The sequence below is a fragment of the Saccoglossus kowalevskii genome, chromosome 18, assembly GCF_978046115.1.
Source record: "Saccoglossus kowalevskii chromosome 18, keSacKowa6.1, whole genome shotgun sequence".
In the NCBI taxonomy this organism is placed as follows: Eukaryota; Metazoa; Hemichordata; class Enteropneusta; family Harrimaniidae; genus Saccoglossus; species Saccoglossus kowalevskii.
In genome coordinates this window covers 4,613,177-4,757,355 of record NC_140658.1, presented here as the reverse complement: position 1 = coordinate 4,757,355, position 144,179 = coordinate 4,613,177, and the positions used below count along the sequence as shown (strand labels likewise).

Here is a 144,179-nt window from a genome sequence, read left to right as displayed (position 1 = left end):
AGAATACTTATTAGTTGCATACCCAATTAGAATACTTATTAGTTGCATACATAATTAGAATACTTATTAGTTGCATACATAATTAGAATGCTTATTAGTTGCATACATAATTAGAATACTTATTAGTTGCATACCCAATTAGAATACTTATTAGTTGCATACATAATTAGAATACTTATTAGTTGCATACATAATTAGAATACTTATTAGTTGCATACATAATTAGAATACTTATTAGTTGCATACATAATTAGTGGAATTCTGGTTAACTGTGGGTTATATAATTAGAATACTTATTAGTTGCATACATAATTAGAATACTTATTAGTTGCATACATAATTAGAATACTTATTAGTTGCATACATAATTAGAATACTTATTAGTTGCATACATAATTAGTGGAATTCTGGTTAGCTGTGGGTTATATAATTAGAATACTTATTAGTTGCATACATAATTAGAGTACTTATTAGTTGCATACATAATTAGAATACTTATTAGTTGCATACCCAATTAGAATACTTATTAGTTGCATACATAATTAGAATACTTATTAGTTGCATACATAATTAGAATACTTATTAGTTGCATACATAATTAGAATACTTATTAGTTGCATACATAATTAGAATACTTATTAGTTGCATACATAATTAGAATACTTATTAGTTGCATTCATAATTAGAATACTTATTAGTTGCATACATAATTAGAATACTTATTAGTTTCATACATAATTAGAATACTTATTAGTTTCATACATAATTAGAATGCTTATTAGTTGCATACATAATTAGAATACTTATTAGTTGCATACATAATTCGAATACTTATTAGTTGCATTCATAATTCGAATACTTATTAGTTGCATACATAATTAGAATACTTATTAGTTGCATACATAATTAGAATACTTATTAGTTTCATACATAATTAGAATACTTATTAGTTTCATACATAATTAGAATACTTATTAGTGGCATACATAATTAGAATACTTATTAGTTGCATACATAATTAGAATACTTATTAGTGGCATACATAATTAGAATACTTATTAGTTGCATACATAATTAGAATACTTATTAGTTGCATACATAATTAGAATACTTATTAGTTGCATTCATAATTAGAATAATTATTAGTTGCATACATAATTAGAATACTTATTAGTTGCATACATAATTAGAATACTTATTAGTTGCATACATAATTAGTGGAATTCTGGTTAGCTGTGGGTTATATAATTAGAATACTTATTAGTTGCATACACAATTAGAGTACTTATTAGTTGCATACATAATTAGAATACTTATTAGTTGCATACATAATTAGAATACTTATTAGTTGCATACATAATTAGAATACTTATTAGTTGCATTCATAATTAGAATACTTATTAGTTGCATACATAATTAGAGTACTTATTAGTTGCATACATAATTAGAGTACTTATTAGTTGCATTCATAATTAGAATACTTATTAGTTGCATACATAATTAGAATACTTATTAGTTTCATACATAATTAGAATACTTATTAGTTTCATACATAATTAGAATACTTATTAGTTGCATACATAATTAGAATACTTATTAGTGGCATACATAATTAGAATACTTATTAGTGGCATACATAATTAGAATACTTATTACTTGCATACATAATTAGAATACTTATTAGTTGCATTCATAATTAGAATACTTATTAGTTGCATTCATAATTAGAATACTTATTAGTTGCATACGTAATTAGAATACTTATTAGTTGCATACATAATTAGAATACTTATTAGTGGCATACATAATTAGAATACTTATTAGTGGCATACATAATTAGAATACTTATTAGTTGCATTCATAATTAGAATACTTATTAGTTGCATTCATAATTAGAATACTTATTAGTTGCATACGTAATTAGAATACTTATTAGTTGCATACATAATTAGAATACTTATTAGTTGCATACATAATTAGTGGAATTCTGATTAGCTGCGGGTTATATAATTAGAATACTTATTAGTTGCATACATAATTAGAGTACTTATTAGTTGCATACATAATTAGAATACTTATTAGTTGCATACCCAATTAGAATACTTATTAGTTGCATACATAATTAGAATACTTATTAGTTGCATACATAATTAGAATACTTATTAGTTGCATACCCAATTAGAATACTTATTAGTTGCATACATAATTAGAATACTTATTATTTGCATACATAATTAGAATACTTATTAGTTGCATACATAATTAGAATACTTATTAGTTGCATACATAATTAGAATACTTATTAGTTGCATACCCAATTAGAATAATTATTAGTTGCATACATAATTAGAATACCTATTAGTTGCATACATAATTAGAATACTTATTAGTTGCATACATAATTAGAATACTTATTAGTTGCATACATAATTAGAATACTTATTAGTTGCATTCATAATTAGAATACTTATTAGTTGCATACATAATTAGAATACTTATTAGTTGCATACATAATTAGAATACTTATTAGTAGCATACATAATTAGAATACTTATTAGTTGCATACATAATTAGTGTAATTCTGATTAGCTGTGGGTTATATAATTAGAATACTTATTAGTTGCATATATAATTAGAATACTTATTAGTTGCATACATAATTAGAATACTTATTAGTTGAATGCATAATTAGAATTCTTATTAGTTGCATTCATAATTAGAATACTTATTAGTTGCATACATAATTAGAATACTTATTAGTTGCATACATAATTAGTGGAATTCTGGTTAGCTGTGGGTTATATAATTAGAATACTTATTAGTTGCATACATAATTAGAATACTTATTAGTTGCATACCCAATTAGAATACTTATTAGTTGCATACATAATTAGAATATTTATTAGTTGCATACATAATTAGAATACTTATTAGTTGCATTCATAATTAGAATACTTATTAGTTGCATACATAATTAGAATACTTATTAGTTGCATACATAATTAGTGGAATTCTGGTTAGCTGTGGGCTATATAATTAGAATACTTATTAGTTGCATACATAATTAGAATACTTATTAGTTGCATACCCAATTAGAATACTTATTAGTTGCATACATAATTAGAATACTTATTAGTTGCATACATAATTAGAATACTTATTAGTTGCATACATAATTAGAATACTTATTAGTTGCATACATAATTAGAATACTTATTAGTTGCATTCATAATTAGAATACTTATTAGTTGCATACATAATTAGAATACTTATTAGTTGCATACATAATTAGTGGAATTCTGGTTAGCTGTGGGTTATATATTTAGAATACTTATTAGTTGCATACATAATTAGAATACTTATTAGTTGCATACCCAATTAGAATACTTATTAGTTGCATACATAATTAGAATACTTATTAGTTGCATACATAATTAGTGGAATTCTGGTTAGCTGTGGGTTATATAATTAGAATACTTATTAGTTGCATACATAATTAGAATACTTATTAGTTGAATGCATAATTAGAATTCTTATTAGTTGCATTCATAATTAGAATACTTATTAGTTGCATACATAATTAGAATACTTATTAGTTGCATACATAATTAGTGGAATTCTGGTTAGCTGTGGGTTATATAATTAGAATACTTATTAGTTGCATACATAATTAGAATACTTATTAGTTGCATACCCAATTAGAATACTTATTAGTTGCATACATAATTAGAATATTTATTAGTTGCATACATAATTAGAATACTTATTAGTTGCATTCATAATTAGAATACTTATTAGTTGCATACATAATTAGAATACTTATTAGTTGCATACATAATTAGTGGAATTCTGGTTAGCTGTGGGCTATATAATTAGAATACTTATTAGTTGCATACATAATTAGAATACTTATTAGTTGCATACCCAATTAGAATACTTATTAGTTGCATACATAATTAGAATACTTATTAGTTGCATACATAATTAGAATACTTATTAGTTGCATACATAATTAGAATACTTATTAGTTGCATACATAATTAGAATACTTATTAGTTGCATTCATAATTAGAATACTTATTAGTTGCATACATAATTAGAATACTTATTAGTTGCATACATAATTAGTGGAATTCTGGTTAGCTGTGGGTTATATATTTAGAATACTTATTAGTTGCATACATAATTAGAATACTTATTAGTTGCATACCCAATTAGAATACTTATTAGTTGCATACATAATTAGAATACTTATTAGTTGCATACATAATTAGTGGAATTCTGGTTAGCTGTGGGTTATATAATTAGAATACTTATTAGTTGCATACATAATTAGAATACTTATTAGTTGCATACCCAATTAGAATACTTATTAGTTGCATACATAATTAGAATACTTATTAGTTGCATACATAATTAGAATACTTATTAGTTGCATACATAATTAGAATACTTATTAGTTGCATACATAATTAGAATACTTATTAGTTTCATACATAATTAGAATGCTTATTAGTTTCATACATAATTAGAATGCTTATTAGTTGCATACATAATTAGAATACTTATTAGTTGCATACATAATTCGAATACTTATTAGTTGCATTCATAATTCGAATACTTATTAGTTGCATACATAATTAGAATACTTATTAGTTGCATACATAGTTAGAATACTTATTAGTTTCATACATAATTAGAATACTTATTAGTTTCATACATAATTAGAATACTTATTAGTTTCATACATAATTAGAATACTTATTAGTTTCATACATAATTAGAATACTTATTAGTGGCATACATAATTAGAATACTTATTAGTGGCATACATAATTAGAATACTTATTAGTGGCATACATAATTAGAATACTTATTAGTTGCATACATAATTAGAATACTTATTAGTTGCATTCATAATTAGAATACTTATTAGTTGCATACATAATTAGAATACTTATTAGTTGCATACATAATTAGAATACTTATTAGTTGCATACATAATTAGTGGAATTCTGGTTAGCTGTGGGTTATATAATTAGAATACTTATTAGTTGCATACACAATTAGAGTACTTATTAGTTGCATACATAATTAGAATACTTATTAGTTGCATACCCAATTAGAATACTTATTAGTTGCATACCCAATTAGAATACTTATTAGTTGCATACATAATTAGAATACTTATTAGTTGCATACATAATTAGAATACTTATTAGTTGCATACATAATTAGAATATTTATTAGTTGCATACATAATTAGAATACTTATTAGTTGCATTCATAATTAGAATACTTATTAGTTGCATACATAATTAGAATACTTATTAGTTTCATACATAATTAGAATACTTATTAGTTTCATACATAATTAGAATACTTATTAGTTGCATACATAATTAGAATACTTATTAGTGGCATACATAATTAGAATACTTATTAGTGGCATACATAATTAGAATACTTATTACTTGCATACATAATTAGAATACTTATTAGTTGCATTCATAATTAGAATACTTATTAGTTGCATACATAATTAGAATACTTATTAGTTGCATACATAATTAGAATACTTATTAGTTGCATACATAACTAGTGGAATTCTGGTTAGCTGCGGGTTATATAATTAGAATACTTATTAGTTGCATACATAATTAGAGTACTTATTAATTGCATACATAATTAGAATACTTATTAGTTGCATACCCAATTAGAATACTTATTAGTTGCATACATAATTAGAATACTTATTAGTTGCATACATAATTAGAATACTTATTAGTTGCATACCCAATTAGAATACTTATTAGTTGCATACATAATTAGAATACTTATTAGTTGCATACATAATTAGAATACTTATTAGTTGCATACATAATTAGAATGCTTATTAGTTGCATACATAATTAGAATACTTATTAGTTGCATACCCAATTAGAATACTTATTAGTTGCATACATAATTAGAATACTTATTAGTTGCATACATAATTAGAATACTTATTAGTTGCATACATAATTAGAATACTTATTAGTTGCATACATAATTAGTGGAATTCTGGTTAACTGTGGGTTATATAATTATAATACTTATTAGTTGCATACATAATTAGAATACTTATTAGTTGCATACATAATTAGAATACTTATTAGTTGCATACATAATTAGAATACTTATTAGTTGCATACATAATTAGTGGAATTCTGGTTAGCTGTGGGTTATATAATTAGAATACTTATTAGTTGCATACATAATTAGAGTACTTATTAGTTGCATACATAATTAGAATACTTATTAGTTGCATACCCAATTAGAATACTTATTAGTTGCATACATAATTAGAATACTTATTAGTTGCATACATAATTAGAATACTTATTAGTTGCATACATAATTAGAATACTTATTAGTTGCATACATAATTAGAATACTTATTAGTTGCATACATAATTAGAATACTTATTAGTTGCATTCATAATTAGAATACTTATTAGTTGCATACATAATTAGAATACTTATTAGTTTCATACATAATTAGAATACTTATTAGTTTCATACATAATTAGAATGCTTATTAGTTGCATACATAATTAGAATACTTATTAGTTGCATACATAATTCGAATACTTATTAGTTGCATTCATAATTCGAATACTTATTAGTTGCATACATAATTAGAATACTTATTAGTTGCATACATAATTAGAATACTTATTAGTTTCATACATAATTAGAATACTTATTAGTTTCATACATAATTAGAATACTTATTAGTTGCATACATAATTAGTGGAATTCTGGTTAGCTGCGGGTTATATAATTAGAATACTTATTAGTTGCATACATAATTAGAGTACTTATTAGTTGCATACATAATTAGAATACTTATTAGTTGCATACCCAATTAGAATACTTATTAGTTGCATACATAATTAGAATACTTATTAGTTGCATACATAATTAGAATACTTATTAGTTGCATACATAATTAGAATACTTATTAGTTGCATACCCAATTAGAATACTTATTAGTTGCATACATAATTAGAATACTTATTAGTTGCATACATAATTAGAATACTTATTAGTTGCATACATAATTAGAATGCTTATTAGTTGCATACATAATTAGAATACTTATTAGTTGCATACCCAATTAGAATACTTATTAGTTGCATACATAATTAGAATACTTATTAGTTGCATACATAATTAGTGGAATTCTGGTTAACTGTGGGTTATATAATTATAATACTTATTAGTTGCATACATAATTAGAATACTTATTAGTTGCATACATAATTAGAATACTTATTAGTTGCATACATAATTAGAATACTTATTAGTTGCATACATAATTAGTGGAATTCTGGTTAGCTGTGGGTTATATAATTAGAATACTTATTAGTTGCATACATAATTAGAGTACTTATTAGTTGCATACATAATTAGAATACTTATTAGTTGCATACCCAATTAGAATACTTATTAGTTGCATACATAATTAGAATACTTATTAGTTGCATACATAATTAGAATACTTATTAGTTGCATACATAATTAGAATACTTATTAGTTGCATACATAATTAGAATACTTATTAGTTGCATACATAATTAGAATACTTATTAGTTGCATTCATAATTAGAATACTTATTAGTTGCATACATAATTAGAATACTTATTAGTTTCATACATAATTAGAATACTTATTAGTTTCATACATAATTAGAATGCTTATTAGTTGCATACATAATTAGAATACTTATTAGTTGCATACATAATTCGAATACTTATTAGTTGCATTCATAATTCGAATACTTATTAGTTGCATACATAATTAGAATACTTATTAGTTGCATACATAATTAGAATACTTATTAGTTTCATACATAATTAGAATACTTATTAGTTTCATACATAATTAGAATACTTATTAGTTGCATACATAATTAGTGGAATTCTGGTTAGCTGCGGGTTATATAATTAGAATACTTATTAGTTGCATACATAATTAGAGTACTTATTAGTTGCATACATAATTAGAATACTTATTAGTTGCATACCCAATTAGAATACTTATTAGTTGCATACATAATTAGAATACTTATTAGTTGCATACATAATTAGAATACTTATTAGTTGCATACATAATTAGAATACTTATTAGTTGCATACCCAATTAGAATACTTATTAGTTGCATACATAATTAGAATACTTATTAGTTGCATACATAATTAGAATACTTATTAGTTGCATACATAATTAGAATGCTTATTAGTTGCATACATAATTAGAATACTTATTAGTTGCATACCCAATTAGAATACTTATTAGTTGCATACATAATTAGAATACTTATTAGTTGCATACATAATTAGAATACTTATTAGTTGCATACATAATTAGAATACTTATTAGTTGCATACATAATTAGTGGAATTCTGGTTAACTGTGGGTTATATAATCAGAATACTTATTAGTTGCATACATAATTAGAATACTTATTAGTTGCATACATAATTAGAATACTTATTAGTTGCATACATAATTAGAATACTTATAAGTTGCATACATAATTAGTGGAATTCTGGTTAGCTGTGGGTTATATAATTAGAATACTTATTAGTTGCATACATAATTAGAGTACTTATTAGTTGCATACATAATTAGAATACTTATTAGTTGCATACCCAATTAGAATACTTATTAGTTGCATACATAATTAGAATACTTATTAGTTGCATACATAATTAGAATACTTATTAGTTGCATACATAATTAGAATACTTATTAGTTGCATACATAATTAGAATACTTATTAGTTGCATACATAATTAGAATACTTATTAGTTGCATACATAATTAGAATACTTATTAGTTGCATTCATAATTAGAATACTTATTAGTTGCATACATAATTAGAATACTTATTAGTTTCATACATAATTAGAATACTTATTAGTTTCATACATAATTAGAATGCTTATTAGTTGCATACATAATTAGAATACTTATTAGTTGCATACATAATTCGAATACTTATTAGTTGCATTCATAATTCGAATACTTATTAGTTGCATACATAATTAGAATACTTATTAGTTGCATACATAATTAGAATACTTATTAGTTTCATACATAATTAGAATACTTATTAGTTTCATACATAATTAGAATACTTATTAGTGGCATACATAATTAGAATACTTATTAGTTGCATACATAATTAGAATACTTATTAGTGGCATACATAATTAGAATACTTATTAGTTGCATACATAATTAGAATACTTATTAGTTGCATACATAATTAGAATACTTATTAGTTGCATTCATAATTAGAATACTTATTAGTTGCATACATAATTAGAATACTTATTAGTTGCATACATAATTAGAATACTTATTAGTTGCATACATAATTAGTGGAATTCTGGTTAGCTGTGGGTTATATAATTAGAATACTTATTAGTTGCATACACAATTAGAGTACTTATTAGTTGCATACATAATTAGAATACTTATTAGTTGCATACATAATTAGAATACTTATTAGTTGCATACATAATTAGAATACTTATTAGTTGCATTCATAATTAGAATACTTATTAGTTGCATACATAATTAGAGTACTTATTAGTTGCATACATAATTAGAGTACTTATTAGTTGCATTCATAATTAGAATACTTATTAGTTGCATACATAATTAGAATACTTATTAGTTTCATACATAATTAGAATACTTATTAGTTGCATACATAATTAGAATACTTATTAGTGGCATACATAATTAGAATACTTATTAGTGGCATACATAATTAGAATACTTATTACTTGCATACATAATTAGAATACTTATTAGTTGCATTCATAATTAGAATACTTATTAGTTGCATACATAATTAGAATACTTATTAGTTGCATACATAATTAGAATACTTATTAGTTGCATACATAATTAGTGGAATTCTGGTTAGCTGCGGGTTATATAATTAGAATACTTATTAGTTGCATACATAATGAGAGTACTTATTAGTTGCATACATAATTAGAATACTTATTAGTTGCATACCCAATTAGAATACTTATTAGTTGCATACATAATTAGAATACTTATTAGTTGCACACATAATTAGAATACTTATTAGTTGCATACATAATTAGAATACTTATTAGTTGCATACCCAATTAGAATACTTATTAGTTGCATACATAATTAGAATACTTATTAGTTGCATACATAATTAGAATACTTATTAGTTGCATACATAATTAGAATACTTATTAGTTGCATACATAATTAGAATACTTATTAGTTGCATACCCAATTAGAATACTTATTAGTTGCATACATAATTAGAATACTTATTAGTTGCATACATAATTAGAATACTTATTAGTTGCATACATAATTAGAATACTTATTAGTTGCATACATAATTAGTGGAATTCTGGTTAACTGTGGGTTATATAATTAGAATACTTATTAGTTGCATACATAATTAGAATACTTATTAGTTGCATACATAATTAGAATACTTATTAGTTGCATACATAATTAGTGGAATTCTGGTTAGCTGTGGGTTATAAAATTAGAATACTTATTAGTTGCATACATAGAGTACTTATTAGTTGCATACATAATTAGAATACTTATTAGTTGCATACCCAATTAGAATACTTATTAGTTGCATACATAATTATTATACTTATTAGTTTCATACATAATTAGAATACTTATTAGTTGCATACATAATCAGAATACTTATTAGTTGCATACATAATTAGAATACTTATTAGTTTCATACATAATTAGAATACTTATTAGTTGCATACATAATTAGAATACTTATTAGTGGCATACATAATTAGAATACTTATTAGTGGCATACATAATTAGAATACTTATTAGTTGCATTCATAATTAGAATACTTATTAGTTGCATTCATAATTAGAATACCTATTAGTTGCATACGTAATTAGAATACTTATTAGTTGCATACATAATTAGAATACTTATTAGTTGCATACATAATTAGTGGAATTCTGATTAGCTGCGGGTTATATAATTAGAATACTTATTAGTTACATACATAATTAGAGTACTTATTAGTTGCATACATAATTAGAATACTTATTAGTTGCATACCCAATTAGAATACTTATTAGTTGCATACATAATTAGAATACTTATTAGTTGCATACATAATTAGAATACTTATTAGTTGCATACCCAATTAGAATACTTATTAGTTGCATACATAATTAGAATACTTATTATTTGCATACATAATTAGAATACTTATTAGTTGCATACATAATTAGAATACTTATTAGTTGCATACATAATTAGAATACTTATTAGTTGCATACCCAATTAGAATACTTATTAGTTGCATACATAATTAGAATACCTATTAGTTGCATACATAATTAGAATACTTATTAGTTGCATACATAATTAGAATACTTATTAGTTGCATTCATAATTAGAATACTTATTAGTTGCATACATAATTAGAATACTTATTAGTTGCATACATAATTAGTGGAATTCTGGTTAGCTGTGGGTTATATAATTAGAATACTTATTAGTTGCACACATAATTAGAATACGTATTAGTTGCATACCCATTTAGAATACTTATTAGTTGCATACATAATTAGAATACTTATTAGTGGCATACATAATTAGAATACTTATTAGTTGCATACATAATTAGAATACTTATTAGTGGCATACATAATTAGAATACTTATTAGTGGCAAACATAATTAGAATACTTATTAGTTGCATACATAATTAGAATACTTATTAGTAGCATACATAATTAGAATACTTATTAGTTGAATACATAATTAGTGTAATTCTGATTAGCTGTGGGTTATATAATTAGAATACTTATTAGTTGCATATATAATTAGAATACTTATTAGTTGCATACATAATTAGAATACTTATTAGTTGAATGCATAATTAGAATTCTTATTAGTTGCATTCATAATTAGAATACTTATTAGTTGCATACATAATTAGAATACTTATTAGTTGCATACATAATTAGTGGAATTCTGGTTAGCTGTGGGTTATATAATTAGAATACTTATTAGTTGCATACATAATTAGAATACTTATTAGTTGCATACCCAATTAGAATACTTATTAGTTGCATACATAATTAGAATACTTATTAGTTGCATACATAATTAGAATACTTATTAGTTGCATTCATAATTAGAATACTTATTAGTTGCATACATAATTAGAATACTTATTAGTTGCATACATAATTAGAATACTTATTAGTTGCATACATAATTAGTGGAATTCTGGTTAGCTGTGGGTTATATAATTAGAATACTTATTAGTTGCATACATAATTAGAATACTTATTAGTTGCATACCCAATTAGAATACTTATTAGTTGCATACATAATTAGAATACTTATTAGTTGCATACATAATTAGAATACTTATTAGTTGCATACATAATTAGAATACTTATTAGTTGCATACATAATTAGAATACTTATTAGTTGCATTCATAATTAGAATACTTATTAGTTGCATACATAATTAGAATACTTATTAGTTGCATACATAATTAGTGGAATTCTGGTTAGCTGTGGGTTATATAATTAGAATACTTATTAGTTGCATACATAATGAGAATACTTATTAGTTGCATACCCAATTAGAATACTTATTAGTTGCATACATAATTAGAATACTTATTAGTTGCATACATAATTAGAATACTTATTAGTTTCATACATAATTAGAATACTTATTAGTTTCATACATAATTAGAATACTTATTAGTTGCATACATAATTAGAATACTTATTAGTGGCATACATAATTAGAATACTTATTAGTGGCATACATAATTAGAATACTTATTAGTTGCATACATAATTAGAATACTTATTAGTTGCATACATAATTAGAATACTTATTAGTTGCATTCATAATTAGAATACTTATTAGTTGCATACATAATTAGAATACTTATTAGTTGCATACATAATTAGAATACTTATTAGTTGCATACATAATTAGTGGAATTCTGGTTAGCTGTGGGTTATATAATTAGAATACTTATTAGTTGCATACACAATTAGAGTACTTATTAGTTGCATACATAATTAGAATACTTATTAGTTGCATACCCAATTAGAATACTTATTAGTTGCATACCCAATTAGAATACTTATTAGTTGCATACATAATTAGAATACTTATTAGTTGCATTCATAATTAGAATACTTATTAGTTGCATACATAATTAGAATACTTATTAGTTGCATACATAATTAGAATACTTATTAGTTGCATACATAATTAGTGGAATTCTGGTTAGCTGTGGGTTATATAATTAGAATACTTATTAGTTGCATACATAATTAGAATACTTATTAGTTGCATACCCAATTAGAATACTTATTAGTTGCATACATAATTAGAATACTTATTAGTTGCATACATAATTAGAATACTTATTAGTTGCATACATAATTAGAATACTTATTAGTTGCATACATAATTAGAATACTTATTAGTTGCATTCATAATTAGAATACTTATTAGTTGCATACATAATTAGAATACTTATTAGTTGCATACATAATTAGTGGAATTCTGGTTAGCTGTGGGTTATATAATTAGAATACTTATTAGTTGCATACATAATGAGAATACTTATTAGTTGCATACCCAATTAGAATACTTATTAGTTGCATACATAATTAGAATACTTATTAGTTTCATACATAATTAGAATACTTATTAGTTTCATACATAATTAGAATACTTATTAGTTGCATACATAATTAGAATACTTATTAGTGGCATACATAATTAGAATACTTATTAGTGGCATACATAATTAGAATACTTATTAGTTGCATACATAATTAGAATACTTATTAGTTGCATACATAATTAGAATACTTATTAGTTGCATTCATAATTAGAATACTTATTAGTTGCATACATAATTAGAATACTTATTAGTTGCATACATAATTAGAATACTTATTAGTTGCATACATAATTAGTGGAATTCTGGTTAGCTGTGGGTTATATAATTAGAATACTTATTAGTTGCATACACAATTAGAGTACTTATTAGTTGCATACATAATTAGAATACTTATTAGTTGCATACCCAATTAGAATACTTATTAGTTGCATACCCAATTAGAATACTTATTAGTTGCATACATAATTAGAATACTTATTAGTTGCATACATAATTAGAATACTTATTAGTTGCATACATAATTAGAATACTTATTAGTTGCATACATAATTAGAATACTTATTAGTTGCATTCATAATTAGAATACTTATTAGTTTCATACATAATTAGAATGCTTATTAGTTGCATACATAATTAGAATACTTATTAGTTGCATACATAATTCGAATACTTATTAGTTGCATTCATAATTCGAATACTTATTAGTTGCATACATAATTAGAATACTTATTAGTTGCATACATAATTAGAATACTTATTAGTTTCATACATAATTAGAATACTTATTAGTTTCATACATAATTAGAATACTTATTAGTGGCATACATAATTAGAATACTTATTAGTTGCATACATAATTAGAATACTTATTAGTGGCATACATAATTAGAATACTTATTAGTTGCATACATAATTAGAATACTTATTAGTTGCATACATAATTAGAATACTTATTAGTTGCATTCATAATTAGAATACTTATTAGTTGCATACATAATTAGAATACTTATTAGTTGCATACATAATTAGAATACTTATTAGTTGCATACATAATTAGTGGAATTCTGCTTAGCTGTGGGTTATATAATTAGAATACTTATTAGTTGCATACACAATTAGAGTACTTATTAGTTGCATACATAATTAGAATACTTATTAGTTGCATACATAATTAGAATACTTATTAGTTGCATACATAATTAGAATACTTATTAGTTGCATTCATAATTAGAATACTTATTAGTTGCATACATAATTAGTGGAATTCTGGTTAGCTGTGGGTTATATAATTAGAATACTTATTAGTTGCATACATAATTAGAATACTTATTAGTTGCATACCCAATTAGAATACTTATTAGTTGCATACATAATTAGAATACTTATTAGTTGCATACATAATTAGAATACTTATTAGTTTCATACATAATTAGAATACTTATTAGTTTCATACATAATTAGAATACTTATTAGTTGCATACATAATTAGAATACTTATTAGTGGCATACATAATTAGAATACTTATTAGTGGCATACATAATTAGAATACTTATTAGTTGCATACATAATTAGAATACTTATTAGTTGCATACATAATTAGAATACTTATTAGTTGCATACATAATTAGAATACTTATTAGTTGCATACATAATTAGAATACTTATTAGTTGCATACATAATTAGTGGAATTCTGGTTAGCTGTGGGTTATATAATTAGAATACTTATTAGTTGCATACACAATTAGAGTACTTATTAGTTGCATACATAATTAGAATACTTATTAGTTGCATACCCAATTAGAATACTTATTAGTTGCATACCCAATTAGAATACTTATTAGTTGCATACATAATTAGAATACTTATTAGTTGCATACATAATTAGAATACTTATTAGTTGCATACATAATTAGAATACTTATTAGTTGCATACATAATTAGAATACTTATTAGTTGCATTCATAATTAGAATACTTATTAGTTTCATACATAATTAGAATGCTTATTAGTTGCATACATAATTAGAATACTTATTAGTTGCATACATAATTCGAATACTTATTAGTTGCATTCATAATTCGAATACTTATTAGTTGCATACATAATTAGAATACTTATTAGTTGCATACATAATTAGAATACTTATTAGTTTCATACATAATTAGAATACTTATTAGTTTCATACATAATTCGAATACTTATTAGTTGCATTCATAATTCGAATACTTATTAGTTGCATACATAATTAGAATACTTATTAGTTGCATACATAATTAGAATACTTATTAGTTGCATACATAATTAGTGGAATTCTGGTTAGCTGTGGGTTATATAATTAGAATACTTATTAGTTGCATACACAATTAGAGTACTTATTAGTTGCATACATAATTAGAATACTTATTAGTTGCATACATAATTAGAATACTTATTAGTTGCATACATAATTAGAATACTTATTAGTTGCATTCATAATTAGAATACTTATTAGTTGCATACATAATTAGAATACTTATTAGTTTCATACATAATTAGAATACTTATTAGTTTCATACATAATTAGAATACTTATTAGTTGCATACATAATTAGAATACTTATTAGTGGCATACATAATTAGAATACTTATTACTTGCATACATAATTAGAATACTTATTAGTTGCATTCATAATTAGAATACTTATTAGTTGCATACATAATTAGAATACTTATTAGTTGCATACATAATTAGAATACTTATTAGTTGCATACATAATTAGTGGAATTCTGGTTAGCTGCGGGTAATATAATTAGAATACTTATTAGTTGCATACATAATGAGAGTACTTATTAGTTGCATACATAATTAGAATACTTATTAGTTGCATACCCAATTAGAATACTTATTAGTTGCATACATAATTAGAATACTTATTAGTTGCATACATAATTAGAATACTTATTAGTTGCATACATAATTAGAATACTTATTAGTTGCATACCCAATTAGAATACTTATTAGTTGCATACATAATTAGAATACTTATTAGTTGCATACATAATTAGAATACTTATTAGTTGCATACATAATTAGAATACTTATTAGTTGCATACATAATTAGAATACTTATTAGTTGCATACCCAATTAGAATACTTATTAGTTGCATACATAATTAGAATACTTATTAGTTGCATACATAATTAGAATACTTATTAGTTGCATACATAATTAGAATACTTATTAGTTGCATACATAATTAGTGGAATTCTGGTTAACTGTGGGTTATATAATTAGAATACTTATTAGTTGCATACATAATTAGAATACTTATTAGTTGCATACATAATTAGAATACTTATTAGTTGCATACATAATTAGTGGAATTCTGGTTAGCTGTGGGTTATAAAATTAGAATACTTATTAGTTGCATACATAGAGTACTTATTAGTTGCATACATAATTAGAATACTTATTAGTTGCATACCCAATTAGAATACTTATTAGTTGCATACATAATTATTATACTTATTAGTTTCATACATAATTAGAATACTTATTAGTTGCATACATAATTAGAATACTTATTAGTTTCATACATAATTAGAATACTTATTAGTTGCATACATAATTAGAATACTTATTAGTGGCATACATAATTAGAATACTTATTAGTGGCATACATAATTAGAATACTTATTAGTTGCATTCATAATTAGGATACTTATTAGTTGCATTCATAATTAGAATACCTATTAGTTGCATACGTAATTAGAATACTTATTAGTTGCATACATAATTAGAATACTTATTAGTTGCATACATAATTAGTGGAATTCTGATTAGCTGCGGGTTATATAATTAGAATACTTATTAGTTACATACATAATTAGAGTACTTATTAGTTGCATACATAATTAGAATACTTATTAGTTGCATACCCAATTAGAATACTTATTAGTTGCATACATAATTAGAATACTTATTTGTTGCATACATAATTAGAATACTTATTAGTTGCATACCCAATTAGAATACTTATTAGTTGCATACATAATTAGAATACTTATTATTTGGATACATAATTAGAATACTTATTAGTTGCATACATAATTAGAATACTTATTAGTTGCATACATAATTAGAATACTTATTAGTTGCATACCCAATTAGAATACTTATTAGTTGCATACATAATTAGAATACCTATTAGTTGCATACATAATTAGAATACTTATTAGTTGCATACATAATTAGAATACTTATTAGTTGCATTCATAATTAGAATACTTATTAGTTGCATACATAATTAGAATACTTATTAGTTGCATACATAATTAGTGGAATTCTGGTTAGCTGTGGGTTATATAATTAGAATACTTATTAGTTGCACACATAATTAGAATACGTATTAGTTGCATACCCATTTAGAATACTTATTAGTTGCATACATAATTAGAATACTTATTATTTGCATACATAATTAGAATACTTATTAGTTGCATACATAATTAGAATACTTATTAGTGGCATACATAATTAGAATACTTATTAGTGGCAAACATAATTAGAATACTTATTAGTTGCATACATAATTAGAATACTTATTAGTAGCATACATAATTAGAATACTTATTAGTTGCATACATAATTAGTGTAATTCTGATTAGCTGTGGGTTATATAATTAGAATACTTATTAGTTGCATATATAATTAGAATACTTATTAGTTGCATACATAATTAGAATACTTATTAGTTGAATGCATAATTAGAATTCTTATTAGTTGCATTCATAATTAGAATACTTATTAGTTGCATACATAATTAGAATACTTATTAGTTGCATACATAATTAGTGGAATTCTGGTTAGCTGTGGGTTATATAATTAGAATACTTATTAGTTGCATACATAATTAGAATACTTATTAGTTGCATACCCAATTAGAATACTTATTAGTTGCATACATAATTAGAATACTTATTAGTTGCATACATAATTAGAATACTTATTAGTTGCATTCATAATTAGAATACTTATTAGTTGCATACATAATTAGAATACTTATTAGTTGCATACATAATTAGAATACTTATTAGTTGCATACATAATTAGTGGAATTCTGGTTAGCTGTGGGTTATATAATTAGAATACTTATTAGTTGCATACATAATTAGAATACTTATTAGTTGCATACCCAATTAGAATACTTATTAGTTGCATACATAATTAGAATACTTATTAGTTGCATACATAATTAGTGGAATTCTGGTTAGCTGTGGGTTATATAATCAGAATACTTATTAGTTGCATACATAATTAGAATACTTATTAGTTGCATACATAATTAGTGGAATTCTGGTTAGCTGTGGGTTATATAATTAGAATACTTATTAGTTGCATACATAATTAGAATACTTATTAGTTGCATACATAATTAGTGGAATTCTGGTTAGCTGTGGGTTATATAATTTGAATACTTATTAGTTGCATACATAATTAGAATACTTATTAGTTGCATACATAATTAGTGGAATTCTGGTTAGCTGTGGGTTATATAATTAGAATACTTATTAGTTGCATACATAATTAGAATACTTATTAGTTGCATACATAATTAGAATACTTATTAGTTGCATACATAATTAGAATACTTATTAGTTGCATACATAATTAGAATACTTATTAGTGGCATACATAATTAGAATACTTATTAGTGGCATACATAATTAGAATACTTATTAGTGGCATACATAATTAGAATACTTATTAGTTGCATAGATAATTAGAATACTTATTAGTTGCATAGATAATTAGAATACTTATTAGTTGAATGCATAATTAGAATACTTATTAGTTGCATATATAATTAGAATACTTATTAGTTGCATACATAATTAGTGGAATTCTGGTTAGCTGTGGGTTATATAATTAGAATACTTATTAGTTGCATACATAATTAGAATACTTATTAGTTGCATACATAATTAGAATACTTATTAGTTGCATACATAATTAGTGGAATTCTGGTTAGCTGTGGGTTATATAATTAGAATACTTATTAGTTGCATAGATAATTAGAATACTTATTAGTTGCATAGATAATTAGAATACTTATTAGTTGCATAGATAATTAGAATACTTATTAGTTGCATACATAATTAGAATACGTATTAGTTGCATACCCAATTAGAATACTTATTAGTTGCATACATAATTAGTGTACTTCTGGTGAGCTGTGGGTTATATAATTAGAATACTTATTTAGTTGCATACACAACTAGGCAACAATGAGTTGGGTGGCGTCCAATGAAACCCCCACCTCGAGTGGATAATACAGACATCAATAGAAATTGGAAATAATTGTGTCTGGGGGACCTAGTGCCCATGTAATTATGTATTAATGCTTGTTTCAAACTTGGAACAACAGAACAGAATAGTACAGAATACATCCCTGACACCTCTATATAAAACATATATATGTATTTTCAGAGGCATTACAAAATCACACATCAAATAAAATTGTAAAGATGAATGAACAAGGTTCGGTATGCATTATTGACTACATCAAATGATACTCCAGTGCAGTATCCCTGTATGCATTACCGCCAAACTGTGTCAACAAAGGTTTAGTTTAGCTGTGTTGTATTTTGCAGCTGTACAAGAGTAAACATTACAACTGAAAGTGGAAAATTATTTCCACAAAGGCTCTAGCAGTCTACATTACACCAATACAATAACACAAAATTACACTGCATCTGTACATGTTATGCTAAAAAATATTGTATCTTTACACAATAACCCATTACATGCTACATCTGTATGTGTAACAGTATGCGATCTACAAATGGACATATTGCACCAGTCCAGACCATAACAATATAGACATGGTATTCACTACACCAGTACAGACCATTACAATATAGACATGGTATACATTGCACCAGTCCAGACCATTACATTATAGACATGGTATACACTGCACCAGTACAGACCATTACAATATAGACATGGTATACACTGCACCAGTACAGACCATTACAACATAGACATTGTATACACTGCACCAGTACAGACCATTACAATATAGACATGGTATACACTACACCAGTACAGACCATTACAATATAGACATGGTATACACTACACCAGTACAGACCATTACAATATAGACAATGGTATACACTTCGCCAGTACAGACCATTACAATATAGACATGTTATACACTACACCAGTACAGACCATTACAATATAGACATGGTATACACTTCGCCAGTACAGACCATTACAATATAGACATGTTATACACTACACCAGTACAGGCCATTACAATATAGACATAGTATACACTAGATATATGTAACTTGTCATTCCCAAGGTACCAATATGCGTGCAATTTGACCACATGCAGGTTATAATAAACATGGAGCTTCTGATAAAGTATTCACAATTGTTACCAGTTAAAATTCACCAAAAAAAATAATTTTCAGATAACATACACGTGACAACCCAAGTGACAACACTCATAATTCTGAAACTAATCAAGTATGCACTTATATTTTTTCAAATGTTTATTCAGTTCAATCCCATATACATATAATAATATCATAGCTTGCTAAACCTAGGACCAAGTGATATGCGTGCAATTGGTGCCGTGACTATGTGACTATGATAATTACTCAAAAGCCTTTAATCAGGTATCCACAAATCTCTTTTTAAACTTAATCAAATTTTTGTATGTGTAACATTTTCTTTAGGCATACTAAAGTTATGTCATTCCTTTTCAGGCTACAGACTGGGATATTGGCTGAAGGGTCACTGATGGGTTTCATTCATGGTAAATACTACAATAGGTGTGTACGGATCCATGATATCCTGGCTCTTGCCATGGAGCACAAGATTTCTGACAGCTTCAAGTCAACTCTTACAGAAGAAAGACAGGATGCTGTCAATTATCGGCTTGCAAATTTTTCCCAAGATGTCAATGCCCAGGAACAGTTCCTCCATGCACATCCACTTGTCCAAGACCATATGGAGCAGTATGACCTGTTCTTCAAGGACATGATGAATAGAAAACTTGGCCCAACTGCCCAATACTGGAGCATGTATGTCTTCATGATTAATCGAGTTCACAGAGACCTCGTGGGTGCACTCGGCATGAACAATGTTGACGACTACATCCCCACACTGCCAGCTATAATTGACATCTTTTTTGGTTCAAATCGGCCCAACTATGCTCGTTGGAGTGTGCTCTTTCTCAATCAGCTCATGAATGCAGCACCACAGAGTAGAATGGTTCTACAATCTGGAACTTTTTCCATTAGACGAACTGGAAAAGATTTTGCCAGATCAGCCATTGACTTGATGCTGGAACAGACCATAAATAGAGATGCGGCATCACCCATGATAGGAATTGTAGGGTTCCATTATTCACACAATGCAATAAGAAGATGGTGCATCACATCAACTCATCAGGGCATGTCTGTGACAGAGCTGCGAAGTATGGCAGGACTAGAGGCAGTGGAGCAGCCTGCAACTCAGTTACGGACCAGCAGAATTGAGAAGGACAGTCGCCATAGGGATGCCTTGATCAATGCAATCACTGAATCGTGTGACCCTTTCTCTTCATCAGCATCAACGTCAGCTTGCCTCGTGAACATAGCTACAGGCAAAGCAGCATCTGAGGAAACACAAGAGTATTTTATTGGAAACCTGGTTGCTGGCCATACACTTCGTGTGAAGTTTCAAGAGAAATGTGCAGCAGATGAGCAAAGATTCCTGCAGCTCATCAAAAGACAAAAGTGTCAAATTTTGCACAGGAAAACGTGAAGAAGAGGTGTCGTATTGCCAACGGAAAATCTCTGAAAAGCTGAGAGTCTGAGAGATGTCTTCATTCACATACTTCAGAGAAGATGAACTTCAACCTCACACACGTCACGACCTTTCCAATTGCAGAGTACCCACTGTCTATCACACACTCGGATGGGTCAGGCCTTAAGACAGACAAGAGCAAGTTGCTCAGGAAACTGGAGCAGCTACAGGGCGGTTTTACAGAAACACCACTCCCACCCATCGATGTGACATTGATTGATGGTGGACTGTCGATCTACTGCTTCTTATCTGCCATTGGAAACATCACATCATATGGACACCTTGCCATTGCTATTTCAGCATATGTTTGTTCCAGCCGCGGAAATGAGATTCATGTATTGTTTGATACTTATCGGCCCATGTCCCTGAAGGAGAGTGAGAGGAAACTACGTGGAGCAGATGATTGCAATTTCGTCATTACTGGTCCAGAGCAAGCACCCAGACAGAGCTGTCAGAAGTTATTACAAAACGGGATGTTCAAAGATCAGTTGGCTATGTTTCTTATCAAAGACTGGCAAAAAGACCAGTATGGACCAATCCTAGCCAAGAATCGTCTCACATGGTGGCAACTGTGTCAGTTTTGCTTTCAATGAGCTTGATTTCAAGATGACAGTTGGGCATCCAGTCCATCTCCAAGGGAGTCATGAGGATGCTGACACTTTCCTCGCCTTCCATGCAGTGAATGCTACTGGAAATGTAGTGGTCAGAGTCTCCGATACTGATGTCATTGTTATTCTCATTGGAATGCTAGGAAGGCACCTAGAAAGTCACAGGGAAACATCATACAATCGTATTATTATGGAATGTGGATCAGGAAATAACCGTCGACATATTGATGTCAGCAGTATTGCCACTGCCCTAGAGTCAATGCAGAATGGACCAGCTGCAGCAATGCCAGGTCTTCACGCATTTACAGGCTGTGACTTCACCGCATCATTCTACAGAAAAGGTAAAGTGAAGCCACTAGAAGTTCTTCAGAAAAACACTACAGGAACGCTCACTCAATTCTTCAGCAAGCTGTCTTCTGAAGATGCACCAGACCAGCGTAAAGCAGAAGAGTTCATTTTTCTTTGTATGGAATGAAGGGTAATGTCAAAGATGTCAATGAAGCAAGATACGCAAAACTGCTTCAGATGACTGGTAACAAGAATCAGGTAACTGGTATCTTTAGGATGGTGGCTATTTTATATTGTTGTCTGGGTGGGTTCAATCAATATAACCACATACACTTATGCAGATGTGCTAATCAAAACAGGTTTTGGAGATGTAACCTTTTCCAGCACCAATTTGATAGATGGGGACATCAGACATGAACAAGTAAGAGTGACGATGGATACTCATAAACTATCAAGATCGAATAGCCAATCAGAACATAAAAATGTGTACTAAAATGTCTAATTGCACTCACCGTGGTGCACACAATGTCTTGCCATGCATGCCTGTAGCTTTGGGTTGATTCATATTTCGTTCACGGGAAAGTACTTTATAACTGCCCAGCAGCGATATTTTAGACCATTGAGCCTCAACATCTAAATTAGGTTACTAATAGCATACCATTGGTTTTCTTGTATTTAATAAAACTTTGTCAACGACAACTCAGTTATTAACCAATAATTAAATCCCTCATCTGTAAATTGATTTTAATCCATACCTACATCTTATTTCAGGAAGCCTCAATGACCAATGTGAAGAAGGTTGACTGCGCTCTCCTGCCACCCTGTGCAAAGACTGTGCACAACAAATTGCAACGGGCCCACTTCATAAGCATTCTGTTGGGGAAATGCTAACTCACCACATCCAGGACATGGTTTGGTCCCTCTTAGGTATGGGTGGAAGGACAAGAATGCCATCCCACATGATCTTTTCAAGGCCGTTGAACGAACGAATGGATGACAATGTGGAAGATCGTCAGAGTGACCAACAAGATGTAGCGACAGAGTATGATGATGCTGATGATTTAAGTTCTGAACTACCTTGGAGTGATGACTCAGAAAGTGAAACAGAAATCTGAGCATCCAACAAACTTTAAGGATTATATTCATAGACAAAAGTTCAAGTTTTGTGTGTACTTACAGATGTTTGTTGACCAGCTTTTCCTTAGCTAAGCCATTTATTTATTTATTCTTACAGTTCAAATTATTTTATTTTATCTTGTTAGGTGTGTATTTATATGTAAGGCAATAAATTGTTATTATCATTATTAAAAAGCTGTACATCACGTGTTTAAATGCAAGTCAATTTTGAGATACCCAATGGGGGGATTACATGTATGCAGCGGCCAATTTGTGCTGCAGTAACATTTCAGACACAGATACAATAGTTGGTTTTACATGGTACCTCTAATGTGTGATGTAGATCAAATTTTGAGATCCCATTGGGGGATATAGTGGTATTTTCCATATTTACTCAATCAGTAGTAAGATAGCAGGCATAGGGGGCCACATTTTGAGAATGTCTGGCAGGCTCTATGCAGCAAATAATTTGTTTTGCAGAGACCATTCTGAGCTCTGTGGGATGTACTCATTCTTTTAAAATTGGTTTCATGTGGTACCTCCAATGTTTGATCTAGCCCAAATATTGGAGGGGTTCTTTTTGGGCGTCTGTCGGGCCTGATGCAGCAGAAAATTTGTCTGGCAGGAGCCATTTTATATACTGTATGATGTACTTGTTCATTTCAAATTGGTTTGGGGTTACTAAGTGGACATGTGCAATCTATGACAGTTTAGAAAATTGTGGCAATGGTCACTGGAATGTCATATCTGGTAAGAGGAAACATATTTGTGTATGTATTGCATGGGTATGTATAATTGATGATGTGGGTGTACAGGAAATTGAAGCTGAAATATGAAGTTGTGTCACTATTACCAGAATACATTTTTGCATTATTTTGTTTACTGTACATGTGACTGAATTGAGAATGACAATCAACATGTGATTTGAGATGACTCTGACCTGTCCTTGCAGATATTTGGAAGGTGTTTTCGCCCCCCCCCCCCCCATCCTCACTGTTCAGTATCACCAATATAGAAGCAGCAGAATTATAAACCTTGAATTGACCTTGAAATGATCTTGACCTGAACTTGAGCATTTCTGGAAAACAGTGGCCCATCCAATTCATTTTCCAAGACAATGTGTACTGAGAAAGCCAAGGTTTCTACTAGAGTCTATGCATAATATAACGTATAGGAAAGTGAAAAAATCCAAAAGAAAATAACAAACACAAAAATGGAGATACCTTCACCAATTCAAAGTTATGAATGCTGGTTGTAAATTTGAGAAAAGTTTGTAAAAAAAAATTGGTTGGGAAGTTAATAAAAAAATACGTTTAGAATGTTGTTAAATTTGGTTCTCAATTAAAAAATTTGGTTGAAATGAAAGTCAACATGTATGGTTATAAAGTCGTAAACATTGTTTTTATTTGCGGGGGGGGGGGGGGGGGGGAGGAGAAGTTAAACTGGCTTTGAAATGAGTGAAAATGGCCGCCAGTTGACAATATACAAGGCTTGTCTTGATCTCAAACTAATTGACAAAGATAATACATTACATTTGTTCCTTCTATTCCAACTTGGAAAGTTATATTTATAATATATTTATTTACAGATGTGAAACCAGAGTTTGTGTAGTCAATGAGATTTCCAAATAAACATTTCCATTGAACATGATCATGTCACGACATACACTCCATATCAAATCACACGAGTACACTATTTTGGCTGTAACACATTGATATATTTTATTTATATGGTGTAATTATGAACATCCACTTTTCAATAACACATGTACATATCTTACTTTACACAACTACTCTAGTAGAATGTCCCTGCGTCAAATACATAAAATCTAAAATGTTACAACCTTTGACCTCAAGTCAGCCATAATTAACCAAGATATTCAGCCAGAAATTGTTGATTTCAGTTGGAAAATTTAACATATTTTTGAAAGTTTTGTGAAAGTAAAATGCTTCAAAGAAAGCTGACTTTAAGAAATATGTATCAACAGGTTTCACTGCTATTTGATCATAAGTAAAATCTCTAACAAAGAAACTGTCAGCAGTCAAAGACCACATATTTAAATCTACAACACTGTCACACCTCAATACAATGTACCATTTGTAGACAATTACTGTACATACACCATTACTAAACCTCTGTATGCCATGAATAAACTTTGCAGCAATGCTCATCAGTTATACTGTCTTACCATGCTGTGTTTGATACACATCAAATGTATACAATGCATATCATATTATGTTATGTACAATTGGGATGTGCACTGCATGAGTAAACTATACAGCTGTTTCTATGGTTACACTATTTTTATAATTATGTATACAATGCATATCATATGTAAAATTGGAATGTGCACTGCATGAGTAAACTATACAGCTGTTTCTATGGTTACAATAATATTTTTATGATTGTTTATATATTGTTAGTTTATATGCACTTCTGATAGAGCAAATACCATATATTGATTAGGTAATGACATCTATGGAGAGTGGCGACTCGTGATTTGATGTAAATATTTTTAATGCAAATGATTTATGAATATTAAATATAAATTACTCATAAACTACTAAATTATAGACAGAATGGTGCAATCAGGTCATTGTTAACAGTCTAGTGGTATCAGAGGTGGAACAGTGTTGGCTAGTCTATTAATTGTACAAGAGCTTGTAACGACATATATTGCACATTGCAGTCAATCCCTGATAAGTTAATAAATTAACATGTAATTAAATTTAAAAATACATTCAAGTAGATGTGTTTGTTTACAACACCAAAGAAATACATTGCCTTAAACCTATGTGTGTTTTAACATTCACAATCATAATGTATTTACTGTGCACATGTTAAAATTTTCAAATTTTGTTTTCACTTTTTCACTGTCAATTTTCACAAGTTCCAGAATTGTTAAGATTTAAAAAAAATAAGTTAAGATCAACAAGTCATTGAAAATGACACAGTCCCCGTTAAATTTTAGAAAGTTCCCTTTGTGCTTGTCATATTAAAGCGGAGGGTTGTCGCGAGCGTGTCCTTGAAACTTGAGTTCCAAATGGCATATACAACAGATTGTTTATTTACATCTGTTTTTCAAAACACGTGTTTCGTGTAGTAGTAATATGGCCAAAAATAAAAACAGCCATTATTCGGCCATCTTTGATCTGATTATGAAACACACTGATATGTATGATGTATGTGCCAAATACGAATGAAAATGGCACATAAACTGTGGAAATATAGTAGTAAGGCCAAAAAGTCAGATAGCTGTCAATCGGCCATCCTTGAACAGATTTTGAAACAGATTGTCATGGACATGCATCCAAACATGTATAATCTATGTACCAAGTTTGAATGAAAACTGACAAAGCATGTCCAAAATACAACTTTTTCAAAAAACAAGATGGCTGCCAGTCGGGCATTTTGAAACGAATCGCTAAACCACTGCCTATCAATATGTCCCACATAAGGTACTAGGCACATGCAAAGAATGAACGGAATCGGTCCAAAGGATTCTGAGATATGACTCTGGACAGACTGACGCACGGACGGACGGACACATGGTCGGACGGACGGACTGACTCAGGAACTCACAGACGGTCAGGGACATGTATCCTAACATGTATGATATATGTACTAAATTTGAATGAAAACTAACAAAGCATGTCCAAAATACGACATTTTCAAAAAACAAGATGGCTGCCAGTCGGCCATCTTTGAGCCAATTGTAAAATAAATCGTCATGGACATGTATCTTAACATGTATAATCTATGTACCAAGTTTGAATGGGAACTGACAAAGCATGTCCAAAATACAACATTTTCAAAAAACAAGATGGATGCCAGTCATTTTGAATCGAATCACTAAACCACTGCATGTGCATATGTCCCATGCAAGGGATTCTGAGATATGACTCTGGACGGAAGCACAGACGCACAGAGACCGAATTATAAGTCCCCGTTTTCGGACTTCGTCATAAACAGTACTTATATTTTTTACCAATGCTAAAAGTAACATTTAAAGAGCGGTAGTTGTCGCGCCAGCATGCATGAGATATATGGGTCTCATATAAACAAAGACAGCGACTTTGACTGTAGCGCAGATCAACAAGTACAACTGAGACATTACCAAGCTTTGATTAGGTATTTTTGTAGATGATTGGAAGGTATTGAAGAAGTTACCAGTGGTAATTAGTGCAGGTTGTGCCCAGCTCAAACCTCCTACTTGTGATTTCCACTAGAAGAGTGCATTGGATTGTGGGAAAATCTATGTTTATCAACACAAATGTAGCACAAGTACAGTGTGACCACTACTGTCCTTTAAGTTCTCTCAATATTGGCAAGTTAAAAACATGTTTCAGCCAATCGCTATTGTCTGTCAGCATGGAGGTAGTAAAACAAGCAGCCTCTCGGCTGAGATAGCTCCGCTGTTAGCAATGCACATTTCAATTAAAGAACAGAATATATCATTAGAAAATGAACAATATGTATAGTATCAAAGCAATGGGACTTGCTGTTTTCAACAAGAATTCAAAAATATCATCAAATGTTATCGTGCTCAGGTATACATTTTATATATGTTGTAAATGATCATAATGAAAAAGTAGAATCGCATCAACAAATGTTACTGTGCCAAGGTACACATGTTATATATGTTGTAAATGATCATAATGAAAAAGTAGACGCACATCAACAAATGTAACTGTGCCAAGGTACACATGTTATATATGTTGTAAATGATCATAATGAAAAAGTAGACGCACATCTATAAATGTTACCGTGCCATAGTACACATATTATATATGTTGTAAATGATCATAATGAAAAAGTAGACGCACATCAACAAATGTTACCGTGCCAAGGTACACATGTTATATATGTTGTAAATGATCATAATGAAAAAGTAGACGCACATCAACAAATGTTACCGTGCCATAGTACACATGTTATATATGTTGTAAATGATCATAATGAACAAGTAGACGCACATCAACAAATGTTACCGTGCCAAGGTACACATGTTATATATGTTGTAAATGATCATAATAAAAAAGTAGACGCACATCAACAAATGTTACCGTGCCATAGTACACATGTTATATATGTTGTAAATGATCATAATGAACAAGTAGACACACATCAACAAATGTTACCGTGCCATAGTACACATGTTATATATGTTGTAAATGATCATAATGAAAAAGTAGACGCACATCAACAAATGTTACCGTGCCATAGTACACATGTTATATATGTTGTAAATGATCATAATGAACAAGTAGACACACATCAACAAATGTTACCGTGCCATAGTACACATGTTATATATGTTGTAAATGATCATAATGAAAAAGTAGACGCACATCAACAAATGTTACCGTGCCAGATACACATGTTATATATGTTGTAAATGATCATAATGAAAAAGTAGACGCACATCAACAAATGTTAACATGCCAAGGTACACATGTTATATATGTTGTAAATGATCATAATGAAAAAGTAGACGCACATCAACAAATGTTAACGTGCCAAGGTACACATGTTATATATGTTGTAAATGATCATAATGAAAAAGTAGACACACATCAACAAATGTTACTGTGCCAAGGTACACATGTTATATATGTTGTAAATGATCATAATGAAAAAGTAGACGCACATCAACAAATGTTAACGTGCCAAGGTACACATGTTATATATGTTGTAAATGATCATAATGAAAAAGTAGACACACATCAACAAATGTTAATGTGCCAAGGTACACATGTTATATATGTTGTAAATGATCATAATGAAAAAGTAGAATCGCATCAACAAATGTTACTGTGCCAAGGTACACATGTTATATATGTTGTAAATGATCATAATGAAAAAGTAGACGCACATCAACAAATGTAACCGTGCCAAGGTACACATGTTATATATGTTGTAAATGATCATAATAAAAAAGTAGACGCACATCAACAAATGTTACCGTGCCATAGTACACATGTTATATATGTTGTAAATGATCATAATGAACAAGTAGACACACATCAACAAATGTTACCGTGCCATAGTACACATGTTATATATGTTGAAAATGATCATAATGAAAAAGTAGACGCACATCAACAAATGTTACCGTGCCATAGTACACATGTTATATATGTTGTAAATGATCATAATGAACAAGTAGACACACATCAACAAATGTTACCGTGCCATAGTACACATGTTATATATGTTGTAAATGATCATAATGAAAAAGTAGACGCACATCAACAAATGTTACCGTGCCAGATACACATGTTATATATGTTGTAAATGATCATAATGAAAAAGTAGACGCACATCAACAAATGTTAACATGCCAAGGTACACATGTTATATATGTTGTAAATGATCATAATGAAAAAGTAGACGCACATCAACAAATGTTAACGTGCCAAGGTACACATGTTATATATGTTGTAAATGATCATAATGAAAAAGTAGACGCACATCAACAAATGTTACTGTGCCAAGGTACACATGTTATATATGTTGTAAATGATCATAATGAAAAAGTAGACGCACATCAACAAATGTTAACGTGCCAAGGTACACATGTTATATATGTTGTAAATGATCATAATGAAAAAGTAGACGCACATCAACAAATGTTAACGTGCCAAGGTACACATGTTATATATGTTGTAAATGATCATAATGAAAAAGTAGAATCGCATCAACAAATGTTACTGTGCCAAGGTACACATGTTATATATGTTGTAAATGATCATAATGAAAAAGTAGACGCACATCAACAAATGTAACTGTGCCAAGGTACACATGTTATATATGTTGAAAATGATCATAATGAAAAAGTAGACGCACATCAACAAATGTTAACGTGCCAAGGTACACATGTTATATATGTTGTAAATGATCATAATGAAAAAGTAGACACACATCAACAAATGTTAATGTGCCAAGGTACACATGTTATATATGTTGTAAATGATCATAATGAAAAAGTAGAATCGCATCAACAAATGTTACTGTGCCAAGGTACACATGTTATATATGTTGTAAATGATCATAATGAAAAAGTAGACGCACATCAACAAATGTTAACGTGCCAAGGTACACATGTTATATATGTTGTAAATGATCATAATGAAAAAGTAGACGCACATCAACAAATGTTAACGTGCCAAGGTACACATGTTATATATGTTGTAAATGATCATAATGAAAAAGTAGAATCGCATCAACAAATGTTACTGTGCCAAGGTACACATGTTATATATGTTGTAAATGATCATAATGAAAAAGTAGACGCACATCAACAAATGTAACTGTGCCAAGGTACACATGTTATATATGTTGTAAATGATCATAATGAAAAAGTAGACGCACATCAACAATTGTTAACGTGCCAAGGTACACATGTTATATATGTTGTAAATGATCATAATAAAAAAGTAGACGCACATCAACAAATGTAACTGTGCCAAGGTACACATGTTATATATGTTGTAAATGATCATAATAAAAAAGTAGACGCACATCAACAATTGTTAACGTGCCAAGGTACACATGTTATATATGTTGTCAATCATCATAATGAAAAAGTAGAATCGCATCAACAAATGTTACTGTGCCAAGGTACACATGTTATATATGTTGTAAATGATCATAATGAAAAAGTAGACGCATGTCAACAAATGTTACTGTGCCAAGGTACACATGTTATATATGTTGTAAATGATCATAATGAAAAAGTAGACGCACATCAACAAATGTTAACGTGCCAAGGTACACATGTTATATATGTTGTAAATGATCATAATGAAAAAGTAGACGCACATCAATAAATTTTAACGTGCCAAGGTACACATGTTATATATGTTGTAAATGATCATAATAAAAAAGTAGACGCACATCAACAAATGTTACCGTGCCAAGGTATACATGTTATATATGTTGTAAATAATCATAATGAAAATGTAGACGCATATCAACAAATGTTAATGTGCCAAGGTACACATGTTATATATGTTGCTTAGGATTATAGGAGAATTTACAAAGGAATTTTAATATAAGCATTGGTTGCTCTCAGATTTTAATATTTTAAAGACAAGCAATATTCATTGATGCTTGTCAGGCTACCCAAATTAAAAATCTTTAAAAAAAAATATACAGGGGTTTTTCTAGAAAAAAACTGCAAGAGGGAGCAGTGCAATTCAGCGGTGCCACCAAGTTGGGGAGATAGGGTTCTCCCTACCAGGGTGTAGAGTTTTTGATAAGTCTAAGTTAAAATGGAGCATTATATGGCTTCCTTAGGGCCAAAATTACACAGTTGAAGACTGTGGCCACATGTGATCCCTGGTCATTCAGAATTTTATGGTGGCCAGAGGATCTGCTCCCCAGGGTAAGGAGGAGCATGGCCATGGCATGAGGGCGCTGCGCCCCTGTTCCCTTGTTTAAAAAAAATCTCTGAATATAGTATTTCCACATAATTTGTCTCATAAACAATAATTGCTAATTCAGAGGAATTTTTACGCTGTGAGTTGGAAACATTGGTGTTCGGTGCACTGTGACTCTGCACCTTTGGAACATGCAATATCTGTCCTGCCTTCCAGTTTGTTGATCCCAGGTTACGCAATATGCGCAAGCACACAAACTATGAATGCACACAAATGCTATCAATTCGTTAACCGAGAACTACCAATACAATTTTTTTGAAAATTTAGTTTAGTTTCAACATATACAACAAGGATAAGTAGCTTTGTAACTATCCCTTTGTTATGCAGTTTATCATCACTCCAAAATACTAGTAGTCTGGAATTTCTGTAATAATTTCTGTGGTTGCTCGGCAACAGCAACACTGACTGGCTGACAAATATAGCATGCTGTTAATTAAAATAAGCCATTTTTTATCAATAGATAGTTGCCATGACAATACAAGTGTGACAGCTCCATTATTCATAACAATGCAAATGAATTTACATAGATAATAAGCAACATTTTAGCAGATTTCTATAGACTATAATAAAGAGGGTAGATGATGTGTGACTTTGTAGTTGGTATTTTGTCACCAGGACAGACAGAATCCCCAAAATGCAGCAAATATGTATTTAACTTTTTTTTCCATATACTTTATATTTTTTTATTATTTTCTGGAAGTTTCATAAAGTTTGATAATCATAAACGCCGAAACTAAGATCTACAAATTTAAACAGATTGATTGTAATTCATTTTTATTTGTTCCATACATACTTTCCTTTTATCCATGCTTGACTTTTGGTTTCATCCACGAATTGCACATGAACTTTTCCTTCTTTGAAAAGACATTTTGGGTTGGATGGCTACAAATTAATCCAGGCCACCATGGATATCCATCTAATTTTGTCCAAACAATAACACCAATTTTATGTTTACATGCTGCAAAATAAAACAATGTGGTAGTGATTTCGCAAGAATGAATTATGTAAAATTTGTACTATTAAACCAACTGAGACATAAAAATAATTTTAAACCCAAAACCATGTACAAATGTAATACAGCATTCAAAACATTCTACTGGCAACCATGGTTAAATAAATAGACCCTGGAACTAGCATAAAGCAATTACATTGAGGAGTAGTGTCAATTTGGAGTTGAAAGGTTTATTCATGGCATTTTTTTTATTAGCGACAATGTTGATATTTAAAACCGTGTTAATTAAGTGTGGAGATAGCCAAAAAATAGTTTTGTGTTTGTTGAATCCAATGCAATATTTTGACAGCACTGCAACCTATGTTTGTCCTGCTTTTATGTTTGATTTCATGCATAACGCAGAATCTGGCAGTGCATGCGTGATAATGATATATTAAATTTTGATGGTTGACAACACTTTTAGGTTCACAAGCGAGCCCCTGAACATGGCAACCATTTTATTGGCGTTGTTTACATAATTCTGAAAAAATTAATTTACTCATGCATCCAAAATACCCGTGGGTCGCAATGTATTGTGGTATATGTTCATCCATGCTAAAATCTTCCAACTTTGGGGCATAGATGTATAGGGCTACTGGGAATCTAGATCTATGTTAACATATATTCGTCCAAGATGTTTATTTACCCGCAACCAGCATTGGGCCAATAGACTGCGAAGCGTTTCCATACCGGGGATAGAAGGATAGTGGGCTGATACATCTTTCCGACATTGAATCTCATGTATGTATACTCGGGTTTACAATGCCCTTTGGCGCGAATGTGATTGTTATTAGAAAATGTTTGTTTTTCACTCACGTGGTGTTAGACTTCAAATGAAAATGGCTTTATAATCGAACGGGTGTTCTGGTCTCAGCTTGTGTAAATACAACAAACCTGAATACAATGCTAAAACAGTTCTAAAACGTTAAAAAAAACTATGCCAAATAATTAATAACAATATGGCCAACACTGGAAAAAATAAAACAAATTCCCGTTGTTCAAGCTTTCACTTTCCATAGCATAAAAATGGTGTTAACCCACGCTTATTTTGACACCCTCAAAAGCGAGTCATTTCCATTCCCCTAAACAATGGCGTGCATTAAATTACGTTTTTTGTCGCATGCCATAAATTACGTTGTAGAGTCACACCAGAGATAACCAGTTGAAACGTTCGTCGTGAAATTCACGTGCTTCAAATTGTTTAAAAACATTTTTGGAATCTCTCAAATTTGTTTTTGATCTTTGTCACCTGTTCCCCCACCAGGGTGAATTACATCACTAATATTTGTTCCTCAGGAATCTATAATCAAATAATACAAACGGTTACACTATGCAATTTTCGAAATGCATTTATTTCTGGTGTGACTTTACATTTTTATGAAACATTTATGTATGTCCCCCTAGAAAGTAACCATTATTTCTGTTTTCAACGAAAGAATTACATAGGTAGATAAAACATACAACAAATTTCACTACCATAAATTTATAATACCCCATGGGCCCGAAAACTCGCAAAGACGGGAAATAAAATGTCGACTCGTGGGACGAATGTGATTTGGTACGAATCGACCGTCCCCGTTTATTTATCCTTGACTATTCCCTAGTGAATTACATCACAAATGTTTGTTCCCTGGGAGTCTGTAATAAAACTGAATTCGCGCCCTAAATTCATAAAGGTGTGTGTCATTTAGGGCCTCACTGGTCACTGCGCTGATTTAAGAATGGTTCACATTTGATACCATGGTGATATGCAAGAACTGATTTGATGCATACAATTGTAATGGAAATACTAGTGTTAAACTCCACACGATGTCAGGATATGAGATCGAACCATTACATGTTAATTTGTCTTAGGACACATTTGATCAACAAGGAATCGCAACAATAATCAGGATGGTGCACAAGTCACTGTACCTCAACTGAAATGAGCATGATGACGCAATTTAGTATGACAGCGATATATATGATATTGACATATCAATGGCATATCACCGATGTAATTTCTAGACATTCAAAGAATTAATGTGCATTAGTTTTAGCACATGGCAATAGCAGCACCTACCAACTCACGATTGACATTTACTTCCAATGTACGTATATCTTTTGATTCAAGATATTTGTGGCGGACATTCATAGAAATTTGTCACTATATTATTGTTTCAATTTCGTTTTATATCTTTATGTATTATTCTTGACAATTCGGATCTAAAGTTTTGCTTTGTTGTTTATTATGAACTCGGCTCCAAAGATTACAAATACTGCTCTCAACCGGGGTTCTAGGAATGTGTAACGTCTACTTTCAATTTTAGAGGGTGATCAATAAATGTATTGATACTTTGACTAAATTATATTGCACAAGTGTATATTTATCCTAATTGCATACAAGTAATAATATAATAAGTTTATTCTCCTTATTATAACCAATACAATGAAAAGAAAAAATAGAATTAAAAACTAAATACAATGCAAGAACATAAGTGAGAATAGGATCGGAAAATAGCAGTCAGGTAACTGCTAATCTAGTCCGTTTCCACATTCTTAAATTGTCGCATACGACTTATTTACCACTTCCGTGTTACTGAGAATGTTCTAGAACCGTACTGTGTCTGGGTGGAATATTCTAGATTTTGTTTAGAAACTGGTTGAATAGGTAATAGAACACTGTAGGAGGCAATAGAAGGTAATGGAACATTCTAGAAATTTATAGTAAATTCCAGACTCATTATGTATGCTGATGTAATGGTCTATTTATAGACAGTGTGGGTATATATAGGGGAGTTGTTCAGATCTCGTTGAATTGTATTGGAGTTTAAGTATCTAGTTATTGGAGTAGTGGAGTTTTACCGCGTTATTGTACTTGATATTTGCAGAGTATAATAATACCAGTACCAGTTGAAACCTAATCTGTTGGCTCCGTGTTCGTATTTTATCATCGCCGCCAGGGAAGTCTTTCTGTTACTGTTGCCATTTTGGTATTTGAACCATCACACCTGTACTATACCAATGACGGTAATACTACGTTGCGTGTGACATAAATATAGAAGCATAATAATTAATAAGGCTTGTCAATGAAATAGCCAAAAAAATATAAATATGTATATACATTTTTATGTACAAGAAAACACTGAGTTAACTATGAATGCAAATAATTTTTTTTGTATTCTTTTTTAAATATGTTTGACTGTATAGATCTAATATGAGTCGGAATTGTATTCCATATTTTCGGGCCAATATATTTTATAGAATATTGACCACATCATTTCTTAACTTTGGGAAGGGAAAAATTACATTTGTAGTTTTTTTCTTGTGTTATACTTGCATTCAATCTGCGAGAAGTAGTTGTGGAAAATTTGTAGTAATCTATCATAAATTGCATCATGCACTAAGGTTCCAATTTGTAGAGAATGTTGTTTATAAATATCTAAAATGCCTAATCGTTTAAACAAAGGTGCTGAGGGTGTATTGTAATTTTTGACGTCACAGTAGTAATTAAAAACAAGCCATAATGGTACTGGCCATAATGCCCCGAACTTTAAATCAGTTGGGCCTGGAAATTATAGTTGTGTTGTTGAGGAAGATTTAGTTCAAGCAGTGAAGGGGTAAAGAATGTCAACGGATAGTTGATATAAAAGAAAAACATTGTTGATACGGAAATTGCGACATTAAAATAAACGGAAGCAGCAATTGGGCACACAAATGACGTCACAAATTGTTTCAGACTACCCTCACAAAACATCACTCTGTCCTGTGGTATGTATACACATGTCATATTAACTGCACCGGGTATTGGCTTACGTTTTGAGTCATTATGGACAGAGAATGGTAGTAGTTATGTTTCACTGTCTAGTCATCTGAATGACCAATTCGAAAAAAAAAAACTGAAACAGCACACAGTGACAACAAATCACGTGATATAAGTTTATTACGTGAATACTATAAAGTATGCTGAAAAAGACCAACAGATAGCGGAGATTAACGGCGTACTGCCCCTGAGTGCAGGAGTAATCGTAATTAGCATATTAGAATACATCTCCCATTCCAACTACCTGACGTGAAAAGCCTAGAACTGCTGAGCAAAATTGTGACAACTATTGAATCTTATTCCCTATGAACTTCTTTTTTGAAAACGTCTGATATCTTGGAAAAAGTGCGTAATATTTTCATATTTGGAATTCGCATTTCCTATTCAGGTAGAATGAAGATATCAATACGGTGAAACATAATTATGGCATGCTGTTACTTATAGAGATAACACCACGACTGATAAATAATAATGGTCTTTACTCAGAAAACATTATTCCGTTACGAGTCATCGTGTGTGCGTCCGTTGGAAATTGCAGTCGCAATAATATTTAGGTTTTGTTAGACAAATACAATTCCTAGAAAAAAACGAAGTCAACATCAAAAAATCTAGGAGGTTTGACAAGAAATCACTAAGTTCATTTTCAGGAATGACAATCAATTATAAATAAACACAATAAAGAAGATGATGAGAAGATATTTATTACATATATCGTAAATAGGAAGAATAAATTAAAACATTTGCTATTACTATGTTACGACGCAAATATGAAGTCAAGCAATTCATGCATATGTCAGATATCCAATAAGTACGGCAAGAGTTTCCGTATATTTAATATTCGAACTATACTTTTCGTCCATGCATTGATCGAAACTATACAAGCACTATGTTATTCACACAAGGCGTCTGTAACAAGAGCAGAATGTATTCGATTACTAAGCGAGTTTATATCAAATGATTGTACACACGACACAAGACATTTTACATTACCGTATGTTATGGTTTCAGAGAACGAAGAGCAATAAGATTATAATTCTTTTATATTTTGAAAACATTATATTTTTCTCAACCGTTCATGATCAGTCTGGAATTATTCATTGAAATATAATATGCTGATAACAAGACCTGTTATTATCGCTCATATGTATGTGCATGTTACATATAAATAATAATGGCCACACTTACTGTATTCACAGATGTATCCTTTGTTGCTGGTACAATAAGCATCATACCATTGAAATGCACGTTTCTTCCTACAATGAAATTAATCAATATGTCAAAATTAAATTTCGATTTTAAATTCACTAAATTTGTGCCAGATTTAATGCTTGACTGTCGAGTAAACAGATTTATTTCTACTCACCACAAATGAACACAGTGTTGGCGATCAGATTTGTTGTTTGGTTCACCACCTCCCCAGTTGTTGTACACACCAGCTTCTAGAACTGACCCGTCCAACCAACTAAACGTCCCTTCATTGTCAATATCGTTCAACCCAATCCAGAAGCCACCTCTGACCTCGTCATCTAGATTATTGTACTTTATGTAGTTCGCAACATATGTATTTGATGTCTCTGTGTCTAGCTTTGCCAGTTTTCCACCACGCTCTTCGCAGCTAGCATTTGCCGTAGTCCAGTCCACTTCATCAGTGTTAACTTCAAAATATCGTGAGCCATCACATATAGTATTGGTGACTGTCAAAGCACAATATAATTATGTTACAATGAGAAGTACTGACAAGTCATGTAATTAGTTCAATAAGCTGGCATAGAAATTTGATAAGCCCACGTGATCCATATGTCGATCTGTTGTTTTAATTCAATTACCAAATACGATAATACGAATACTATGATATACGTACTTTTACAACAACACGGAATATCCATGGGTAATACCTCACTAAACTTTAAATCAGAAAAGAGAATATCTATTAACACAGCACAGTACACATTTAGTTTTTTTTCTTTAAAATTGAAATAGTTAGGGTTTAAACGAGGCTTATGCTGGAAATAACGCGTAGTATTGCGAAAACCATTTATAGCGACGGAAACACAGATATCTACTTGTTATGGAATTTATGCAAATCAACGATTTGATTTGAGGAATTACTGATTCAAAATACAACCTAAATTAGTAAGGGTTTAATATTGTCAGATTTTTGGTGAAGTACCGAGGAAATTAGCAATTGTTCCAATTACACAATTGGAATTACACGAGCCTGTTTTCATAGGAAGTTCTAAAAATAACAATATATAATATCGCGTGGCGTGAATCGAATAGTGTAGCTAAAACAGTAAATTTTTTGCCCAACTATCTCCAAAGACATTAACATTTGTAACCTGGTACGAATATAAATCACTTCTATAACTTACATATTTTTCATAAGAGTAAATGCACATAGAAATCCCTATCGTAGTTGTAATATACTGTGAAGAAAAAACTGTATACAAACGACTGTAATATACATGTTTATCACATCCCACTGCTGTTACGCATGCTGTGATTGGTTGAGACTCAGTCACATGACATAGAATAAAAATGGATATTACATCGTATGTTACATGGGTATATTACATGGATGACGTCACTGAAACTACTGTGCAACGATACTGCACATAACAAATTGTCGTTCGCTGCACTGGTGCTGCCCAGACGCTGTAGTTTTCGGTGTTGCTTTCAAGGTTTAGAAGGAACTTTACCCATCCGAAATAGACAGTGAACACGCCAGAATGGCTATTAAGTAGTATACTCTGTTTTGATGTTTAGGATATTTTTATATGAAGTAAAAATGTACGGCAAAGCCGAGGTCACAGTGGCGCGTTCTACGCTGTGAGCATTTCTTCAAGTTCCATGCCGATGCTAACCGAAAACTGTGTGAAAGCTGTGTGACTTGTGTATAGAAGGTGTGGTACTTTGGTGCGAAAGTAATTTCAGTCACTTCCACGGCACTCTGCAGGGGCGGATCTAGGATTCTGGAATAGTGGGGGCCTAAGGCCAAGTTCGCGCACGCCGATGGCGCGAAGCCCTGTCGGTTGTTAAAAATAGGGGGGCGCGGCTTAAAAATAACCACCTCACAATGTTTCAACTTTTAAATTGACAGTTAACAAGGTCATTCATAGTAGCATTTTATGGGATTGACGTACTAGAATGAATGGGTTCAATTATCAGTGTTCACGGATGACATCATTGAACTGGCCCTCTAGAGGCGAAATTACGCCAGGAAAAGCAGATGTTTGTCGTCTGCTTCACAGCCCGTTTTATACCTGATATTCAGGGCATTTCGCAGCACATGCAAGTTGTTTTCATCGACAGAATTCATTCATAGATCTCAAATTTCATGTACAGAGTGTCAAAAGCCAGACCTCTGCTCCCCTTTAACATGGGCGATTTTGATCAAATGATTTGTTTTGAGGAGATAATCTTGAGCTGACTGATCTCAACTTGGATACCACTGATTCATTCTGAAACAATATCTGATGACCTTTTCTAGGGCTTTGGTCTTGATATTTGCAGAATGTTGATTTCAAAATAAAATGTCATAAAATTGCTTTATAAGCTTTGAATGAAACCATGGGTCAGAAAATGCATTCCAATGTAAGTGAATGTCTATTTCACTTATGTATTCAGTGAAAGTGGATGTAACCAATCAAATAACTACCCATAAATCATTTAAGAAAAAAATGTGTAAAAGAGACAATCAATTTTATTAACAAAGTATTTTTAAATGAATAAAAATTACCTGCCATATCACCATCTATGTTTTTATCAAGTGGGGAAATATATTCCTCCATCACACGATTACAGGAACAACTGTAAAGCCATAAACAATCACCTTGAACACATACTGGTCTCTTTTTTAATCTATTCAGTTCATAATAGTTCCAGGCAAATAAAAGGAAAAAGAAAAAAGCACAATAATTATTAAACAATATAACCACAAAACATAGTAACTAAAGGACTGACCATGACTCATGACACAAATTTCACTGAAAAATCAGTATATTGTAAACGCATTAATCTTCAATTTTTGTTGATCAGTAAATTTTGCTAAAACAAACATTCTGTGAACATAAAACAGTTAAATTTGCTCAAATTATCAAAATAGTGACATTAAGTGCCAGTGATATAAATAAATAAATAATGAATATGAAAACCCCAAATGTGAAAGTCATCAACTCACATGTAAACACTTTTTCATGAAATTGAAATCTGGTAGTACAAATACACGAAGGCTGGGGTGGCATGGTGTTATACACAGTATCTTAGGAGCAGTTCTCTCAAAATTCATTGTCAGTAGTAAGGTTCACAGAGACAGATTGTGAAAAACTCCCACGGATTTCATCATTGTCCTGTACATGGGGCTATTTTGCGACACTGAGCTCGTTAACACCACACAAATTTGAAAACGATACTTTCTTAACCAATATTCCAGCATCATATGCACAAAGTGTGCTTACTCCAAATTAATGTGAATTAGACCAAATTTGACAGAGCTGAAAAGATGCACTAAAATCGCCGTCACCTTCCCTGTGACTCCACCTTCGGCGACAAACAATACAATAATTAAATCAAAGCCATGTGAAATATAAACAAATTTGTCATTATGCAAATTGGTGTCAAATATAAACTTGTTTTTGATTAGATAACAGTTGGTAAATTTACCTACAAAAATCAGTTTAACTTGTATATGGCAATAAGGATGACAATTTCCTAAATATCTAATGGCATCGTTTTTTGATATTTTCACATTATATTAAGAATTATACACATTCAGCAGGTGAAACCCTGTCAAAGGTGGTGCTTGTTTTAATAATTTCATCTGATGAAATAAAATTAACAATAATAGTTTCGTCATAATCTCCTAAAATCAAGCACAGTTTTGATGGTGACAGTAACAGATTTAATGTTTACCCCCAATATACATTAAAATGAATGAATAAGAGTTTTTTTTCTTGTACACAGATGCAACAAAAATTGTGTTGTATATTTATTTGGATTGAACTAAATGGCTGCTCATCTGTATATAAATGTAGTATATTATGTAATAATTTAAAATGAAAAGCTCTCGACATTGAGTTACGAAAGCCTCGATTTACAGAAATGACAACGGCCATATTTTAGAATCTAAAGTTTTAGAATTTTGGAGTCATATGTGAATGACATGACACTGCATAATCAATTTACTAATATGCATGATTACATTTTGAATGTATCCAAGGTTTGGAAGTTGATGATTGACATCGAAATACTATCAGATTAATAAATAATATTTTTTTCAATTTTGAGCTTGAAATTGTGAGTTCGAACAAAAGCACTGATCTGGCATTTAGTACAGTACTCAGACGCAAGTCTCAAAGCGCGGTGGTCGTCGTTGAATTTCATGTAAATAAACCATGTATTTTACACATGTTGTACACGTCGCTATGAGTCCCATATTGAACATGACGCGGCCCGATAACTGCCGCCCTGGTTTTGTCTGGAACATCCACAAAACAGAATGGAATACTGTGAAAAGAAGCTTTCAGTGGTAAACAAAATATATATACAAACAAGGTGGAACATCATGCGCAAAGTCTCAAAGTAGTTTTATAGACGTGAAAATTGCCTGAACATGCAAAAATAATTTAGCAAGATAGAATACTCATTCGCAAAGTATCTCATTGATAGGAAATGTGTCTAGAACATCCACAAAATAGATTCGGAAGATGTAATATTTGTGTGTAAAGTCTATTTTCGATCCAAAAAATACACAAAAATAGTATGAAATTATAAAAAATTTAAATTTATCTAGAAATTCTAAAAATAGTTTCAAAGGACAGAAAGTATAGATAGTTTATTCTAAAGAGACTAACTTTTTAATGATATGTGAGAAAGTTGTTGGGAAATGTCTTCTTAAATTTAGATGAGAAGTTTATTTGTAAGGCAAGAAAGTTGTCTTGAAGTTTATCTAGAAAGTTAGGGAAGTAGTTCACTCTAACTAAGAGTCCGGATAGCAGTCTCTTGGAACGCAGGAAAGCTTTCAGAAATATCAGTAGCTCTCATGACAATATTCCACAATAGTGTGGTTCATGCAACATTAAACTACGATCATGACGTCACACTATTGTATTGTGTGCGCTAATTATTTGGGCGAATCAGCACCAACTCAGGCCAGCAGACTCAGAGGGAATTCTAGTACTTCTGGTATTTACACTGAAATTTCATTTTTTCCTTGAAGATATTTAAAAAATTTTTCTAGTGGCAAATCATCTATGGAGTGACCACTCTACTAACAGAAAGAATTAGGCAAGTGTCGAAAGCATATAACGAGTGGTCATGATCACACATGCATGTATATATGTATTAGTTTTCTGCTCATCACTCTTTGTTTTTCTACACAATAAGAAATTGCAAAACACACTCATGCAGCAATGTTCAGCCAGACAATATTTACACTTAAACAGCAGCTGGTACTGAAATGGACTATGGAATTCTAGAAATTGCAAAGAGTCAATTCTAATCCAACAACTTCTTGGTGGTTCTCCATTTACATTATTTTACCCACATTGATGTGTGGTCTACCCACAACCTATAATAACATATGCATACAACATTATATATTATTTTCAAATAATAAATTTATTTAATAAATTTAGTGTTGTTATAGCAAGTAATATAGTTGACATCTTCACAGGAGAGAGGACGTTGACTTCAACTCAGATGGATCTTCTCTCCATCACTGACGGTATATTTGTATATCATACATGCAGCCATCTTTGAAAGATCTGCAAAAAAAAAATCAATAATAATGATACCAAACTGGTAATTAAACATTGCAAAAATGGGTTTGTAGAAGACAAAATATTCAGATTTATTATTTTAACAAGTTTATTATGACAATACCACAAAGTATGCACGAAGTACAGTGAGTACAGCGAGAGTATCGACCAAGTACTGTCTGAGTGTAAACTTTGCGATACCCTCAAACTAACCTTATTATTATACATGTTTTCCTCCCAATGATACATCATGTTTTTTTTTTGTGAATGAAATGTGCAAGTGAAACTTTAAATAAAGTACCCTGGGAGCTACCATGTTTGTTTTTATTATTAGACTATGCTTATGCGTGTAATTTGGAATTCGCATTTCTTAATATGGTAACACCACAAAATTATGGCACATGGTAAATTATGGCATTACGTTGACAGATGCATAATTATTGTTATACAACTGTCACTGTAACGTAATTTTTTGGTATTTTATGGGGCATTTTCATCCTACCATATAAGGAAATGTTAATTCCAAATATGGAATGATTACGTGCATAATCTAGGAATAATAAAAACAAACATGGCTGACACCAGGGTTTGACCAGACTCCACAAAAAGAAGTTCGCTGATTCTGTTCTAAACTTTTTAGATTTTGGCATTCCCATGATGTATCCTTAGAAGGAAAAGATGTACAATAATGAGGTTATCACGAGGATACCGCAAAGTATGCACTCAGTACGCCATCGCATCCACCTCTCCTGTGCGTTGGTCGCTACTTCCGGTGTACTGTCTTTGTGCATACTTTGAGGTATGCTCGTAATAACCTCATATTATTATTACATGTATCATTATCATGTTCACTTGATTTGATTTGATTTGATGTTCAGTTGATCATTAACCCACAATCACTAAGAACAGTATACAGTTCAGTTAAGTATTCAACTTCAGAGCAGATATAAGAATCAAATGGCTTATTATAATGTTATATTCAAACTTATTAGTGATGCCAATATTTACCCCCTAGAGTGTTCTCCTTTGACTCCATATCAAGCACCACAGCTAATTTGCATAACATATCTAATTTGCATAATTTTATTTGCATAATAATCTGTTGCCCCAACAACATTGTGATACAATAACTGTTGTTCTTATAAAAACAAGTCATTGAAAATGACACAGTCCCCATTAAATTTTTGAAAGTTCTCTTTGTGCTCGTCATATTAAAGCAGAGGGGTTGTCGCGAGCGTGTCCTTGAAACTTGAGTTCCAAGTGGCGTATACAACAGATTGTTTATTTACATCAAAATATGTGTTCGGTGTAGTAGTAATATGGCCAAAAATAAAAACAGCCATTATTCGACCATCTTTGATCTGATTACTAAACACACTGATATGTATGATGTATGTGCCAAATACAAATAAAAATGGTACATAAATTGTGGAAATATAGTAGTAAGGCCAAAAAGTCAGATGGCTGTTAATCGGCCATCCTTGACCAGACTTTGAAACTAATTGTCATGGACATGCATCCTAACATGTATAAAGTACATGTATGTGCCAAATTTGAATGAAAACTGACAGAGCACGTCCAGAATACCGCATAAAAAAACAAAACAAGATGCCTGCAAGTCAACCATCTTTGATCCAATTGCGAAATAAATCGTCATGGACATGTATCCTAACATCTATAATCTATGTACCAAGTTTGAATGACAACTGACAAAGCATGTCCAAAATACAACATTTTCAAAAAACAAGATGGCTGCCAGTCGGCCATTTTGAATCGAATCGCTAAACCACTGCATGTGCATATGTCCCACATAAAGTACTAGGCACATGCAAAGAATGAACGGAATCGGTCCAAGGGATTCTGAGATATGACTACGGACGTACACATGGATGCACAGACGCACGGAGACCTAATTATAAGTCCCCGTTTTCGGACTTCATCCGAACGGAGACTAATTAGTCAACCTATCTACAATTAATTTAAGACCAGATATTTTGATATCTGATATATTTTATATCATTTTGCTCCATTGTATTTTATGGGTGTATCAAATACTAGTAGTTTGAAATAGAACAGCAAAATAAAATAGAAAGACTTATTTGATAGCCAGTCGGTAAATATATTGTTATCCATGGAAGTAACTAGTTCATCATTATTTTGTGTACAACAAGTACAGTCAGTTTTAGTGTCCATGTCACTGTCAGTTCATATGACGTCAGAGAAAACATTTTTCTGTGCTAAATTTGTAAAGTCTGTGAGAGTTATCAAAATATGATGAAATTAATAAATCAATAATGACAACATTTTTTCTGCTACAACATTTTAGCACTAAAGTCAGCGACTTTTCATTGACCTATACCTTGTGTTTAATGTTAAGATCATTGTTATATTTGTAAACAAAGCAATAAGCATCATTTGTGAGTGACCAAGCATCACAGACCAATGGTAAGCATCATGGCCGAGTGTCTAAGTGTCATGGTATTGTGATGCTTCAGAGGCCTGGGGAGAACACTGCCCTAACTATTTGTCTACATGATGGTACATTAGGAGTAAATACTCACTTGCATTTATTCCAGCTTTGACTTTGGATTATTTACAGCTATGTAATGGTATAGTACCACTAGCAGGAATATGACAACACCAAGCATGTTGGCAAACACAGCTAATTGGACATCAGTAATCATCCTATAATTAAACATATTATAAAGGTGAATGCAAATACTCAGGTTTGTTCATTTTGTAATAAATTGTACTTAAGGTAGAGATGCAGTTTATTTGTGAATTTTCAATCAAAAATATTTTTTTTTTCGTTTTTTATATAGATTTTTATCGAAAGAACATTCTGTGAAAATTTGACCAATGAATTCTTATTGGAACACCGTTAAAATTGCTGTTTATTTTCTGGTTAATAATTAAAAACACTCACACGTGGCAATGTTTATGTCCAATTGCCTAATTTGCATGAGTAATCAAATAAAAGGACCTTTGATTGACAATATGCAAATCGAGATTGTACCGGTCATAGTTCATTCAATTCACGCGCATGTGCAATTCTTCTCAAATCAGTTATCGCTCGCTAGCAAACCAAACATTATATTTCCTCAGCGTTTTTTCCTAGTTTTTATCATTACATTATGCGTGGTGTGAAAAGAAAGAGATGTAGAAAGAAGATTCAGATGATTTCTATGTCGGAAGAGGCAAAAGCTACACTGAAGGCATCAGCCCACCGAACGAAAAACAAAATCGATGTGAGCGTCCAAACGTGACTTTCCCTGAAGGCGTGAATCCGAGTTTCTGATTGACTGAGAGATTTTATTTTTAAACAAGTCATTGTCAATGACACGTCCCCGTTCCGTTCATATTTGAGTGACATATACATTCAAAGCAGATCATGACCGAAATGCACCTGCATATGTACAACACATTGTACTAAATCTGAACAAAATCCATCCATGCATGACTGAGATCCGGTTCCGGAATTGTGAAAATACGTGATTTTGATGCATTTTCGGCCTTAAAATGGCCATCATTCAGCTATTGTTAAGCGGATCATGAAACAAATGCACATATCTATTTGTGACATGATGTACCATGTGTGTGTGAAGTTTGAACTTGATCAATCCAGACATGTCTTGGATACGGATCCAGAACTGAATTCTTTAACAAAATGGCCGCCAGTCGGCCATTTCGAACTTGATCCGAAAAAAAAAAGACGTGCATCAAGGTCCAATTATGTTTAATGTATGTACCAAATTTGAACAAAATCCGTCCATGCATAACTGAGATCCGGGTCCGGAATGGTGAAAATGTGCGATTTCAATGCATTTTCGGCCTTAAAGCGCTCCATTTGGCTATCGTTAATGAGATCATGAAACAAATGCACATACATATTTGTGACATGATGTACCTTGTGTGTATGAAGTTTGAACTTGATCAATCCAGACATGTCTCGGATACGGATCCAGAACTGAATTCTTTAAAACAAAATGGCCGCCAGTCGGCCATTTCAAACTTGATCCGGAAAAAAAAAGACGTGCATCAAGGTCCTATTATGTTTAATGTATGTACCAAATTTGAACGAAATCCGTCCATGCATAACTGAGATCTGGGTCCGGAATGGTGAAAATGTGCGATTTCAATGCATTTTCGGCCTTAAAGCGGCCGCCATTTGGCTATCGTTAATGAGATCATGAAACAAATGCACATACATATTTGTGACATGATGTACCTTGTGTGTGTGTGAAGTTTGAACTCGATCAATCCAAGCATGTCTCAGATACGGATCCAGAACTGAATTCTTTAAAACAAAATGGCCGCCAGTCGGCCATTTCAAACCCGATCCCCCCCAAAAAATGACGTGCATCAAGGTCCTATTATGTTTAATGTATGTACCAAATTTGAACAAAATCCGTCCATGCATAACTGAGATCCGGGTCCGGAATGGTGAAAATGTGCGATTTTGATGCATTTTCGGCCTTAAAATGGCCGCTATTCGGCTATCGTTAATCGGATCATGAAAAAAATGCATGTGCATATGTCCCATATAATGTGTGATGTATGAGTGAAGTTTGAACTTTGATCACGGATGGACGCACGCACGCACGCACGCACACAGGGCAAAACATAAGTCCCCGTTTTCGGACTACATTCGAACGGGGACTAATAATTATTCTCAAAAAATAAACTGAGCATGTGAAGAATAATTTAACATTGTTTACAGTGATAACTGCTCATTGTCGAAACGAAGCTTACCCATTCACGCTAGTCACAATAAACATCATACTCTTGAATAGGCGTCAATGACTACGGTAAAACTTAGACTCTATTTTAGGCATCAGGAATGATTGAAATGTACGAAAATGACGCCGAAATACACCTTAAAAGTCCCATTTTATTTTTTTCTAAATCCCATCCCGAATTTACTGCAGAATCTGGTCCCTCAAATAAGGGACACCTGAGCTTTGATTCTAACCGGATATATTGCACTGGGTCGGGGAGATACAAACTTTCGTGTATCTTTTGTCCAATGGGTACTATACTTCGATCATTCGAAGTTTTGCTAGGTGGTGCGAGACAGCTTTGTTTGCAACCGGACGAACTCCGTTTAATTCAATGAAGCAAACAACTGACAATGCTAAAATAAATTGCAGAGGTACGCTAAAATTAATTAAAAACAAGCAAATAATTTCAATGAAAAATAAATCACAGAGAGAGGTAACTTGATACATTAACAACTTTTTTGACGCGCTGACCGCTTCTCCGCGTCCGATGCTTTGTTTTCCTTGTCATAATACTTACTGATTGATGATTTTGTTTTGATTTTTGAGTTTTTTAGCCTGCAAATCGGCCACGACTTTTGCTTTTTCCGTGAAAAATGGGGAAGTTTACGTCAATTTGACGGACATTCCATTTTTTTAAACTAACGAAGCACACTGTTTAGCACTCCTATTTTTTTTCATTTGCCGATTTCTATTCAGAAAAAAACGACCACTCGAAAATGCACCTTAATTTTGCACTCTTAAAACATGTCAGATTTCCAACACTAATTATTTAAAACCGGTCGAAATTTTAAAACTTTTACGTTAGGAGCTGGAGCTCTCTTCTTGCAGGCGACCGTCGCCGGTAGTACAACAGCATGTTTTGTACGTACATCCGTGCGCTGATTGTCTGCGACTGTCTTAGAAAATCCCTGAATAAGGCGTTACCAAAATCGGAAAAAATTAAAAATTGCCTCCTTAAAAAACGAACAGAATTCAAATATTTCTTTTAACAAATATGTTGCAGTGGGAAAAATGGGATTGGAAACGATGAACAAAACTTCTGTGCCTCACGTTTCGATTCTAGGATTACGCGATTATTCATTATTGTGCGTTCGCTTCCTGGAGTTGGTTCTCAATACTACATAAAAATCATTGAGGATAAATAATTTAATATCCCACTTTGTACTCTTCACGGTAAACCATAGGCTCTGAAATACTCGTAGATTTTTTATTGAAAATACATCGAAGAGAAGCCATGATGTTTTGATCGTGATAAAAGGTCACCTTTCTAGGACCGCCCCCTGTTTAATAATTCATGAGATGACATCATATTTACTGGCCATTGCCACGTGTTTTTACCGACCCCATCAAAACGCTGGTATGGATGACGTGTTTCTGATTTATATATTCAAGAGCAGTTGTTCTGGTCCAACAATTTTATATAAAATGTTTATGTCTATACGTTAACTTTCAATTTCAATAGTCTAGAAAGTATGACAAAGTATGACAAAGCAGTAATTCCCGGTTTAACACGCAAATATGCAAATTAGCCTTTTTCTCGTCTTCTATTTTTGGTGAATTCTTGGGGTTTAAATTAAAATAGCTGATAAACGCTTTGGCTATTTGCCTCGAAATTTTCACACATTATTGACAAGGTGTTCCCCCTTCAAAATGCGTCCGGACAGTTTATTACGGCGAGTGGAACAAAAATAACAAGTCCGCAATTAACATGGATATATAAATTATGCAAAAATAGAAAAGAGTGAACTTTGAGGTCATGCTGTGCGACTTTGAAAGCCTTTAGAGAGATGAGTGGACGCATTTGAATTAGTAGTATACCAAGGTATCCAGTGATGTAATTTTACCCACAAACGGACTTGAAGTTTTTAAGCTATTTTTTTTAAACCACTTTTGTCCAAAAAAGCATATTTTTGACCCAAAATCAAAATCGCATTCTGGATATTTAAAATAAAGACAAGTTTTACAAAGTTTGTATAATAAGCTTTCAGAAAATATATAACATGTTGGATATATGATACCATCTTCATTGTCTAATTACTCAATTAAAAAGCAAGCCAAATAAACTTCCAGTTAAGCCTAATCTCACAACAAATTTACTTTCCGGATTAAAATAACAATGGATAAAAAAAAAAATAGATTAACTTCGTAAACAACATAAACAATAGTGTCCCATAATTCTTTGGTGCAATCTATGGGATTGAGTGGTTCCCCTTTAAAGTGTCTGTGCAATGCCCACTCTCACGTTAACTATTTTAGATCCGTGTCCTACTGAAGTGGGCAGTTATTGATTGTTTTTGTCAAAATGGTTACTCCTATCCAAGTAAATTTAAGATATATCTCGTGCTGTAGCCACGCCCACCTATCCTGAAACGGTCGACTGTTTCCGGATTTCCGACTCTCGCCGAAAGTGCGCCACCAAATGCCAAAATATGAGAGGAAGCCATACTCCTGAGCTGTACTTATATAACACTGCGTGATTCAACATACTTTTAAACGATATACATTTTTCGGTCGGCATTTCTTTTTTTTGTCAATTTTTTTTTTTTTTTTTTTGAGATAGAGAGTTTTTAGAAGTTGTTTTCAGAACAAACGTTTGTGATGGTTAAACGTTGTGTTGTGGGCGGTTGCAGTAATACGTATAGTCATAGTGTAAGTATTCACACTTTTCCAAACGATCCGAAGGTGCGACGTCAGTAAACGAAAGCCGTGAAAACAACGAGAAAAGGTTGGGGTGGACCTTCTCCTTACAGCGTCATATGTAGTGTCCACTTCACCTCAGATTCTTTTTTCGAAAAACTGTCTTCGGCCGTGAAAAAACAACTAGGTTTTAAAGAGAAGCGCCGACAACTTAAACCTGGCGCAATACCAACAATTTTGAAAGAAATAGATTCCGAACCAGCCCATGATCACCGAGGCGGATTTCAGAAGAGATAGAGACGTCGGGTAAGTGTTTCAAATCATTTGACTTGTTTTGCCATCCTGATTATCGCTTTATAGAGACAATTAAGTTTGCGTTATGTAAAGGTATCAATAATTTTTTATAGTAACACGAAAACGACGCGTCGGACAAACAGGAAATTACGCAGTCCTCACACACTGCTAATTGTTTTCATTTTCGCAGGCTAAAAGTTTCTGAATTGTTCGGTGATTGGTGTTGAATGTCGAATTCACACCTCTGTTACTTTCCTTCTAGCTTGATCTGCGAAATAATTTTATGGGGGTACTGGACATCTCCACCCCAAAAAATCCCGACCCGTTTTTCATACCTACAGCCAAAACAAAGTCAGCTTGGACTTTCAGTTATGAGACATGACAAAACAAACGCTGCCAGTGATAGATTTCGCGAATAAAAAACAAAATTAACGCAATCAAAGGCGCCGACCACACGCGTTGGAAATACTAGTAGATAGTACACGATGTTTCGAATTAAAAGATGTCGATCAACGTTGAACTAGATAGAGGTTCGCGTCGCCACATTGAGACAGGGTCGCGTCGATGCGGTGGGTCGAGATGTTCAATTTGGGTCGAAATGTCTTGGGTCGAGATGTCTAGAAATCATTTATGGAATAAGAATCCGGGCTTTGGCTGTCAATGCGTTATCACCAAGTAAATAAGTATGACAATCACGCTAACTCGAGTCCACTCTGAATTTGTCTGTATGTGTGTTGCTCTCAATTATTTTTGTTATCCAATTAAACGCCACCAGTCACGCACTTGTCCTCGTCGTGACCCGACGCGTTCACCCATTTCAACTGAATCTATTTCCACGCGGCGGTCATTTATTTAGTAACTGTGATTTGTCGTTTTTTTTAGTTATTTCCCTATTTTATTGATCACTATAGTTTAACGTCTAGAATGTCAAAATATGTTTTCTTTTTATTTTAATTTTGATGCTTCTACTGGAAATGTACTTCAATAGAGCATGTATGATATGATTCTTTATGGTTTTCTATCTACTATTGTTGAATCAAAATGCTCTCATTATAATTTACAGATTACGTAGAAGAGCTCTTCAATACACCATGGAGGTAGAAAAGAGACTACCTCCATGAATACACTAGACTTGTATGTTGGAGGAGATTGTGTATTACATACACTTGATGATGCACCCCTGCCACTCAACAGCCAGTATGCCCACCCTGACAAAGTCTCGGCAGTTCATTGCCACACTACAAGATTCACATAACAGTGTAAATACATTTCCAGATGCTGCAACAATTATGCTAATAAAAAACAGGCTACGTTACACAGTTCACAAATTTTATTTAGACTTGTGATGAACAAAGAAATATGACAATGTAAACATTGGATTGTCTGTACATGTATGTGAGGAAAATAATGTGAATAAAATATAATTTGTACATAGATTACTATTACTATAGTATATGGTTTTAATTGAGTGACACTGTGTGACAATGAAAAAAAGGAAACACATCTTCAGATTTTGGAATCTATGAAAAACCAAGATTTGGTAATTTAAGTCGTAAATAATTCTCTGACATAAATATTGATAAATCTGTTACTGCTCACTCTGGTAGTACTGTAAGTCTTTTTCAATGAACTTCAAGTATCCCCTCGTTAACCTGTGGAGGTTTAGAAAATAAATAAGGTCACAATCTTTATTTGGCATTTGTTTATACGTAATTCATTCGTTTTATGATGCATCTTTTTTTACTATAATAAAGGCAACTATTATTATGTTATATATGTGTTTGAATTATGGATGAAAAAAATATTGAACACATTTACAATTAGTACATAAGTATAAGCAATTGCCACCCAATCCTCTCAAACGATTATTCAAAAAATAATTAAATTTTTTTTCTTCATTTTCTTTTCATAATAATATGTCAATTTTATTTCACCAAACATTTTTCAAATTTACGTTTAAAATTTTGAAACTTGCGGATGTAATGCACACCCGCGCTTCGTGTGAAGGGAAGCCAGGTCAAAACATTGGGCATTTTACGTGTGTAGAGCAGCCCACAGAGACGTCGGCCGATCCCAACAACCATATCAGAAATTGTTGATGGTGGAAAAAAATAAGAGTTTCATTTGTGCAAAAAAAAAATCAAACGTGATAAAGTAAAACGCCGATGACATTCGGGCCACACGAGACACTCACGTCTTCGACCATGAACGAAAATATATGGATGCCAATGCACGTTTGAACGAAGCAGGCAATATTTCTGAGGAAATTCGCGATCTAAGTTTATCGAGCATAATAAAGAGTTCACACATACCTCTTTGAAATTATCGATAAGATATTTTATAAAGAGTAGTAAGCTCAACTAGAACAAAAAAAACTAGAACTTCTTACCGACTCGAAAGTTGTCCAGTGCCGAGGTTCAATGATAGTTTACAAACGTGCGCCGGGGACGGTGACATCACTGCGACCAGCCACACCAGAACGGACATATCTCGCATCTAACTCAACCCCATGCGACAAATTTGATATCCAAGTGTTCATTATGGCCCGTTCTTCCTCGACGAAAAAGTACATTAGTGACAATTTAGTCAAAGACGAGAAAACTGCACAAGAAATTTGCCTTATTTACACGTATCGGCAATGCGAGCTGCCCAGCAACTTCCCTTTCTGACGTCACAAGGGGAATTTCTGTATGGCAATGAATAGCTAATGAGGAGCCTCGTTTTAAAATACAAAAAATAAAGTTGCTGTAGACTGAGTTTAAAACATTTTTTCACTTAAAAAAAATAATTTATGCTTAGAAACATAAAAATTAATAATATTTATGTATCAATTGATAATTTTAGACGTGAAAATAGCAGCCATTTCACAGGCACTTTAAGGTAGCGAGAAGGTTTTGTGACGTTTTTAAATAAAACATTCTCTGTCTGTTGTCTCGTTCAGAACAGTAATTTAGGTTATATATATCAAAAGACTAAATATAGAGGTGCAAGTTCGCATAAACTGGACAGACATTGTTTACATAATTATCATGTGACATCAAAAATGGCGAACCTTGTAAAAATGACTAAGTACGCGATTGCGAGACCACACTGCGGGATTTCCTGGTGAAATTTAAGTTATGCATTGTTCGTAATCAAGTCCATTGAAATGCGTCTCCGATAATCAAAAGATTTATTATTCCGATTTCTATGCAGGTTTGTTTTTTTGTCCCCAAATTATTTCATACTTGGCACCTTTAACAGACTATTATTCTGTGACAAAGCATTTTCTTTAAAAACCCAGACATATTTCGCACCATCATTACCTTTTGAACGATAACTGCGAGTTTGAATGTCCTAGTCCGAACGCACTTGATTTGGCGGCGGTCCCAATGAGTCGTTCTCGATCAAAACTTCAACTCGAGAAAAACGCGAAAAACAGTTTTGGTTAATAAAACACTGTAGATTTGCTGCATTATTATAAATATAAACTTAAAATGGCCAAACATATTAACCACTGATATCATAGAACTCATAAAGAGTGTCAGATAATGAATAATTTCAAGCTCGAGCGCGAAAAATGAAGAAAACTGCTGGCATTTGAGTCCGTACTCCAAGAACGTTCGGGTTTTCCATTGTTATGCAAACGAACAACGAGGGATAATCCTCTGACAAACATTACTGTCCCACTGTACACGCTGACAGTTTACAAACAAGCTAATCGATCAAGTGTCTCAGATAAGACATCTAATAAAACGGTTTTCATGGTGAAACAAAATGGCCGATGTTTGAAAAAAATTGCTGTGTCAGAGTGCGACACTGAGTGGCAGATTTTTCTTTGCCTCGTCTGTCAACGCTTTCTTTCTTTTCTTCACCATTGCGTTAGAAAAAAAATGTATTAGTAAAATAGAATATTGACTTGGAAAATAAAACGATTTAAAAGAAAGTTGTGCAAAGTTACAGTACTCCTTTCGCACAACCTCCCGCCCGCTTCCGCTTTCCAATCACCTTTTTCTCTCGCTTTTGCGACCGCTTGTTGAATTCGACCGGACAATTTCCGCTTTATTTTCGGCCACGCAAACCCCGAAATATCACCGCCCACCTGCTCGCTCGCGCGCATTTAAAATTCGGACTAACAGAATAATTTCCGAGGTTCACATTGTCTTATAATTGTCTTTCTGGTTTTTATAGATGTTGAACAGCTGACAAAAGTTCAAATACTTTTTGTTTTAACTATATATAATTATATGCACGCAACCTGACCCTTTGACCTCGATTTGGCTTGGACTGAATATTGTATTTTAAACAATATTCTGATTTGTGGGCTGAAACCCCAAATAATTAATCAAGTATTATTATTTTAATATATATTTTATTTTACATCGCAAAACTAAACCATGCCCAAAACAGAGCTAGAGTTGTTCGCGGTGAAACAACCGCATTGAAGACGATGCAACTTCAGCTAGCCATTTCTTACCTTGAAATAAAAAAAATAAAAATTCGAAGAGCATCGGGGAAAATATTAATAATCATCCTTATCAATCGCTTGCTTTATTTTATTCGAATCCATGAAATTCACGATTTTTTTTACATTTGTTGGCAACTTCCGCGCTAAAAATGATTGAAAATGTGGGTGTGGTTATTTTGCAAAGTCCTGTTGATAATACGGACAAATATGGTTCTGTGACCCAGTTCGTGCTCCGATCAGGTGACTCTCAGCCAATCAATGATGTTGTAACAAAGCATATTTGACGCTAATTGAAGGGTCGTCGTACAATCCAATCTCCGGCGTCGATTCACATAGTTGTTTGTGCTGTGACAGGCTTCAAAATTATTCGCTGAAAAACATATATTTTGACAAACTGATGGAATTTGACCTTAGTTCAAAAAGAAAATACTAGGCTAAGATACATTAGAGCTCACGCGAATAAGTTTTCTCTGCAAGTTGTGAAATAAAGTAAACCAGAGTAGCGTCGATGATTTTCAGCCCTGAAAGACTTTGAATTGTTCATCGACTGGCCACCAAATAGTTATGGCTATAACTAAATTTGACACGTTTTTCATTTAAGCCCAATAAATTATTCATACATGTCAAGCTCTGTTCGATTTTTTCAGGGCATGTGGCCGTTTTTAGTCGAAAATATTTTTTGTGGGAACACTTTTGCGGTACGTATACGGTATTGACCGAGCTCATTCAATGATCGTGACTTAATTTTAAAAATTGAATGTCAAATTTTACCAGACGTGGACCGATGTGGATTCGATATCGTTATTTTTGGAATTAATCACTAACATTTCCTCGTTTCTCTGCTCTGTCAAAAGGAGTTACCTAGGCTTTTTTCACGTAACTGTCTCATTAAAATAAAAATAAAAATATTACATCTAGAACAAGCACCCAAAATACGTAACAAGAAGTCTCAGTTCAGTTGCTTTCACGATACAAGTGTAATACAGCTATTAGATTTGAAGTGTCGTTCAGAATGTAATAATAGTTAATACTAGTTGTATGTTCACACTTTACTATCAAAACCACCATTTCGACCACCCATGTGCCAGTTTTCAGTGTTTGGGCGAGCGGTCAATGTTTTCAATGAGCGAGCGAGCGAAAAAAAAAAACGCGATTAAAATGCGGTCGGTTTCCGGTCGGACAAGACCGCGTGGTCGGAAATTAAGCGATAAGCGGTCGATGTAAAAGCGGAAGGTTGGGCGAAATGAGTACTGTATGACCATGTTTCTCCGACGAAGTCTCGACTGACAATAATGCTGACAATGGACGTTAGATAAACACGCATTGTTTGCATCTGGAAGCTTATCACCCGTTATATCAGAATCGTCAACAACAGAGTATACAGATAAGATGTTATCATTTAATTCCTTCCAAAGATAAACACTATGCAAATATCCACGAAACGGCAGTTGTAGTCTTTTCTGCTAGTGTTTTAAAACACTAATTTGAGCAACGTTATTTCGCAATTTCGATCTTTTGTAAACCTGGGGTGATGTATCAAGGTCTAAAGTAACCGTTTTATCAATTTTTGAAAAATCAAGAAAAAAGTGAAAATTTCCCTTCTCGCTACCTTAAAGGGGAACCGCTCAATCCCATGGATTGCACCAAAGAATCATGGGACACTATTGTTTATGTTGTTTACAATGTTAATCTATCTTTTGTTATCCATTGTTATTTTAATCCAGAAAGTAAATTTGTTGTAAAATTAATCTTAACTGGAAGGTGTCCCTTTAAGAAAAGTTGGGGTCACTAGCCTTATTTTTCCAAAAAATGATGGTTGTATTTTAGTGGATAGTTGCCATTTTGTCAGGCTCCTATGGCAAGGACATTATGTGATATCTCAGATTTTAGGCTTGTGACATCAGTTGAAAAAAAAAATATGTGGTAATTGATGGGTGATGGGGTACTTTTATTTTAAAAAGTGTCAAAAAATGCAACATTGTGTTTTATATAATTGTTCTAAAAAAATAGCAAGTTTCTCAAAACATGTCATTTTAACGCAAAAAATAAATGCTATTTCATGGTGCCATGGGACAATAGCTTCATAATTTTACATAATAAACCAATGAACATTGTCATGCAAAAATTACGAGTAGGCTTCTACCTTAATCAAAGACTACAAGTAACAAGGTCCTGTAAGTCCAACGTATATACCAAGTTTGAACAAAAACCGTCTGTAAACAGCCGAGAAATGCTTGATTTTGATGATTTTTTAGCACAAAAATGGGCACCATTCGGCCATCTTGAATCAGATCGTGAAACAAATTGATGTGTATATGTATAATATCATGGATGATGTATGTGTGAAGTTTGATTGTGATTGGTCCAGACATTTCTAAGATACAGGTCCGGACACACGCACGGACACACAGAGGTCAAAACATAAGTCCCCGCTTTCAGACTGCGTCCGAACAGGGACTAAAAAAGAAACAAACTGTAAATTACTTTATTTTAGCTTTAATTTCTGCTAAAAAGCCATTTTGCCCGTTATAGATGAAGTTATTTTATTTGGCTGATTTTTGATGAGTTGAATATAAAATATAGGATTGATCCCTTCAGCGAAAATAAAGTACTTTACAGTAATTACAAGAATGTGTAGTTATATTGAATCAGTGGAGAATCAACAAGTGAAACATTGTAGTCTTGAAAGCAGGATTTCTCCATATCTCAGTGCTCAAATTTCAGAAATGTTTTTTTTTTACTTTATGAGATGAGATGAAAATAACAAATATTAAATATGACATTTATGACACAGACCAACAGGTAAAGAGCCAAATAACAGATCTCAAATGATGAATATTTCAAGTCTGTCTCCAGTACTTTCTGTAACAATGATAATGTAATATTCATACAATAAAAGAAAATACTATGTTGAAATTGTGTTCTATTGGGAGAAAACTGAAAAAATCTGTTGTAGCACTGGGCAAGGTTGCTAAAAAAGACTTAAGAAACGATCCCTAGTCTTTGGTTATTGTGCTTGTCTCGGTAAACAGTTAAAACACAGAAGTGCTAATGACCCATTTGTCAGATATGCTAATATGGATGTTGGCTCAAATACTGTACATAATTAACATATTCTGGACAGGAAGTAAACAAAAAGGACAATTTTCCCACAAGCCACTGCGGTTCCATGTTTACCGAGTTAAATATCACATCTTTCACATCTAACATGGGTGTTGTGCGTCTTCACTTCTACAATGTCATCTTATGAAATTTTTGCTTTTGACATAGACTGTATTGACTGGAAATATATTTTAGAGCAGGAGCAGGACGAAATTGAATATAACGAATATGATGGTGGTGATGATGAATTTTGCAACGAAGCCCACATGCTGCTACCACCATCACCAAACCAAGTTCCAATGCCTTGTACCAAATATCAGTTGTCTGTCCTGTCTGTGACAAATTTTACAAAAGTGTGAGTGGTTTCATGGGTTGCATGCATGCTCACAGACCCCCAGTCTAAATGGTGTGAATTGTTAAACCCCAATTTAAATGATGTGGGTCTGTGCATGGAACTATAAACCCCAGGAAGAACAACGAAACTAAGAGGATTAAAAAAACCTTTGTCTTAGTTTATCTTACAGTGCTTTCGCTTTTGTTTCCACAACATTAGTCATACTCCATGTTAATTGCCGCCGATACGCCCGTTTCAACCGCTTTGCTGGAAACGGAAAACTTGAAAAAAAAATTTCATATCTGCGCAGTAAAATATTTCGTTCACTACGCATGCGCAAACAAGTCGGTCTGCAGGGTGACCTTCAGTGTACCGGAAATCATGCAACGGGTCGGAGTTTTAGCGAGTTTTCATAATTTTTAATGTCGTTTTTAGATTACTTCTTGTTTTTTTCAACCCTCGAAAAAATAAGGTTGCGAAAGTTTGCGAAACATGGGGTTTGGTGAGCTGTTTGTTGTTGAGATATCCCGACTAATTCCGTGTTTCCCTTCGATCGCCAGAAGTGGCAATGTGTTTTTTTTTTCCCGTTGAATTTCGATCATTTATCAGTGTTTTTGTCTTGGCGCCATTGTTTTTTTATGCTATAACCGGAACAACTCGGTCACGTGATCTCCCGGAGTCGTCCGATTGACCCCGAAAATGACCGATAGTCGGAGATAAACGTTCATTTGCGTAAATCGGCTTATTTTTTAATGCGACAAAATAAACAGTCAAAATAAACATTCGACATCGCGGCAACTATCATAGTTCAAACGAAGTGGTTGTTCTTCCTGGGGTTTATAGTTCCATGGTCTGTGTCAGTAATCGCAACAATTCCAAGGCTGTAATACCTGCCCAGTCTGAAGATATAATTTGCGAAGAAGTGGAGGCTGTGATAGTATTTACATTTATTGTATTGTTTCAATAAAATAATTTACCAAACAAGACATGAATATTATGGTATACTTGTAAAATTTAAATCACAACTCAAATTTCAATTTATTAAAGAACACTTAAAGCTCCACAAAAGGATTTAAAATGGTTACATAACAAAGTAAACATGCACTAACTAACAAAACTCAAAACAATATACGAACAATAATTACAAAATATACAATTATAAAATACAGAATTCAAGATATAACACTGTAATAAGCTAAGGACATTTAAAAAAAACGTTAATTTGGGAAGTGTTGCCATCTTGTTGATAAATTTTGCCAGTGATATATGGATCATAGTATTTTAGATTTTCATTGAAATTAAAAAATTCCAATGATTTGTTAAGTTCATAAATTTCTTTATAGTCTCTTCTAGCAAGATTGTCCGCTGTAAGCTATAAAGTGAACATGACATTATAATGTGTTCCTCATCCTCCACTTCATTCTTCAAACATGCCTCGTATAATCTTTTATTCTTTGGGGTTTTTTGGTCTGGTATGTTTTAATTTAATTCGAAGTCTAGTGAGACATTCACATTTGATAACATTGATATTTTTACATACCAGGTTTATTTTTAAATTCCCTGTTTGTTTATAGTTTAAATTTACCTTTCTGGTTATTAATTTTATTATTATCGTTAATTTCTTATTAATTTCTTCTTTCCAATGCAAATTGAATACTTTTTTATTAATTAATTATCTATTATTTTTTACATCTGATTTTGAAATTGTACTTTGTCAGAATTTGTGGTCGGTTTATTTTCTGCAAATGAGATTTTATTCTGCTATACTCTTTTATATTGAGTTGTTTATTGGTTATTGGTTAGTTTATTGGTTATTGGTTAGTTTATTGGTTATTGGTTAGTTTATTGGTAAGTGAAGCCTCTTTCAAAATGTTATTTGACACATTTACGGCCTGATTATAATTTAGCTAGTTGTTTTTTTAATAAAAACATTGAGTGGGAATCTGTCTAGTTAGTCATATACAAGCATACCCATTTTTGCACCCAACAATATGGTCCAACTCGCCTTTGAAACCTTACCGCCCTTGCTTTTTCTGCCAGTGTTTTGTCAGGTAGTGCTCTAAAACGGCAGTCTCATCAGTGTTAAAAATGTTCTCAGAACTACATGTATAGTCATCACATAACTCATCAGTTCATTCTTCAGCAACACATTTGCGACATTGGCGCTTTCAATGCCGACTTTGAACGATTTTAACTACCGGTAGTAGCGACAACCGGCCATCAATTCGAATCTGGCACACTGTAATTTGCAGCGAATGGCAATGCTTTCTCTTGAAATATTGGCCAGATATTGGGATGTTTTTTGCCCTTGCCTGCTGAAACCATGTCAATAGCAGACTGTCAATGTCTTCAAACTCTGACAATGTTGTGAGGTGTTGTCTGCATGCATCAATGTTCATTTTAAATTGTTTCTTGTATTCCGCTCTAGTTTTGAGGATTCTAATTTTGGACCAAGCTTTTTGTGGGCAAGACTTGTTGACTGTGATAGTTTGATGAGTTTGACTTTATCAGCAAGAGTGAGGTCAACTGAAACACTGGAGACATAGATTGTATCAAAAGGTGCCAAAAACAGAATGACTGAAAGTCTGACCTTATGCGATATTTACCAAAATAACACAATGCTTTAATTTGCATTCAAAAGCACAAAATTATCGATCAGCATCATTATGAAAAGAAGGAATCTCACTGTCTTTTGCTCATTGAAGAGGTGATAACACAGTGCACTTCACCGTAACATTATGCTGCAGAGACATCACACAATGCGTGGGCATATGATGTGAAAACTCAATCAGTTCCAATTGTTTTACATGGGTTATACTGCAGCAAGATCTATTCATTACCGGTACTTGCAGTGTGTGTAATAGTACTTCTACAATTAGTACACAATGCCTATATTTTAGGGCTGGCAGACTGGATTACTGGACAGTGGATGTGATGTAAGTGATCGGTTGGTTGGTTGGTAACGTTCTCTACAAGGGGGTTTAACAGCGTGCCGTGCCGTGTTATCTAAAATTAGTGTTACTAAGATGATCCGCCATGCTAAGGGTAACTGGTTCATTGTTTTAAGGTATAACTGTGAAAATTCTGGCTTATGATCGTAACAGGTCACCGTGAGGTGATAACACCACCAAACAGAAAGTTGCAAATTTTTAAACGCCATTAAAAATTTACATGTGGCCAAGTGTATTATCGTACCCATATTTTTACTGCCAACGTGATGTCAAATATATCAAATCGATATCGGTAAAACCATTCGTTAAAACACAAGTGTATGCCGTGACCTATAGCAGAAACAACGTCACTGCAGTGCTGACCAGAACAAAGGCAGCCACTTGTATGATCAGTAAACGCAACCGCCATACCATCACAGACATTGCTGATCACCAAGAGGTCAACACCAATGCTTGCTTAAACATGTAATTTTAAATCTTTATATTTTGACGAATGTCACCATTTATAGTTGATTTTTTTTTCAATAAAGATTTGAAAGCCCCGGAAAAGCAGCCATGCTTTCAACTCACATCATAAGTGAAGGAAATAAATTTATTTGTGTTTATTTTTGGAAGAGATATTCTGATTGATTGTTTTTCGTGTCAATATGTGGCTTTATCCAATCAAATGCATCGTTGCATAGTATCAGGGTTCATACAGTCAAATGAACTGTTCCGGGTCATAGCTGTTTTCAATGAAGCAGACATCAACAAACTTTGATACTGATGAAAGCTATTCTCTTAGTTTTGGATTTTTTATGTGCATCAACATAAATTTTATATTGCTTCGTCCAAATAAATATAAAATTAAATAATCCATGAATGGCAAAACAAATTAACAAACTTTTTCTGGATTTGATCATTAGTAGTAAACAACTGAAGTAGCTGTAATGAATCAGCTGATTGTATTTGGTAATTATTACTTAATGGGATTTCAAAGTTCTCATTCATTTTTTGTAGTGTATTAAATAATTATTATCAGCTTTTTTGTCTGCTCCAGGTAAACCAACTGCTAATAATTAAGTCCAAGGCTTAAATAGTAATAATTATGACATTCGTAAATGAGAAATTTTGAAATTAATTTACATATATGAAACCATTGTGATTGTATTACATTGATGAGTGTATTGCAATAATAAATAAATATGCACATGTATTTGTACAATAGATTTTTTTCCAGTCTTTCAACCTCCATGCCAATGATTCATAATTTCAGTGCCTCAGCTCTGATTCAATATATTTGTAAAAAACCAAACACCAACACTGGTAAAACCCGACTTCATTTATGTACTTATAAAAGTTTACCAATGATGGGGGTGGGTAAATGTGAGATAAATACAGGAATTTGACATCTTTTTCCCAATTCCCTGCCACAACATTTGTATTAGTGGTCACTGTAAACTCTACATATTGGAACATCATGGCATTCAGAATCCCTATTGTTGGGCTAGTTTTTGTAGACAAAATGCTCACCTGTCCTAGTTGTGAGTTCATAGCAAATCTTGTGTTAGTCTTTTGTATTTGTAATGGCATTTTAGTCATTTCTGGTACATTTGGTGTCATTACAGCAAAAAAAAGTCAGCTTGGACTTTCAGTTGCCAGACATGACAAAACAAATACAGCCAGTGATACATTTCAATAATACGCGCATGTGACGAAAAACACCACAAGAACAATATAAATCAGGCTTGTAATTAACTCAACTCGAACGCAGCATTGATCATTGTAAAAGTGGATAAATTTGAACCAGCCATTAAATTCAAAATTCAAACGATCATGTTGAATGTCAATCAAAAATAAACTATCATGTTCAGAAAGACAAAAAAAACAACAACATATAAATATTACAAACGAGTGCAAAAAAAGTTAGGACAAGAATGTGCATGTGTGAAAGTGACGAGTAACTCAAGGAAAATTATGCTAATGTGAGAACACTCTATATACCTCGCGGAGTACTCACTAAACGATGAAGAAAATTTGCCATTTCAAAGGGCACCCTTACAAATAATTGTCTGCGATTTTGTGAACATGATGACGTGCAAACAAGGAACAGAGTTTTTGGTCCATCAAGGAAACTTAGTGATATATACGGCTGTTGAAAACAGAGACTCTTTCGATCTCATATGAGCAGATTCACGTGGATGATGTATCATTTTTAACTATTACTAACAACACTACGATAAAGACTTTCAGTTTTCAACATTGTGAAATTCTTTTGTTTTTATGCAGTAAAATACAGTATTTTTACTAAGTAAAATCATATTTATTAAAGTTATTGTTCATACACGAGTTGTCGAGTTCTGTTATCATGTTTACCCATGGTTTTGGATAAAAATGATATATTCACTGATCACGAGTTCGTTTTTTTAGGATATGTTTTTGTGGATTTATCATGTGGAACAATTCTTCTGTTTACCATACGAGAAAGTATGTCGTTCAGACACTTCACCGTAGTGAGACTGAGCAGTCAGTTACATACAAATATGACTGAGATTATTAAAATAAATTAATTCATATTTTATGCCAGACCTATTTATGTTTTATATTATTTATACAAGTATTTAAGTAAGTACATGATATTTATTGTGGTGGTGTATTTTCAAAGATTTTAAACATGAATCTACAAGTATAATTTTAAATTTTATATTTCTTCTTGTTCACTGCGACTGATTTTATGAATTTAAGTTTGTAGTGTTAGTACCGGTAATATGTAATTACTGGCTTACATTGCAAGGCATGCCTGGTTCTACTGCAAATGTTATAGTTATGCATGGTAATTTAAACCTGTAGTTTTGCTATTGCTTTAAGATGTCTATATGTTTGTTATATAATATTATTACATGTATAAATAAAACTATCACAAATAAAGTCTTTCACAATAAACAAATTACTATTTTGTCTTTTTATTTAAACCACATGCCCACATGCAAAATGAGCAAAAATATATTCAAACCTGCCACCAAATGCCACGAATTACGGAATATATCTTGCACTTTCTAAAAGTCTTTGGTATATGGAGGGGGGGGGGACACCCCACTGCAGCCCTCCCCCCGCGAAAGCAACATGCTCGCATTGCGCTACGCAGCTGTTGGGAGCCTCCTACTATTTTAATTTAGCCTCCTACTTTGAAAGTTAGGGAAACCCCTGGGTATTAGAAGTAGGAAGCAAAGAAAATCACGGCATTCTCGGAAGCTGCAGACCAATGGGCTTCCATGAAGGTCCGAAGAATCAACATTACATAGAAAGCATACAGCAGCTGATTTATTTAATCTTGTACATAAATTTGTTAAAAAATAAAGACACAATTTCATCCATGCAAGCCTGTCCTTATTGTTTTATTTATCTCCAGACATATGCTAATGAGTATGTAAATTATATGCAAATTAGCCGCCACTTTGAGACATTGTTCTGGGGAGAACACTGGAGACTCCTTGTCGTAACATGTTCTATCTATTTCCAATGCGCGTGGTTGGCATCTTTGATTATGTTTATTTTGTATTTTATTCTTGATATCTATCACAGGCAGCATTTACTTTGTCATGTCTTGCAACTGAAAGTATAAGCTGACTTTGTTTTGGCTGCAAATTTGTTTTTTTCAGATATTAGAATTGTTATCGACACAGAAGAGCTGACTTGTGTAACAGAAATGTGCAACACCAAATGGCATCCCAAATAAACATACATGTGTTATTCATTGGAAGAACATATTCTGTGTTCATCAACTTTTATTTGCATTGTCATTTGGCATCACACGGTTGTGTTACACAAGTCTATTGGAGGAACCTATGTGCCGATAAAATCCTAATATCTGAAAATAACGAATTTAAGGACACCGAATGTATTAGAAATGACTAAAACAGCATCAAATGGTAAAGACCTACACAAGAAGGTTATGGTCCCACAACTCATCGCCAGAAATGAGTGGACAAGATGGCTGACTTCCGGTCTAGCCAGTGTTCTCCAGTCAAATAAACATCACGGGATGTGCCATAGAGAATGCATTGCATAATTATATATTAAAACAAAATTTAATTTTGAGCCTGTATTTTTCATTTTTTCACTTTTGTGTGCTTTGTAATAGACAGGTGACGTTCCAAGCTTTCGATATGTTATAGATGTTTCCATTAAAATTCCACCATTAAATGCCCAACTTGCCGTAAAACCTGATGATAAATTCTACACTGGCCCAGTGTATTACCAATGGACGATATGTAATTGTGTGCCAAACTCTATTTTTAAAAATAAGAAAATGCAGTAACGCAGGTGACTGTTCAAGTTTGTTCGCTTTGTTCTGGATACTCTCTGGTTCAATAAACACGGCGACGCAGCTGACGCAGTTGTAGACGCAGTATTCGCTGCCCAAATTAGAGTTAAAATTCATGCATTTTTTACACAGATGTACGATCCAGTTGTTAGCAAATATAACTGTTTTAATCCAATTAACAACAGGAAGTAACCTGAATCAAGATTTATTTTATGTCCGTTATTCCATGTTAAAAATTATCCCACTTTTTGAACGCGAACCACTATCGCCATATATTGTATCGGCCGGTTTTTTTCTCTTTATAAAGAAGGGGTTTCATCACACTGTCTGTCCGTGCGTTGTGTATTATTCCACGACAGTCTAGACTTTTGTTTTGTAATGCGTCAGACAAACGTAATTTGCATACCAATCGCCGTTGACGACCACAATGATATTTACAAGATTAGTCTGTCCACATATTTTTGTATTAAGTATATAACGGGTGGCTGTCTTCAATGCCATCTTAAGAGTGTACCTAAGGGTATATCGTCCTCTGGTAACCACAACCATTTATTACATGGCTTCATATGATCAGCTGACAAATACAAGTGGGCACAGAACAAATGAAACAAAAGATTACCTCACTTACTATTGTTTCCAACCCCAAGCTGTGAACTACTTAACATAACAATATAATCTCAATTAGGCTAAACAATAGACCTTTAAAGTCTATGACATCATCTGTTGTCTTGAATAAATTTGCATGTAATTATAGTCACTGCAATGGGATAGACAGGAAATCTCTACTTGACCAGATTCTATTGTCTATTTCTGGCAATGACACCTGTCCAGCCCCATCACATCCCATCACAATTGGTGGTAAACATTGAAAGATGTAATACAGCGGAATTAAATGAACATAACTGTGGTTATAATTGCATTTACTACATTTCTACAAGTTGTATTAAAGATTGTGATAATTAATAGCGTGTATTATTAACGGTTGTCCCATGCGTTGTTATCATAGGTACGATCACTTCCGGGAAGGTACGAATAGCCGTAATTCCAATTATTTTGTTTTTTCAGTCTTCACCTAAATTTGCGTCTTGTTTGCATTTCAGTAAATCTGGACGCACAATCCATTTTGATATAATTGCATAGCATGTTACGCTTGATCACGGGTACTAGCTGTGACATGATGCTTTGTACAGTCGCCAGGTCAGACTCCACTCAGAGATGGCCACGTTTACCAACTTTACAGCCTGGCAGTGTTACACTAAGAATTGCTCTCGAAAATTCATCAATTGGTTTATAGCAACAACGATGTGATAAATAAACAAGAAGGCCTCTATTAATTAAAAAAAAATATCATCGGTTACACAGCGAATACCTACTTGGAATGTTGGTAATTTCTTCCGTCGCATCCAGGGACAAATAGGCTTTGGGAAAGGCGGAAGTAAAGGAGCGATCGTGTGTTTGGTATTTCACGACTCCTGTCAGACAAACGTTGGAGGCGCCCTGATAATTGAATATTAAAATTACAGCCAATGAACTTACTCTAAAAGAGCCCGCCTGTTTGAAACATCCAATCAGATGAAAGATTTATGTCAGGCAGCGAGAACAAAAGAACCTATTGAACCACGGCGGGAGATGTGTAAACAATTCTTTGTGTGAAATATATGTACAAATGTGCATTGACTTCCTGGTTTGGACCATGTTTATGCCGATAGAGAAGAATGTTTTTACTTTGAATTGGCCATGTGTGTTACATATAACAACGTGATTTTACACTTCAGAATGCAAGTCGAACTTTGGATATGTGATGGCAATCCATGCGATTGATGTTCGGATTTCAACGTAAACACGTGTGCATGTACGTTGTGTTATGGTGCACGACCATTCAGTGATGTCTGCTCCAACTCAGTTCGTGCTTGTGAAAATAGTATAGATTTGTACTAGCTGGAATCGCAAATTTTGTCGGCTGCGTCATAGAACCACATAAACTGGCTGCTCTAGTGTGCGTGGTATAAGCCAATATCGCTTTGATCGTTGGCGAGAACGTACGGTTCGCTCAATTCCTTTGTTACTTCCGGGTTCACCACGAGGCCATTTTCTCCTTATTTCCGGGATGCGAGAAGAATTTTGCCGACTTGACTTCAATTTTGTACAAAAATTTAACTTTTTGTCTTGGATTACATTTATTGGAAGAATGTCTCAATCACAAAAGTATTTATACGCGTGTCGCACACCATTATTTATCTCACAAAACAAATGGTTACCATGCACTGATTGCGACAATTCTACCAATACAAACTGGCTTCGGTGTCGATCGAGTCTGAATTCACAGTGAATGCCACAAGAAAACAAGTCGAAGAAATATATAAAGTACCGGTAATAGAGGTAAGATATTAAGTTCATATCGTTTATTGATTGTTGTTTTCTCTGTATTTATTATACTCCAAGATGTTGTATGTGCGTCTGTGCTCCAGTGCTGCATCCCTTTGTTTTCGCTGTAAGTTACCGGGACAACGGACGTACATCGAATTCATTTCAAAATCCTTCAGCAAAAAACAATATGTGTTCTTCGGCAAACATATATATTAGAAAAATTGTCCTGCATACAGAGGCAGTTGTGTTCATGCATTCCAATAAGTTATGCTATCTGCAAAAAATCCAGACAGTGATCAGAATGGTCTTTGTCTCCCAGCCCGCCATTCACACTTTTTGTCTGATGCGTTAACAATGCAATGTTACCAATATATCACTCACTAGTGTTTTTCTCTGTTTCTGAGTATATGGCAAAGTCATCAATATTTTCTGCATAGAAAAAAATAATTTTATATAAATATGACAAAATGATTAGCAAGTAAAAGAATATCCCCATGTATTAGTTGAACTAGACCTTGCTTCTTTATTAAATACATTTTTTTTTGTTAAGCACTCAAATTGCACAAGAGACAGATTTCCATGAAACTTCATAGCAGAGGTTCTTTAGACTAAAAATCTGTTTTATGTTCACCAGGGTTTTTGAACATCCTCAAACAATCAAATCGTAATGATTCGACGCAGAAACCCAAAAAAATGGAACAGGTTTATAACATACATATATGATTTTTTAAAAGTGAAATGAATTGTTACTATGAATGAGTGGTATATTTATAGATTTTTGAAATTATGAAATACATTTTTAATAAAGAAACTTGTTTAGTCTTTTGATGTTGTTTTATTGTTTTCAGTTCTGGCAAACATCTTAAAGATCAATAGATGCGATGGAAAATGATATGAATTATTCACACAAAAAAAATTGATGAAAACATTCTTTGTATTATCTTATTACATTAAATTTTATAAAAAGAAAAATATTATAAGTCAAGTTGACTGCTTTAAAGATATGGATTGTATTCAATGTGTTATCCTCAAATTTGGAGCTATGTCACGATCCCAAACATTGCCATGACCAATCACAAACAAGGATATAAATAAATAAATTGTTCGGATTAACACCTCTGTTTACTTCCATGCTATAACCAACTTTCTCCCACACAAACAAAAAAATCTTTTGTCTTCTACTGACTTCCTGTTCCGGCCCATTTTTGATAATATATTTACTGTAGTACTAGTACAAAATGTAGTTGCAGTTGCAGCGCAATGCTAGAACATAAAATCAAATATCCACCACTAGAGGGCGCTCTGCACCACAGCAGTCCTCTTGATCACTCTTCTTTTCTTTGTAAATAGGGCAAAACATAAATTTCATTTGCTGTTTATTATTTGCAGTTATTGTTTTTACCATTTTGCAGCTTCTGAATGTATTTTTTTCTTTTGTTTGCGAGATAGGATAGCTGGTGTTCTTGCAGACAGGGGAACAGAGGTGCAGCACCCTCATTGATAACACAATATTTGAGTGTGCTCAATAATGTATTGTGGAATTACGATAAACTACTTTAATTTAATTTAGCAAGTCAGTGAAAATCATAAAAATTAGTTTTAAAATTGATCCAAGGTCAGTGAGTTTATAAAATGCCATGTTGTGAGTCACCTTGGTTGCCATTACTACAGTTGATAAGCATTTTTATTAAGTCATTAATAAAAAAAGAAAATTGCATCTGTCCATCCTAGATTTTGTTTTAAAAACCATGTGAGTACGGCCAAAAAAATATGTTTTGATGTACTTCTATAAAAAACACTCAGCATTTCAGCATTTTCGCAGCGCTCTCAATTGACAAATTCTGAACCGGCATAATTTGTGCAAATATTTTATCCCCCTCTCCCAATTTTACTTGACTCCATCCTCTGCCAGCAACTGATTGAAAATTTTAATATGGTGGATAAACTTTTATTTTATTTATTATTTTGACAAAAAGTTTCTTAGGAGTCACAGTGACTTTCACATCAATTCTAATTTAATTGCGGTACCATTATTACTAATATTGTAACTAGTTATGCAGTGAGCACTGTAATTCAGCAACGCCACTAAGTGGGGGAGATGGGGTTCTTCCTACCAGGGTGTGGAGTTTTTGATAATTCTAGATATGTACCGTAGTTGCTCTATTAAAAACACATAGATATGTACCATAGTTGCTCTATTAAGAACACAAAGATACATGTATGTACCATAGTTGCTCTATTAAAAACACATAGATATGTACCATAGTTTCTCTATTAAAAGCACATAGATATGTACCATAGTTGCTCTATTAAAAACACACAGATATGTACCATAGTTGCTCTATTGGAAGCACATAGATACATACCATAGTTGTTCTATTAAAAGCACATAAATATGTACCATAGTTGCTCTATTAAAAACACACAGATATGTACCATAGTTGCTCTATTGGAAGCACATATATACATACCATAGTTGTTCTATTAAAAGCACATAAATATATACCATAGTTGCTCTATTAAAAACACATAGATACATGTATGTACCATAGTTGCTCTATTAAAAACACATAGATATGTACCATAGTTTCTCTATTAAAAGCACATAGATATGTACCATAGTTGCTCTATTAAAAACACACAGATATGTACCATAGTTGCTCTATTGGAAGCACATAGATACATACCATAGTTGTTCTATTAAAAGCACATAAATATGTACCATAGTTGCTCTATTAAAAACACACAGATATGTACCATAGTTGCTCTATTGGAAGCACATATATACATACCATAGTTGTTCTATTAAAAGCACATAAATATATACCATAGTTGCTCTATTAAAAGCACATAGATATGTACCATACTTGCTCTATTAGAAGCACATAGATATGTACCATAGTTGCTCTATTAAAAATACATAAATATATACCATAGTTGCTCTATTAAAAACACATAGATATGTACCATAGTTGCTCTATTAAAAACACATAGATATGTACCATAGTTGCTCTATTAAAAATACATAAATATATACCATAGTTGCTCTATTAAAAACACATAGATATGTACCATAGTTGCACTATTAAAAACACATAGATATGTACCATAGTTGCTCTATTAAAAACACATAGATATGTACTATAGTTGCTCTATTAGAAGCACATAGATATGTACCACCATAGTTGCTAGAAGTACAAAGATATGCACCATAATTGCTCTATTAAAAACACATAGATAGGTACCATAGTTGCTCTATTAAAAACACATAGATATGTACTATAGTTGCTCTATTAGAAGCACATAGATATGTACCATAGTTGCTCTATTAGAAGCACATATATATATATGTACCATAGTTGCTCTATTAGAAGCACATATATTTGTACCATAGTTGCTCTATTAAAAACATAGATATGTACCATAGCTGCTCTATTAAAAATACATAGTGGGTGGTGGGCTAATTTGCATATAATTTGCATATCATTTACATAATACTCAAAATTGGCCAAAGCACATTTACACCCACACAATAAACAACATATATTTTCAAAAACAAAGTTGCAGATATTTATTTGCTTCACACAGTTTTATAAACACTTTTATTTTGGGCACTTTTGAAATATTAATGAGCTCGGTCACAGTGCAAATATTTTTTTTATTGGAGTCAAAATATTATGTTTCACAATTTAGAAGAGTTTGAATTTGAAAATGAAACATTCTCGAAATGCAAATGCTGCAGACTAAAAAGAAATTGAAAAGGTTAAATGAAACTAATTTGAAACGTTTCAGCCAGGATTATGTTTCATGATCTTATTTATTACAAAATTCTTCTTCAAAAAATCGTCCACGTAATTATTTTGCGGATTGCTGGTTATTATTCGTACCATCAGCTTCTACAACGTTTACATTTACAGTAAATGAACAAACAAATAAAACTTCCAAACAATCATCAAAGTTACGACGTGACTTAACTTACTTCGCGATGTTATACACCAGTTATACCAATAATTTCTCTTACTCAGTCATGATGCCATGCAAAAAATTTTACTTCTTTGAATTTGAATTAGTTTTATCAGAATGCCACATGGTAATGCTGGTAGAACCCAAAGTTTTCCGAATGATAGTGATCATAAAAATTACATTGCAGAAGTAAAGCGATGTCGTAGCACGATGTGTTGGTATGGATTTCAGATTAAAACTACATGTTGCTTTTCGAAAGAGGTGATTAGCAATTTTAACCGGTAAAAGAAGTCTTGAAAGAAGAGTTTTTACATGATTCACGATGATAACAATTCAAATGTATTTTACCCAATCACACAATAAACACGTTTTTTCTTGAGTAGCGTAAACTGACCGTGAACTCCATTTTGCCCATGTTACATCGGGGTGGAATTGATTTTGAAAGAATTTTAGCTTTCAATCTAAATAGTGTGTCGATCTTCAAAGTATTTACTTATGAACAAAGAGGTACTAATTTTACATAATTGACTTGTATTGTTTATAAGCCGCTACCACGTCGTGCGAGTATGTCTATTGTTTACAAATTATAATCCACGACTGGCAGGATGCGTGTCGGTCAGTACGTAAGTATATTAAAAATATGACAATAGTCCTGGTCGGAAGCGTTTCCATGGTGGTCGCTAATTTTGAGTGCTGGTCGGGCCGACCAGCGTGACATGATCCCCAATGAAAAAAGCACTGTGGCGGTCTTGCTAATCACCGTGGCGGTGTCAGACCGGTGTGGTGGCAAATCGAAGCACTGTGGCAGGACCGCCACGCTGTTTACATCCTGGGGAGAACACTGTGATATGTACCATAGGTGCTCTATTAGAAGCACATATATATGTACCATAGTTGCTCTATTAAAAGCACATATATATGTACCATAGTTGCTCTATTAGAAACACATAGATATGTACCATAGTTGCTCTATTAAAAGCACATAGATATGTACATTGTACTATAGTTTCTCTATTAGAAGCACATAGATACATACCATAGTTGCTCTATTAGAAGCACATATATATGTACCATAGTTGCTCTATTAAAAACATATATGTACCATAGTTGCTCTATTAAAAACACATAGATATGTACCATAGTTTCTTTATTAAAAGCACATAGATATGTACCGTACTTGCTCTATTAGAAGCAAATAGATATGTACCATAGTTGCTCTATTAAAACACATTGATATGTACCATAGTTGCTCTATTAGGAGCACATATATATGTACCATAGTTGCTCTATTAGGAGCACATAGATATGTACCATAGCTGCTCTATTAAAAGCACATAGATTTGTACCATATTTTCTCTATTAAAAGCATGTAGATATGTACCATAGTTGCTGTTAAAAGTAAATAGAAATGTACCATAGTTTCTATATTAAAAGCACATAGATATGTACCATAGTTGCTCTATTAAAAGCACATAGATATGTACCGTACTTGCTATATTACAAGCACATAGATATGTACCGTACTTGTTCTATTAAAAGCACATAGATGTGTACCATTAAAAGCACATATATATGTACCATAGTTGCTCTTTTAAAAGCCAATAGATATGTACCATAGTTGTTCTATTAGAAGCAAATAGATATGTACCATAGTTGCTCTATTAAAAGCTCATAGATATGAACAATAGTTTCTCTATTAAAAGCACATAGATAACTACCATAGTGGCTCTATTAAAAGTACATAGATATGTACCATAGTTGCTCTATTAGAAGCACATAAATATGTACCATAGTTTCTCTATTAAAAGAACATAGATATGTACCTTAATTGCTATATTAGAAGCACATAAATATGTACCATAGTTGCTCTATTAAAAGCACATAGATATGTACCGTACTTGCTATATTACAAGCACATAGATATGTACCGTACTTGCTATATTACAAGCACATAGATATGTACCATTAAAAGCACATATATATGTACCATAGTTGTTCTATTAGAAGCGTATAGATATGTACCATAGTTGCTCTATTAAAAGCTCATAGATATGAACAATAGTTTCTCTATTAAAAGCACATAGATAACTACCATAGTTGCTCTATTAAAAGTACATATATATGTACCATAGTTGCTCTATTAAAAGTACATAGATATGTACCATAGTTGCTCTTTTAAAAGCACATAGATATGTACCATAGTTGTTCTATTAGAAGCAAATAGATATGTACCATAGTTGCTCTATTAAAAGCTCATAGATATGAACAATAGTTTCTCTATTAAAAGCACATAGATAACTACCATAGTTGCTCTATTAAAAGTACATATATATGTACCATAGTTGCTCTATTAAAAGTACATAGATATGTACCATAGTTGCTCTATTAGAAGCACATAGATATGTACCATAATTGCTCTATTAGAAGCACATAGATATGTACAAAAGTTGCTTTATTTAAAACACATAGATATGTACCATAGTTGCTCTATTAAAAGCACATAGATATGTACCATACTTGCTCTATTAGAAGCACATAGATATGTACAAAAGTTGCTTTATTGAAAACACAGATATGTACCATAGTTGCTCTATTAAAAGCACATAGATATGTACCATAGTTGCTCTCTTAGAAGCACATATATATGTACCATAGTTACTAGAAGTACAAAGATATGCACCATAGTTGCTCTATTAAAAACACATAGATAGGTACCATAGTTGTTTTATTAAAAATACATAGATAGGTACCATAGTTGCTCTATTAGAAGCACATAGATAGGTACCATAGTTGCTCAATAAAAGCACATAGGTAGGTACCATAGTTGCTCTATTAAAAACAATAGATATGTACCATAGTTGCTCTATTAAAAACACATAGATATGTACTATAGTTGCTCTATTAGAAGCACATAGATATGTACCACCATAGTTGCTAGAAGTACAAAGATATGCACCATAGTTGCTCTATTAAAAGTACATACAATATAGATATGTACCATAGTTGCTCTATTAGAAGAACATAGCTATGTACCATTTATTAAAAGTGCATAGTAGCACTTTAACTAAACTATGACAATGACTTCTTAATACAAATGAAAGGCCATAAATACCTCATTCCATATTCAGTTTACCTTTTAAAAATTGCTAATTACCATTTTTTTTAAGAAAATCATTTGTTTTTGCTGAAATTAATTCCAACAGACCATTCTTTGATATTGCTAATTCACTTCCACATTGGAGAATTCCATTGACACAACACACAATTGGATTTGTTAATATCAGACTTTACCTGTCAGGTTGGAGGTCAAATCGTGCAAGAAAACATCATGGTGGGTAATGCTTTTCATCAAGAGTTTGCGTATGATTGAACGCATTCGTAAATGGAGATAATGACGACATTGACTGTGTTCAAACAGACCCTAATATGTTTTTACCTTGTTAATTTTGTTGGTACATAATTAATATAGAAATAAAAAAAAAACGGTAAAATGATTTTTTGCGCACTTTTCAGAGCGGGATGCTCTGATAAGTTCCCAACCCCTCTAAAACACGTGAGTTTTGGAGCTGAGTACCCTGGGCGTTAAATCAAACAAGTATGACACTCTTGCCCTATTAGAAGCATGTAGAGACATGTACATGTATGTACCATATTTGCTTTATTAAAATCACATTGTGCTGTAATAATTTTATTAGAAGTGCATAGATATTATATATTGTATTTCATTTTTGCTCTATAAGAATCACATAAATATGTACCATATGGTCCCTGTACCCTGTACCTGGGATGTTGGATTGTTTCAAGTGTGGGAATTGGTCCCTGCATGTATCTGGGATGTTGGATTGTTTCAGGTGTGGGAATTGGTCCCTGCATGTATCTGGGATGTTGGATTGTTTCAGGTGTGGGAATTGGTCCCTGCATGTATCTGGGATGTTGGATTGTTTCAAGTGTGGGAATTGGTCCCTGCATGTATCTGGGATGTTGGATTGTTTCAGGTGTGGGAATTGGTCCCTGCATGTATCTGGGATGTTGGATTGTTTCAGGTGTGGGGATTGGTCCCTGCATGTATCTGGAATGTTGGATTGTTTCAGGTGTGGGAATTGGTCCCTGCATGTATCTGGAATGTTGGATTGTTTCAGGTGTGGGGATTGGTCCCTGTATGTATCTGGGATGTTGGATTGTTTCAAGTGTGGGAATTGGTCCCTGCATGTATCTGGGATGTTGGATTGTTTCAGGTGTGGGGATTGGTCCCTGCATGTATCTGGGATGTTGGATTGTTTCAAGTGTGGGGATTGGTCCCTGTATGTATCTGGGATATTGGATTGTTTCAGGTGTGGGAATTGGTCCCTGCATGTATCTGGAATGTTGGATTGTTTCAGGTGTGGGGATTGGTCCCTGCATGTACCTGGAATGTTGGATTGTTTCAGGTGTGGGGATTGGTCCCTGCATGTACCTGGGATGTCGAATTTTGTCAGGCATGGGGATTGGTTCCTGCATGTACCTGGGATGTCCAATTTTGTCAGGCATGGGGATTGGTTCCTGTATTCGGTAATGTCTGCCTGCCACCAATACCAACGCACTTTAGTCAACTACAGGGATTTGCAAAAATGGGTTATAGCGCCACCAATAGTGTGATGAAACAATTACTTTGTTTATATGTAATTATATGTTTGGTTTTGGCAATATTTTCAGAATTATCATTATATACAAAGATGTAGTGAACTGTTTGGTACTATTTTTTTTGGTGAAGCCTGAAGGATTGTTGATTTAGTCATTATGCAAATTTACATCTTTAAATAAACATTTTTACTGGTATTGTGCCTTGCTGTTAGAGGGCGCTCTAACAAAACCCTTATATTAAATAAAACTATGACCATTGCCTTGTAAATTACATTTAGCAAATAAGTACATATGAAAATAAAACAGATGAATCTTTGGATGATATATTATATATATGTATAAAGGAATAGTATACTTACAAATATGATACTTCAGCACAACAACAATTTCAAAACAAGTTTTCAAAAGATACTGAATTTGAATTAATATCAACATTTTATTTATTCATATTCCAGTGTATTTCACTAAAAATGAAAAAATGGGCCTAACTAATAACATGAATATGATGAAGAAATTGACATGGTGTGTATATTCCAATCAGTGTTAATTCTTTGATGCTTTGTTATTCACCTTTCACAAAGTAATCTTCACAAGGTTTCCCAAATTTTTTTCTAAAAATTTGTCCTAGATTTGCAGCCATTGAGAAATTGTATCTATCTAATTGAAAATTAACAAAGAAATGATGAAAAATTACATAAAAATTCATAAAATGTTGCAGTTAAATTTCATCAAAAAAAAATGAAAATAGCCCTCAAAGGTTACTCAAAGTGCTCGAGTTGATCTCTATAAAAAATTATATTTTAATCATGCTTATCTGTGTTTTCTTGTTCTTAACTAATTAACGCAAAAGGCTGCTATACAATTGTGCATTTGTAGGTTTGCACGAGATACCACATTATGGTGTCCGCTTGTCTGAAACAATACCGACACAATGCCAGGGTTGTTCACTGCCATGATGAATGATGTTGCTTTTTTTCACACATTTACAGTGAAGTTTGCTTGGTGAAATTCAGTGAGCCGCATCGCTATTCTCATGCAAATTGTTTAAGGTATCCCTAACTTGCTGTTATTTAAAATGAATGCATTTTTTTTTTATAATTTAAAAAGATAACATTTCTCAGATAAATAACTGCTAAAACTCTGAGATGTTTGAAGTGTGACCATTGTAGAGTGCCTGGATCTTTGCTTTCATAATACCATAATTTTTCTTTCTACTTGAGTAAACTGACTCAAGGTTTCAAAATGTATGATATTTTACTTATTCCATATAACTGCTATCTAAGTGTTTTTTTTTTTTAATATTCTATTTTTTCTCTTCTTATAACCTTGTTGCTTAGTTACTTTGACACATTGTATAGTGAAACTAATAAGTGCAAGGTACTACCTAATAATCATTTCCACCACTAGAGGGATGCTTACATAAGAGAACATTCTAGCTCTTTTCATCACTCACGCTAAATGTTTTAATATTTTATGTTTATCTAATATTACAACTGCATATATAGGAATAATGTCTAATCAAATTTATTTGCATGAAAAAAATATAACTATTTGTATATATACATGTACAATGTATCTTATTAAGTTGGTGTGAAAAAAGACATTTTTTAACAAGTTGAAATACATGTGTTTTGTTGGCCGAAATTTACAATGATATATAAATGGTGTTTATTCCAGGCCATGTGTTCATTGTTGAAATGATTAGCATAAAGTCAATAACATTAGCCATAGTGTTTGTGATAGGTGGCAGCACCTGCTACCAGGATTTACTGCCTCATGTTCATTTCACACATACTCAAAATCAAGGTTGATAATTGAAATGAACACTGTACTTTAGAGAAAACATCCTTTTTTACGATGGTTTACAATGCTGTATAAATAACCAGTGTGTCACATTTGTAAAGAATATTTGATTTGTCAACATAGACTATGGAAGCTAGAAATGGATGGGTATATAGAAATTATCATTGTCAGCAATGTTGAGGGACTAGTTGGCTAGTGATTGTTTTCAGTTTAAGAACATTTTATTGGCTTTGTCAATATATTGTGAGGTAATAGATTATAGACTGCATCAATGTGATGTGGTAGATTGTAGACTGCATCAATGTGATGTGGTAGATTGTAGACTGCATCAATGTGATGTGATAGATTGTAGACTGCATCAATGTGATGTGGTAGATTGTAGACTGCATCAATGTGATGTGATAGATTGTACACTACATCAATGTGATAGATTGTACACTGCACCAATGTGATGTGGTAGATTGTAGACTGCATCAATGTGATGCGATAGATTGTAGACTACATCAATGTGATGTGATAGATTGAAGACTACATCAATGTAATGCGATAGATTGTAGACTGCATCAATGTGATGCGATAGATTGTAGACTACATCAATGTGATGTGATAGATTGTAGACTACATCAATGTGATGTGATAGATTGTATACTGCATCAATGTGATGTGATAGATTGTAGACTACATCAATGTGATGTGATAGATTGTAGACTACATCAATGTGATGTGATAGATTGTAGACTGCATCAATGTGAAGCGATAGATTGTAGACTGCATCAATGTGATGTGATAGATTGTATACTGCATCAATGTGATGTGGTAGATTGTAGACTGCATCAATGTGATGTAATAGATTGTAGACTGCATCAATGTGATGTGATAGATTGTATACTGCATCAATGTGATGTGGTAAATTGTAGACTGCATCAATGTGATGTAATAGATTGTAGACTGCATCAATGTGATGTGATAGATTGTAGACTACATCAGTGTGATGTGGTAGATTGTAGACTGCATCAATGTGATGTGATAGATTGTAGACTGCATCAATGTGATTTGATAGATTGTAGACTGCATCAATGTGATGTGATAGATTGTAGACTACATCAATGTGATTTGATAGATTGTAGACTGCATTAATGTGATGTGATAGATTGTAGACTACATCAATGTGATGTGATAGATTGTAGACTGCATTAATGTGATGTGATAGATTGTAGACTACATCAATGTGATTTGATAGATTGTAGACTGCATTAATGTGATGTGATAGATTGTAGACTACATCAATGTGATGTGATAGATTGTAGACTACATCAATGTGATTTGATAGATTGTAGACTGCATTAATGTGATGTGATAGATTGTAGACTACATCAATGTGATGTGATAGATTGTAGACTACATCAATGTGATGCTATAGATTGTAGACTACATAAATGTTGTGTGATAGATTGTAGACTACATCAATGTGATGTGATAGATTGTAGACTGCATCAATGTGATTTGATAGATTGTAGACTGCATCAATGTAATGTGACAGATTGTAGACTGCATCAATGTGTTCTGATAGATTGTAGACTACATCAATGTGATGTGATAGATTGTAGACTGCATCAATGTGATGTGATAGATTGTAGACTGCATTAATGTGATGTGATAGATTGTAGACTGCATCAATGTGATGTGATAGATTGTAGACTGCATCAATGTGATGTGATAGATTGTAGACTGCATCAATGTGATGTGATAGATTGTAGACTACATCTATGTGATGTGATAGATTGTAGACTGCATCAATTTGATGTGATAGATTGTAGACTGCATCAATGTGATGTGATAGATTGTAGACTGCATCAATGTGATGTGATAGATTGTAGACTGCATTAATGTGATGTGATAGATTGTAGACTACATCTATGTGATGTGATAGATTGTAGACTATATCAATGTGATATGATAATGATTTTCATTTAATTTGATGCATGACATGATTTTCTAAATTTCGCAAAAAATTAGATATCAGTGAAATAGTTCCATCTTCGCAGAATTATTGACATGGTCTCAGATTTCAAGTATAAAGCTGTAATTTCTGTTCAACTAAAATAATGCATGTGATCATTATACACTGTAGTTTCTAAGTAATCTGAGAATAATAATATTATACGTAGTAAATCTGATGACATTAATTCACAGTTGAAATGACTTCTAATCACCGGCATTTTTAAGGGTTCTAAAGCTTTTAACCATTCCTTACACGTTGTCTGTTTTCACTATTTCCTGTAATTATTCCTATCATCAGAAATGGGTTTCAGTGCCGCCTTTCAACTGATGAACAATCATTTTAGTAATAACTCTAAAATTGGTGTTATCTTTGGATTGCCATTTCATATTGTCATTAGTTACTCAGTTCTTAGCTCGTTACAACTTACTAAAATGTCCAAAGCTTAGGTTAAATATTTCACCTGAGACCAATATTTAAAAAACTTTAAAGTTACCATGTAAAAAAAAATTGACAAAAGCTGTGTGCCATTTATCCAACGATTATTCAGATGACAGAGCAGAAGTAAACTGCTTTAAATGTAAGTGAGAAAAATTTGTTGTCAGTGTGAATTATGTAATTTTGTTACATTGAAAATTTCTCCGGGATCATATGACATGGAATACTAGCAACTTTTGCAGAATGTTGGTTTCACAAATACCCATAAAATCAGCAAATCACAACAATTATTAGCAGGGAAAAATCATTTACAATATTTCAAACTACACTCACAGTCTGAGATCTTAATTGATTGACCAATGAACTAGCTATAGTTTAACTTTTTAATAAGTCAGCCCAGTCTCAATTGACATATTATTGAAAATGGGTCTATGTTGTAACTACACTGTATAAATCATTCATTAAACCATATAAATATGACTGTGCTGGTGTTTTAGTCTCTGTACATTTAGCATGTTTACTGGCATATTATGCGTGGTGGGGCATGTTAAAAATATTTCTTATCTGTTTTCAATCATGTATCTTTTCAACAAACCTGGGGTCAACTTCAAATGACAACGTAAACTATTTGACCAATCACAATGGCCGTAGTAAAATAGGATGGTAGCAATAGCCAATCACAATTCTTTATTTTGATTTGAATATAAGCTCATTTATAAATTGTACATGTAGAATGATGGTACTGCTTAGTAAAAGTGTTGCAGTGTATAGAAGTACTCACAGCTCATAAAATACAGTGCGACACATTTTATTGTCACAACTATATTTGATGCAATTATTTCTCAGTGGGTACATTACCAATCTGTAGATTTATAGAAAATTGATTACCATGTTTTCTCTTCAGAAGCATATTTCTAATTAAGGGAACTCACAATTATATGGACTTCATATAATGTGGGTAAATATGATTCAATGAAATTCTGCCTCCGCTATTTATGGCATTCTCATCAATTGTCATGGTAACAAACAATTTCTATTTTAAAGATCCACAGGCTTCATTTTTGCCATTTGTTTCAGTATTTTTGAATACTCTGCATTATGTTATGTGTAAACAGTGCCAAGACAACTGTATTTGTCACATGACATGGCATACTGCCAGGTGACATGATTTACCCCTTGACATGAAATATTGCCTCGTAACATGACATATTGTTACATGACATGAAATATTGCCCTATAACATGACATATCGTCACATGACTTGGCATACTGCCAGGTGACATGACATATTGTTACATGACATGAAATATTGCCCTATAACATGACATATTGTCACATGACATGGCATACTGCCAGGTGACATGATATATTGACCTTTTGACATGAAATATTGCCTCGTAACATGACATATTGTTACATGACATGAAATATTGCCCTATAACATGACATATTGTCACATGACATGGCATACTGCCAGGTGACATGATATATTGTCCCCTTGACATGAAATATTGACTCGTAACATGACATATTGTTACATGACATGAAATATTGCCCTATAACATGACATATCGTCACATGACATGGCATACTGCCAGGTGACATGATATATTGTTCCCTTGACATGAAATATTGCCTCGTAACATGACATATTGTTACATGACATGAAATATTGCCCTATAACATGACATATTGTCACATGACATGGCATACTGCCAGGTGACATGATATATTGACCCCTTGACATGAAATATTGCCTCGTAACATGATGTATTGTTATATGCATGACATGACATATTGCCTCGTAATATGACATATTGTTACATGACATGAAATATTGCCCCATAACATGACATATTGCTACATGACATGAAATATTGCCCCATAACATGACATATTGTTACATGACATGAAATATTGCCCCATAACATGATATATTGCTACATGACATGACGTATTGCCATGTGACACAACATATTGCCCCATGACATGACGTATTGCCCCATGACATGACGTATTGCCATGTGACGCAACATGTTACCCCATGACATGACATACTGCCAGTTGACAATAATATATTTTGGATCAGTATTACATGTATATCATAAATATCCTAATTTAGGCTTTATTTTTCAAACATTTCACTCCTTTCTGGCATCTAAATTAGAGCCTAATTTAGGTTATTCATAATCAAAGATGCCTATTCAAGAGTACAACGTTTATTGTGGCTTGTGTGAATGAGTTGAAGTCTGCTTAGACAATGAGCTGTCGTCACCATCAAATGTGTTAAATGCTTCGTCAATGTTTAGTTTATCCTCCAGAAATTACTAATTTCCTGATTAAAAAAAAACATGCCTACTGGTAAGACATAATCACCCAGAAAACAAAAGAAGTTATTTGCCTGTAAAATTATATTTAAAAAACTTAAAATTTACAATGTAAAAAATTGGTCAAATTATTCAGATGACAGAACAAAAGTAAACCTCTCTAAACTCACAAGAGATAAAGGTTTATGAATTGTGCGATTCAGTGTAAAAACAGCATGACCAGATTACACTTAACCTGATCGTTTGCACTAAGCAATGCATTCATGTTGTTTTTATTTGAAACAATTTACCAATTAAAATCAATGCCAGTACATTTCACTGATTATTTTTTGTTATCACGTGGAAATATCAACATTTTTTTTTTATCTGTTAAATGTTCGTGATGCCTATTTGAGAACCAAATTGTAAGGCTTTCATTATTGCCTAATGCCTAAATTGTAGTGGCATCTCAATTATAATATTTATGGTAAATAAAATAAATTTGACATTGGGGGGGGGGGGGTGACATTTTGTTTCAAACTCAAGCAAAAAACAGAGTGCAAATATAAAATTATACATCATGAAATATAATTTAAAAAATAGATCCAAAATTAAGATCCTAACATGACTTTGACAAAAGTTGATTTATTTTTTCAAAGACTAATTTTCATTAGCTCAACGAGTTTGTTTGTTTGTTGTGTTTTTCTCTCAGATGTATTTGCCTTAAATACAGTGGTAGAGAACTGTCCTTGCTCTTGAACAATTAAAAAGTTTCAGGCTGGCAGAGCACATACAAAGAATAAATTTATTCTTTATAATTAACTATAGGAAGCAGAAACGGAAACGTTAATGTGTAACCAGTTCTTGTACTATGAAATACATGTACATCAATAATATACAAATTATATCACTACTGTTTTTTTTATTTAAACTTTTAATAGTTAATCAGCAAGACATATTAATTTAATTAAATATAAATATTACCATCAGATGAAATTAAAATGATTAGAGCATTCTTGTGTGTGTAGATCACCATTTAAATCGTGCTTGATAATAAAGTGTGCAGGATAGAGAGGATATTGAGGGGCACACAATGCACAGTAATCAGACTAAAAGCCTAGATGTCGCTGCAAGCAGTCCCTGGAGGCGAAACTAAATCCTCATATTGTTGCTACCACTATATCTTAATATAAAATGCAGATCACTTTGACAGTGGGGTTTCTATTGATTTTGTTACACACTACATTGTAATGTCAAACAGTTGGATTTGATTGGAGTTTTACGCCTCGTATTTGCTTCATCTCCGGTATGCTTAAAGCATAACAGATGAAGTGACATCTTGTCTTTCTTCATGGTCTCCATGTTATCAGATATTTTTGTTCTCACTGCAAACGATGAAGGAATAAGGCCAATGGTGCATATATGGATTTAAATAATATATTATATCTACTGTATATTTAGTTTTTAAATGAGAAAGCCGATCCTTGCAAGTAATATTATATTTTAGATATACTGAATGTCAACTGATGTAATATTATTGTTTCTTTAGCAGTTCCATGTATCTTTATTTAGTGCCAAATATTATTGCTTTATGACGGAACTACTAAAATTAAATTATCTCAGTGATCAATTTTGTATACAGTGTTCAATTACGCTGTGTGTAGAACTGCCACTGCTACAGGCACCACTGTATCACCAATTACTAAGCTTTGCCGACCTATTGAAAACTAGCATCCTGATAACGCATGCATGGCTTAACGTCTATTTCCTCAGATTCTTTCCTGCTGAGAGAAGTGGTATTATTTCAATTCATATGCTAATTTAATTTTTTATAATTACCACGGAGATGAACATGTGGCAACCCATGTGCCTGTGTCCTTATAGGGATATTAAAATCGGCTTTTATGAATTGACTAATATTGTTGTAGTTGTTCGATGCTAATCCACCTCATCGCATTGCCTTCTAAAATTCAATAACAATTATATCCAATTTTATAGTTATAATCTGTATTTATTTTTATTGTAATTTAAATTTGAATTTTTTTTTGAAAATGTGTCTTTTAGCTGCATATATCATTCATAGTAAGATACTTCAGATTGCCATAGCGATGATAGATCTACTTTGTAACTAGTGAATTAAACATTTTAATTTCATTCCACACTTGTAGTTTTAATAATGTTTCATTAAAATGTCATCCATTCAGGTGTTGCTTCTGAGAAAATGATATTTAAATATTAATAATATTAGTTGATACAACTGTACAAAATAGTTGTTTTAACAATTTCATAACTTCCCCTCTGTACTTAATCTCATAGTTTGCACATTAGGATCAATCAAATTAAATTAATAACAACAATAGTTTGCACTTTATCTTCTCCAGTAAGTATTTCCACATCTTCATGTGTTTGGTCAGATATAATTTTATTCTGACCAATAGCTTGGAGCAATATTCCCAACATGTGACAAACTCCTTGATGCAATAACCACACATGTGAACACATGAAAATTATTAGTTCCCATTCAGATGAGGTTCACTTGTGTGTTCATCCGTGTATTTGAATTTCAGACATGCCTGGACCAATCACATTCAGACTTACATCTTATCCGATTCAAGATGGCAGCCATTTTTGTGTTAACAATTATTCAAAATAAAGTATTCCTGCAATTCATGGTCGTGTATGGATGGATTTCATTCAAACTTGGTACATACATTGGACATAGGTGACATTGATTCACATCATTTTGTTTTTCAAATTGGATTCCAAATGGCTGACTGTCAGCCATTTTGGTTCAATGAATTCTGTTTCAGAGCCATATCTATGATGTGCCGTGATTGATCATGTTCAAACTTTATATTTTTTTAATTTATTCACAGATCAACAATCACACCAACTTACACAATTGGATAAAACAAAACACACAAAATAAAATAAAAACAGCATTCAAAATAAATAATGATACATTACACAGTACATAGTATTGAAATACCTTGGCAAGGCAGATGTAAATGATATTAAGTGTTGAGAATTACTGTCAATATTGCACTTAAACGCTATTTCATTGTGAGGCAACTTACACCTATTAGATGAACATTTTCTATAATTAATTTCACATCTATTGGCTTCAAAAATAGGTTTTATTCTTAAACTCTACACAGAGCACAGAAACAGATTTGACTTTAAAGATCATGCAAAACAAAGCCGCTACAGGAAATTGGTCAGTTGATCACATGACTGCGAACTACAATGTATGATGTAGTTGCTCTTTACATATCATTCATATTTTAACGTCACTGTACGTAACTCAGCGCATGGCAGTCAACTCGTAAAGATAATGTTGTTTAACAATATCAGTAGCTTTTTTGTTTGAAACTCTATTTGTATAGCATATACAACCAGAACATGCAATTTTAAATAAAATAACATTAAATAAAAGGATATTGATCATTTCTCTTGATAAAGGTACCATATAGTCATATGACACACAAGTTGTTGTGAACTTGCATTTCAGTGAATCACTGAAATATGTATGAACAAAACTAAAATGCTTAAAATTAGATTGAAATTTTATAAGAAATAAAAATCTTATCAGTTTGTATTTGTTTTAGACATTTAACAATTTGAGGGCATTCTCAGGTTATGCATGTACCAGTAGAAGTGATGGACCTCCGGTGTGTCAAGTGACAATACTATACAGTGGTGATGGTCCCCCTGTGTGTCAGGTGACAATACTATACAGTGGTGATGGTACCCTGTGTGTCAAGTGACAATACTATACAGTGGTGATGGTCCCCTGTGTAACAGGTGACAATACTATACAGTGGTGATGGTCCCCCTGTGTGTCAGGTGACAATACTATACAGTGGTGATGGTACCCTGTGTGTCAAGTGACAATACTATACAGTGGTCATGGTACCCTGTGTGTCAAGTGACAATACTATACAGTGGTGATGGTACCCTGTGTGTCAAGTGACAATACTATACAGTGGTGATGGTCCCCCTGTGTGTCAAGTGACAATACTATACAGTGGTGATGGTCCCCTGTGTATCAGGTGACAATACTATACAGTGGTGATGGTCCCCCTGTGTGTCAGGTGACAATACTATACAGTGGTGATGGTCCCCCTGTGTGTCAAGTGACAATACTATACAGTGGTGATGGTCCCCTGTATATCAGGTGACAATACTATACAGTGGTGATGGTCCCCCTGTGTGTCAGGTGACAATACTATACAGTGGTGATGGTCCCCTGTGTATCAGGTGACAATACTATACAGTGGTGATGGTCCCCCTGTGTGTCAGGTGACAATACTATACAGTGGTGATGGTCCCCCTGTGTGTCAAGTGACAATACTATACAGTGGTGATGGTCCCCTGTATATCAGGTGACAATACTATACAGTGGTGATGGTCCCCCTGTGTGTCAGGTGACAATACTATACAGTGGTGATGGTCCCCCTGTGTGTCAGGTGACAATACTATACAGTGGTGATGGTCCCCCTGTGTGTCAGGTGACAATACTATACAGTGGTGATGGTCCCCTGTATATCAAGTGACAATACTATACAGTGGTGATGGTCCCCCTGTGTGTCAAGTGACAATACTATACAGTGGTGATGGTCCCCCTGTGTGTCAGGTGACAATACTATACAGTGGTGATGGTCCCCTGTGTATCAGGTGACAATACTATACAGTGGTGATGGTCCCCCTGTGTGTCAGGTGACAATACTATACAGTGGTGATGGTCCCCCTGTGTGTCAAGTGACAATACTATACAGTGGTGATGGTCCCCTGTGTATCAGGTGACAATACTATACAGTGGTGATGGTCCCCCTGTGTGTCAGGTGACAATACTATACAGTGGGGATGGTCCCCCTGTGTGTCAGGTGACAATATTATACACTGGTGATGGTCCCCCTGTGTATCAAGTGACAATACTTTACAGTGGTGATGGTCCCCTGTGTATCAAGTGACAATACTATACAGTGGTGATGGTCCCCCTGTGTGTCAGGTGACAATACTATACAGTGGTGATGGTCCCCCTGTGTGTCAGGTGACAATACTATACAGTGGTGATGGTACCGTGTGTCAAGTGACAATACTATACAGTGGTGATGGTCCCCATGTGTATCAAGTGACAATACTATACAGTGGTGATGGTCCCCCTGTGTGTCAAGTGACAATACTATACAGTGGTGATGGTCCCCCTGTGTGTCAAGTGACAATACTATACAGTGGTGATGGTCCCCCTGTGTGTCAGGTGACCTTTTCACCACCAGTTCTCTCTTTTCATGGCAAATTCACAAAATAGTCCTGTTTATAGTTGATGTTTGGGACAAAAATAGCAGTTTTTTTTTAGTAAAAACTGTAAATTTACCCAAATTTTGTCTGTTGGGGTTCTTTTCTAAAAAGAATATTGAAGATTATAAGAAAAATCAACAGAAAAATTTGGGGAAAAAGTCTAGTGGTGAAAAGGTGGTATCCATGTATGTGAAAGCATTTTATCATGCTGCCCCCCCCCCCTCCTCCAACATTATATTTCACAGTTTTCACAGTCACTAAATCTGATCAGGGACTGTCACTGATAATTGACTTGTTCAATATCACTGGATTCTAGCCAATCACATCAGGCATAACAACATTGAGATGAGAAAAATCACTATTCATTAATAAAACTCCAGATTTTGTATTTGGGAATCTTCCAACAAGTTCCATAATCACCTAGGTTGTGGCAAAGTGTCAACCGCTGAAAAAATTATGATCTAAGTCTGACCTAAAAAATGCTTTTTGTATTTTTTTAGTTATTTTTAACCAATACATATATCATGCCCTTAGCATGTGCAATAATAGTAAATCATGGTTCTTATGCGATGTATTATTTCACCTGGTAAGAAGCCGATCAAGGTGTCTTTCAGTTTTTACTTTCACTTTGAAATATGACACTGTATTGTAAATAAATGGCCCTATACTCGTCTCTTGGGATTGTCATAACATCTGCAATGTACCAGGGTTCCACAATCATTGACTTAATTGCTTTTCTTGGTTCAGACTCTGGGGAAACATGTTAATTTGAAATAGCAACAAGGTGAATGATGTGAGGTTACCGTGGAAACACTGATTGCTACAAACTGGCTTTTATGGTCTGTTTAGGCTAAATTTCTTTCCTGTATCAGGATTATCTAACATTGAATATAAACAACATCAATTACAAAACCAGAGATGGCTTCTATGATGGGAAGAGATGAATAATTACTGTAATTGCTCTATTAGTAACGCATGTGTTTATGTAAATGACTATGAGTGAACTAAGTCACATTTCAATGTTCAAGTGCACAATATTTTAAGTCTGCTTCTATTAGAGATGCACATGTAAAATACAGTATGACAAATTAAATGAGTCACATTCATGTAAGGACTACTTCATTGTTGAAACCCTATCTGTACACTTGCATAAATGACTGGTGGGAATATTGTATTATTCAATTCTCAAATATCATTGACATGTCAATTAATTTTTTCATTATCCGTTGCTGTGTGAGTGACTAATAACACTCTAACCCTACACTCTGTTAACTGTAATTTATTTTGAATGATTCACGATGAATCTCATGTTGTTTTTTTAGAAAAAATGTTATATTTCAGAATCCGCAAGCACAAACAGCAATTATCAATTCTAAGTGAAAAATAATTATGATTAAATTTGTCTTCAGCCATTAAACTGACAACTTGGAATGCTGACCAAATGTATATGATTAGATGAAGTGGCTGCTGACCATTATCTGTCACTGTATTTTTAATTAGCCATATTAAAGGAGGTTCAATGATAATATATCATATTTTAAGCCAAATTTATTTGGTATGATTAAAAACCAATGTACAGCCACAGTAAGATGGCATGAACGTGATTTTTGTGACTGCAACAGTTTATTATTTTAGCTGGCGACACCATTTTTTTTAATTTCAGTGTTATAGAAATATGGGAATTTAGGAATTTATGAAAATAAAAACAATTTAACATAGAATTACCAATTCAGCTTCAATATCCTTAAACAAAAATAGCTTATATTATTCTCTGTCTTGTTATGACATAAATCCAGACAAATGACATTGTCAGCAAAATTTTTTCATGCAAATTGATGTATGTCTACTAGCTCATCTGATAGTATGTTGAATGAAAGAAAGAAAAAAAACCTGATTTTTAGTGATTTGTCATCACTTGTCAATTGCATACAGATTAATCATATGAAGCTTAGCTGGCGCATATGTGTGATTTCTTGTGTTAAGACTTCAAAGTAAATATTCATTTGAAGTAATTCCATACAAACCTCAGGTGATGAAATTATGTATTGGAAATTGACAGATTTGTCAGCTGATGTCAGTTCCAATAACTTATTAAGGAGTTGACCACTAGAAATCTTGGGGGTTGGCAAAATTGAAAAAAAAAACACACAGGATAAAATCCTGCAGTGATCAATAAGCAGAAACAAAATCTGCACACCTATTACTCATGGAAAAAAATTACACTGTGATAACACAGCGAATTCGTCAGAGAGAAAAAATAGACACAAAACTGAGTGAAGGACAAAATATTTTGCATAGTTTTACTGCCATTGCCCCACCCAGAGTTTCTAATGGTGCGCCCCTAATACAGTCTCCATATTTGATGAGGTGTATCTTTGAGGTACGTTTTGATTATTGATCAACATTCACTTTTATGTCTCTTTGAAGACTTATATTATGAGTATAACAATCTAAAATCGCTCTCTAGTGGAACACACTCTAAATTGAAAAGTAAATTAATTGAAATGCACAGTTGCATGTGATTTGCATAACAAACAAAGACTTAACAAGTGTATTCATTTATCTGGAATGTCTTTGTATGATTTTCTATTCATTGCTCCTAACAAGAGTAATACACTGACTAATTGGCCACTAATTGGAAAATTAATAATAGTATGCTGTAATTAATGCAAATTAACTAATACTTTGTTTCTTGCCCCACAGTAGGTCAATTTAATAATACTCTTCTCTGATTGTTTTAAAACTTCCCTCCGAGCATGAATAAATGTATGCACAATTAGGCCAGACCTAGAAAAATATTTGCTTAACAGATTTTCCAAGATAAAATCCAACAAGCAGTTGTTTTTTTCAGGGGAAGTGGGGTATAATTCCTAAATTGATTTTTTTTTTAAATGCATAAAAATCTAGTTTTTAGTTTTTGTGAATTAATTTATGCTAAATTATAATCTTTAAAAGAAACAATTCTTGAAAAGCTGACAGTAAAACTGTTGTATTTATGAATCTTTCAATTACCAAGTTGTGGCAAAATGTCAACTGCTGTGCAAGTTATGCTTCAAGTCTGGCCTTTTTTTGGGGGGATATGATTTGTGACCAAACATTGTATTTCAAAATTCAAAGTCTGGTTTCTGTTTTTATAATAACAATTGATACATGTGTATGATTGTTATCTTAATAATTGATTATCTCATTATGTTAATTAATGGTATGTCATGTGACCACCAGCCAATTATGTTTTTGTATTAACAAATAATTTATGTAATATATATAATGAAAAACATGCTATATAGTTTTTCTTCATGGTTCAGAAATATTATTTGACAACATCCCCATTAAAATAATTCAATAAAATTATATGATGTGGAAGGGGGGGGGGGGGGAAGCAATAATAAAATATATCCAATGTTTTCTCCTCTTTCAAAGTTTTAATTAGAAGTAAAAAAAATGTAAGTAATCGTTGAAATTATTACCTCCATTTTGGAAACCCTAATTTTCATCTATATTTGAAACGTTATTTCTGAATTATTAAAAGTACATGACATACAGGTAGTCACATGACAGCCTCGTCTTGGTTCTCAATTTAGACTGATCATATCATGATTTATCCTCCCATAACATAATACATGTACTTACAATAGCAGGTCACCATTAAATTTTAGTGATTACTGCCCTCTTGAGGGAGTCGCCCTCTCCAGTGTAAACTGGTTCAAACTAGTTGAGGCAAGCCATGCAAAAGTCTGTTTTTTTCACATGAGTTACAAAAATAAACTAATATTAGTAGTTAACAAATAAAAATGTTAGTTGTGTTTCTATCATTATTATAATATCATACCTTAGTTAAAATGTAAAATAAAAGTATAATAATCTATGCACTGAAAAAGTTTTTTTAAAAATTAATTTCAAATTGAACTCTAGAAGTAGTGACGGCTGTTTGCATTTGTGTTATTTCTCCCCAGTGTTTCTCTGTTAGTTCTCACGTCATTTTTTTCTTTGCAGAATACTTTCACAAATTTAATCTGAAAACAGTATTTATTGAATGGAAATTTCCCAGGCTGTCACATTGTCTGATATATTACCTTATGAATTATTCAACACAATTTGATACCAACCCGCCTGTTTTTTAATCACCTGAAAATATATCCTATTCGAAGGATAAAATATCTATTGATGGTTTTCAGATACAATTCAGAAATTCAGAAAAAATGTTGATCTTTGCATAAGTATGGAATTTTGTAATTTATTGGTGTTTTGAGGCTTCTTGTTAAGAGGGATCGCCGTGGTAATCATAAAATACATGTGCATGTGTTATTGAAGATGCCAGAAAAAAAAGCTTTTAAGCTCATTTGCATAACAATGGTATAACAGCAGGAGTTGGGTTACAATGGGAATTGTCCCTCTGGGGAAAAGTTGGCTGCTTTAGTTGTTATGAGTCCAATCCTTATGTATGGAGAAATTGCCGATGATTTGAAAGATAGCAGAATAGCCAATTACATGTCCTTCTAATGCATTACTATTGTTAAAGGAATTTGAATAAAGCTAGAGACAGGAAATTAAGCATTTTTATACCAGAATGACAGTAACGAAGGGGCTTTGATGTGTCAGATGTGAAAAAAGCCAATTTCAGTTCATTTTTGTGATTGGTGAAATTGGATTAATTGATTCACATCAAGTATACTGCAGTAAATCCCAATTATTGGTGAATAGTGACCTTACATGGGTCACATCTTTAGATATGCTATTCGGCTGCAATTATTGTCACGATGAATTTTTTTGTAAATCTTAGATATTTTTATTTCCTCCATTTATGATCTGTTCCTGCTGTTCTGAGATGCCAAATTGACTTATACTGCTATTTGAGTTATAGTACTTCATGCTAAAAATAATAATTTCTTGCTTTTGGATTAAATCTCTGGTTTTTGTGAATATATTTATATATCATCATATATATGTGATTCATATTTGTATCACTTTGAACTCAATTACTAAAAACTTTTATACTCATTTTTTTTCAATAAAAAAATAGGCAAAAGATTTGTAAGTATTTTTTTTTTCAATTTGTGATTTGTAGTGATGTTACATATTTTGTGTTCATGACATGAACTTCACCTGTTTGTCTGTCATGCACTTTTTCAGTGAAAATCAATTGATGAATAATACTTTATTGTGTTAAATTGAATGCAGCTGATGTAGCAAGTGATTCAGCTGCCGTAAAGTTACCAATGCAATCAATATTACAACGTTTATTATTTAACCATTCACGATTGGCCATAACAAAACAAATTTATGTTTCTCATAATTTACTACATGCATGTCATCATCCACGTTAATATTAGTTTGTGTCACACTGCTCCTATTCAGTATTCTGGAGCCACAATAAAAAAAAATTCTGTTTCTCACTTCATGTATTCCAAATACAACAGGCCACAATACTAAAATGTTCTGTTTCTCCCTAATATTGTATAGTACGACAGTTAGGGTGTAACATTACTAGTACTTCCAACCTGGTTTCAGCTGGCTTTGCTTTTTCATGAAAATTGTTTTCATTATTCAATGCAAAATTTATTTGACTGATTCATGATGAATTTATATTTCTGAGTTTTTAAAATCATTGTCATTGGTAATATTTACCTTCATTACTAGTATGACACGGATTACTTTAAACACATAAGAATAGAATAGAAACAAGAATAGAATTTTTGGAAGCCATCCAACTACCAGCGACTTAGTAAAAATCGTGACTTATTGAGGTGTGATTTAGTGAGGGGTCACTGTATATCAAAAAACACATAAACATTACCTAATCAGGGAGACTGTCTTTCTCACCCAACTTTTTTTTTCACTTCTTGAGTCCATAATTATTTTTAAATATGGCATATGGCAAGCTAAGCTATCCTAAATCTAAAAACTACCTGAATGTTAGGTTACACTAAAACAGTACTGTACTTTCTTCTTTTATCGTCTCAGGTCGCTTTAATATTTTTAAAGTAATTTCTGGCTAAAGCTTACTAACTATGACCATGTGAACAATATTATACTACATGTTATGGGACATTATTGGTTCTGGTGATGTGGTACATGTGGACATTATTGGTCTCAGAGATGTGGTACATTGGATATTATTGGTTCCGGTGATGTGGTACATTGGATATTATTGGTTCCGGTGATGTGGTACATGTGGACATTATTGGTCCCAGTGATGTGATCGTGTGGACATTATTGGTCTCAGAGATGTGGTACATTGGATATTATTGGTTCCCGTGATGTGGTACATTGGATATTATTGGTTCCGGTGATGTGGTACATTGGATATTATTGGTTCCGGTGATGTGGTACATGTAAACATTATTGGTCCCAGTGATGTGGTACACATGGACGTTATTGGTCCTAGTAATATGGTACACATGGACATTATTGGTCCTAGTGATATGGAACATGTGAACATTAATGGTCCCAGTGATATGGTACACATAGACATTATTGGTCCTAGTGATGTGGAACATGTGGACATTATTGTCCAAGTGATGTGGAACATGTGGACATTATTGGTCCCAGTGATATGGTACACATGGACATTATTGGTCCTAGTGATGTGGTACATGTAGACATTATTGGTCCTAGTGATGTGGTACATGTGGACATTATTGGTCCTGGTGATGTGGTACATGTAGACATTATTGGTCCTAGTGATGTGGTACATGTGGACATTATTGGTCCTAGTGATGTGGTACATGTAGACATTATTGGTCCTAGTGATGTGGTACATGTAGACATTATTGTTCCTAGTGATGTGGTACATGTGGACATTATTGGTCCTAGTGATGTGGAACATGTGGACATTATTGGTCCCAGTGATGTGGAACATGTGGACATTATTGGTCCTAGTAATATGGTATACATGGACATTATTGGTCCTAGTGATGTGATACATGTGGACATTATTGGTCCTAGTGATGTGGAACATGTGGACATTACTGGTCCCAGTGATATGGTACACATGGACATTATTGGTCCTAGTGATGTGATACATGTGGACATTATTGGTCCTAGTGATATGGTACACATGGACATTATTGGTCCCAGTGAAGTGGTACATGTGGACATTATTGGTCCCAGTGAAGTGGTACATGTAGACATTATTGGTCCTCTTGATGTGATACATGTGGACATTATTGGTCCTAGTGATGTGGAACATGTGGACATTATTGGTCCCAGTAATGTGGAACATGTGGACATTATTGATCCTAGTAATATGGTACACATGGACATTATTGTTCCAGTGATGTAGAATATGTGAACATTATTGGTCCCAGTGATATGGTACACATGGACATTATTGGTCCTAGTGATGTGATACATGTGGACATTATTGATCCTAGTGATATGGTACACATGGACATTATTGGTCCCAGTGAAGTGGTACATGTGGACATTATTGGTCCCAGTGAAGTGGTACATGTAGACATTATTGGTCCTCTTGATGTGATACATGTGGACATTATTGGTCCCAGTGAAGTGGTACATGTAGACATTATTGGTCCTCTTGATGTGATACATGTGGACATTATTGGTCCCAGTGATATGGTACATGTGGACATTATTGGTCCCAGTGATATGGTACATGTAGACATTATTGGTCCCAGTGATGTGGAACATGTGGACATTATTGATCCTAGTAATATGGTACACATGGACATTATTGTTCCAGTGATGTAGAATATGTGAACATTATTGGTCCCAGTGATATGGTACACATGGACATTATTGGTCCTGGTGATGTGGTACATGTAGACATTATTGGTCCTCTTGATGTGATACATGTGGACATTATTGGTCCTAGTGATGTGGAACATGTGGACATTATTGGTCCCAGTGATGTGGAACATGTGGACATTATTGATCCTAGTAATATGGTACACATGGACATTATTGTTCCAGTGATGTAGAATATGTGAACATTATTGGTCCCAGTGATATGGTACACATGGACATTATTGGTCCTAGTAATATGGTACACAGGGACATTATTGGTCCTAGTGATGTGATACATGTGGACATTATTGGTCCCAGTGATATGGTACACATGGACATTATTGGTCCCCTTGATATGGTACACATGGACATTATTGGTCCCAGTGATATGGTACACATGGACATTATTGGTCCCAGTCAAGTGGTATATGTGGACATTATTGGTCCCAGTGAAGTGGTACATGTAGACATTATTTGTCCCAGTGATGTTTTGTATGAAATTTATTTTTACTGATTTCTGATTTGTTAAATGTAAAGTATTGAAAAAAATGCATATTCGCCTGATTCTTTTCCAATATAGATTCAAAACTTTTGTGTGGAAAATCATGTCAAATTTATCAAAAAAGTTATTGGAAAATACAGAAAAATGTGCAAAATATTATATAAAATTTTTTGACCTGAAAAATTATTAATTCAGGGTCTAGTGAGCCAGTGTATTTGTATAATCACTAAATGTGTCATGTTAAAATAAAAATTGTAATTTTAGCAAAAAATTAATAGATATTATGTATGCTAATATCGTATTCCAAATATATCATGTCTTGATATTTTGATATATGTCTGATAACTGAGACAATGATTACAATTGAAATTTATGAGTTTCCAGGGAACGAATGTGACTGTATTTAATCAATGCCCATATAATCAGTAAAGCCAATATTGTAGCGCAGCAAGCACTCCGCAACAAACAAATTGTACTCAGAATATGTGGTGTATATGGTTAGTATTTCCACTCAGCATTGTGGGTTTAACTCCCGTGATTGGCTACTAACTCAGTAGTGAAAATGAGTACATGCTACATCTTTAGGATTACTGTAGGATAGCCGGAAGCCCCCCTTCTCCTATGGAAATAAGGAAGTATATACTTAAGAGGCTGGCTACCAAGTATAAGTACTATAGGATATGATGAGCATTTCCTGATGTTGAGATCAAATTCAAATTAACACTTTGAGCAACAAAGTCAACTTTAGGCACCATCCACAAAATAGTTCAATTTATAGTCTGTTCTTTTTCACATAAAATGTTCCAAAATATTTAATTTTCTGATTAAAAACTCAAAGTAATCTGTTATATTTAGTCTGTTTGGTCCAAAATTAAGGTAGAATTCGGTGAAAATTACAAAAAATGTGATCAAATTAACTAAGTTTAGGCAGAAAAAATATTTTGTGCTTAAAAGTTTAAACATTTGTTTAGTTTTTTTATTTCCAACCAAAATATGTTTATAACTTTATGCACACAAATGTACAAGTTACCTTGAGGTAACTTTCCTATACCGGTAAATATAAAACTGATATCCATATATTGTTTCTGCTCGGTGTAAATCCAAACTTGATAAAAAAAATATTTTGTGTGAACTTTTTCTTTTCATTTTAAATTACATCCCGTGTTCTCACTAGAAAAATTGTCAATGGTGTAAGTTGCTCCCAGTGAGCATACTCGTCTGACTTACCACCCTGGGTACTCTGCTTCAAAAATCATGTGTTTTAAGGTGGTGGGAGCTTATTGTATTTATAAGCAGATATTAAACATGGCCATCCACTAGATAATGACCATATATTACTGTAGTTTGTGTGTTTGTTTGTTAACTGTGATGAATATAACCAAGTTTCAGATCTTCAACTATTACATACAGATCTATATGACACATATTGTGATCACATTTGACCATGGCTCACAAATGAAGTTCTGGACAGCAGTAAACTTACAAAAACTGCATATGGTCAGTGAGTGGCTGGTATTTTGGCCTTTTTTTGTGTTCGCACAAATTTTGACATCAGAATAATTGTTGCATAGTTAACATCCCCATAGTTAGACCAGACCAATCTCGTCTCCAAGGGTTACAGTGTATAAACTTCACTTTTGTCAAGCCAGGGGTCAAAGTTCATGTTATGTATAGAACCTTTTTTTTTCTTTTACATGGATATAAAATGAAGAAGAAAAAATCAGTGACTTCAAAATTTTTCAATTTTCACAACTGTAGATATGATGTTACACTTTACCCACAATTCTTTGCTGAAGAATCAAGATGGCGAACAACATAAACTGATGAAAAGTTGAATATCTAGAGAGATCTTTGGGGAGCATTATGTTGTTTGGCTAGACTTTTTCTTTAAGATACTTTTTTGCCATAGAGGGCAGACTTTTAATGACCTAAAATGCCAATAAAAATGGTTGTAATGCAATGAGTACTTTATTTTCACTTGGAACTTATTTTTCGCTGAAGGAATGTTTCAGTGAAAATAAAATATATATTTCATTTGTCAATGATCAGTCAAAATAAATTTCATACAACGCATCCAAAAAGTCTTTTCAGCAAAAAATATTTCCAGTTAAAATAAAGTATTTTACAGTATGTATTTAAATATGGTAAATCCTGTCTGACCGTGTATATGTATATAAATGAGCCAATCACAGAATAGCTTCAATTAAACATTATTATTATACATCTGTCACCTTAAGTTACAATGTGCCGTAATTTTAAGATATTTTAAGGGGATATTTGCATCTTACCATATTAGGAAATTCAAATTCCAAATATGAAACGATTACACACGTAAGCATCCTTTAATAATAAAAACATTGTAATACATTTTGCACCAAGTTTGACCAGACCCCACGCAAAGAAATTCGCTAAATCTTTTCTAAACATTTTGGATTTTGGCATTCCCATGATGTATTCTTGGGAGGAAAAAATGTACATGTATAATAAAAAGGTTATTAAAAGGATACTGCAAAGTTTGCACACAGACAGTACATGGTCGCATCAAACTCTGATGCGTGCCGGTTGATACTCTCACTGTATAGTCTTTGTGCATACTTTGCTGTATCTTCGAAATAACCTCATATTTTCTTTAGTAAGGACTAAGGCACACATTATCTTGTTTAGAGAAACAAGCGTTTTTATGAATGTCATCAACACAACTTGACCTTCATCCACCAGTAATTTATCTATTTGTCAATACACCTTAACAGATGATACTGACTAAAAGTAGCTGTACAGGAGACTAAAGTTAGATGCTTTAATACTTAAGACATTTTGACCTTTAAAGTGTGACCCCAACCATCCCTGTTAATGTCAAAACGCATGCATCACTGTACTGGCAATACTCATCTCATAAATATATAATTAATTAATTCAAATTTTGTATTCTTTGATTTTATTTATTTATATGTTTTAATGTGGTTGAAAGAATTAAAGTAGACCAGCCAAATTCTTACAAGAATAAAGACGACAGAGTATAACTACAATATATATCTCATATTTTCAAAAAGTTTGCTCTGTATAGGTGCTGCTGTATTCCTTATTTGTTGAACACATGTTTTAATTTGACTAGCAAAATTTTGTTATATTATATAAAAATATTATTTTTCATTTTCCCCCCTAGCATTTCAACCACCTGTCATGAAAAATGCACAATCAGATGATAGCAACCCACATTGATGTGTCATTTCATTCATGAGAAATAAAACTACCGATAGTTAAAGTTTTGAGTTTTTCTCTATTTTGTTTTTATATTTCACACTTTGTTTGAAACCACAGACTAGACCTATTATGATAATTTTACCACTCAATAAATTTTCTTTTAATAATTCACACACCTTAAAAAATAATAATTTGGTTCATTTATTGGAAAGAATAAGTACAATTTTATACCTTTACAGTCTAATTTTGTTGGCTTTTATCATACAAAGAAATACTTCTGTGTTGGTGACTTTGCCACTGCTTTTCGGATGAAAATTTGAAAATGAAACTCAGATTGACAAAGTTTTGACCTAAAATTCAATCACATGGTGTGAATTAGTTTTATCTCACAATTGGAGGTTTGAATCCTATTTATTTTTTGTCTTTACTACAAATGGTGGAACCCTTATAAATTACCATTCATTCAATAAATGTTGATTGATTGTTTACCCATAATGCATTGTTTTGCATGACCAGGGCTGTAAGGCAGTGGATGCCTGGTATGAGTGCCTCTGCTGTCTGCTGCCCTCAGTGGTGTTATTTTGCACAAACACAGCAGACTATTAGAAAGCTGTCGGCTGAACCGTTATGTTACGTCTAGTATCTCCGTCATTAACACGTATTTACCTCTGCTGTACACCATCTTAACCAATCATATTTGATCTATTTATCTTTCCGCAAGCATGACACATACTTTTGAAGTAAGGTGTGCATACAATGTACGTGAATAATCATAAACCAAATAAAAATCCTGGTGTCCGTCATAGTTCATTTTTGAATGAAAATACATGATATAGTTTGTAAACCAGGGAGAAAGTAAATTGAAAAAAAAAAAATTTGTAAATGGGTCATGGTTGTATTTTGTGCCATGGTCAGTGTCAGAAAATTAGCCAGCTGTGGTACATGTACTGTTTAACCATTTCACTACCACTTCCCTTTTTTCAACACACTTCTGCACTTTCCTACAGAAAAGTGGGGCGAAAGCAGCCAACTTTGTTTGAGTAAAAACTGACTATTTATTAAAATTTTATTATCGGCTCCAAAATAATGTTTTTTGCACTGAAATATTTAAGAATGTGAAAATGCAGAAAAAATTGGACGACAAAATTTGATGATGGAAAGGTTAAATATGTATTTTTAGTCTTTCCTAAACATTTTCAAGAATAAAAATTAATCAAATAAACAGGTATTTCTTGAGAACATAGGAAAAGCAAAAAAGTTGACTCAACTGCATTAGAGGAGTACAACTGTTTCTACAAAAACCAAGAATTCATATAGATGACTAATTAAAACAGGTGACTACAACAATGTACCAAACAAGCGTGACTGTCATTAATGTAATACATGTACCAGTCACAATTATAATTAATATATTTTGACTTGCACGGAACCAGACATTTATATTTAGAGAGAAATTGAGGAAATTAGTTTCCCAGAGTTTGACAAATTAAATAATAAATGAAAACATTTGTGAGTGCAATTGTTAAGACTATGTTGTTGAATAATGTATAAGTATTGACTACGTTTATGATGTATTGCAACACATGGCACAGCGGGCGGTACTCACGGTGGAGTGATTGTGCAGGGCTCCAATCTTGTCTTAATCGTATTCAAAAATATAATTTTGTGGTTGAGGTCACATTTTTTTTTTCTTCATCAGACCATAGAGCCTCTAAATTAGGGCGTTTATGATCAGACATTATTCATTTTTGCTAGCTTGGTAATTACGTTAAAAAATTGAGTTTAATGATGTTTACGTTGTGGCCAAATTCAGGAAAATAATTTCAGTCTCATTCATGTCTCAACAAAATCTTGAGTGAATTTGCCCTTTTTTATGTTCAGCTAAAAAAAGTTTAGGGTAGACAATCAATTTTAGCTGAGGTATATGCATTTCTTTTTTCTTATTTGGCCTATTATAATATTCAGAAATGAGAAAACTAGTTCTGTTGGATATTTTGTCAAATTTATATATACCGGTAGCTGTGATGGTCAACTCGACTGCTATTTAGGAATATATGTGAAACAGTATTAATATGTAGGCTAGTTGCTGGTTGGCATTGGGCTGTTTTGAATAAGGTAAATTACTCCAGAATGATTAATATGCAATATGAACCAGTGTGTGTATATTATGACTGGGAAGGTATCCATTAAATAGAACAGCTCACTTTATTGTTTTCTGATTTGTTGCATGTGGTAGTATCAGGAGGCAACAGACATGGTATTTTGATACTTTTGACATATGCGCTCCTATCAAACTATTCTGATCTGACATTGACCTTATAGTTGGATTACCTGGTATATTATCTGTGTTAGTAATCAGCACTCACCTGCTGTATTTCAGGTCATGGTTTCATTAATATATGGATCAGGGATTATGATCAAATTATAAGCCGTAATACTTAATTCATGTATGTAGCAATTGTACAGCTTCCAATGATTAGTGATGACTTGCGGTGTAACTTGTAAACTTATTGGGTGATACCGTAGCGGTTAGCATGTTCGCCTCACGTCAATGAGTTCTGGGTTCAATTCGTGGAGATGTCTGCTCACTCGTCAGTATAAATCAGAGTACAGTCTGCCCTGCCTTCCAAAAATGTGGTTTTAGATTTGAGATTTGAGAGACTCGTCCGTTAACACATGAGATGAAAAAAATTCAGGGGAGACAGCAGTGTTTGAAAATATCACTTGGCAAAAAATATAATATTAAAAAAAATACTGAAAATTATTATCTTTGGGGTAAATCCCTTATTTAGTTGACAATTTGCAGTTTGAATTAATTTAACTGAAAACAACTGAGTAAATTATTGGTTTTTGCATCACTTTGCTATTTGGCTGGTAACTCATTTTCGAAATTAACAAATTCAGAAAAAAAGTGAGCAATACAACTATCACAATGTACACGCAGTCATTTAATTTCAATAAAGTGTCATTTACACACATTGTATGGGACTTTTATTGAACCCAACATGATGCAATGATTGTGATGAATTAACTGTTGGTTGTGATCACATTTGCAGACTTTATATTCGGGGTGACTCAGACCTTTTATAATAATAATTCAACTAAAAGTGGGAAACCATATTAGTTTGTTAGTAATTCCTTCCTTACTCGCTCGTAGGGTAGGATCGAGTAAACAAACAACCTTGACAAAAAAAATTAGATACAATATAATAATAATAATAATTTATTGATATTATCTGTGTTTGAATTAATAATAATAAGAGTAAGAAACCGCTAAAAAATATATACGCATATATCTGATATTATAGATTATATTCAACTTATGTTTACATAATGTAACATGAAAACTGACAAATATCTGTAATCCGTTGTAAAGTATAAATTTTCATGACTCGATGAAAATCGCCAAATTTTATACAAGTAAACAATTCACTGGAGTTGTAAAAATGAGTCATCGCAAATTTCCGGAAATGTTATCTTTGAGATTGACAATACAATGTAAATCACCAAATTACAAAAAATCATAGCAGCAGAAAAATGAACCATTTTCAGTATGCAAGAAAGTAATTGGCTCCAATAAATTAATATTGGTAATTAATGTAATCTAATTAATTAATCACAAGTGATAGTTTAGTGATATACTTCACCTTCATCAATAATACATCGTTTTTTTTCAGTGATGTATTGTAAGTACTATGGATACTGACTAATCAAATAAACATCAAAATAGTCTCATAAACTTTGATGTTTCACATTAATTGCCTTTTTTTTCTAGTAATTTGATTAGATTACAAAAAAGCTTTGTCAAACTGTTATTGTAATCGACAAAACAACATTAGATACAAAATTATATTATTGACATGTATTTCCAAACTGGCAAGGCCTGCTCACGTCAGAGTACGTAGTTCTTATTTTATTTGTTTTATTTAGTAATTGTATTGAAATTCACTGGCGTTCACACGTACATATGTACTTGATTCTTAAAGTGCCATGTGTCATGGTCAAGTGCGTAAATAAACAATCTAATGCTTTAATTTCGTGAGAAAAAATTTTGGTGAAAATTGCGAAATTTTGTAGCAGTGAAAATTTCAGTGGCTCATTAAATTTTGTCTCTGTGAATTCTATAAAATCATCAAATAGAAAAACATTTCTAGCAGTAAAAGTTAAGTGTTTTTTTAAATTTTACTCTGTTGTGTATGTTGCATGGGACTCACACAAACACTGTATGTTGCATGGGACTCACACAAACACTGTATGTTGCATGGGACTCACACAAACACAGATGCGATGACTGAACTTCAGATTTGTACTTTTACATACACTTGTATTGACACTGCAAATATCCATGTCTTATGTGAATATTTCCATTTCTCCATACACATGTTATTTCATTATTGGGTTAATTTGAATCATATGGTGGAATATTCAGTGCCATTTTGAGTATTGATAAACTGGTATCACACAGTACATTTCATTCAAGCTGGTGTGAGAACAGTGTTTATGATCTAGTCATGTGACCTATTATGCGATGATGTTAATACACACATGCTTTTAGCTCACACATTCAAAACATTGTGAAAAAAAACCCAGTGCATACGTTTTTAGATATTGATAAATATTGTTTAATATATCAAAACATTGAGTTTTTCAAATTGACACTCTGTTATTTCCAGTTGCTTGATATCATCTGATTTTATTAATAGTATGGAAGATTTGTAAGATGCATGTATACAACATTAATATCCACGAACGCAGTGGAGGTTTCATTTGAAATAACTAAAATGAGTGAGATTATCGCCATATTCAAAAAACACAATACATACGTAATTTTCGCTTTGTTGATATACAATTACTCAATCGTGGCAAACACTAACCAGTTCTTTCACACGCACCTCTTTACAAAAATTTTTCTAGAAATGTACTTTGCCACATGATTTTGTAATTGTCTCACAATTCTCGCAAATCCCTTCTTCAATTCTCGTGAGATCCTCATCACATACAACACCACTTGCAGACCCTTATCTTATCCACCCTTGTAATATCAAGTATCAAAGTTTGACATGTTTGTAGAAGCTTATCTAAATTATCAAAGTATGCTACATTATCATTGATATCTTATACACTCAGAGATTTTTGTTAGGTCTCTTCGGAATCAGTAGACTATAAGAATTAGTCCTAAAACTAAGGCAGATAATATTCAATACTTTCAACTAATCTAATAGCGGATGCATGACGTATTTTTTGCAGTAACGCCACTGGCTACTGCCAGTCCAAAAGACAGCATGTAAATATCATAAAGACTATTTGAATTCTGTACATATATTGTGAACATATTTTGTTGCTCAGATAAAACAAGCACGAACATGATTCAACTTAATTGTTAATTGCCATGGCAACTATACAAGGTGAATAAAAAAAATATTAATATTTACTTATAAATAATAGTTTTCGGGCTTCACACGAATACCAGCATTTCCTGTTGTGATTGTGTGTGATATATTGTCAATAGTTCTATTTATAGCATAGGTGGTGGTGGTAGTTCATTCATTCAGTCGTCATGACATATGGTTGATTCACACTGGCTTAATGTCTCCCTAGCAACGCAATTAATAATCAGATCCAATGTATTGACAAATAAAATGTATGTTTTTATCTTTAAACATTGATACAACGTGTATATACATGCAGCAATGACCAACAAAACTGATGTGTTAATTTCTACCGGCCTAGGGGGCCTGGTTTGCTATCTGGTTGGTGTGTTTATTTGCTAGACTCATTCAGGGGTACCAGCTGTTGATATTCCCACAGTTGCACCCCTTTAATCTATCCTTTCTCAACAACCTGGTGTTTAGATAATATTTACTGCATGAATAGTTTTCCTAAAAGTTTTATGTTTATACCGTGTCCTGTGTTTTATAGATCCACTTGTCTACCCAATTCATGCCAGCTGGTTTGGTAGCGAGTTTAATTGCCTAATTAATTCATATCATTGTTATAACACTCAGTGCTCAACTATAGAAGATAAATTATGTTTACTCTTTAATAATTATGAAATTACAATTTTTAATCAATATATGTTTGCATATTTTGAGAGTCAAGCCGCTATATGGCGACACCCTTTGACAATTAATATTAATTTTCCTAGTTCCAATAGCACAATGTTTATAGCTATACTATATAGCTATACTATAGTTTTAATAAATTTAAAATAGCTCACAGCGTGGTTCCTGATAACTGGCCAGGTCGCTTTAATTGAATTTTCAGTCATGATTTTGGTACCTGTGTATTCCAGGAAGGTTATTGTTTTTCTAAAAAAACCATCAAATTACGGTACAACATGTGTATGATTTTCTTTCCGGTTCCTGAGTTATTACAAATTTACTTATATGTACTTCCTGAATAGATCGTTTTAATCAAATTCATCGGTGTCTATCATTTTCGTTTCATCGCTGATAACTATTACTTAAACTATGTGAAATATTTGTCATTGTTCTTGATAGAATAACAACTTTGCTCAGATAATATAGCAAATACCAAGGTACACAAATTGTGTATACCATATTTTCTTTATTTGTTGTTTGTTTCATGATTCACAAACTGACCAATGTGATGTCAATTTTGTGTTGTTATTCAAGTGTCCTAAAGCATGTTGATTATCAGTAATATTATTTGTCCATGTCCTGACATATAGTTCGAAAATAGACTTAGGATTTTCCACCATGTGTCTGTGCGTCCATGCATTTGGATGTTTGTGCATTTAAGAATGCATGCCTAACCGATCAAGTTCAAAGTTTACACATACTGTACATCAGGCATTGTATCAAACATATGCACATGCATTTATGTCATTATCAGTTTCAAGATTGCTGAATAGCAGATAAAGATGAAAATGTGTCAAAATCTTGTATTTTCATCAGACATCATGTCATGCATAAACATTTATGTCATGATTTTCCATACCTGCTTTTGAATAGCTGCAACTGACTCCACTATATAACATGTTTGTAATACAAGTGTGATAGTAAGAATGAATAAATGAATAAAGACATGAATGTCATTTACGCTATTAAAGGAAGGAATCTCACAACTGACAACAGTTTGTATCATTTCTGTCATATGAGTGTCAATACGAATAAATAATGGGGCAATTTCACACTTTGTAGAACCATATTTCATGTACTCATTGATGGATTTGATTCAAATCTGTTGCATAACGAAAAAGATTTGCCTGAGCTGTTAAAACGTAATACAAGTATAGTTTGCATGAGGTGTACAGATATAATAATAATAATAATAATAATAATTTTATTCAACACGAAAATCTACTACAGAGAGTAATTTTATGGTTGTAAAACAAAAACAGAAATAATACTTCACACAACTAATATTACAAATAGCACATTAAACATAAGCTAATGTTATTGTTTAGTACAAAGCAAGACGGAAGTACAGTTCAATCCACCAGAATCACGAATAAAACATTGAATACATGTAACTAAGAATGGAGGAAAAAATACATGAAAATTAGTATAGTAGATATGTACATGATATGTTTATTGTTGGTACCAAACATAACGGGCATAATTAGGTGAACTGTTACTGTCTAAGTTTGGTAGACATTTTCATCTGGAAAAAAAAACTTGTTATTAATTTATCTTGTACACATCTGAGAATTCAAAATTGGTACATACATCATAGTTTACTGATGCAAGATATTTTTAGCTCTGCTGTTGACAAGCGGAGCTTACATATGATTTTCCATCGATGTCTGCATCAACTTTTTACCTTTTCCACTTCTTCTTGAAAAAAACAAGCCTGATTGCTTTGATACTTGGTGTATATGTGCCTTGGGCAGATGTCTATTAGATTTGTTCATTTCGTGATGATATCTTTAATTCTCTAATTTAGAGTACTTTTTGTCGAAAACTGCAAGTCTACTTATAGGTACTACAGGTGGACCTCTCTCAATTTTTTAGCTTCGCTGTCGACTTTGTCGAGCGGAGCTTATCATATGAGTGATTGTCCGTCGTCCTCGTCCGTCGTCGTCCGTGTCAATGTTTTACTTTTTCGACTTCTTCTTGAAAACTACAAGCCTGAATGCTTTGATACTTGGTGTATATGTACCTTGGGTAGACCTCTCTTAGGTTTGTTCATTTCATGTTGATATCTTCAATTCTCTAATTTTGGTGAATATTTTTGTCATTTTTGGTAAAAAGTGATATTTTCGACTTCTTGTTAAAAACCGCAAGTGCAATTGCTTTGATATTACATATATAGGTACTACATGTGGACCTCTCTCAGATTTGTTCATTTTGTAATGATATCTTTAATTCTCTAATTTTGGTGAATATTTTTGTCATTTTTGGTAAAAAGTGATATTTTCGACTTCTTGTTAAAAACCGCAAGTGCAATTGCTTTGATATTACATATATAGGTACATGTGGACCTCTCTCAGATTTGTTCATTTTGTAATGATATCTTTAATTCTCTAATTTTGGTGAATATTTTTGTCATTTTTGGTAAAAAGTGATATTTTCGACTTCTTGTTAAAAACCGCAAGTGCAATTGCTTTGATATTACATATATAGGTACTACATGTGGACCTCTCTCAGAATTGTTCATTTTGTAATGATATCTTTAATTCTCTAATTTTGGTGAATATTTTTATCATTTTTGGTAAAAAGTGATATTTTCGACTTCTTGTTAAAAACCGCAAGTTCAATTGCTTTGATACTACATATATAGGTACTACATGTGGACCTCTCTCAGATTTGTTCATTTTGTGATGATGTCTTCAATTCTCTAATTTTCGTGAATATTTTTGTAATTTTTGGTAAAAAGTGATATTTTTGACTTCTTGTTAAAAACCAATAGTTCAATTGCTTTGATATTACATATATAGATACTACATGTAGACCTTTCTCAGATTTGTTCATTTCGTGATGATATCTTCAATTCTCTAATTTTGGTGAATATTTTAGTCATTTTTGGTAGAAAGTGATATTTTTGACTTCTTGTTAAAAACTGTAAGTCCGATTGCTTTGATACTATACATATTGTTCATTTTCTGATGATGTCTTCAGTTCTTTAATTGAAATGTGCATTTCTAACAGCGGAGCTATCTCAGCCGATAGGCTGCTTGTTTCATTTTGTGATGATATCTTCAACTCTCTGATCTCAGATTTGATCATTTTCTAATGATATCTTCATTTTCCTAATTATAATGTTCATTGCTAACAGTGGAGGTACATGTATCTCAGTCGTGTTTTTGTGATGAATCTTGAAGTTCACTGGGATAATAGACCATTTTCCTATTCACTGCGAGATCCTGCGTTATGCATGAATTCAATTGTAGAAACAGGAAAAACAAAGGTTGTAGCTTTGTAGTAGTGTCAAAACATTGCGGGAGATTGAATGTGTTTTTTTCACTAATTCCATGCTTGATAATGTACTGCACACATTTGATGATGGTTAATTTTGATGAAGTTAGGGTATACATATTCTTCTCTGAAAAATGGACATTAAACTTAACAACAACAAAATGATCAATTTGTTTATTTCACTCATTATGCAAGATATTGCAATGGACTGAAAATCACCTATTACAATATAAAAAAAAAGTTTTTGTGCAAATATTTAATATAATTTTTCTTGAAGTTTGATTTTGCATATGGATAAACTCATTTTAGCCTTCAACATATCGTGATATAAAAAAGTTCAAATAAAATTATTTGACTATTTCATGAAAAAATGTAAATTTTGTAGCTTGTTTTAAATAATTAACTGATTTTAACCAAATGAGATAAATTTGATACTAACTTAACTTAATCTAGCTGTTGTGATTTTTTTTTAAATTTGACAGTTTGCCAATTTGAAGTGAAAATGTCTATAAAATTTCAGTTTATTTACCGGTAGGTGAATTTGGTGTGTAACACATGTATCCTCTTACAAACAATGTTATAGTGTTATATTCGTAGTGAGACAGGTTACTTAGTTTCATCTGTTAGTAATAGCAAATTTACATCTAAATTAGGGCAAATAAAAAATATGTGTTGTTCCGATGACCCAACTCCACCCAAAATGTCTATCCTATCCTTTATTTCTTCTAATAATAAATAATGGTGCAAAACCCAACAAAATTACAATGAGACTTTACTCAATGAAATTGAATTAATTATCCATAATATCGACAAAATTGGGAAAACTTGAATGTAAGTGTTATCAATCAATCAAGGGTTTTGTTAGGTAATATAGCTATATAGTGGCTCTGATAAACGAAAAATAACATTAAAATATTCAAAACTAAATAATTATTTTTTGACTTTTTGACAATCCAAATAAAACTGAGATTAGAATCAACTTCTAAAATGCAACAATATTAAACCATTCAGATTTGTTTGAAATATTTTTATAGAACAATTAATTAATTAATACTAATAATTAGAAATTCTGACACATCCACATAAACCTAGAATTATAAGGATAAAAAAAACTGCAATGGTGTTAATAAATATTTGTAGATTCATTTCACATCTGCTTTATTTAATTCAGTATTTTGTTTTAGTGAAAGGGAAATTTATACTGGCTTTAAAACTGAGCTGACTTTGTGTCCTCTACTCGACCTTTTTAATTGAGAACAATGTAGTATTCTATTGTTACCTTGGTATTATTTGTATTTTTTTATTGGCTGAAAAATATTAATCATAAGTAATAATCTGTCCATGAAGTAGTTTGGATTAATATGCAAACATCATATTGACATTAAGTGAATGTCCTCTGCATTTTATAGAAATTTACTTTTCAATGTTTGTGATTCATTCAAATTGGAGTGCATATTGACTCATTGGAAACAGAACATGACACCACATATCAGCAATACCCTGCTCTAACATCATCGAAATATGCTCCTCTAATCACCCATTTTTGCATATCTGTCTGCATCTATGATGTTGTCATGGTAACAGTGGACATCAGTACAATATGGCGCCAATTTTCAAAGGAATCCTTATTTGATTGCCTCGCTGTATATTGATTGATTGAACCCCATGTGGACTCACAAAAGACCCCTTAGCTAATAGGGCTCATATTTCATCTGCAGCTGATTTAAAATTGCTATAAATTGGCATCATTATTAGTTTTTTCTGATTTTCATTTAGCAGTTCTTCTTGAACATATTTTTGTTACTTTCTAAGAGCGTTGATCCAAAATTTGATATAGTATTGAGAGATGGTAAATTACTAATAGCCAGAAATGATATGACCCCCTATTACAATCATCAGTATTTATATGACCCCCTAGGATGCTATATAATGAATTCCTTCTTTATTTTCCAATATGTCATAACACTCCATGCTATTGTAAGTGATTAAATGCAGACTGATAACTGTTGTTATAAATTCCATTTTGTTTTCAAAAACTAGCTTGATATACTATTTTTCAAAAATAGAATCATATTTTTCAAATATATATTTATGTTATTTTTGTTTTTCCCTATTCTCTAGATACTGAGGTAGCCAGTAGATGCTGAGGTAGACAGTAGATACTGTGGTAGACAGTAGATACTGAGGTAGCTGGTAGATACTGAGGTAGCCACTAGATTCTGAGGTAGCCGGTAGATACTAAGGTAGCCAGCAGATACTGAGGTAGACAGTAGATACTGAGGTAGCCAGTAGATACTGAGGTAGACAGTAGATACTGTGGTAGACAGTAGATACTGAGGTAGCTGGTAGATACTGAGGTAGCCACTAGATTCTGAGGTAGCCGGTAGATACTAAGGTAGCCAGCAGATACTGAGGTAGACAGTAGATACTGAGGTAGACAGTAGATACTGAGGTAGCCAGTAGATACTGAGGTAGCCAGTAGATACTGAGGTAGACAGTAGATACTGAGGTAGACAGTAGATACTGAGGTAGCCAGTAGATACTGATGTAGCCAGTAGATACTGAGGTAGACAGTAGATACTGAGGTAGCCAGTAAATACTGAGGTAAGCAGTAGATACTGAGGTAGACAGTAGATACTGAGGTAGCCAGTAGATACTGAGGTAGCCAGTATATACTGAGGTAGACAGTAGATACTAAGGTAGCCAGTAGATACTGAGGTAGCCAGTAGATTCTGAGGTAGACAGTAGATACTGAGGTAGCCAGTAGATACTGAGGTAGACAGTAGATACTGAGGTAGGCAGTAGATACTGAGGTAGACAGTAGATACTGAGGTAGCCAGTAGATACTGAGGTAGACAGTAGATACTGAGGTAGACAGTAGATACTGAGGTAGCCAGTAGATACTGGGGTAGACAATAGATACTGAGGTAGCCAGTATATACTGAGGTAGCCAGTAGATACTGAGGTAGACAGTAGATACTGAGGTAGCCAGTAGATACTGAGGTAGACAGTAGATACTGAGGTACACAGTAGATACTGTGGTAGACAGTAGATACTGAGATAGCCGGTAGATACTAAGGTTGCCAATAGATACTGAGGTAGCCAGTAGATACTGAGGTAGCCAGTAGATACTGAGGTAGACAGTAAATACTGAGGTAGCCAATATATACTGAGGTAGCCACTAAATACTGAGGTAGCCGGTAGACACTAAGGTAGCCAGCAGATACTGAGGTAGACTGTAGATACTGAGGTAGACAGTAGATACTGTGGTAGACAGTAGATACTGAGGTAGCCGGTAGATACTAAGGTAGCCAATAGATACTGAGGTAGACAGTAGATACTTAGGTAGACGGAAGAAACTGAGGTAGCCAGTAGATACTGAGGTAGACAGTAGATACTGAGGTAGCCAGTAGATACTGAGGTAGACAGAAGAAACTGAGGTAGCCGGTAGATACTGTGGTAGACAGTAGATACTGAGGTAGCCAGTAGATACTGAGGTAGACAGAAGAAACTGAGGTAGCCAGTAAATACTGAGGTAGACAGTAACTACTGAGGTAGGCAGTAGATACTGAGGTAGGTAGTAGATACTGAGGTAGACAGTAGATACTGAGGTAGACAGTAGATACTGAGGTAGACAGTAGATACTGAGGTAGCCGGTATATACTGAGGTAGGCAGTAGATACTGAGGTAGCCAGTAGATACTGAGGCAGGCAGTAGATACTGAGGTAGACAGTAGATACTGAGGTAGGCAGTAGATACTGAGGTAGACAGTAGATACTGAGTTTGACAGTAGATACTGAGGTAGCCGGTAAATACTGAGGTAGACAGTAGATACTGAGGTAGACAGTAGATACTGAGGTAGCCGGCAGATACTGAGGTAGGCAGTAGATACTGAGGTAGCCGGTAGATACTAAGGTAGCCAGTAGATACTGAGGTAGACAGTAGATACTGAGGTAGACAGTAGATACTGAGGTAGCCGGTAGATACTGAGGTAGGCAGTAGATACTGAGGTAGGCAGTAGATACTGAGGTAGACAGTAGATACTGAGGTAGACAGTAGATACTGAGGTAGACAGTGGATACTGAGGTAGCCAGTAGATACTGAGGTAGACAGTAGATACTGTGGTAGACAGTAGATACTGAGGTAGCTGGTAGATACTGAGGTAGCCGGTAGATACTAATGTAGCCGATAGATACTAAGGTAGACAGTAAATACTGTGGTAGACAGTAGATACTGTGGTAGAAAGTAGATACTGCGATAGCCGGTAGATACTAAGGTAGCCAATAGATACTGAGGTAGACAGTAGATACTGATGTAGCCAGTAGATACTGAGGTAGACAGTAGATACTGTGGTAGACAGTAGATACTGAGGTAGCCGGTAGATACTGAGGTAGCCGGTAGATACTGAGGTAGCCAATAGATACTGAGGTAGACATTAGATACTGAGGTAGACAGTAGATACTGTGATAGACAGTAAATACTGGGATAGCCAGTAGATACTGAGGTAGACAGTAGATACTGAGGTAGCTGGTAGATATTGAGGTAGCCAGTAGATACTAAGGTAGCCAGTTGATTCTGAGGTAGCCGGTAGATACTGAGGTAGCCAGTAGATACTAAGGTAGCCAGTAGATTCTGTGGTAGCCGGTAGATACTGAGGTAGACAGTAGATACTGAGGAAGCCGGTAGATACTGAGGTAGCCGGTAGATACTGAGGTAGACAGTAGATTCTGAGGTAGCCAGTAGATTCTGAGGTAGCCGGTAGATACTGAGGTAGACAATAGATACTGAGGTAGCCGGTAGATACTAAGGTAGCCAGAGGATTCTGAGGTAGCCAGTAGATACTGAGGTAGCCGGTAGATACTGAGGTAGCCAGTAGATACTAAAGATTCTGAGGTAGCCGGTAGATACTGAGGTAGACAGTAGATACTGAGGTAGCCAGTAGATTCTGAGGTAGCCGGTAGATACTGAGGTAGACAATAGATACTGAGGTAGCCGGTAGATACTAAGGTAGCCAGAGGATTCTGAGGTAGCCAGTAGATACTGAGGTAGCCGGTAGATACTGAGGTAGACAGTGAATTGAACAACACTGTAGAATTCACCTCCTGACAAGGCATTCAGCAACTTTTGTGCATTAGAATGTTTAGTGAGTTACATAACATACATAGAATGAAGCCACATGAAGCGTAGTAACTTTCTTCCTTCTACTGGTTGGTACTAGCAATTTCTCAGAATGGTGATTTGCTATAATTATATTCTTCTGAGTTAAATCATAAACAAAATTTATAACACTTGTTCTACCCCCATTAATTCAGAATAGGAGAAATGGAAAGCAAAATGGCAAATAAAACATGATTACACAAATTCTTTTGGTTTTAATACGTGACACTCTTGAAAAAAATAGTTCCCAAAAAAAGTATTTCAATTGATTAACATTGATTCATGTTATGAAACCGTGCATGTACCACATAGTGTGACAGACAGTTGTTCAGCCCTGGTCAGCATAGTTGACATCAATATTTCACTCAATTTGGAATCAGCAAGGTAAGAATCTACCTTAAATATGGTAATTTGCATAAGTAACTGTTCTTTTTTTTTACTTAATTTGCATATCCCATTGCAATTGTACTACATTTACTGCCAGTAAATGTTTCCCTCAATCATGGTTACCGGTATACATTAAATCTATAAAGTAGATCCCCTCCCATTCCCTCTTTATATTTTTGACACCCTTCCTATCCTCTATATATTTTCACACCCTCCCCTCCCTCTTCATATTTGTTGGCACCACCCTTTATATTGTTGACACCCTCCCCTCTTTATATTGTTGACACCCTCCCCTCTTTATATTGTTGACACCCTCCCCTCTTTATATTGTTGACACCCTCCCTGTTTATATTGTTGACACCCTCCCCTCTTTATATTGTTGACATCCTCCCTCTTTATATTGTTGACACCCTCCCTCTTTATATTGTTGACACCCTCCCCTCTTTATATTGTTGACACCCTCCCTCTTTATATTGTTGACACCCTCCCTCTTTATATTGTTGACACCCTCCCCTCTTTATATTGTTTACACCCTCCCTCTTTATATTGTTGACACCCTCCCTCTTTATATTGTTTACACACTCTCCTCTTTATATTGTTTACACACTCTCCTCTTTATATTGTTGACACCCTCCCCTCTTTATATTGTTTACACACTCCCCTCTTTATATTGTTTACACCCTCCCTCTTTATATTGTTGACACCCTCCCCTCTTTATATTGTTGACACCCTCTCCTCTTTATATTGTTTACACCCCCTTCCAGCTATATATTTTTGACACCCTTACCTTCCCCCTTTATATTTTTGACACCTCCCCTTCCCTCTTTATTTTGTTGACACCCTCCCTCTTTATATTGTTTACACACTCTCCTCTTTATATTGTTCACACCCTCCCTCTTTATATTGTTTGCACACTCTCCTCTTTATATTGTTGACACCCTCCCCTCTTTATATTGTTGACCCCCTTGCCTCTTTATATTGTTGACACCCTCCCCTCTTTATATTGTTTGCACACTCTCCTCTTTATATTGTTGACACCCTCCCCTCTTTATATTGTTGACCCCCTTGCCTCTTTATATTGTTGACACCCTCCCCTCTTTATATTGTTGACACCCCCTTCCAGCTATATATTTTTGACACCCTCACCTTCCCCCTTTATATTGTTGACAGCCTCCCTCTTAACATTTTGACACCCTCCCCTTTTCCTTTATTTTTATACACCCTTCCCTGTTTATATTGTTGACACCCTCCCCTCTTTATATTGTTGACACCCCCTTCCAGCTATATATTTTTGACACCCTCACCTTCCCCCTTTATATTGTTGACAGCCTCCCTCTTAACATTTTGACACCCTCCCCTTTTCCTTTATTTTTATACACCCTTCCCTGTTTATATTGTTGACACCCTCCCCTCTTTATATTGTTTACACACTCCCCTCTTTATATTGTTTACACACTCTCCTTTTTATATTGTTGACACCCTCCCTCTTTATATTGTTTACACACTCTTCTCTTTATATTGTTGACACCCTCCCCTCTTTATATTGTTGACACCCTCCCCTCTTTATATTGTTGACACCCCCTTCCAGCTATATATTTTTGACACCCTCCCCTTTTCCTTTATTTTTATACACCCTTCCCTGTTTATATTGTTGACACCCTCCCTCTTTATATTGTTTGCACACTCTCCTCTTTATATTGTTGACACCCTCCCCTCTTTATATTGTTGACCCCCTTGCCTCTTTATATTGTTGACACCATCCCCTCTTTATATTGTTGACACCCCCTTCCAGCTATATATTTTTGACACCCTCACCTTCCCCCTTTATATTGTTGACAGCCTCCCTCTTAACATTTTGACACCCTCCCCTTTTCCTTTATTTTTTTACACCCTTCCCTGTTTATATTGTTGACACCCTCCCCTCTTTATATTGTTGACACCCCCTTCCAGCTATATATTTTTGACACCCTCACCTTCCCTCTTTATATTGTTGACAGCCTCCCTCTTAACATTTTGACACCCTCCCCTTTTCCTTTATTTTTATACACCCTTCCCTGTTTATATTGTTGACACCCTCCCCTCTTTATATTGTTTACACACTCCCCTCTTTATATTGTTTACACACTCTCCTTTTTATATTGTTGACACCCTCCCTCTTTATATTGTTTACACACTCTCCTCTTTATATTGTTGACACCCTCCCCTCTTTATATTGTTGACACCCTCCCCTCTTTATATTGTTGACACCCCCTTCCAGCTATATATTTTTGACACCCTCCCCTTTTCCTTTATTTTTATACACCCTTCCCTGTTTATATTGTTGACACCCTCCCCTCTTTATATTGTTGACACCCTCCCCTCTTTATATTGTTGACACCCTCCCCTCTTTATATTGTTGACACCCTCCCCTCTTTATATTGTTGACACCCTCCCCTCTTTATATTGTTGACACCCCCTTCCAGCTATATATTTTTGACACCCTCCCCTTTTCCTTTATTTTTATACACCCTTCCCTGTTTATATTGTTGACACCCTCCCCTCTTTATATTGTTTACACACTCCCCTCTTTATATTGTTTACACACTCTCCTTTTTATATTGTTGACACCCTCCCTCTTTATATTGTTTACACACTCTCCTCTTTATATTGTTGACACCCTCCCCTCTTTATATTGTTGACACCCTCCCCTCTTTATATTGTTGACACCCCCTTCCAGCTATATATTTTTGACACCCTCCCCTTTTCCTTTATTTTTATACACCCTTCCCTGTTTATATTGTTGACACCCTTTCCTTCCACTTTATATTTTTGCCCCCTCTTTATATTTTGACACACTCTCCTTCCCTCTTTATATTTTGACACACTCTTCTTCCCTCTTTATATTTTGACACACTCTTCTTCCCTCTTTATATTTTGACACATTCTTCTTCCCTCTTTATATTTTGACACACTCTTCTTCCCTCTTTATATTTTGACACACTCTTCTTCCCTCTTTATATTTTGACACACTCTTCTTCCCTCTTTCTATTTTTGATACCCTCCCCTTTCCTCAATATATTTGTAACCTTCCCTTTTTATATTTTGGTACCCTCACCTCTCTTCTTTATATTTTTGACACCAGACTCTTCCTGCCTCAAATGACACTTTCCTCTTTATATTGTTTTTAAAACCTTAAAATAAAATGAATGTTAAAAAGGCTAAAAAACATGCTGGTATGTTATCTCTGTGTTTACTATTTTTATCTACATACAAAATTCATTATTTAGAATTTTTAATATGGATAGGCGTGATAAAATAGTACACATGGATATTTATGAAATTTGATTAAAATTCGTACCTGTTTGTTTCAAAAAAAATATTACAATCTAAGCTGACAACATATAATATATTTATAGCTAGAGTGTCTTTTTAAAGTTAATTTTTTTTTTCAAAATAGCCAAGTATAGCATTATGGGGAAAAACTTTGTTTCCATGGAAACAATTCATCCAGAGCTGAAACCTGACATGGTATAATTGCCATGAATTTGGTCGCTAAAAAAAAAACATGTTGCATTTAATAATTTAATGGCCCAAATTATATATTTATTCAAAATAATTCTCATTTATTTATTTTTTTATATTTATTATTTCTACTGAAATTATGTTTGAAAAAATGGAATTATAAACTCAGACTATGTGGTAATACATGTACACAAATTAAACAAAAAACGTGCATTCTTCAATATACTGTAGATAGTGGATATTTTTAAAGCAGTGATCCTCAGTGAAAAGATTATAGTAGCTACCCTTTGCTATGAGTGCATATTATCAATATAACACCTCAGGCAGTGTTTTGAAATATAATGCTATATACTTGGATCAGTATTTCTAAAGATGCTTTCAGTAAATGCGTGACCTTTTAGTGCCCTCACTCGCATTTCATCATCCAGTAAGCCATCAAATCCAACTCATTAATCTGGGTCTGCTCGATTTATAATTGCTGTATTTACCAAGGTTCTGTCGCCGAGGGTCAACTCTCTTCTATTTCACATCATCTGTATCTGACTGTCTGCGCTATTGAAAACAACACATAAAGTATTCATACATGATGATAATTATTATTATTATGAGTCTGTGACTATATCGCCATAAATCACAGATTCAGAGTTTATTTGTTGGTGTGTCATTCTTTCTTGAATGCAAATTCGAAATATATTTCCAAGCTATCATGTTTCAAAATTTAAATTAGGGTGAAATTTTGACCACCTTGCCCATGCTTGACAATTCTTGGCTCGGCTCCAAGCGATTGAATCATTGATAATGTATAATACATTTATATTACGAGTTGATTCAAGTGAATAGTTACTGGTAGTAACAGTAGACCAATCTTGTTTTAAAGTTAATGTTGTTGTTAATTTTCAAATATTTCTTTGCTACGCTCTGCATTAGATAATATTATTGTTAATAATGAGTTCTCTTAATTTTTTTTTAATTATTGAAACAAATAACAACTTCACATTTTTGTGTTAAAAATTAATTAAAATCAAGTATTTCTGCAAAAATGGACATGAATGTCGTCGGTCATGAAGGGATAGATGTTTTTCAAACTTGATACATAAATTAAGCATAAAAGGACCATATTAATTCAGATCAGATTCAAAATGGCCGAATGAGATTGCTGTCCCATAGTTAATTTCACCCTAATTTATCTCTGACATGCCTCGACTGATTGTCATCAAACTTTACAACTACATTCTACATCATGTCACACTTGTTAACATTTATTGGTTTTATGTTCTGATTCAAAATGGCGGACTCTATTTAGTTTTGTTTTCTATTGAACCAACACCGACTATGCCATAACATGGCTTCTTTGAATTACTGTAAAATATTTTATTTTAGCTGGAATTAATTTTTGCTGGAAAGACTTTTTGGGTGTTTTGTATGGAATTTATTTTCACTGATTTTTGATGAGTTGAATGTAAAATATAGAAAAAAGGTATATTCGCTGGATTTGATTTTATTCCTTCAGTGAAAATAGTGAAAATTAATTCCAAGCGAAAATAAAGCATTTTACAGTATACATCTCATAGGTAAAATGCAAGAGGGCATACTTTGAGTGGAATGTTACTTCATATTTGAAAGAATAACTTACAGTAATACAAGCAAAGTAATTGAATCATCTAGTGATTCGTGTCTGATGATAATACAATTTCTAGTGAGCACTGCAGTATGATGTTAACATCATAATATATCTTCATCAGAAATTCCTATTTGAACCAATCATGGTGCTGACTCTATGAACCAATCAGAAAACAGTAACATTAGACTGAATCACCAACAGCATAAGTTGTCTGAATCACCGAGCCGTATTCATTGATCAAATGCCTAATGAACATCTGGGTGAGTGTACCACAGACTCCACTTGAAAGCCAAAGCCACTGGCCAAGATTCATTCACTGAGCAGATGTGAATTTAGGGGAATTTTTGTTATGGTTCACAGGTGTTTTTGTTTGATCAGGCTTGGTTGTTGACTCCAGGATAATGCATTAAATTGACATGGTGCCAGTTACATGTATGATATTAATATTTGATCACATATATATAGTACATTGTAAAAAATTTCTGTAAAAATTCAACTTTATGTTAAATGCCAACAATTTAATTGATTCCAAAAGCAACAAGCAATGTTCGTGTTTGTGAAGTTATTTTTTTTTCATACATAAATTTTTGAGACAGGCGACATTTCCAGACAGTGAAGTCACTGTTGTCTCTCTTTCTTTGTCTTAGGTGATAATTGTTAGTGCATGTGTGTAAACCAGTCTGCCAACAGTTATTGGAAAGCAGGGCAGATTGTACTTTAATTTAAACTGCTGAGTGAACAGTCAGCTCCAGGAATAGAACGTAGCCCCCCCCCCCCTTGTACCATCACCCTAGTCAAGTAGTTACTTGGCTGCTTACTCCACTAAACAATTTATACAAGTACATGTATATTATATAATATCCCGCTTTTCATCAGAGCCACATTACTGTATATCATGTAATTTCCAGTGTCATAATCCGAACAGAAGTCCCTTGTGTGTGTTATGATCAAAACATTGATATTAAAAGAAAATTTAAGAGGTCTCACTTTTCTTCAAACCTATTAAAAGTTAATATCATAGCCTTGGTTATTTGTGCACTCTAATTTGGCAAAAAAGCGTATATCAAATGTTGTTTCTTGGAAATGTTTTTTAGTTTATATGACTTTTTTTTGAGTGTGCATTTTTAGAATTCAATTTCCTGGTGAGTCAACACCTATATTTTATATTTGATTTTACTGATCTGAGAATAAAAATCACCTGATACCAAGTTTATTTATAAAGAGTATTTCATACATGTAGATTCCTTTAATCCTGACTTGGAATATACATGATGCCATAGAATATCATAGATTCTTTTCATCCTGGCTATGGGAATATACATGATGCCATAGAATATCATAGATTCTTTTCATCCTGGCTATGGGAATATACATGATACCATAGAATATCATAGATTCTTTTCATCCTGGCTATTGGAATATACATGATACCATAGAATATCATAGATGCTTTTCATCCTGGCTATTGGAATATACATGATACCATAGAATATCATAGATTCTTTTCATCCTGGCTATTGGAATATACATGATACCATAGAATATCATAGATTCTTTTCATCCTGGCTATGGGAATATACATGATACCATAGAATATCATAGATTCTTTTCATCCTGGCTATTGGAATATACATGATACCATAGAATATCATAGATTCTTTTCATCCTGGCTATTGGAATATACATGATACCATAGAATATCATAGATTCCTTTCATCCTGGCTATTGGAATATACATGATACCATAGAATATCATAGATTCTTTTCATCCTGGCTATTGGAATATACATGATGCTATAGAATATCATAGATTCTTTTCATCCTGGCTATTGGAATATACATGATACCATAGAATATCATAGATTCCTTTCATCCTGGCTATTGGAATATACATGATACCATAGAATATCATAGATTCTTTTCATCCTGGCTATTGGAATATACATGATGCCATAGAATATCATAGATTCTTTTCATCCTGGCTATGGGAATATACATGATACCATAGAATGTCATAGATTCCTTTCACCCTGGCTATTGGAATATACATGATACCATAGAATGTCATAGATTCCTTTCACCCTGGCTATGGAAAAATACATGATACCATAGAATGTCATAGATTCCTTTCATCCTGGCTATTGGAATATACATGATGCCATAGAATATCATAGATTCTTTTCATCCTGGCTATGGGAATATACATGATACCATAGAATGTCATAGATTCCTTTCACCCTGGCTATTGGAATATACATGATACCATAGAATGTCATAGATTCCTTTCATCCTGGCTATGGGAATATACATGATGCCATAGAATACCATAGATTCCTTTCACATGGCTATTGGAATATACATGATTGCATAGAATGTCATAGATTCCTTTCACCCTGGCTATGAAAATATACATGATACCATAGAATGTCATAGATTCCTTTCATCCTGGCTATGGGAATATACATGATGCCATAGAATATCATAGATGCCTTTCACCATGGCTATTGGAATATACATGATTGCATAGAATATCATAGATTCCTTTCACCCTGGCTATGGGAATATACATGATACCATAGAATGTCATAGATTCCTTTCACCCTGGCTATGGAAATATACATGATACCATAGAATGTCATAGATTCCTTTCACCCTGGCTATGGGAATATACATGATACCATAGAATGTCATAGATTCCTTTCACCCTGGCTATGGGAATATACATGATACCATAGAATGTCATAGATTCCTTTCACCCTGGCTATGGAAATATACATGATACCATAGAATGTCATAGATTCCTTTCACCCTGGCTATGGGAATATACATGATGCCATAGAATATCATAGATTCCTTTCACCATGGCTATTGGAATATACATGATTGCATAGAATATCATAGATTCCTTTCACCCTGACTATGGGAATATACATGATGCCATAGAATATCATAGATTCCTTTCACCCTGGCTATGGGAATATACTTGATACCATAGTATATCATAGATTCCTTTCACCCTGGCTATTGGAATATACATGATGCCATAGAATATCATAGATTCCTTTCACCCTGGCTATTGGAATATACATGATGCCATGGAATATCATAGATTCCTTTCACCTTGGCTATGGGAATATACATGATGCCATAGTATATCATAGATTCCTTTCACCCTGGCTATTGGAATATACATGATGCCATAGAATATCATAGATTCCTTTCACCTTGGCTATTGGAATATACATGATGAAATGGAATATCATAGATTCCTTTCACCTTGGCTATGGGAATATACATGATGCCATAGAATATCATAGATTCCTTTCACCCTGGCTATGGGAATATGCATGATACCATAGAATATCATAGATTCCTTTCATCCTGGCTATTGGAATATACATGATGCCATAGAATGTCATAGATTCCTTTCACCCTGGCTATGGGAATATACATGATGCCATAGAATGTCATAGATTCCTTTCACCCTCTCTATGGGAATATACATGATGCCATAGAATATCATAGATTCCTTTCACCCTGGCTATGGGAATATACATGATGCCATAGAATATCATAGATTCCTTTCACCCTGACTATGGGAATATACATGATGCCATAGAATATCATAGATTCCTTTCACCCTGGCTATGGGAATATACATGATACCATAGAATATCATAGATTCCTTTCATCCTGGCTATTGGAATATACATGATGCCATAGAATACCATAGATTCCTTTCACCCTGGCTATTGGAATATACATGATGACATAGAATATCATAGATTCCTGTCATCCTGGCTATGGGAATATACATGATGCCATAGAATATCATAGATTCCTTTCACCCTGGCTATGGGAATATACATGATACCATAGAATATCATAGATTCCTTTCATCATGGCTATTGGAATATACATGATGCCATAGAATATCATAGATTCCTTTCACCCTGGCTATTGGATTATACTTGATGGCACAGAATATCATAGATTCCTTTCATCCTGGCTATGGGAATATACATGATGCCATAGAATGTCATAGATTCCTTTCACCCTGGCTATGGGAATATACATGATACCATAGAATGTCATAGATTCCTTTCATCCTGGCTATTGGAATATACATGATGCCATAGAATATCATAGATTCCTTTCACCCTGGCTATGGGAATATACATGATACCATAGAATATTATAGATTCCTTTCACCCTGGCTGTGGGAATATACATGATGCCATAGAATATCATAGATTCCCTTCACCTCGGCTATGGGAATATACATGATGCCATAGAATATCATAGATTCCTTTCATCCTGGCTATGGGAATATACATGATGCCATAGAATGTCATTGATTCCTTTCACCCTGGCTATTGGAATATACATGATACCATAGAATATCATAGATTCTTTTCATCCTGGCTATTGGAATATACATGATGCTATAGAATATCATAGATTCTTTTCATCCTGGCTATTGGAATATACATGATACCATAGAATATCGTAGATTCCTTTCATCCTGGCTATTGGAATATACATGATACCATAGAATATCATAGATTCTTTTCATCCTGGCTATTGAAATATACATGATGCCATAGAATATCATAGATTCTTTTCATCCTGGCTATGGGAATATACATGATACCATAGAATGTCATAGATTCCTTTCACCCTGGCTATGGGAATATGCATGATACCATAGAATATCATAGATTCCTTTCAAACTGGCTATTGGAATATACATGATGCCATAGAATGTCATAGATTCCTTTCACCCTGGCTATGGGAATATACATGATGCCATAGAATGTCATAGATTCCTTTCACCCTGTCTATTATGGGAATATACATGATGCCATAGAATATCATAGATTCCTTTCACCCTGGCTATGGGAATATACATGATGCCATAGAATATCATAGATTCCTTTCACCCTGGCTATGGGAATATACATGATACCATAGAATATCATAGATTCCTTTCATCCTGGCTATTGGAATATACATGATGCCATAGAATACCATAGATTCCTTTCACCCTGGCTATTGGAATATACATGATGGCATAGAATATCATAGATTCCTTTCATCCTGGCTATGGGAATATACATGATGCCATAGAATATCATAGATTCCTTTCACCCTGGCTATGGGAATATACATGATACCATAGAATATCATAGATTCCTTTCATCATGGCTATTGGAATATACATGATGCCATAGAATATCATAGATTCCTTTCACCCTTGCTATTGGAATATACTTGATGGCATAGAATATCATAGATTCCTTTCATCCTGGCTATGGGAATATACATGATGCCATAGAATGTCATAGATTCCTTTCACCCTGGCTATGGGAATATACATGATACCATAGAATGTCACAGATTCCTTTCATCCTGGCTATTGGAATATACATGATGCCATAGAATATCATAGATTCCTTTCACCCTGGCTATGGGAATATGCATGATACCATAGAATATCATAGATTCCTTTCAAACTGGCTATTGGAATATACATGATGCCATAGAATGTCATAGATTCCTTTCACCCTGGCTATGGGAATATACATGATGCCATAGAATGTCATAGATTCCTTTCACCCTGTCTATTATGGGAATATACATGATGCCATAGAATATCATAGATTCCTTTCACCCTGGCTATGGGAATATACATGATGCCATAGAATATCATAGATTCCTTTCACCCTGGCTATGGGAATATACATGATACCATAGAATATCATAGATTCTTTTCATCCTGGCTATGGGAATATACATGATACCATAGAATATCATAGATTCTTTTCATCCTGGCTATTGGAATATACATGATACCATAGAATATCATAGATGCTTTTCACCCTGGCTATTGGAATATACATGATGGCATAGAATATCATAGATTCCTTTCATCCTGGCTATGGGAATATACATGATGCCATAGAATATCATAGATTCCTTTCACCCTGGCTATGGGAATATACATGATACCATAGAATATCATAGATTCCTTTCATCATGACTATTGGAATATACATGATGCCATAGAATATCATAGATTCCTTTCACCCTTGCTATTGGAATATACTTGATGGCATAGAATATCATAGATTCCTTTCATCCTGGCTATGGGAATATACATGATGCCATAGAATGTCATAGATTCCTTTCACCCTGGCTATGGGAATATACATGATACCATAGAATATCATAGATTCTTTTCATCCTGGCTATGGGAATATACATGATGCCATAGAATATCATAGATTCTTTTCATCCTGGCTATGGGAATATACATGATACCATAGAATATCATAGATTCTTTTCATCCTGGCTATTGGAATATACATGATACCATAGAATATCATAGATGCTTTTCACCCTGGCTATTGGAATATACATGATGCCATAGAATACCATAGATTCCTTTCACCCTGGCTATTGGAATATACATGATGGCATAGAATATCATAGATTCCTTTCATCCTGGCTATGGGAATATACATGATGCCATAGAATATCATAGATGCCTTTCACCATGGCTATTGGAATATACATGATTGCATAGAATATCATAGATTCCTTTCACCCTGGCTATGGGAATATACATGATACCATAGAATGTCATAGATTCCTTTCACCCTGGCTATGGAAATATACATGATACCATAGAATGTCATAGATTCCTTTCACCCTGGCTATGGGAATATACATGATACCATAGAATGTCATAGATTCCTTTCACCCTGGCTATGGGAATATACATGATACCATAGAATGTCATAGATTCCTTTCACCCTGGCTATGGAAATATACATGATACCATAGAATGTCATAGATTCCTTTCACCCTGGCTATGGGAATATACATGATGCCATAGAATATCATAGATTCCTTTCACCATGGCTATTGGAATATACATGATTGCATAGAATATCATAGATTCCTTTCACCCTGACTATGGGAATATACATGATGCCATAGAATATCATAGATTCCTTTCACCCTGGCTATGGGAATATACTTGATACCATAGTATATCATAGATTCCTTTCACCCTGGCTATTGGAATATACATGATGCCATAGAATATCATAGATTCCTTTCACCCTGGCTATTGGAATATACATGATGCCATGGAATATCATAGATTCCTTTCACCTTGGCTATGGGAATATACATGATGCCATAGTATATCATAGATTCCTTTCACCCTGGCTATTGGAATATACATGATGCCATAGAATATCATAGATTCCTTTCACCTTGGCTATTGGAATATACATGATGAAATGGAATATCATAGATTCCTTTCACCTTGGCTATGGGAATATACATGATGCCATAGAATATCATAGATTCCTTTCACCCTGGCTATGGGAATATGCATGATACCATAGAATATCATAGATTCCTTTCATCCTGGCTATTGGAATATACATGATGCCATAGAATGTCATAGATTCCTTTCACCCTGGCTATGGGAATATACATGATGCCATAGAATGTCATAGATTCCTTTCACCCTCTCTATGGGAATATACATGATGCCATAGAATATCATAGATTCCTTTCACCCTGGCTATGGGAATATACATGATGCCATAGAATATCATAGATTCCTTTCACCCTGACTATGGGAATATACATGATGCCATAGAATATCATAGATTCCTTTCACCCTGGCTATGGGAATATACATGATACCATAGAATATCATAGATTCCTTTCATCCTGGCTATTGGAATATACATGATGCCATAGAATACCATAGATTCCTTTCACCCTGGCTATTGGAATATACATGATGACATAGAATATCATAGATTCCTGTCATCCTGGCTATGGGAATATACATGATGCCATAGAATATCATAGATTCCTTTCACCCTGGCTATGGGAATATACATGATACCATAGAATATCATAGATTCCTTTCATCATGGCTATTGGAATATACATGATGCCATAGAATATCATAGATTCCTTTCACACTGGCTATTGGATTATACTTGATGGCACAGAATATCATAGATTCCTTTCATCCTGGCTATGGGAATATACATGATGCCATAGAATGTCATAGATTCCTTTCACCCTGGCTATGGGAATATACATGATACCATAGAATGTCATAGATTCCTTTCATCCTGGCTATTGGAATATACATGATGCCATAGAATATCATAGATTCCTTTCACCCTGGCTATGGGAATATACATGATACCATAGAATATTATAGATTCCTTTCACCCTGGCTGTGGGAATATACATGATGCCATAGAATATCATAGATTCCCTTCACCTCGGCTATGGGAATATACATGATGCCATAGAATATCATAGATTCCTTTCATCCTGGCTATGGGAATATACATGATGCCATAGAATGTCATTGATTCCTTTCACCCTGGCTATTGGAATATACATGATACCATAGAATATCATAGATTCTTTTCATCCTGGCTATTGGAATATACATGATGCTATAGAATATCATAGATTCTTTTCATCCTGGCTATTGGAATATACATGATACCATAGAATATCGTAGATTCCTTTCATCCTGGCTATTGGAATATACATGATACCATAGAATATCATAGATTCTTTTCATCCTGGCTATTGAAATATACATGATGCCATAGAATATCATAGATTCTTTTCATCCTGGCTATGGGAATATACATGATACCATAGAATGTCATAGATTCCTTTCACCCTGGCTATGGGAATATGCATGATACCATAGAATATCATAGATTCCTTTCAAACTGGCTATTGGAATATACATGATGCCATAGAATGTCATAGATTCCTTTCACCCTGGCTATGGGAATATACATGATGCCATAGAATGTCATAGATTCCTTTCACCCTGTCTATTATGGGAATATACATGATGCCATAGAATATCATAGATTCCTTTCACCCTGGCTATGGGAATATACATGATGCCATAGAATATCATAGATTCCTTTCACCCTGGCTATGGGAATATACATGATACCATAGAATATCATAGATTCCTTTCATCCTGGCTATTGGAATATACATGATGCCATAGAATACCATAGATTCCTTTCACCCTGGCTATTGGAATATACATGATGGCATAGAATTTCATAGATTCCTTTCATCCTGGCTATGGGAATATACATGATGCCATAGAATATCATAGATTCCTTTCACCCTGGCTATGGGAATATACATGATACCATAGAATATCATAGATTCCTTTCATCATGGCTATTGGAATATACATGATGCCATAGAATATCATAGATTCCTTTCACCCTTGCTATTGGAATATACTTGATGGCATAGAATATCATAGATTCCTTTCATCCTGGCTATGGGAATATACATGATGCCATAGAATGTCATAGATTCCTTTCACCCTGGCTATGGGAATATACATGATACCATAGAATGTCACAGATTCCTTTCATCCTGGCTATTGGAATATACATGATGCCATAGAATATCATAGATTCCTTTCACCCTGGCTATGGGAATATGCATGATACCATAGAATATCATAGATTCCTTTCAAACTGGCTATTGGAATATACATGATGCCATAGAATGTCATAGATTCCTTTCACCCTGGCTATGGGAATATACATGATGCCATAGAATGTCATAGATTCCTTTCACCCTGTCTATTATGGGAATATACATGATGCCATAGAATATCATAGATTCCTTTCACCCTGGCTATGGGAATATACATGATGCCATAGAATATCATAGATTCCTTTCACCCTGGCTATGGGAATATACATGATACCATAGAATATCATAGATTCTTTTCATCCTGGCTATGGGAATATACATGATACCATAGAATATCATAGATTCTTTTCATCCTGGCTATTGGAATATACATGATACCATAGAATATCATAGATGCTTTTCACCCTGGCTATTGGAATATACATGATGGCATAGAATATCATAGATTCCTTTCATCCTGGCTATGGGAATATACATGATGCCATAGAATATCATAGATTCCTTTCACCCTGGCTATGGGAATATACATGATACCATAGAATATCATAGATTCCTTTCATCATGACTATTGGAATATACATGATGCCATAGAATATCATAGATTCCTTTCACCCTTGCTATTGGAATATACTTGATGGCATAGAATATCATAGATTCCTTTCATCCTGGCTATGGGAATATACATGATGCCATAGAATGTCATAGATTCCTTTCACCCTGGCTATGGGAATATACATGATACCATAGAATATCATAGATTCTTTTCATCCTGGCTATGGGAATATACATGATGCCATAGAATATCATAGATTCTTTTCATCCTGGCTATGGGAATATACATGATACCATAGAATATCATAGATTCTTTTCATCCTGGCTATTGGAATATACATGATACCATAGAATATCATAGATGCTTTTTCACCCTGGCTATTGGAATATACATGATGCCATAGAATACCATAGATTCCTTTCACCCTGGCTATTGGAATATACATGATGGCATAGAATATCATAGATTCCTTTCATCCTGGCTATGGGAATATACATGATCCCATAGAATATCATAGATTCCTTTCACCCTGGCTATGGGAATATACATGATACCATAGAATATCATAGATTCCTTTCATCATGACTATTGGAATATACATGATGCCATAGAATATCATAGATTCCTTTCACCCTTGCTATTGGAATATACTTGATGGCATAGAATATCATAGATTCCTTTCATCCTGGCTATGGGAATATACATGATGCCATAGAATGTCATAGATTCCTTTCACCCTGGCTATGGGAATATACATGATACCATAGAATGTCATAGATTCCTTTCATCCTGGCTATTGGAATATACATGATGCCATAGAATATCATAGATTCCTTTCACCCTGGCTATGGGAATATACATGATACCATAGAATATTATAGATTCCTTTCACCCTGGCTGTGGGAATATACATGATGCCATAGAATATCATAGATTCCCTTTACCCCGGCTATGGGAATATACATGATGCCATAGAATATCATAGATTCCTTTCATCCTGGCTATGGGAATATACATGATGCCATAGAATGTCATTGATTCCTTTCACCCTGGCTATTGGAATATACATGATGCCATAGAATATCATAGATTCCTTTCAAACTGGCTATTGGAATATACATGATGCCATAGAATGTCATAGATTCCTTTCACCCTGGCTATGGGAATATACATGATGCCATAGAATGTCATAGATTCCTTTCACCCTGTCTATTATGGGAATATACATGATGCCATAGAATATCATAGATTCCTTTCACCCTGGCTATGGGAATATACATGATGCCATAGAATATCATAGATTCCTTTCACCCTGGCTATGGGAATATACATGATACCATAGAATATCATAGATTCCTTTCATCCTGGCTATTGGAATATACATGATGCCATAGAATACCATAGATTCCTTTCACCCTGGCTATTGGAATATACATGATGGCATAGAATATCATAGATTCCTTTCATCCTGGCTATGGGAATATACATGATGCCATAGAATATCATAGATTCCTTTCACCCTGGCTATGGGAATATACATGATACCATAGAATATCATAGATTCCTTTCATCATGACTATTGGAATATACATGATGCCATAGAATATCATAGATTCCTTTCACCCTTGCTATTGGAATATACTTGATGGCATAGAATATCATAGATTCCTTTCATCCTGGCTATGGGAATATACATGATGCCATAGAATGTCATAGATTCCTTTCACCCTGGCTATGGGAATATACATGATACCATAGAATGTCATAGATTCCTTTCATCCTGGCTATTGGAATATACATGATGCCATAGCATATCATAGATTCCTTTCACCCTGGCTATGGGAATATACATGATACCATAGAATATTATAGATTCCTTTCACCCTGGCTGTGGGAATATACATGATGCCATAGAATATCATAGATTCCCTTTACCCCGGCTATGGGAATATACATGATGCCATAGAATATCATAGATTCCTTTCATCCTGGCTATGGGAATATACATGATGCCATAGAATGTCATTGATTCCTTTCACCCTGGCTATTGGAATATACATGATGCCATAGAATATCATAGATTCCTTTCCTCTTGTTTATGGGAATATATTTGATAACATATAGTATGTCATAGATTACTTTTATTTGGAATCTCAATTGTCAAGAACAAGCATAACTTGGATACGGTCATCATCCATTTTATCTATGTGATGTCACACATAATGTAAATTATGGGCTGATAATTTGCATAAAAATTAATAATTATGTGGCTGAATAAAAAAACAGTGAATTACTGGAGTGCCAAGTTTGTAGAATTGAGGATGTCTATGGTAAAAACTATGGCAAAACCTGGAAACAAATAATTTTATATTCTTATGTACACGTAGGTATGCTAGCAATATATGTCACTTTCAGATTTGTTTAACTGTGATCTATCTTCTATTTTGTTCAAAATCATTTGCTGGTTTGCTTTGATACTTTTTGATTGGTGTAGATAATAGAAGTGGATTTTTCTGTCTGTTTTATTTTTGCATGTATTTTGGGTTAAAATGGGTGTGTTTATGATAAATTCTAAATCAAAATAGTTTTATTTTTACCATGTTTTCACCTGTGATTGGTCCCTCTCAGAATTGTTCAGTTTTTTGTGAACATTCACTCACTTTCACCAAGCTGAGATTTTGGAATATTTGTATATTGTAAAGTCATTAAAGTCATTGGGTTTTAATTTCGCTGATAACTGAAATCTACTAAATTAAATCTACATGAACATGTAAAATAACTATAAAACTCATCGTTTCCTGAACAAATTCATAAAATTGAAACACAGTGAATATGCTCAAAACATTGGAATTAAATTTTATCAAAAATAAATGAGTTTACAATAGTTATATTTATTGATATTACTATACAGATGACAAGATCTAATTTAAGGGTTGTTACAGGAACTACAATGATATATATCCAGCATGTTAGATTCACTTGTCAACTTTATAATTTATCAAGATTAAAATTTTTACCCCATATTTTTGTGAAATAACTCTTTTATCATAGACTGTCCTGCTTGGTTTGGTTATACTCTGCATAGAATATGTAAATGAGTGTTTTGTCAGATTTCCCATGATTTGTGCATGCACTAAAAGTGTACAACTGACTGCAATCTATGTAACATTTCATAGTTTAGGCACAGCAAACCTCTGCTGATATACTGTTACCATGGTGACTGAGTTGAATTATTTTTCATTTTTAGCTCTGCGTCAACTTTTTATCTTTTCGACTTCTTCTTGAAAACTCTAAGCCCTGGTGCTTTGATATTTGGTGAGTATGTACCTCGGGCAGACCTCTCTTAGATTTGTTCATTTCGTGATATCTTTAATTCTCTGATTTCGATGAATATTTTTGGTAAAAAATGATATTTTTGACTTCTTGTTAAAACCGCAAGTCTGATTGCTTTGATACCATACATATAAGTATCTCAGGTAGACCTCAGTCAGATTTATTCATTTCGTGAAGATATCTTCAATTCTTTAATTTTGATGAATATTTTTGTAATTTCTGGTAAAAAGTGATATTTTTGACTAATTGTTGAAAAAAGCAAGTTCGAATATTTGAGTTGCATTTGAGTTCTACAGGTAGATCTCTCTCAGATTTGTTCATATTCTAATGATATCTTCAGTTTATAATTGAAATGTGCATTGCTAACAGCAGAGCTATCTCAGTCGACAGGCTGCATGTACTATTGATGTCTGTTTTAATTAGACAATGTACTTTACTTGTAGTGCATACATTACATGGGACCATATGAAACACCACACCAAGTGACAATTGATTGTACTGTGGAATGATGAAAATAAGTGATATTTGCACAAAGTATAAATGTCACTTTTTCTGTTTGACTACTCTGATGTCATTGAGTGGGAAACAAATTACACATGTAGTGTGATCGCTATGCCAACAATGACACCTAAAAACATTATATTTTATAATGGTATTTTTTCTTAAATAATTTTGAATATTTTTAGTGCCATGCAGCAGTTCTGGACATTGAATATCAATGGGTTTTTTTTTTTTTTTTTACTTTTTTAAGTAAAAACTGCAGGTTACATGTCAAAACTTACCCTGGGTGAGCGTGCCACATACTCAATGGGAAGGCTAAATCCACTGGCCAAGATTTATTCACTAATGAATGTGACTTTTGGGGAACTTTGGTTAAGGTTTAAATTACAGGTGTTGCGTTTAGCCTAGGCTTGTTAACACTAGAATAGCCCTCAAACTAGCGTATGCTAATATTAGAAGAACATGGTCACTCAGCCCTGTCAAGTAGTTCTAAACATGAAATACAGTATCTGTGACACTAGAATTCACAATATAGTATTTGTACATCAAATTATATTAGATAGTGCTGTTTGTTCTTATTCTAAGTTGATCTACTTAACCATATTTGTAATTGTGTCATTTCTGATAAAATTAAATAACAATAAATGTATCATAATTCTGTGAAAAACTGAAAATACTAATACAATGCAATTTCATCACCATGGTAACTTGTTAACTTTCACTTTCCAAAAACTGATATACATGTACATAAATTGTTGCAAAAATAGGAATAATACTTGATACATTGTTGGAATGATACACTATTTTCGTGATTACAATACATGATTTCATATTAATAAAAACTATCACAAATTTGTCACAAATTACTTGCTGTCAACTCCATATGTGCACTGCGTGGGGTCTTTGATAATATCTTGTATGAAAAAATTGGAAACTAGGGTGTCATTTTATACATCTAATTAACATAATTATGTAAATATGATAATGTTATAAATATGATATTAATATGAATATTAGATATTATTCAAGCAAGCAACATGCCCGATCGGTTATTGACCTTCCATTAGTTTGATGCTGTACACACGCCATCTATAGTTTAAACCTGTATTTATTTTGTAACAACAGTCACAAGCGTTTTTAAATTATCTTGTAAACTCACAATCTTTCAAATTATCTGGCAAAATATTGGTGCAGACTGGTGTGATATAATAAAGAAAATTGTTTGTCTGTCTGTGTGTCTGTCTGTCTGTGTAAAAATCTATTTCTACCGATATCTCTCAATGAAATAGCAAAATTGAAATGAATTTTGATTTGTAATTTGTGCATATTTTTACTTTTATATTCCAAATGAATCAAAGCATGCATACTGTTTGCCTGGTTGAATGTCTACTTAAATGTTGCAATTAATTGTCATTAATTTAGCAAATTTGCATACTAATTAACTATTTTACAGCATGCTTTGTTTGTATTCTATCAACAGTTTGCTCTAATTGATTAGAATTTTAATATTATGTGTATTACAACTCCAGGTTCAAAGTTTAATGTTTGAATACAAATCTATGCATATGTATTGCTCCATTATTTTATTTTTTTGCAAACATAATAAAAGAAAAATTGAAATTATCTTTACATATAAAGCCAACATTACTTTAAGGAAACCAGGACCTCATCTATAATAATATAAGTTATGCACAAAATACTGGAGAAGTCTAAATTTGTACAGTGTTTGATTTGTGCCTGACAACACTTATTTGCATAACATCTGAAACGCCACTTCACAGTTTGCAGTCTGGTGCTTCATTCTCAGTTGAGTTTCAATATACTGGGACATGATAGTCTGGATTGCTGACACTCAAAACTTTATAATGCAGTGTAGAACTTTTCACTGATTTATATACAAAAAATGCTGAGTTCCGTCAAGGCGGCAGTAACTCGGTCGCTAATCTTTAAAGTCGATCGCATTTTCTGATTATTACCTGCTATGTGTATAATTTCTGAAAATAGTCTTAACGTGGCTGCACAAATACATGTGCTATACAATTTTTATAGCTTTTATGAATGCATAAGAGAGTGGTTATGGCTTTTCTTATGGTCTGAATGTGTAAGAAAGGAGGGCTCAGAATTGTGATTTGCACATGTACGATGTGTTTACTTGGTGGCAATCTAGTGATATTTTTCCTTCCACTTACTATAACTCAAGTACATTAACATGAGTATAATATCAAAAATTATTGTAGCTCAATGTCATAAGTTTCAGAGCTACACATATAATAATATGAGGTTATTACAAGCATACCTCGATATTTGCGCAAAGACAGTACAGCAGGAGTATTGACCGATGTGTAGCGGAGGTCGATGCGATGGTGTGCTATCTAAGTGCATACTTTGAGGTATCCTCGTAATAACCTTTATTATTATACATATTTTCGTTCCAATTATTGAAATGCCGAAATCAAAAATCCATAGAACAGAATCAACAAACTTCTTTGCGTGAAGTCCGGTCAAATCCTGGTGGCAGCCATGTTTGTCATTAGAGGACGCTTACTTGCGCAACCATTCAATATTTGGAATTTGCATTTCCTAATATGGTAGAATGAAAATATCCCATAAAATACCACAAAATTATGGCACGCTGTAACTTATGGCGTTACAATGACAGATGTATAATAATATATACATCTTCATATTGATTATAAATATCTTTAAATGTATACTATTTACTACACTATACAGTGGGTGAGTGGTCTAAAGTTATAGCTATTTTAACAAGTTCTACTTTCTTTTTGCTTATATATTTTTTTTTTTTTAAATGTTTTTTTTTTTTTGTGCCAGGCAACAGTTTTTTTTCATGTGCAAATTACACATAATGCATTTTGCCACTTAGGGAGTTTTAGGGAGTTATCATAGTGGCTTTGTCTATTGACCGGGACAAACATTCGGGCATTTTTACCCCCTGGCAACTATCACCAGTGAAAACAAAATCTGAGAATTTGTACTATAGGGATAGTTGTTAATACTCTCCTGCACAGTGTACATGTGCAATACATATAAATTTGGTTGTTCAGGATTACCTTAAAATTGAGTTTGTGCAGTTTCTTTGACTTTAGCTGTTTTCATCGGCTCTTTGACTGGTCTTCCACAGCAGCTTGCATGCGTAGTGTATTGAAATACATGGTAGAGTGGTGCATGTCCAAGCATCATAGAATATCTTTAACATACATGTAGCTCCACCCTGAGAATACTTAGTATATTCACACAACATGACTTACGGTCATGTTCCATTTTTGAATATGTTGATAATCTTTTTTAGTTTATGTCTATGCAATCAGAATTTCCAGTCATCTAGTATGTACTTTTCACCACCAGACTTTCTCACCCAAATTTTTCTGCATTCTTTTCCAGAAATATTTTTCAATATTTCTGTAAATGAACCTGTATTCGGAGCCAACAGACGAAATTTGAGTAAATTTTCAGCTTTTACTCAAACACAGTTTTGCTATTTTTGTCTCAATCTTGTGTAGGAAAGTGCAGACTGTAAATGAGTCTATTTTGTGAATTTGTGATGAAAAGAGGGAACTGGTGGTGAAAAGCCATTAGTTAGAAATATTTTTGATTGATGTGTGCTTGGAATATGAATTCATCACCTACTACCATAAATAAATATAACAAACCCTTATCATATAATTCTGTGATTATTCATACATATTATTTTTTATTGTCTAGGCAGTGGTAATGATGGGACAGTAGAGGTGTTGCTACATCCAGTATTATGGGAAGTATGACGTGTGAAGACAACTATATTTTAAAGTTGTGTGCTTTATAATCCTCTATGACTGTGGGAAAATAGCTCATCTGTCTGCTGGTGACTTGTTAACTCTAATGTCAAGTCCATTTATATGATGGTGACATAAATACTGGATTATAATGGCGCCAAGCGTTAATCCTTTTTTTCTCCATAACTTTTAACAAAGTTCTACTTTGACACACTTATGTGAATATGGTATCCTGTATGATACTGTTCATCTTATGCCATTAAAATATTATATGCTTAATTTAGTAACTGGTTTTCAGTGTCTGTTATGTAAGGCAGTGGTTCTATTTAGTTTTCAGACTATAAGAATGTGCATAAGTTAGCATGTCTTTTCAGTGAACTAAAAATCAACCCAAAAGTAGTAGTATTGTAATATATATCATGTATTATCACATGCATAACTTGCGTATCACTACAGGGTGACATAAGACAGGGCAGACCACAAAACCCATATCACTACAGTATGACGTAAGACAGGGCAGACCACACCACAAAACCCATATCACTACAGTATGACATAGGACAGGGCACAAAACCCATATCACTACAGTGTGACGTAAGACAGGGCAGACCACAAAACCCATATCACTACAGTGTGACGTAAGACAGGGCAGACCACAAAACCTATATCACCACAGTATGACGTAAGAAGGGCAAACCACACCACAAAACCCATATCACTAAGTATGACATAGGACAGGGCAGACCACAAAACCCATATTACCACAGTATGAGGTAAGACAGGGCAGATCACAAAACCCATATCACCACAGTGTGACGTAAGACAGGGCAGACCACAAAACCCATATCACCACAGTATGACGTAAGACAGGGCAGACCACAAAACCCATATCACCACAGTATGACATAGGACAGGGCAGACCACAAAACCCATATCACTACAGTGTGACGTAAGACAGGGCAGACCACAAAACCCATATCACTACAGTGTGACGTAAGACAGGGCAGACCACAAAACCTATATCACCACAGTATGACGTAAGAAGGGCAAACCACACCACAAAACCCATATCACTAAGTATGACATAGGACAGGGCAGACCACAAAACCCATATTACCACAGTATGAGGTAAGACAGGGCAGATCACAAAACCCATATCACCACAGTGTGACGTAAGACAGGGCAGACCACAAAACCCATATCACCACAGTGTGACGTAAGACAGGGCAGACCACAAAACCCATATCACCACAGTATGACATAAGACAGGGCAGACCACAAAACCCATATTACCACAGTATGACGTAAGACAGGGCAGACCACAAAACCCATATCACTACAGTGTTACGTAAGACAGGGCAAACCACAAAACCCATATCATTACATTATGACGTAAGACAGGGCAGACCACAAAACCCATATCACTACAGCGTTACGTAAGACAGGGCAGACCACAAAACCCATATCACTACAGTGTGACATAAGACAGGACAGACCACAAAACCCATATCATTACAGTATGACATAAGACAGGGCAGACCACAAAACCCATATTACCACAGTATGACGTAAGACAGGGCAGACCACAAAACCCATATCACTACAGTGTTACGTAAGACAGGGCAGACCACAAAACCCATATCACCACAGTGTGACGTAAGACAGGGCAGACCACAAAACCCATATCACCACAGTGTGACGTAAGACAGGGCAGACCACAAAACCCATATCACCACAGTATGACGTAAGACAGGGCAGACCACAAAACCCATATCACTACAGTGTGACATAAGACAGGACAGATCACAAAACCCATATCATTACATTATGACGTAAGACTGGGCAGACCACAAAACCCATATTACCACAGTATGACATAAGACAGGGCAGACCACAAAACCCATATTACCACAGTATGACGTAAGACAGGGCAGACCACAAAACCCATATCACTACAGTGTTACGTAAGACAGGGCAGACCACAAAACCCATATCACCACAGTGTGACGTAAGACAGGGCAGACCACAAAACCCATATCACTACAGTGTTACGTAAGACAGGGCAGACCACAAAACCCAGATCACCACAGTATGACGTAAGACAGGGCAGACCACAAAACCCATATCACCACAGTATGACATAAGACAGGGCAGACCACAAAACCCATATTACCACAGTATGACGTAAGACAGGGCAGACCACAAAACCCATATCACCACAGTATGACGTAAGACAGGGCAGACCACAAATCCCAGATCACCACAGTATGACGTAAGACTGCGCAGACCACAAAACCCATATTACCACAGTATGACGTAAGACGGGGCAGACCACAAAACCCATATCACCACAGTGTGACATAAGACAGGGCAGACCACAAAAACATATCACCACAGTGTGACGTAAGACAGGGCAGACCACAAAACCCATATCACCACAGTGTGACGTAAGACAGGGCAGACCACAAAACCCATATCACTACAGTATGACGTAAGACAGGGCAGACCACAAAACCCATATCATTACATTATGACGTAAGACTGGGCAGACCACAAAACCCATATCATTACATTATGACGTAAAACAGGGCAGACCACAAAACCCATATCACCACAGTGTGACTTAAAACAGGGCAAACCACAAAACCCAGATCACTACAGTATGGCGTAGGACAGGGCAGACCACAAAACCCATATCATTACATTATGACGTAAAACAGGGCAGACCACAAAACCCATATCACCACAGTGTGACCTAAAACAGGGCAAACCACAAAACCCAGATCACCACAGTATGGCGTAAGACTGGGCAGACCACAAAACCCATATCATTACATTATGACGTAAAACAGGGCAGACCACAAAACCCATATCACCACAGTGTGACTTAAAACAGGGCAAACCACAAAACCCAGATCACCACAGTATGACGTAAGACAGGGCAGACCACAAAACCCATATCACTACAGTGTTACGTAAGACAGGGCAAACCACAAAACCCATATCATTACATTATGACGTAAGACAGGGCAGACCACAAAACCCATATCACTACAGCGTTACGTAAGACAGGGCAGACCACAAAACCCATATCACTACAGTGTGACATAAGACAGGACAGACCACAAAACCCATATCATTACAGTATGACATAAGACAGGGCAGACCACAAAACCCATATTACCACAGTATGACGTAAGACAGGGCAGACCACAAAACCCATATCACTACAGTGTTACGTAAGACAGGGCAGACCACAAAACCCATATCACCACAGTGTGACGTAAGACAGGGCAGACCACAAAACCCATATCACCACAGTGTGACGTAAGACAGGGCAGACCACAAAACCCATATCACCACAGTATGACGTAAGACAGGGCAGACCACAAAACCCATATCACTACAGTGTGACATAAGACAGGACAGATCACAAAACCCATATCATTACATTATGACGTAAGACTGGGCAGACCACAAAACCCATATTACCACAGTATGACATAAGACAGGGCAGACCACAAAACCCATATTACCACAGTATGACGTAAGACAGGGCAGACCACAAAACCCATATCACTACAGTGTTACGTAAGACAGGGCAGACCACAAAACCCATATCACCACAGTGTGACGTAAGACAGGGCAGACCACAAAACCCATATCACTACAGTGTTACGTAAGACAGGGCAGACCACAAAACCCAGATCACCACAGTATGACGTAAGACAGGGCAGACCACAAAACCCATATCACCACAGTATGACATAAGACAGGGCAGACCACAAAACCCATATTACCACAGTATGACGTAAGACAGGGCAGACCACAAAACCCATATCACCACAGTATGACGTAAGACAGGGCAGACCACAAATCCCAGATCACCACAGTATGACGTAAGACTGGGCAGACCACAAAACCCATATTACCACAGTATGACGTAAGACGGGGCAGACCACAAAACCCATATCACCACAGTGTGACATAAGACAGGGCAGACCACAAAAACATATCACCACAGTGTGACGTAAGACAGGGCAGACCACAAAACCCATATCACCACAGTGTGACGTAAGACAGGGCAGACCACAAAACCCATATCACTACAGTATGACGTAAGACAGGGCAGACCACAAAACCCATATCATTACATTATGACGTAAGACTGGGCAGACCACAAAACCCATATCATTACATTATGACGTAAAACAGGGCAGACCACAAAACCCATATCACCACAGTGTGACTTAAAACAGGGCAAACCACAAAACCCAGATCACTACAGTATGGCGTAGGACAGGGCAGACCACAAAACCCATATCATTACATTATGACGTAAAACAGGGCAGACCACAAAACCCATATCACCACAGTGTGACCTAAAACAGGGCAAACCACAAAACCCAGATCACCACAGTATGGCGTAAGACTGGGCAGACCACAAAACCCATATCATTACATTATGACGTAAAACAGGGCAGACCACAAAACCCATATCACCACAGTGTGACTTAAAACAGGGCAAACCACAAAACCCAGATCACCACAGTATGGCGTAAGACTGGGCAGACCACAAAACCCATATCATTACATTATGACGTAAAACAGGGCAGACCACAAAACCCATATCACCACAGTGTGACTTAAAACAGGGCAGACCACAAAACCCATATCACCACAGTATGGCGTAAGACAGGG

The 144,179-nt window shown here is 33.5% G+C and overlaps 2 protein-coding genes and 1 long non-coding RNA gene across 3 annotated transcripts; 1 reads left to right on the top strand and 2 right to left on the bottom strand.

Moving 5' to 3' along the window:
* Positions 1 to 38,562: 38,562 nt before the first annotated feature.
* LOC102810235 (salivary C-type lectin 2-like) lies at positions 38,563 to 39,795 on the bottom strand. The gene is made up of 4 exons (XM_078007133.2): positions 39,741 to 39,795; positions 39,243 to 39,573; positions 39,065 to 39,132; positions 38,563 to 38,785 (listed from the first exon to the last, which is right to left on the bottom strand). Exons 1-4 carry the CDS (start codon positions 39,763 to 39,765, stop codon positions 38,769 to 38,771), a joined length of 441 nt encoding a protein of 146 aa, XP_077863259.2. The 5' UTR covers positions 39,766 to 39,795; the 3' UTR covers positions 38,563 to 38,768.
* A 4,676-nt stretch (positions 39,796 to 44,471) lies between these two features.
* On the bottom strand, positions 44,472 to 68,966 carry LOC144346262 (dolichyl-diphosphooligosaccharide--protein glycosyltransferase subunit 4). Its single transcript, XM_085492803.1, has 3 exons — positions 68,860 to 68,966; positions 47,199 to 47,322; positions 44,472 to 44,643 (listed from the first exon to the last, which is right to left on the bottom strand). Exon 2 carries the CDS (start codon positions 47,319 to 47,321, stop codon positions 47,205 to 47,207), a length of 117 nt encoding a protein of 38 aa, XP_085348929.1. The 5' UTR covers position 47,322; positions 68,860 to 68,966; the 3' UTR covers positions 44,472 to 44,643; positions 47,199 to 47,204.
* A 121-nt stretch (positions 68,967 to 69,087) lies between these two features.
* LOC144346263 (uncharacterized) lies at positions 69,088 to 139,765 on the top strand. Its single transcript, XR_013419495.2, has 2 exons — positions 69,088 to 69,865; positions 139,429 to 139,765. It is a non-coding gene; the product is annotated as an uncharacterized LOC144346263 (long non-coding RNA).
* Positions 139,766 to 144,179: the final 4,414 nt, after the last annotated feature.

Excerpts from the sequence above, each read along its gene's own strand:
- LOC102810235 (XM_078007133.2), bottom strand. The coding sequence starts at position 39,765 with ATGGATATTCCGTGTTGTTGTAAAA. Across the intron at positions 39,574-39,740 it reads TATTCCGTGTTGTTGTAAAA|TCACCAATACTATATGTGAT; the intron begins GTACGTATATCA and ends GTGCTTTGACAG. Across the intron at positions 39,133-39,242 it reads CAACACTGTGTTCATTTGTG|GAAGAAACGTGCATTTCAAT; the intron begins GTGAGTAGAAAT and ends ATTTCATTGTAG.
- LOC144346262 (XM_085492803.1), bottom strand. The coding sequence starts at position 47,321 with ATGATTACTGATGTCCAATTAGCTGTGTTTGCCAACATGCTTGGTGTT.